We start from the raw sequence: 144,179 nt of genomic DNA on the forward strand, positions 1-144,179 counted from the left end.
ACGTTTAATTTGGGGCACTGCACGTGCAATCTACTGTGTCACCAGATAGGAGCGGTGTGTTAAGTAGCACTATTCTTATCAGTTTAATCCCTGTTACGTCCCCTATCAGGGGACGTGTATATGGAATCGATTTTAGGAACCGGGAGATGGAAAAAGATGCTTGATCGGTCCTCCTACTTCCGAAAGTCCAATGAGTACCTTTTAGGAGGGCATTTTTACGCATTTGGATTCCAAACTACTTCTCACGCTTTAGGGCCCCTAAAATGCTAGGGCAGTATAAGTACCCCACAAGTGACCCCATTTTAGAAAGAAGACACCCCAAGGTATTCCGTGAGGGTTATGGTGAGTTTATGTAAAATTTAATTTTTTGTCACAAGTTAGTAGAATATGAGACTTTGTAATAAAACAAAAAAAAATAAAAAATCTAATTCCGCCAACTTGTGCCAAAAAAAAAAATCTTCTATGAACTTGCCATGCCCCTCACGGAATACCTTGGGGTGTCTTCTTTCCAAAATGGGGTCACTTGTGGGGTATTTATACTGCCCTGGCATTTTAGGGGCCCTAAAGCGTGAGAAGTAGTTTGTAATCCAAATGCGTAAAAATGCCCTGTGAAATCCTAAAGGTACTCATTGGAATTTGGGCCCCTTTGTGCACCTAGGCTGCAAAAAAGTGTCACAAATGTGGTATCGCCGTACTCAGAAGAAGTAGGGCAATGTGTTTTGGGGTGTATTTTTACATATACCCATACTGTGTGTGAGAAATATCTCTGTAAATGACAACTTTTAAAAAAAATTTATACAAAGTTGTCAATTTACAGAGATATTTCTCTCAACCAGCACCCACCTATCAGGGGACGAGTATATGGAATCGATTTTAGGAAACGGGAGATGGAAAAAGATGCTTGGTCGGTCCTCCTACATCCAATTTGGGGCACTGCGCGTGCAATCTACTGTGCCACCAGATTGGAGCGGTGTGTTAAGTAGCACTATTCTTATCAGTTTAATCCCTGTTACGTCCCCTATCAGGGGACGAGTATATAGAATCGATTTTAGGAACCGGGAGATGGAAAAAGATGCTTGGTCGGTCCTCCTACTTCCAATTTGGGGCACTGCGCGTGCAATCTACTGCGCCACCAGATAGGAGCGGTGTGTTAAGTAGCACTATTCTTATGAGTTTAATCCCTGTTTTGTCCCCTTTAATGGGGCGTGTATATGGAATCGATTTTAGGAACCGGGAGATGGAAAAAGATGCTTGGTCGGTCCTCCTACTTCCAATTTTGGGCACTGCGCGTGCAATCTACTGTGCCACCAGATAGGAGCGGTGTGTTAAGTAGTACTATTCTTATCAGTTTAATCCCTGTTACGTCCCCTATCAGGGGACGTGTATATGGAATCAATTTTAGGAACCGGGAGATGGAAAAAGATGCTTGGTCGGTCCTCCTACGTCCAATTTGGGGCACTGCGCGTGCAATCTACTGTTCCACCAGATAGGAGTGGTGTGTTAAGTAGAATTATTCCTATCAGTTTAATCCCTGTTACGTCCACTAGTATTATTATTATTATTATTATAAGGTGTGTTAAGTAGTACTATTCCTATCAGTTTAATCCCTGTCACGTCCCCTATCAGGGGACGTGTATGGAATAGATTTTAGACAACCGCAAACAGTTGTCAATATAGTTGACACACTCATGACATAAATTTTATACCTCTATGCGTCAATCTTGGTGTAGTGATGAATGTGCTCGTGCGCACGTTTGGGAGTTTGCAGGCGATGGGGTTTTTTCAAAGCCTATGGTCGTGCTGATGTAGTTCAGTGACAGTTAAGTGACCCAGAAAACAATGATTCTGCAGTGTGGGCCCATTGTTGGCCTAGTAGGCTTTAATGATCACCTTAGATGATCACAAAGAAAATTAATGTTTTTTCTATGCAAAATTATCTAGCTGATCGCTTTTGGTCTGTTCACAATGAAGCAACGACCTTATCATCTGGGGTGTGCCAGCATTGCCATTGCCAACACTCTTATAGAGGTGGTCGCTTCATTGTGATACGCAAGCCCCTTCACCACAACAAGGTAACGATCACGAAGGGGAATTGACACATGTATGTGCCTTTTTTTTTTGTTTGGTTTTTGAAGCCATAGTGCAGCACCAGAGGCCAGAAAAATTAGGCATGTACACATGCCTTAAAAACTAGGCATTGTTGCAGCCGCAGAAAGTGCCCTAAAATATTGCGGCTTGAACCCTAGTTGGTGGCGGATAAGTCACGCAAGTCATCTGGCAATTCAGAGATAAAATACAGCAGCGTGTGGACCATTTTTAGCCCAAGGCAGCTCATCTCATCAGGCCTTTTTTAGTCGAATGTATCGCCCACTGTCAGTCCCTTCGGGATCCATCCCTCATTCATCTTAATAAAGGTGAGGTAATCTAGACTTTTTTGACCTAGGCGACTTCTCTTCTCAGTGACAATACCTCCTGCTGCACTGAAGTTCCTTTCTGACAGGACACTTGAAGCGGGGCAGGCCAGAAGTTCTATCGCAAATTGGGATAGCTCAGGCCACAGGTCAAGCCTGCACACCCAGTAGTCAAGGGGTTCATCGCTCCTCAGAGTGTCAATATCTGCAGTTAAGGTGAGGTAGTCTGCTACCTGTCGGTCGAGTCGTTCTCCGAGGGTGGACCCCGAAGGGCTGTGGCGATGCGTAGGACTTAAAAAGCTCTGCATGTCCTCCATCAACAACACGTCTGTAAAGCGTCCTGTCCTTGCCGGCGAGGTCGTGGGAGGAGGAGAATTACTTTCACCTCTTCCCCTGTTAAATTCCCGTTGTGCTGTGACATCACCCTTATACGCTGTGTAAAGCATACTTTTTAATATATTTTGGAACTGCTGCATCCTTTCTGACTTCCGGTAATTCGGTAACATTTCAGGCACCTTCTGCTTATACCGGGGGTCTAGTAGTGTGGCTACCCAGTACAGGTCGTTCTCCTTCAGCCTTTTTATACGAGGGTCCCTCAACAGGCACGACAGCATGAAAGACCCAATTTGCACAAGGTTGGATGCCAAGCTACTCATGTCCCGTTTCTCGTCCTCAGTGATCTCACTGAAGGTATGTTCTTCCCCTCAGCCACGTACAACACCACGGGTACCAGATAGGTGACAACGAGCACCCTGGGGTGCCTGTTGTGGTTGGTCTTCCTCCTCTTCCTCAAAGCCACATTCCTCCTCTGACTCCTCTAGCTCACACTCCTCTTCCAGCGTTGCCGCAGGTCCAGCAAGCGATGCTGATAAGGCTGTTTCTGGTGGTGATGGTGACCACAACTCTTCCTCTTCACGCTCATCTACGGCCTGATCCAGCACTCTTCGCAGGGCACACTCCAGGAAGAAAACAAATGGGATGATGTCGCTGATGGTGCCTTCGGTGCGACCGACTAGGTTTGTCGCCTCCTCAATAGGACACATGAGCCTACAGGCATTGCGCATGAGCGTCCAGTAACGTGGCAAAAAAATTCCCAAGCTCCGCAGAGGCAGTCCTAGCACCCCGGTCATACAAATACTCTTTGACGGCTTTTTCTTGTTGAAGCAGGCGGTCGAACATTAGGAGTGTTGAATTCCAACGTGTCGGGCTTTCGCAAATCAAGCGCCTCACTGGCATGTTGTTTCACCGCTGGAACTCTGAAAATTGTGCCATGGCCGTGTAGGAACGCCTGAAATGGCCAAACACCTTCCTGACCTGCTTCAGGATGTCCTATAAGCCTGGGTACCTATGCACAAAGCGTTGTACGATCAGATTACACACGTTTTATGCACGGCACATGTGTCAACTTGCCCAAATTCAATGCCACCAACAAATTGCTTCCGTTGTCACACACCACTTTGCCGATCTCCAGTTGGTGTGGAGTCAGCCACTGATCCACCTGTGCGTTCAGGGCGGACAGGAGTGACATCACCTCTCAGGATCGCCTCTGATTGGTTGGTGGGCGGGACGGCGGCAGATTCAAATGTTGCAAGCGCTCCTCTCCTCCTCCTTTTGTGTTCCGGAGCTGGAGGAGAGAGTAGCTGCCTGCATGTCGTCGTCGATCTGTGCCAGCATCACCCCATCTGTGCCCCCCAGGACCCGATCTGTGCCCCAGCACCCCCCATCTATACAGCAGGTACATAGGGAAAGCATAGGGAAAGTTTGGGTTAGGCAGGGAAAATAAAGGGAAAGTTAGTTTGAAAAACTTTTATTGCATCACCCTAAGTTAGGGTGTCTGGGGTCCACAGCACAGCTGTGTGACCCTAGATCCCCCAGGGGTGCTGCCGCTTGCCCCCCCCTTCCCACCCCCCCCAACATTTTTGGGGTGCAGGATTTTTTTTTTTTTTTGTGTGTATGCTGACTGTGGCCGGCACTCTTAGCGTCCGGCCACTGTTAGCGCATCGCACACCCCACCGCTGATCAGCTTCGGCAACTTTTTTGCCCTTTTCTTTTGTTAGTTTTTGCGATGATGATGAGCCCTAGGGATGAGCGAACCCGAACTGTATAATTCGGGTTCGTACCGAATTTTGGGGTGTCCGTGACACGGACCCGAACCTGAACATTTTCGTAAAAGTCCAAGTTCGGGTTCGGTGTTCGGCGCTTTCTTGGCGCTTTTTGAAAGGCTGCAAAGCAGCCAATCAACAAGCATCATACTACTTGCCCCAAGAGGCCATCACAGCCATGACTACTATTGGCATGGCTGTGATTGGCCAGTGCAGCATGTGACCCAGCCTCTATATAAGCTTGGGTCACGTAGCGCTGCACGTCACTCTGCTGATACAAGCGTAGGGAGAGGTTGCAGCTGCGACGTTAGGGCGAGATTAGGCAGATTAACTCCTCCAAAAGACTTCATTCAGTGATCGATCTACAGCTGTGGATCATTGAAGTGCTGATATTCAATTGCTCACTGTTTTTAGGCTGCCCAGAGCGTTTTTATATCACTTTTTTCTGGGGTGATCGGCGGCCATTTTGTGCCTTGAGGTGCGCCAGCACAAGCTACCACCAAGTACATTTAACCATCAATAGTGTGGTTATTTTTTGCTATATCCTACATCAGGGTCAAGCTTTCATCAAGTGCATTTAACCATCAATAGTGTGGTTATTTTTTGGCCATATACTACATCAGGGGCAAGCTGAGCTTGTGTCACCCAAGTGCATTTAACCATCAATAGTGTAGTTATTTTTTGCTATATCCTACATCAGGGTCAAGCTTTCATCAAGTGCATTTAACCATCAATAGTGTGGTTATTTTTTGGCCATATACTACATCAGGGGCAAGTTGAGCCTGTCACCCAGCGCCTAAAAAATAGGCCTCACATTTATATTCAACCAAATCTGTACTGTTTTAGCTGGTCAAGTTATTGTTTGTGACCGTCAAAGCACAGTTTTTGTTCTGGGTTGAAAAACAATTCCCAAATTTGCAATTCTCAAAATTAGTAGTTTCTGCTGTATCAGGCCTACTTTAAATCTATCCCTAAAAGGGTATATTAGATTCAAGGTGCTGATAGGGTCATTCTGAAAAACTTAGCACACACGCTACAGTGCAGATCCAAGTCTAATTCTGTGATTAAACGTATACCTGTCACCCAGCGCCTAAAAAATAGGCCTCACATTTATATTCAACCAAATCTGTACTGTTTTAGCTGGTCAAGTTATTGTTTGTGACCGTCAAAGCACAGTTTTTGTTCTGGGTTGAAAAACAATTCCCAAATTTGCAATTCTCAAAATTAGCGGTTTCTGCTGTATCAGGCCTACTTTAAATCTATCCCTAAAAGGGTATATTAGATTCAAGGTGCTGATAGGGTCATTCTGAAAAACTTAACACACACGCTACAGTGCAAATCCAAGTCTAATTCTCTGATCAAACGTATACCTGTCACCCAGCGCCTAAAAAATAGGCCTCACATTTATATTCAGCTAAATCTGTCATTACTGGTGTGCCTGTATTAGTGTAATACGGTACCTAAATAGATAGCCAGATAGTGTTAGGTGTCTGTAAAAAAAGGCCTGAATTTTAATTCAATACATTGGCCCGAATAATATTTTTCTTATTGTGGTGAACGGTAACAATGAGGAAAACATCTAGTAAGGGACGCGGAAGTGGACATGGTCGTGGTGGTTTTAGTGGACCCTCTGGTGCTGGGAGAGGATGTGGCCGTTCTGCCACAGCCAAACGTCCTAGTGTACCAACTACCTCAGGTCCCAGTAGCCGCCAGAATTTACAGGGATATTTGGTGGGGCCCAATGCCGTTCTAAGGATGGTGAGGCCTGAGCAGGTACAGGCATTAGTCAATTGGGTGGCCGACAGTGCATCCAGCACGTTCACATTATCTCCCACCCAGTCTTCTGCAGAAAGCGCACAGATGGCGCATGAAAACCAAGCCCATAAGTCTGTCACATCACCCCCATGCATATCAGGGAAACTGTCTGAGCCTCAAGTTATGCAGCAGTCTCTTATGCTGTTTGAAGACTCTTCTGGCAGGGTTTCCCAAGGGCATCCACCTAGCCCTTCCCCAGGGGTGGAAGAGATAGAATGCACTAACGCACAACCACTTATGTTTCCTGATGATGAGGACATGGGAATACCACCTCAGCACGTCTCTGATGATGACGAAACACAGGTGCCAACTGCTGCGTCTTTCTGCAGTGTGCAGACTGAACAGGAGGTCAGGGATCAAGACTGGGTGGAAGACGATGCAGGGGACGATGAGGTCCTAGACCCCACATGGAATGAAGGTCGTGCCACTGACTTTCACAGTTCAGAGGAAGAGGCAGTGGTGAGACCGAGCCAACAGCGTAGCAAAAGAGGGAGAAGTGGGCAAAATCAGAACACCCGCCGCCAAGAGACTCCGCCTGCTACTGACCGCCACCATCTGGGACCGAGCACCCCAAAGGCAGCTTCAAGGAGTTCCCTGGCATGGCACTTCTTCAAACAATGTGCTGACGACAAGACCCGAGTGGTTTGCACGCTGTGCCATCAGAGCCTGAAGCGAGGCATTAACGTTCTGAACCTTAGCACAACCTGCATGACCAGGCACCTGCATGCAAAGCATGAACTGCAGTGGAGTAAACACCTTAAAAACAAGGAAGTCACTCAGGCTCCCCCTGCTACTTCTTCTGCTGCTGCCGCCTCGGCCTCTTCTGCTGCTGCCGCCGCCTCAGCCTCTTCCTTCGCCTCTGGAGGGACGTTGGCACTTGCCCCCCAGCAAACATGGGATGTACAACCAACACCACCACCTGCGTCACCAAGCATCTCAACCATGTCACACGGCAGCGTTCAGCTCTCCATCTCACAAACATTTGAGAGAAAGCGTAAATTCCCACCTAGCCACCCTCGATCCCTGGCCCTGAATGCCAGCATTTCTAAACTACTGGCCTATGAAATGCTGTCATTTAGGCTGGTGGACACAGACAGCTTCAAACAGCTCATGTCGCTTGCTGTCCCACAGTATGTTGTTCCCAGCCGGCACTACTTCTCCAAGAGAGCCGTGCCTTCCCTGCACAACCAAGTATCCGATAAAATCAAGTGTGCACTGCGCAACGCCATCTGTGGCAAGGTCCACCTAACCACAGATATATGTGGACCAGTAAGCACGGCTAGGGACGCTATATCTCCCTAACTGCACACTGGGTAAATGTAGTGGCGGCTGGGCCCCAGGCGGAGAGCTGTTTGGCGCACGTTCTTCCGCCGCCAAGGATCGCAGGGCAACATTCTTTGCCTCCTGTCTCCTCCTCCTCCTACTCAGCTTCCTCCTCCTCTTCTTCCACCTGCTCATCCAGTCAGCCACACACCTTCACCACCAACTTCAGCACAGCCCGGGGTAAACGTCAGCAGGCCGTTCTGAAACTCATATGTTTGGGGGACAGGCCCCACACCGCACAGGAGTTGTGGCGGGGTATAGAACAACAGACCGACGAGTGGTTGCTGCCGGTGAGCCTCAAGCCCGGTCTGGTGGTGTGCGATAATGGGCGAAATCTCGTTGCAGCTCTGGGACTAGCCGGTTTGACGTACATCCCTTGCCTGGCGCATGTGCTGAATTTGGTGGTGCAGAAGTTCATTCACAACTACCCCGACATGTCAGAGCTGCTGCATAAAGTGCGGGCCGTCTGTGCGCGCTTCCAGGGTTCACATCCTGCCGCTGCTCGCCTGTCTGCGCTACAGCGTAACTTCGGCCTTCCTGCTCACCGCCTCATATGCGACGTGCCCACCAGGTGGAACTCCACCTTGCACATGCTGGACAGACTGTGCGAGCATGGCCATAGTGGAGTTTCAGCTGCAGCACGCACGGGTCAGTCGCACTGCGGAACAGCACCACTTCACCACCAATGACTGGGCCTCCATGCGAGACCTGTGTGCTCTGTTGCGCTGTTTCGAGTACTCCACCAACATGGCCAGTGGCGATGACGCCGTTATCAGCGTTACAATACCACTTCTATGTCTCCTTGAGAAAACACTTAGGGCGATGATGGAAGAGGAGGTGGCCCAGGAGGAAGAGGAGGAAGAGGGGTCATTTTTAGCACTTTCAGGCCAGTCTCTTCGAAGTGACTCAGAGGGAGGTTTTTTGCAACAGCAGAGGCCAGGTACAAATGTGGCCAGACAGGGCCCACTACTGGAGGACGAGGAGGACGAGAATGAGGAGGAGGTGGAGGTGGAGAAGGATGAGGATGAAGCAGGTTCACAGCGGGCTTTCACCCAACACAGCTCGGGCCCATCACTGGTGCGTGGCTGGGGGGAAACACAGGACGATGACGATACGCCTCCCACAGAGGACAGCTTGTCCTTACCTCTAGGCAGCCTGGCACACATGAGCGACTACATGCTGCAGTGCCTGCGCAACGACAGCAGAGTTTCCCACATTTTAACGTGTGAGGACTACTGGGTTGCCACCCTGCTGGATCCCCGGTACAAAGACAATGTGCCCACCTTACTTCCTACACTAAAGCATGATAGGAAGATGCGCGAGTACAAGCGCACGTTGGTAGACGCACTACTGAGAGCATTCCCAAATGTCACAGGGGAACCAGTGGAAGCCCAAGGCGAAGGCAGAGGAGGAGCAAGAGGTCGCCAACACAACTGTGTCACGGCCAGCTCCTCTGAGGGCAGGGTTAGCATGGCAGAGATGTCACCACGCCACAGCCAACTGCACCACCACCTGATACGGAACGTGTTAGCAGGAGGCAACATTTCAATAACATGGTGGAACAGTACCTGTGCACACCCCTCCACGTACTGACTGATGGTTCGGCCCCATTCAACTTCTGAGTCTCCAAATTGTCCACGTGGCCAGAGCTAGCCTTTTATGCCTTGGAGGTGCTGGCCTGCCCGGCGGCCAGCGTTTTGTCTGAACGTGTATTCAGCACGGCAGGGGGCGTCATTACAGACAAACGCAGCCGCCTGTCTACAGACAATGTGGACAAGCTGACGTTCATAAAAATGAACCAGGCATGGATCCCACAGGACCTGTCCATCCCTTGTGCAGATTAGACATTAACTACCTCCCCTTAACAATATATTATTATTGTTTTCATTTTACCATTATATTGCGGGGCAACCCAAAGTTGAATGAACCTCTCCTCTGTCTGGGTGCCGGGGCCTAAATATGTGACAGTGGCCTGTTCCAGTGGTGGGTGACGTGAAGCCGGATTCTCTGCTATAACATGAAGACTGATTCTGTGCTGACATGAAGCCAGATTCTCTGTTACGGGACCTCTCTCCTCTGCCTGGGTGCCTGGGCCTAAATATGTGACAGTGGCCTGTTCCAGTGGTGGGTGACGTGAAGCCTGATTCTCTGCTATGACATGAAGACTGATTCTGTGCTGACATGAAGCCAGATTCTCTGTTACGGGACCTCTCTCCTCTGCCTGGGTGCCTGGGCCTAAATATGTGACAGTGGCCTGTTCCAGTGGTGGGTGACGTGAAGCCTGATTCTCTGCTATGACATGAAGACTGATTCTCTGCTGACATGAAGCCAGATTCTCTGTTACGGGACCTCTCTCCTCTGTCTGGGTGCCGGGGCCTAAATATGTGACAGTGGCCTGTTCCAGTGGTGTGTGACGTGAAGCCTGATTCTCTGCTATGACATGAAGACTGATTCTCTGCTGACATGAAGCCAGATTCTCTGTTACGGGACCTCTCTCCTCTGCCTGGGTGCCTGGGCCTAAATATGTGACAGTGGCCTGTTCCAGTGGTGGGTGACGTGAAGCCTGATTCTCTGCTATGACATGAAGACTGATTCTGTGCTGACATGAAGCCAGATTCTCTGTTACGGGACCTCTCTCCTCTGTCTGGGTGCCGGGGCCTAAATATGTGACAGTGGCCTGTTCCAGTGGTGGGTGACGTGAAGCCTGATTCTCTGCTATGAAATGAAGACTGATTCTCTGCTGACATGAAGCCAGATTCTCTGTTACGGGACCTCTCTCCTCTGCCTGGGTGCCTGGGCCTAAATATGTGACAGTGGCCTGTTCCAGTGGTGGGTGACGTGAAGCCTGATTCTCTGCTATGACATGAAGACTGATTCTGTGCTGACATGAAGCCAGATTCTCTGTTACGGGACCTCTCTCCTCTGCCTGTGTGCCTGGGCCTAAATATGTGACAGTGGCCTTTCCCAGTGGTGGGTGACGTGAAGCCTGATTCTCTGCTATGACACGAAGACTGATTCTGTGCTGACATGAAGCCAGATTCTCTGTTACGGGACCTCTCTCCTCTGTCTGGGTGCCGGGGCCTAAATATGTGACAGTGGCCTGTTCCAGTGGTGGGTGACGTGAAGCCTGATTCTCTGCTATGACATGAAGACAGATTCTCTGCTGACATGAAGCCAGATTCTCTGTTACGGGACCTCTCTCCTCTGCCTGGGTGCCTGGGCCTAAATATGTGACAGTGGCCTGTTCCAGTGGTGGGTGACGTGAAGCCTGATTCTCTGCTATGACATGAAGACTAATTCTCTGCTGACATGAAGCCAGATTCTCTGTTACGGGACCTCTCTCCTCTGCCTGGGTGCCTGGGCCTAAATATGTGACAGTGGCCTGTTCCAGTGGTGGGTGACGTGAAGCCTGATTCTCTGCTATGACATGAAGACTGATTCTCTGCTGACATGAAGCCAGATTCTTTGTTACGGGACCTCTCTCCTCTGTCTGGGTGCCGGGGCCTAAATATGTGACAGTGGCCTGTTCCAGTGGTGGGTGACGTGAAGCCTGATTCTCTGCTATGACATGAAGACTGATTCTCTGCTGACATGAAGCCAGATTCTCTGATACGGGACCTCTCTCCTCTGCCTGGGTGCCTGGACCTAAATATGTGACAGTGGCCCGTTCCAGTGGTGGGTGACGTGAAGCCTGATTCTCTGCTATGACATGAAGACTGATTCTGTGCTGACATGAAGCCAGATTCTCTGTTACGGGACCTCTCTCCTCTGTCTGGGTGCCGGGGCCTAAATATGTGACAGTGGCCTGTTCCAGTGGTGGGTGACGTGAAGCCTGATTCTCTGCTATGAAATGAAGACTGATTCTCTGCTGACATGAAGCCAGATTCTCTGTTACGGGACCTCTCTCCTCTGCCTGGGTGCCTGGGCCTAAATATGTGACAGTGGCCTGTTCCAGTGGTGGGTGACGTGAAGCCTGATTCTCTGCTATGACATGAAGACTGATTCTCTGTTACGGGACCTCTCTCCTCTGCCTGGGTGCCTGGGCCTAAATATGTGACAGTGGCCTTTCCCAGTGGTGGGTGACGTGAAGCCTGATTCTCTGCTATGACATGAAGACTGATTCTGTGCTGACATGAAGCCAGATTCTCTGTTACGGGACCTCTCTCCTCTGTCTGGGTGCCGGGGCCTAAATATGTGACAGTGGCCTGTTCCAGTGGTGGGTGACGTGAAGCCTGATTCTCTGCTATGACATGAAGACTGATTCTCTGCTGACATGAAGCCAGATTCTCTGTTACGGGACCTCTCTCCTCTGACTGGGTGCCTGGGCCTAAATATGTGACAGTGGCCTGTTCCAGTGGTGGGTGACGTGAAGCATGATTCTCTGCTATGACATGAAGCCAGATTCTCTGTTACGGGACCTCTCTCCTCTGCCTGGGTGCCTGGGCCTAAATCCGAACCCGACCCTAACTTCGTCCCGAACCCGAACCCCATTGAAGTCAATGGGGACCCGAACTTTTTGCCACTAAAAAGGCTGTAAAACAGCCCAGGAAAGAGCTACAGGGCTGCAAAAGGCAGCAAGATGTAGGTAAATCCCTAACAAAAATTTTAATAGCAAGCGATCCAAAAGTCCTATAGCCCCCAAAATAGTGCCAATAAAACCGTCCTCTCATCCCGCAAAAAATGAGCCCCTACATAAGATAATCGGCTGTAAAACAAAAAAATAATTACTCTTAGACTTTAGAGATACAATAATATAGTCTAAAACCTAAATAATTGTAAAAATAGTAGACTTATTAGGTATCGCCACGTCCATAAGAATCTCCTCTATAAAAATACCCCATGACCTCACCCCCCAGATTAAAAAAAAAGAATAAAACGGTGCCAAAACAGTTATTTTTGGCACTTTTCCATTTCAATCCGTTTTTTCCGGTAACAAAGCAAGGGTTAACAACCAAACAAAACTTAATATTTATTACCCTGATATTGCAGTTTACAGAAACGCCACATTTGTGGTCGTAAACTGCTGTATCAGTAAAAGGGAGGCCGCAAAAGGAAAGGACCGACATGGTTTCTGGAAGGTCGATTTTTATGGCCTTTTTTATTGACACCAAGTCCCTTTTGAAGCCCCCCTGATGCCCCCCTAGAGTAAAAACTCCACAAAAGCGACCCATCTAAGAAACTACACCCCTCAAGGTATTCAAAACTGATTTTACAAACTTTATTAACCTTTTAGATGTTCCTCACAAGTTAATGGCAAATGGAGATGAAATTTCAGAATTTCAATTTTTGGTAATCTTGCCTCACAAAAATGTAATATAGAGCAACCAAAAATCATATGTACCCTAATAATAATCCCAACAAAACCGCCACTTTATCCCGTAGTTTCCAAAATGGGGTCACTTTTAGGGAGTTTCTACTCCAGGTGTGCATCAGGGGGGTTGAAACAGGACACGGTGTAAATAAACCGGTCCATAAAAATCAGCCCTCCAAAAACCAAACGGCGCACCTTTCACTCTACGCCCCACTGTGTGGCCGTACAGTAGTGTACGGCCACATATGGGGTGTTTCTGTAAACGGCAGAGTCAGGGCAATAAAGATACAGTCTTGTTTGGCTGTTAACCCTTGCTTTGTTAGTGGAAAAAATGGGTTAAAATGGAAAATTATGCAAAAAAATGAAATTTTCAAATTTCATCCCCATTTGCCAATAACTCTTGTGGAACACCTAAAGGGTTAACAACGTTTTTAAAATCAGTTTTGAATACCTTGAGGGGTTTAGTTTATAGAATGGGGTCATTTTTGGGTGGTTTCTATTATATAAGCCTCACAAAGTGACTTCAGAAATTGATGGCGCTGAAGTGACACTATGCACTGGCAGCTGGGCCTTAAACACACAAACACATGTGTGCAACTGACTGCTATTTATTCACAGTCAAAATTGTTGTTTTTCTTTAAATGTAATCGAATGTGACACCAGATATGAGTTGCGCTGAAGTGACACTATGGACTTCCAGCTGGGCCTTAAACACACAAACACGTGTGTGCAACTGACTGCTATTTATTCACAGTCAAAATTGTTGTTTTTCTTTAAATGTAATCGAATGTGACACCAGATATGAATGGCGCTGAAGTGAAACTATGCACTGGCAGCTGGGCCTTAAACACACAAACACGTGTGTGCAACTGACTGCTACACTAGGCCTGACCTAAGTATTTACATAAACTAAGTGCTATCCCCCTCTAGTGGTGGGATGTATAAAATACAACTAACCAGCCTATGAACAGGGATACAACAGGTGATGTAATGCAAAATGACATGCAACACAGTAATGCAGTTTTACAGTAATTTTGCAGTTCCCACGTGTCCTGGGTGGGACACTGCAGATATAGGATAGGATAGTAATATTGGGAAGACAAAGGTACTGGGTCTATGACCCTATATCTCCCTAAATCTAACTCCTAAATATTCCCACTCTCAAAGTGTCCCTAGGCAATAGTGACTGCACAGCTTCATCAAAATAGCTCAGGAGAGGGAAAGAAGGAAAACAGAAACAGCTGTAACACAGATGTCCCGACATACGCCAAATCATCAGGGGACCAATATGCAAGGCGATGTTATAGCTCCAAAACCAAGATCAAACAATATATTTTAGGTAAGTTTAAAGCGATTATCAGTCGCTAAACAATTGTGTCTACTTAGCTGTCCGTAGGTTCCAGAGTATGGGTCAGCTGTAGAAATTCAGCATAGGTCCTGTGTATGGCAGCTGCCACACGCGGAATGCCATTCCATGTACTGCCATACGCAGGACCTAAGAGGAATTTCTACGGCTGACCCATACTCTGGAACCTACGGACAGCTAAGTAGACTTTGTTTAGCGACTGATCATTGCTTTAAACTTACCTAAAATATATTGTTTGATATTGGTTTTGGAGCTATAAGATCACCTTGCATATTGGTCCCCTGATGATTTGGCGTATGCCAAGGAAACATGTCGGGACATCTGTGTTACAGCTGTTTCTGTTTTCCTTCTTTCCCTCTCCTGAGCTATCTTGATGAAGCTGGGCAGTCACTATCGCCTCTGGAGAGGGAGAGATAGGGACACTTTGAGAGTGGGGATTTAGGAGTTAGATTTAGGGAGTCAGTACCTTTGTCTCCCCAATATTACTGTCCTATATACCTCTGTGCTCCTGTGCTTTATTCTTTTTGGCACGCCTTAGATTTTTGGTATGTCAATTACTATCTGCACTTTCTTGTGCGATTGCAGATAATTTTGTGAATCATTTGATTTACATTTTCTTGGGCTCATACTTTTTAGTAACTTTATAATAAATGCTAAGTTTAATTTTGGCCACCTATCTCATGTGAACTGTCCTATTTCAGTACAGAAAGAAAAATATATACGCACTTCAGTGGTGCAGTTATTTGTGGCAAAAGCGTTTAGTGTCACAGTTGGTGGAAACATAGATTAAATAAAATGTCAAAATGTATTAGATATGTGTTAAAAGATAGGGGAGAGTATGTAAGGCCCTACCTCAATATATGCAAACACAAAAAAATTCTTTTAACGCATATCTAATAAATTTTGAAATTTTATTTCATCTACAACGTTTCTACCAACTGTGACTATGATATAACTGTGAAACATAATCTGTATTATCTGCTTAGTGTTTATTAATAAAAAAGCGTTTAGTAGCCTATTTCAGTACAAAAACAAAAATATATTCTCTAGTGTTGATCGAGCACCGTAGTGCTCGGGTGCTCAGGGGCTCGGGACGAACACATACAGTGAGGGCAGTACTTACCTGCACGTTTATTGACTGCTGTTGCAAATGATTTGGTTAGCGAGTTCAGAGACGACACTGAATTTAAATGTGAACATGAACCTATCTCTGCTTGGTGCATGTGCCTCCCTTGTGTTTTCTAGACAATAAATCCTGTTGCCTAAAATCCTGTGCTTTATGCATAGCTTCCTCTAGATCTCTTTATGAAACAGGGTCGTTAATTAAAAGATAGGTTAATCAGGAGAAGCTATCCTGAAAGAGATCTAGAGGAAGCTATGCACAAAGCACAGGATTTTAGGCAACAGGATTTATTGTCTAGAAAACACAAGGGAGGCACATGCACCAAGCAGGGAGATAGGTTTGTGTTCACATTTAAATTCAGTCCCATCTCTGAACTGGCTAACCAAATCATTTGCAACAACTGGGATATTCTCAGGAATGAGCCCAGTTTACAGGAAGTAACAAGTAATAAACCCCTAGTGGCTTTTAAAAGGTGCCACACATTGAAGGATGTATTGGTCAGCAGCCGTCTAGCTGAAGACAAGGCAATGAATTGGTTAACCAGCAGAAGACCCATAGGTAACTACAAATGTGGCGATTGCTCCTTCTGTAGCTACAACCTCCAGAACAAGTTTTTTTACCATTGGAGGCATTGATCATAAGGTAACCCAGTTTATCACCTGTAAATCGAGTTATATTGTATACGCGGTTACATGTCAATGCGGTGCGTTTTATATTGGAAAAACTATAAGGCCTCTGTTTGAGAGATTTAGGGAACATCTGAATTCAGTAAAAACTGGTAAAGGATGCCCCCGCCTCATCGACCATGTACTGCGTGCACATGAAGGCAATGTTAACTGTTTGAAAATTGCAGGTTTGGAGACCCCAGTGCAAGGAGGCGATAGACATCACCTTCTACTCCAAAAAGAAGCCAGGTGGATAATTTGCACCGAGGCCACTGGAGCACTGGGACTCAATGAAAGAAATGATCTTGGTGTTTTTATATAATGACAGTCCATGCCCCACATAAAGGGAGCAAATAGTTAACTTGTGAATGCAATTGCCTTTGTTTTTAAATGATAGGCGTTACATGCAGTTTCTGCAGATGACGCATAAAAGAGGCGCAGACACACTGCCCCTCTATCAGTAGCCGGAAGAAGCGCAGCAGCACGAAACAGCCATCGCTACTTCAGCGCTCTGTGATCTGTAGTCCACCCCAACCCTTACTTTGTGTCCATGTGCGTTGGATGAATAAAGAAGCAATTTAACAGCAGTGGTAAGTGCCGCCTGTCATTTCCTATATCTGGACTCGAGCATTGTGCTTGAGGACATGCAGTATTCGGCCGAATACCGCCATGTGCCGAGCATAGTGATGCTCGAGCCGAACTGGTATTCGGCCGAGCATGCTAGCTCAACACTAATATTCTCAGTTCACTTCTGCAGTTATATGTGTTGAAAGCGTTTAGTGGCCTATTTCAGCACAGAAAGAAAAATATATACACACTTCACTGGTGCAGTTTTTTGTGGTAAAAGCATTTAGTGGCCTATTTCAGTACAGAAAGAAAAATATATGCGCACTTCACTGGTGCAGTTATTTGTGGTAAAAGCGTTTAGTGGCCTATTTCAGTACAAAAAGAAAAATATATTCTCTAGTGTTGATCGAGCATCGTAGTGCTCAGTTGCTCAGGGGCTCGGGCCGAACACATCGGAATGCTTGGGTGCTCGACTGAGCACCCTAGAATAATGGAAGTCAATGGGAAAACCCGGGCATTAAACCAGGTACCCCCTGCTCTGAAGAGGAGAGGGTGCCTGGTTCATAGGAAAATGTCAGAAATTGATGGAAACACCACCGAAATGGTTCTGGAACAGCATGGGGAGGATGTCTGGATGCATCTTGGACTTGCAGGTTGCTGTTGGGAACAATGTTGTCCGTATAGTATGCCACTTTTACAGACTGACAATAATACGCACAAAACCAAAGCTAAAATCGGTTTTGCAGTAAAAATGTATAGGAAACATTCTTTCCTGTATATTTACTTGTATGTAAAGTGTAAGTTCTACCAAAAATTACAAGGAAGAGGTACTCCCATGCACCCTGTATATCACATAAAAAAGGTCCTCATTCACATTGTGGTACAATTGTTCAGATAGTGGGACTCCTACACTCATAAAGCCTATGCACTAATAAAGCCTATGTGAAAGGGCTGCCAAAAATTACAAGGAACCGGCACTCCAATACACCCTTTGTTACACATAAAGGAGGGCATCATACACAGCCTTGAAAAAAAAGATTTATGGCCTGCTGGTGACCTTCAAAAACATTTGGAGCAAGGGCCTGCTGATCTGACCATCTAAAACATTATGGGCGAGGGCCTGCTGCCGCTTTTGATAACCTGGGGACGAACGCTTGTCCCCGTGACTGCGACGATCCTTTCGGATGTCTGCCCTATCAACTTTCGATGTTATTTTCAGCCCAAACCATGTAGACCATGGGTAACTGGAGAATCATGGTTCGACTCTGGAGAGGGAGCCTGAGAAACAGCTACGGCTACCACATCCAAGCAAGGCAGCATGCGCGCAAATTCCTATTAGGCATAATTAGGTGAGGTCCTGCAGGTGAGCTGACCCTGTAAAAGATTTTAGATTGCGGGCCTGCAGGTGAGCTGACACTGTAAAAGATTTTAGGTGCTGGCCTGCTCGTGAGTTGACCCTGTAAAAGATTGTAGGTGAAGGCCTGCTGGTGAGCTGACCCTGCAAAAAATTATAAGCGAGGGCCTGCTGGTGAGCTGACCCTCTAAAACATTATATGTGAGGGCCTGCTGGTGAGCTGACCCTCTAAAAAATGAAATGCGAGGACCTTCAGGAGAGCTGACCCTGTAAAAGATTTGAAAAATCACAGCTAAGACAGTATCCCGTCAGAGGGAGTAATAATCACAGGTAGTTTGTATGTATAATTATTTAGTCACAGGGTACCTCCTGTTTTAAAACGTAGCCTTTAATGTTAGTTACATATAAAATAACAAACTCCCACAAACAAACAAAACACAGAAATAAAAAGAAAATAAAGAAACAACACATCAGGGGTATATACTATATGTTCTTTGTGGCAATACTCCTGTTCCTCAGTTGTGATTTGAGGACATTGAGATATAGGCAGGGTAGTCTCTTGTTATTTTGGGCCTGTCCCTAGATATGGCCCTCTACTACGCAGGCCCTGCCTAAAAACGGAATAGCTGCCCCGATAGGGGTGATCCCATATTCTGGAACCTCCTGATATGCCCTAGGCTGACCCTATTGCACTATTATAGGAAGAGCCTAGTTGGATGCCCATTAATTAGTGGCCTAGTCTAGGTACAAAAAAATAACAAAATTGCCGTACAAAGAGCAATAGAGCACCACGGCCGTGGATACCATATATGATGATAAACAATTGCTCTTAATGTGTTGTCTTTACGATACACCAAAATTCAATATGTATGGTTATCTATGTATATACCAACACATACAGATATCTATGTATATATTTATATATTAAGATGCCAAACACATTTATTAGTATAAATATGATTTTTTATAAAAAGCGCCTGGAATTGCTGCCCTAGAGCAGCAGCATACAACTAGGCACCTTGAGCCCAACGCGTTTCACCCACATCAATAACCTGGGCTCTTCAGGGGACAATTAGTTCAGTGTCGTACTAGGCATCAACATTTAAGTAAGGATAGCAAAGTTGTCAAAAACCATCAATCTTAATGACAATGCATCAGACATTCATGGTAGATAACCTTTTAGATATAATATACTTGAATAGCTCATCCTGTCAGACATGAGAACCACAAGACACGCCTACACATTCATTCCCAGTGGGGATAATATGCATGGAGCGGAGACCCTATAGGGTCAAGATACTCAAAAAATTCCACACCATGTCCAGGTAAATAATCCTGATAATATACCAATAGATAGCCAAATAGGAATATATCTGTTATAATGCCCCCAGCTGCTCCAAATACCCGCTCAGACAAAACGCTGGCGGCAGGGCAGGCCAGCACCTCCAAGGCGTAGAGCGCCAGTTTGTGCCACATGTCCAACTTGGACACCCAGTAGTTGTAAGGCACTGAGGGATCATTGAGGATGCTGACATGGTCTGCTATGTACTCCTTCACCATCTTCCAAAATTTTTCCCTCTTTGTGACACTAGGACGTGCATCAGGGTGAGGGTGCTGGCGGGGTGTCATGAAACTGTCCCAAACTTTGGAGAGTGTTGCCCTGCCTCTGATGGAACTTCTGCGTGTTCCCCTTGTCTGCCCTCCTGGGTTGGCCAAGGAACTACGGACTCTGCTGCCAGCCTTGTCAGATGGAAATTATTGGAGCAATTTTTCAACAAGTATCTTCTGGTATTGAACCGTTTTGCTTGTCCTCGCCAACAGAGGAATGAGAGATGAGAAGTTCTCTGTGTAGCGGGGGTCGAGAAGGGTGAACCTCCAGTAATCTGTGTTGTCTAAAATTCGTATAACGCGCGGGTCGCGGGAAAGGCAGGATGTACACAAGTATGTACAGTAGCGTAGGATTTGGAAGTGTATGTGCAAAAAAAATTAACAAAGGTATTTGTGATAAGGAAACATTATACAGGACAGGTACCACAGGTTATGTCACAGTTCGCAGTGTCTACGAAAAAAGTGTACTGGATGTAACTGATATTTTATGAATGCGCACACTTAAAACTGAAGATGTGGCGCGGATAATTTAAGTGTCCGCAGCAGACACCGTCTACGGAAAAATTGCACTGGATGTCACTGATATTTTAGGGATGTGCACACTTTAAACAGGAGATGTGGCGCAGATAATTTAACTGTCCACAGGGGACACCGTCTACAGAAAAAGTGCACTGGATGTCACTGATATTTTAGGGATGCGCACACTTTAAACAGGAGATGTGGCGCGGATAATTTAACTGTCCGCAGCGGACACCATCTACGGAAAAAGTGCACTGAATGTCACTGATATTTTAGGGATGCGCACAATTTGCACAGGAGATGTGGCGCAAATGATTTAACTCCCCGCACGGCCTATTACATGGTATTTTGCGCAGGATGCGCTAATAATAATATATATTGCTGCTGTAACACACAATAGTCCTTAAAAGGACTTTTGGGTCTCTGAAAAGTTTTTTGTATAAAAATCTTCCTATTACACTCCCTACACTGTCTGTCCCTTCCTATGCACAGCTCTCCCTAACACTGAGCAATTTAGCGCAGGTTGCGCTACAAACATATATTGCTGCTGTCACACACAATAGTCCTTACAAGGACTTTTGGGTCTATGAGACGTTTTTGTAGAAAAATTAAATTCAATTACATTCCCTACACTTTCTGTCCCTTCCTATGCTCAGCTCTCCCTGACTTAGAATGAGCCGAACACGTGTCATCGGGTGCTATATAGCACCTGATGACGCGTTGCGGCCAGCCAATCACTGTAATGCCAGTAGCCAGCATGGCTAGTGGCATTACAGTGAGGGCAGTACTTACCTGCACGTTTATTGGCTGCTTAGAAGCCGCGAAACGTGCGGGTAGGAGACTCGAGCATTGTGCTTGAGGACATGGGGTACTCGGACGAGTACCGCCATGTGCCGAGCATTAGTGATGAGCGGCAGGGGTTATATTCGAATTCACGATATTTCGCAAATATTTTGTAGAATATTCGGCAAATATTCGCGAATTCGAATATTCGTTATGTTCTACGATTTTTTTCCTCGAAAAATCGGCAAGATAATGATTGCGTAATATGCGAATGTTTCAGAATGCGAATTTTTATCGCAAATTTTTCAATTGCCGAGCAAAACCATGATTCCTCCCTGCTTCTTGCTTGTGGGCCAATGAGTCATAGCACTATATCGAATATATTTGTTTTTTCAAATATTCGTAATATTCTAAAACAAGAATATATAGCAATACAGCGAATATTCGGAAAAAAACAATGTAGAGCAATTTAACTAAAATAGTGCTATAATCTTCTAAATATATTCGATATACTGTAGTGCTATATATTAGTTTTTTAGAATATTCATAATTTTTCCCATTTAAAGTCATGATTCCTCCCTGCTTTTTGCTTGTGGGCCAATGAGCAGGAAGGAATCATGTTTTTACTCGGCAATTAAAAAATTTGCATTATGAAAATTCGCATTACGAAAATTCGCATTACGAAAATTCGCAATAAAAAAAATCTCGAATATCCAAAATTACGAATATATATCACTATATTCTAAATAATTGCAAATTTTCGAAGTACCTATATTCGCGAATAAAATTTGCAATTTGAATATTCGTGATCAACACTACCGAGCATATCGATACTCGAGCCGAACTTGTATTCGGCCGAGCATGCTTGCTCAACACTAATATTCTCAGTTCACTTCTGCAGTTATATGTGTTGAATACGTTTAGTGGCATATTTCAGTACAGAAAGAAAAATATATAGGCACTTCACTGGTGAATTTTTTTTTGGGCAAAAGCATTTAGTTGAATATTTCAGTACAGAAAGAAAAATATATAGGCACTTCACTGGTGCAGTTGTTTGTGGTAAACGCGTTTAGTGGACTATTTCAGTACAGAAAAAATATATATATATATACGCAATTCACTGGTGCAGTTATTTGTGGTAAAAGCATTTAGTGGCCTATTTCAGTAAAGAAAGAAAAATATTTTCGTCACTTTTAGGGGTGTTTTAATTTGATTTAAATTTATTTAGTTCAGCTAAAAGTATGTAAGACAGAGAAGTGCCAGGCCATGCGCAGAGGAGTGGCAGAGGCATAAAAGTTTCTGGAACAGGCTGAGGTCGCAGTAGAGTAAGGTGCCGAGGCGGCTTCTGCCGCCACCTCCACAATCTGTCATTGTGCCACTCGGTGGCATCCTCATACTGCCGCCACCTCCAAACTCTTTCATTGGGCCACTCTGTGGTCTCCTCATGCTGCTCCCACCCTCCCCACTTCATGACTAGGCCACTATTTTGCCTTTCGGCCTGGCTGACATCATTATTTGTTTGACCTTTCTTCTGATCTGTCAGAAGGAAGGAAAAATGAGATGCACAATTGATCATGTCTGTGTAGCAGCTGTAAGGCCTGTATGATCCCATCAGAATTGGCTTATGATTTGGTAGCCAAAAGCATGAGTGGGTACAAAACACAGAAGACATACTGTAACATCCTGGAGTATGTCACTAAACTCTTTCTCCCTGCTACAACATGTCAGGTGCATATGTATTGCCATCTTGTGTAATCTAACAATGTATTTTCCGTTATATGCATTATCCAGGCCTGTTTTATGTATTTTGCTGTAATTTCTCCACCAGAGGAATGAGAGATGAGAAGTAGAGTTGAGCGAACACCTGGATGTTCGGGTTCGAGAAGTTCGGCCGAACTTCCCGGTAATGTTCGGGTTCGGGATCCGAACCCGACCCGAACTTCGTCCCGAACCCCATTGAAGTCAATGGGGACCCGAACTTTTCGGCACTAAAAAGGCTGTAAAACAGCCCAGGAAAGAGCTAGAGGGCTGCAAAAGGCAGCAACATGTAGGTAAATCCCCTGCAAACAAATGTGGATAGGGAAATGAATTAAAATAAAAATAAAATATATAAAAATAAACCAATATCAATTGGAGAGAGGTCCCATAGCAGAGAATCTGGCTTCACGTCACCCACCACTGTAACAGTCCATTGTCATATATTTAGGCCCCGGCACCCAGGCAGAGGAGAGAGGTCCCGTAACAGAGAATCTGGCTTCATGTCAGCAGAGAATCAGTCTGCATGTCATAGCAGAGAATCAGGCTTTACGTCACCCAACACTGGAACAGTCCATTGTCAGATATTTAGGCCCAGGCACCCAGGCAGACGAGAGAGGTCCCGTAACAGAGAATCTGGCTTCATGTCAGCACAGAATCAGACTTCATGTCATAGCAGAGAAACAGGCTTCACTTCACCCACCACTGGAACAGGCCACTGTCACATAATTAGGCCCAGGCACCCAGGCAGAGGAGAGAGGTCCCATAACAGAGATTCAGGCTTCATGTCAGCAGAGAATCAGTCTTCATGTCATAGCAGAGAATCAGGCTTCACGTCACCCACCACTGGAACAGGCCACTGTCACATATTTAGGCCCAGGCACCCAGGCAGAGGAGAGAGGTCCCATAACAGAGATTCAGGCTTCATGTCAGCAGAGAATCAGTCTTCATGTCATAGCAGAGAATCAGGCTTCACGTCACCCACCACTGGAACAGGCCACTGTCACATATTTAGGCCCAGGCACCCAGACAGAGGAGAGAGGTCCCGTAATAGAGAATCTGGCTTCATGTCAGCACAGAATCAGTCTTCATGTCATAGCAGAGAATCAGGCTTCACGTCACCCACCACTGGAACAGGCCACTGTCACACATTTAGGCCCTGGCACCCAGACAGAGGAGAGAGGTCCCGTAACAGAGAATCTGGCTTCATGTCAGCACAGAATCAGTCTTCATGTCATAGAAGAGAATCAGGCTTCACGTCACCCACCACTGGAACAGGCCACTGTCACATATTTAGGCCCAGGCACCCAGGCTGAGGAGAGAGGTCCCATAACAGAGATTCAGGCTTCATGTCAGCACAGAATCAGTCTTCATGTCATAGCAGAGAATCAGGCTTCACGTCACCCACCACTGGAACAGGCCACTGTCACACATTTAGGCCCTGGCACCCAGACAGAGGAGAGAGGTCCCGTAACAGAGAATCTGGCTTCATGTCAGCACAGAATCAGTCTTCATGTCATAGCAGAGAATCAGGCTTCACGTCACCCACCACTGGAACAGGCCACTGTCACACATTTAGGCCCTGGCACCCAGACAGAGGAGAGAGGTCCCGTAACAGAGAATCTGGCTTCATGTCAGCAGAGAATCAGTCTTCATGTCATAGCAGAGAATCAGGCTTCACGTCACCCACCACTGGAACAGGCCACTGTCACATATTTAGGCCCCGGCACCCAGACAGAGGAGAGAGGTCCCGTAACAGAGAATCTGGCTTCATGTCAGCACAGAATCAGTCTTCATGTCATAGCAGAGAATCAGGCTTCACGTCACCCACCACTGGAACAGGCCACTGTCACATATTTAGGCCCAGGCAGAGGAGAGAGGTCCCATAACAGAGATTCAGGCTTCATGTCAGCACAGAATCAGTCTTCATGTCATAGCAGAGAATCAGGCTTCACATCACCCACCACTGGAACAGGCCACTGTCACATATTTAGGCCCCGGCACCCAGGCAGAGGAGAGAGGTCGCGTAACAGAGAATCTGGCTTCATGTCAGCAGAGAATCAGTCTTCATGTCATAGCAGAGAATCAGGCTTCACGTCACCCACCACTGGAACAGGCCACTGTCACACATTTAGGCCCCGGCACCCAGACAGAGGAGAGGTTCATTCAACTTTGGGTTGCCCTGCAATATAATGGTAAAATGAAAATAAAAATAGTATTGAATGAGGAAGTGCCCTGGAGTACAATAATATATTGTTAAGGGGAGGTAGTTAATGTCTAATCTGCACAAGGGATGGACAGGTCTTGTTGGATCCATGCCTGGTTCATTTTTATGAACGTCAGCTTGTCCACATTGGCTGTAGACAGGCGGCTGCGTTTGTCTGTAATGACGCCCCCTGCCGTGCTAACCCTGCCCTCAGAGGAGCTGGCCGTGACACAGCTGCGTTGGCGACCTCTTGCTCCTCCTCTGCCTTCGCCTTGGGCTTCCACTGGTTCCCCTGTGACATTTGGGAATGCTCTCAGTAGCGCGTCTACCAACGTGCGCTTGTACTCGCGCATCTTCCTATCACGCTCCAGTGTAAGAAGTAAGGTGGGCACATTGTCTTTGTACCGGGGATCCAGCAGGGTGGCAACCCAGTAGTCCGCACACGTTAAAATGTGGGCAACTCTGCTGTCGTTGCGCAGGCACTGCAGCATGTAGTCGCTCATGTGTGCCAGGCTGCCCAGAGGTAAGGACAAGCTGTCCTCTGTGGGAGGCGTATCGTCATCGTCCTGTGTTTCCCCCCAGCCACGCACCAGTGATGGGCCCAAGCTGCTTTGGTTGCCACCCCGCTGTGAACATGCTTCATCCTCATCCTCCTCCACCTCCTCCTCATCCTCGTCCTCCTCGTCCTCCAGTAGTGGGCCCTGTCTGGCCACATTTGTACCTGGCCTCTGATGTTGCAAAAAACCTCCCTCTGAGTCACTTCGAAGAGACTGGCCTGAAAGTGCTAAAAATGACCCCTCTTCCTCCTCTTCCTCCTGGGCCACCTCCTCTTCCATCATCGCCCTAAGTGTTTTCTCAAGGAGACATAGAAGTGGTATTGTAACGCTGATAACGGCGTCATCGCCACTGGCCATGTTGGTGGAGTACTCGAAACAGGGCACACAGGTCTCGCATGGAGGCCCAGTCATTGGTGGTGAAGTGGTGCTGTTCCGCAGTGCGACTGACCCGTGCGTGCTGCAGCTGAAACTCCACTATGGCCTGCTGCTGCTCGCACAGTCTGTCCAGCATGTGCAAGGTGGAGTTCCACCTGGTGGGCACATCGCATATGAGGCGGTGAGCGGGAAGGCCGAAGTTACACTGTAGTGCAGACAGGCGTGCAGCAGCAGGGTGTGAACGCCGGAAGCGCGAACAGACGGCCCGCACTTTATGCAGCAGCTCTGACATGTAGTTGCGAATGAACTTCTGCACCACCAAATTCAGCACATGCGCCAGGCAAGGGATGTGCGTCAAACCGGCTAGTCCCAGAGCTGCAACGAGATTTCGCCCATTATCGCACACCACCAGGCCGGGCTTGAGGCTCACCGGCAGCAACCACTCGTCGGTCTTTTGTTCTATACCCCGCCACAACTCCTGTGCGGTGTGGGGCCTGTCCCCCAAACATATGAGTTTCAGAACGGCCTGCTGACGTTTACCCCGGCCTGTGCTGAAGTTGGTGGTGAAGGTGTGTGGCTGACTGGATGAGCAGGTGGAAGAAGAGGAGGAGGAAGCTGAGTAGGAGGAGGAGGAGACAGGAGGCAATGAATGTTGCCCTGCGATCCTTGGCGGCGGAAGGACGTGCGCCAAACAGCTCTCTGCCTGGGGCCCAGCCGCCACTACATTTACCCAGTGTGCAGTTAGGGAGATATAGCGTCCATGGCCGTGCTTACTGGTCCACGTATCTGTGGTTAGGTGGACCTTGCCACAGATGGCGTTGCGCAGTGCACACTTGATTTTATCGGACACTTGGTTGTGCAGGGAAGGCACGGCTCTCTTGGAGAAGTAGTACCGGCTGGGAACAACATACTGTGGGACAGCAAGCGACATGAGCTGTTTGAAGCTGTGTGTGTCCACCAGCCTAAATGACAGCATTTCATAGGCCAGTAGTTTAGAAATGCTGGCATTCAGGGCCAGGGATCGAGGGTGGCTAGGTGGGAATTTACGCTTTCTCTCAAATGTTTGTGAGATGGAGAGCTGAACGCTGCCGTGTGACATGGTTGAGATGCTTGGTGACGCAGGTGGTGGTGTTGGTGGTACATCCCATGTTTGCTGGGCGGCAGGTGCCAACGTTCCTCCAGAGGCGGAGGAAGAGGCCGAGGCGGCGGCAGCAGCAGAAGAGGCCGAGGCGGCAGCAGCAGAAGAGGTAGCAGGGGGAGCCTGAGTGACTTCTTTGTGTTTAAGGTGTTTACTCCACTGCAGTTCATGCTTTGCATGCAGGTGCCTGGTCATGCAGGTTGTGCTAAGGTTCAGAACGTTAATTCCTCGCTTCAGGCTCTGATGGCACAGCGTGCAAGCCACTCGGGTCTTGTCGTCAGCACATTTTTTAAAGAAGTGCCATGCCGGGGAACTCCTTGAAGCTGCCTTTGGGGTGCTCGGTCCCAGATGGCGGCGGTCAGTAGCAGGCGGAGTCTCTTGGCGGCGGGTGTTCTGATTTTGCCCACTGCTCCCTCTTTGTCTTTTGCTACGCTGTTGGCTCGGTCTCACCACTGCCTCTTCCTCCGAACTGTGAAAGTCAGTTGCACGACCTTCATTCCATGTGGGGTCTAGGACCTCATAGTCCCCTGCATCGTCTTCCACCCAGTCTTGATCCCAGGCCTCCTGTTCCGTCTGCACACTGCAGAAAGACGCAGCAGTTGGCACCTGTGTTTCGTCATCATCAGAGACGTGCTGAGGTGGTATTCCCATGTCCTCATCATCAGGAAACATAAGTGGTTGTGCGTTAGTGCATTCTATCTCTTCCACCCCTGGGGAAGGGCTAGGTGGATGCCCTTGGGAAACCCTGCCAGCAGAGTCTTCAAACAGCATAAGAGACTGCTGCATAACTTGAGGCTCAGACAGTTTCCCTGATATGCATGGGGGTGATGTGACAGACTGATGGGCTTGGTTTTCATGCGCCATCTGTGCGCTTTCTGCAGAAGACTGGGTGGGAGATAATGTGAACGTGCTGGATGCACTGTCGGCCACCCAATTGACTAATGCCTGTACCTGCTCAGGCCTTACCATCCTTAGAACGGCATTGGGCCCCACCAAATATCCCTGTAAATTCTGGCGGCTACTGGGACCTGAGGTAGTTGGTACACTAGGACGTGTGGCTGTGGCAGAACGGCCACGTCCTCTCCCAGCACCAGAGGGTCCACTAACACCACCACGACCATGTCCACGTCCGCGTCCCTTACTAGTTGTTTTCCTCATTGTTACCGTTCACCACAATAAGAAAAATATTATTCGGGCCAATGTATTGAATTAAAATTCAGGCCTTTTTTTACAGACACCTAACACTGTCTGGCTATCTATTTAGGTACCGTATTACACTAATACAGGCACACAAGTAATGACAGATTTGGTTGAATATAAATGTGAGGCCTATTTTTTACGCGCTGTGTGACAGATATACCTTTAATCACAGAATTAGACTTGTATCTGCACTGTAGCGTGTGTGTTAAAGGGTTTCTGTCACCCCATTAAACCGTTTTTTTTTTTTCTTTACTAATAATCCCAATAGTGCGATCTCATGATACATAAGCAAATTAATCATTTTGGTTCAGTAGAATTTGCTAAAAATCGATTTTTAAAATATGCTAATTACCTTGCTACCAGCAAGTAGGGCGGCTACTTGCTGGTAGCAGCCGCTTCCTCCGATGGTAATGACGCCCCCTCGGCATGCTGATTGACAGGGCCAGGGAAGGGAATCATTCTCTGCTGGCGCTGTTAGAATTTGAAATCTCGCGCCTGCGCCTTACCTGTCTTCAATCGGCGCAGGCGCACTGAGAGGCGGCCGCTCTCTCGACCGCTCCATCCTCAATGCGCCTGCGTCGACGATGACGTCATCACGTACACCCGGAAGAGAAGACGCCGGCATCGCTGGAAGGAGGCGGAGAGTCTGGTGACGTCGCTGGATGCTCGAATCAGGTAAGTATGTACATAATAAGCATGCTGCCACAAAAACCACCAACGAAATGGGAATAAATAATTTTATAAAAATGACAGTTATTAACACTATACCACCAACGATTATTACTAATAAATCTCTTCCGGGTGTACTTGATGACGTCATCGACGCAGGCGCATTGAGGATGGAGCGGTCGAGAGAGCGGCCGCCTCTCAGTGCGCCTGCGCCGATTGAAGACAGGTACGGCGCAGGCGCGAGATTTCAAATTCTAACAGCGCCAGCAGAGAACGATTCCCTTCACTGGCCCTGTCAATCAGCATGCCGAGGGGGCGTCATTACCATCGGAGGATGGGGCTGCTACCAGCAAGTAGTCGCCCTACTTGCTGGTAGCAAGGTAATTAGCATATTTTAAAAATCGATTTTTAGCATATTCTACTGAACCAAAATGATTAATTTGCTTATGTATCATGAGATCGCACTATAGGGAATATTAGTAAAGAAAAAAAAAAATAAACGGTTTAATGGGGTGACAGAAACCCTTTAAGTTTTTCAGAATGACACTATCAGCACCTTTAATCTAAGATATCCTTTTTGGGATAGATTTAAAGTAGGCCTGATATAGCAGAAACTACTAATTTTGAGAATGGCAAATTTGGGAATAGTTTTTCAACCCAGAACAAAAACTGTGCTTTTACGGTCACTAAATATAACTTGACCAGCTAAAACTGTACTGATTTGAAGGAATAGAAATGTCAGGCCTATTTTTTACGCGCTGTGTGACAGGCTCAACTTGCCTCTGATGTAGTATATGGCCAAAAAATAACCACACTATTGATGGTTAAATGCACTTGGGTGACACAGGCTCAGCCTGCACCTAATGTAGTATATGGCCAAAAAATCACCACACTTTTGATGGTTAAATGCACTTGATGAAAGCTTGACCCTGATGTAGGATATAGCAAAAAATAACCACACTATTGATGGTTAAATACACTTGGGTGACACAGGCTCAGCCTGCACCTGATGTAGTATATGGCCAAAAAATAACCACACTATTGATGGTTAAATGCACTTGGGTGACACAGGCTCAGCCTGCACCTGATGTAGGATATAGCAAAAAATAACCACACTATTGATGGTTAAATGCACTTGGTGGTAGCTTGTGCTGGCGCACCACAAGCCACAAAATGGCCGCAGATCACCCCAGAAAAAAGTGATATAAAAACGCTCTTGGCAGCCTAAAAAAAGTGAGCAATTCAATATCAGCACTTCAATGATCCACAGCTGGAGATCGATCACTGAATGAAGTCTTTTGGAGGAGTTAATCTGCCTAATCTCGCCCTAACGTCGCAGCAGCAACCTCTCCCTACGCTTGTATCAGCAGAGTGACGTGCAGCGCTACGTGACCCAAGCTTATATAGAGGCTGGGTCACATGCTGCACTGGCCAATCACAGCCATGCCAATAGTAGGCAAGGTTGTGATGGCCTCTTGGGGCAAGTAGTATGACGCTTATTGATTGGCTGCTTTGCAGCCTTTCAAAAAGCGCCAAGAAAGCGCCGAACACCGAACCCGAACCCGGACTTTTACGAAAATGTTCGGGTTCGGGTCCGTGTCACGGACACCCCAAAATTCTGTACGAACCCGAACTATACAGTTCGGGTTCGCTCATCCCTAATGAGAAGCTCTCTGTGTAGCGGGGGTCGAGAAGGGTGAACCTCCAGTAATCTGTGTTGTCTAAAATTCGTATAACGCGCGGGTCGCGGGAAAGGCAGTATGTACACAAGTATGTACAGTAGCGTAGGATTTGGAAGTGTATGTGCAAAAAAAATTAACAAAGGTATTTGAGATATGGAAACATTATACAGGACAGGTACCACAGGTTATGTCACAGTTCGCAGTGTCTACGAAAAAAGTGTACTGGATGTAACTGATATTTTAGGGATGTGCACACTTTAAACAGGAGATGTGGCGCAGATAATTTAACTGTCCGAGCGGACACCATCTACGGAAAAAGTGCACTGAATGTCACTGATATTTTAGGGATGCGCACAATTTGCACAGGAGATGTGGCACAAATGATTTAACTCTCCGCAGCGGCCTATTACATGGTATTTTGCGCAGGATGCGCTAATAATAATATATATTGCTGCTGTAACACACAATAGTCCTATGCTCAGCTCTCCCTGACTTAGAATGAGCCGAACACGTGTCATCGGGTGCTATATAGCACCTGATGACGCGTTGCGGCCAGCCAATCACTGTAATGCCAGTAGCCAACATGGCTAGTGGCATTACAGTGAGGGCAGTACTTACCTGCACGTTTATTGGCTGCTTAGAAGCCGCGAAACGTGCGGGTAGGAGACTCGAGCATTGTGCTTGAGGACATGGGGTACTCGGCCGAATTCACGATATTTCACAAATATTTTGTAGAATATTCGGCAAATATTTGCGAATTCGAATATTCGTTATATTCTACGATTTTTTTCCTCGAAAAATCGGCAAGATAATGATTGCGTAATATGCGAATGTTTCATAATGCGAATTTTTATCGCAAATTTTTCAATTGCCGAGCAAAAACATGATTCCTCCCTGCTTCTTGCTTGTGGGCCAATGAGTCATAGCACTATATCGAATATATTTGTTTTTTCAAATATTCGTAATATTCTAAAACAAGAATATATAGCAATACAGCGAATATTCGAAAAAAAACCATGTAGAGCAATTTAACTAACATAGTGCTATAATCTTCTAAATATATACTGTAGTGCTATATATTAGTTTTTTAGAATATTCATAATTTTTCCCATTTAAAGTCATGATTCCTCCCTGCTTTTTGCTTGTGGGCCAATGAGCAGGAAGGAATCATGTTTTTACTCGGCAATTAAAAAATTTGCGATAAAAATTCGCATTATGAAAATTCGCATTACGAAAATTTGCAATAAAAAAAATCTCGAATATCCAAAATTACGAATATATATCACTATATTCAAAATAATTGCAAATTTTCGAAGTACCTATATTCGCGAATAAAATTTGCAATTTGAATATTCGTGATCAACACTACCGAGCATATCGATACTTGAGCCGAACTTGTATTCGGCCGAGCATGCTCGCTCAACACTAATATTCTCAGTTCACTTCTGCAGTTATATGTGTTGAATACGTTTAGTGGCATATTTCAGTACAGAAAGAAAAATATATAGGCACTTCACTGGTGAATTTTTTTTTGGGCAAAAGCGTTTAGTTGAATATTTCAGTACAGAAAGAAAAATATATAGGCACTTCACTGGTGCAGTTGTTTGTGGTAAACGCGTTTAGTGGACTATTTCAGTACAGAAAAAATATATATATATACGCAATTCACTGGTGCAGTTATTTGTGGTAAAAGCATTTAGTGGCCTATTTCAGTAAAGAAAGAAAAATATTTTCGTCACTTTTAGGGGTGTTTTAATTTGATTTAAATTTATTTAGTTCAGCTAAAAGTATGTAAGACAGAGAAGTGCCAGGCCATGCGCAGAGGAGTGGCAGAGGCATAAAAGTTTCTGGAACAGGCTGAGGTCGCAGTAGAGTAAGGTGCCGTGGCGGCTTCTGCCGCCACCTCCACAATCTGTCATTGTGCCACTCGGTGGCATCCTCATACTGCCGCCACCTCCAAACTCTTTCATTGTGCCACTCGGTGGCCTCCTCATACTGCTGCCACCTCCAGACCCTGTCATTGGGCCACTCTGTGGTCTCCTCATGCTGCTCCCACCCTCGCCACTTCATGACTGGGCCACTATTTTGCCTTTCGGCCTGGCTGACATCATTATTTATTTGACCTTTCTTCTGATCTGTCAGAAGGAAGGAAAAATGAGATGCACAATTGATCATGTCTGTGTAGCAGCTGTAAGGCCTGTATGATCCCATCAGAATTGGCTTATGATTTGGTAGCCAAAAGCATGAGTGGCTACAAAACACAGAAGACATACTGTAACATCCTGGAGTATGTCACTAAACTCTTTCTCCCTGCTACAACATGTCAGGTGCATATGTATTGCCATCTTGTGTAATCTAACAATGTATTTTCCGTTATATGCATTATCCAGGCCTGTTTTATGTATTTTGCTGTAATTTCCATGTACACCAGCAGGTGGCAGCAATGTATTTAGCAGGACCATAGTTCAGTTTAGTATAGCTAGATTGGAATAGTTCATTCCAGTGTTTAGATACCCCTCTTCTAGGAGCAGAAGTGGGCTGGTCCTATGCCCTGCAGCAAGGGAGGGAAGTAACCAGTTAGATCCAGTGTGTACCAGCCACCCCGGCTAGGGGAAGGCTGTGTTGGTAGGAGCTCCCAGTTACAGGGATCCCAACCAAGGATCCAGCCTCGGTTGAGGCCCAAAGATCCTCTTCCCAGCCTGAGTCATCTACCTCAGTTCTGGTTGACAAGCAAGCAGCCACCTCCAGATCTACAGATCTCCAGGAAGCCATTCCCTGCGAGCAGAACTGTGAGTGTTTAATCCAAAGTCCAGGAGAAGCCAAATTCCTCCTTCAACTAGTCAGGCCCATATCAAGACGACAGACAGAGCAGAAGATAAATACCTGCCAGATTCTCCAGGCATATAGTATAGGAGCAGAAGAGGCATTAACCCCTGCCATACATTGCCAATACCTGCTGGGACCTAAAGACTATTGCTGTACCTGTATGGATTTATGCTGCACCCATTAAGTAAAGACAAGTTGGATCATATAACCTGTTTGGATCTCATTTACTGCTATCAAAGTTCCTCAATTACTCCTACTGACCACACTCAATTTATTGCATGTGAGCCAGGATACAGGAGTCCAGCCGTACCAAGGTAGGAGACACCATTGACACTACACAGAGACATTATCCCCCTCTGGCATTCCTCACCTGGTACGTGAGTGATAACATCTTAAAGGGCCCTGTTACAGTACCTGCGCAAGCTGCAATTGGCGTCACGAACTAAAAACTATTAATATTGCGCCAGTGTGCATCTGTCCCAATCCGGCTTACTGCAATACAAATATTCCATTCACGTTTCATCTCTGTTTTAGATCCACTCCTGTTTTTTTTGGGCATTAGCAATACTAATGGATTATTGACCAAATGCTGACCGAGTGAAGGTGAATGCTCCACAGACAGGATCAGTTTTTTGTGGGTTATTGTTCTGACGGATCAGATGAAGGGCAAATTAATCAGTGATGTCAACAGAAACTAACTCCTGACACCCTCACCACTCTGTCCGTGGGGCTCTACTTGTATACGCGTTTAAAAGAACAGTTTCTGTAGACATCTATGTGGAATCAGCTGGTGACAGTGTAAAAGGAGTGTGCTTCATCTGGACATTAACATCGACCTGTAAGGCTTAGTTCATACTTGAGTTATTTGGTCAGTTTTTGCCCAGTGACTGCCCAAATAAGTGAAGTTTGCAGTGATTCTAAGAGCGACGCCTGTCATCTGCATGTCATATGGACTCACAGTATTATTTCACTACCAAAGCAGACTCCCTATACGTGTTACTGCAAGGGACAGTGTTCTACACCAATATAAGGGCTCTCAGCAGCCAGGAAATAGCAGTTTTTTAACTTAATTAACCACGAATATATTTGTATCGAACCGAATTTTTCCCCGAAAAATGTGGCGAACGGGCAAATAGAATTTTTGAAAAATGCGCTTATCTCTAATAGTGATAATGTACTATGTCATGGTACTCACTGGAATAAGGCAGACATTCATACAGCTGGTGACATCACAGCACAGGAAATAAAATACACAATGATGCAATTCATTAGTGGTTTTCTTACAATTTGGTGGTTTCCACGATCTCACTCAGATCGTGAAAACTCATATCCGATGGTATATTCTAACCCCCAGGCGTTACCATGGTGACAGGGATGCTTGTCGGAGAGAAGTATGACGAAGTGAAACAACTGTACAGGTAGAAAAAATGACGAATATTCGAAAAAACTAATATATAACACTATAGCGAATATATTTGTTTTTTTAGAATATTCGTCTTTTTTTTATCCTGTACAGTTGTTCCGGCATACTCCTCCCTGACAAGCGTCCCCGTCACCATGGGAACGCCTAGTGGTTAGAATATACCATCGGATCTGAGTTTTCACTATCTGAGTGAGATTGTGAAAACTCAGATCCGATGGTATATTCTAACCCCCCAGACATTCCAATGGTGACGGGGACGCTTGTCTGGGAGGAGTATGCAAATATAAGGAGGCAGTAAGGCACCCAGAGGGAGCGTTATTTTCATTCAAAAGGTGCCCAGGAACGCCCTCGAGTGCCCAAGTCCGCCTCCCCTACAGAGCCCAAGCATGCCTCTCTCTTCTCTCATACACTACGCCCCCAGCCTTGAAATTGCTGTCACGCCCCCCATCTCGGTTACGTCGCTAGAAGCCGATAACCCCGCCTACCCTTTCCCTTCAGCTTCACCAACAGGCACAGGACCTGCGCTCTTCCAGTTTAATTGAGGGCATCAGCCTCAACTGTTTCACTGGGCATGCGCCAAAAACGTCACTGGACTCGGCGCATGCCAGGAGTCAGCAGGGTGGCAGCAGTGGGAGGCCGGGAGCCAAAAGTGCCCGGGGTAGAACACCTGCTTCGCAGGAGCCTACCTGCCCAGAAAGTAGTGGTGCAGGGATTCATTGAAGCAGCGGTGGTAGCACTCAGTCAGTGCAGAGTGTTGGGGGTAAAATCACCTACTCGGCGGTGTGGCAGTTTTTTGTTAAGCCGTCGGAGGGCATGAACATGGCCAGTTGTAGAATCTGTGGGCAGAAGGTGAAGCGTGGCCAGGGTGTCAATGTTGACATCCGCTGCATCACCCAGTGGCACACACCCGATAGAATTGGCCTTGCGGTTCGCCCGTCAGTTGTTTCACTGCGAACTTTGCTCCGAACATATGCGAATATTCGCACGTGCCATATTTTTTTGCATAGCGCTGAACTTTGACCCATGACAAATCCATCAGGTGGGACAAGACAGCCAATTGAGATGTTTGAGCACATGGACACACCCCCTACCCTATAAATAAACCCGATCTGGCTGGCATTTTACATTCAGTCTTTTGCCAGTGTAGGGAGAGGTTGCTGTGTGGAGCAGGGACAGACTGTTAGAAAGTATAGAAACACCAAATGCTAGCTAATAGGGCCACAAAAGTCATTTTAGGACTGGTATAGGTGTGACATACTGAGGGGTGTGATATACTTATAATATACTTTCTATCATAGAAAGTAAATTAAAGTGCATTTGTATTGTGCAGCAGTTGTGGGCTGTTCTGCTGCGATACTGCAGCTATACAGAGGAAAAAAAGCTATTGGAATAACTAATTAAAACTGGTGTGATATACCAGTTGCCCCCCAAAAAAACAGATTAAGTCAGGGGTTTTATATACCTATAATATACTTTCTATATAGTGCATTTGTATTGCGCAGCAGTTTTGTGCGATTCTGCTGAGATACCCCAGCTATACAGAGGGACAAACTCTATTGGAACAAATAATTTCAACTGGTGTGATATAACATTTGCCCCCTCAAAAAACTGATTGAGGCAGGGGTGTGATATACCTATAATATATTTTCCATATAATACATTTGTAATTTGCTGGAGTTGCATGCGGTTCTGCTGAGATACCGCAGTTATACAGAGGGACAAACGATATTGGAACAAATCATTTCAACTGGTGTGATATACCAGTTGCCCCCCAAAAAACAGATTGAGGTAGGTTTGTAATATACCTATAATATAATTTCCATATAGTACATTTGTAATTTGCTAGAGTTGTGTGCTGTTCTGCTAAGATACCCCAGCTATAAAGAGGGACCAACGCTATTGGAAAAAATAATTTTAACTGGTGTGATATACCAGTTGCCCCCCTAAAAAACTAATTAAGGGGTTTTATATACCTGGTAGACCACGTGGTCTAGCAAACATGGGCAGGGAAGATCCATAACTTTTACTGCCCACTGGGTGAACCTTCTGACGGCCGTCAAGCATGTAACCCGTTGCATCTGTGTGGATTTGGTGTTACCGCCACGGATTGCATGCAGGCCTGCCTCTTCTTCTCCTGCTCCATCCTTCGTATCCTCCTCGGCTGACTCCTCCTTTTCCACTGCTACCGCCTCTTCCGCTGCACCCCCAAGCTCCCCAGAACCTATTCGATGTGGTAGGTGAGATGTTGCCATGCTGTGCTGCGGCTGTTGTGCCTGGAAGCCACGAGCCACACCAGTCCTGCACTACTTTCAGCTCTGCATTCACAGGCCGATCAGTGGCTAACCCCACTCAATTTGACAGTTGCTAAAGTGGTGTGCAACAATGATGCCAATCTGCTGAGCGCACTGAAACAGGGAAAAATGACACACGTGCCATGCATGGCACACGTCCTTAACTTAGTCGTGCAGCGATTTGTTGCCAAATACCCCGGGGTCCAGGCTATCTTGAGCAAGGCTAGGAAAATCTCTGGCCATTTTAGAAGATCTTACACGGTCATGGCTCGCCTTGCTGATGTTCAGCGGCAACGCCACCTGCCAGTCAGACGTCTGATTTGTGTCTGCCTGACGCGCTGGAACTCCACCTTGTATATGCTTGATATGCTGCTCCAGCAGAAATGTGCCTTTAATGACTACCTGTACGAACTCTGCGGCAGGACAGGTTTTGGGGAGCTTTGTTTTTTTTCACCGCACCAGTGGCTGCTCATGTGCGACGCATGCAGACTTCTGCGGCCATTTGATGAGATCACCAAACTGGTCAGTCGCAGCCAGGGCACCATCAGTGACATCGTACTTTACGCCTTCTTTCTGGAGCATGCATTGCGTCGTGTCATTGATCAAGCCGTCAAAGAGCAAGAGCTGGAAGATGAGGAAGTCGCAATGCTGAATGAATTCCTAGGGGGGGCTACTCCATCTGAGACAAGTCAGCAGGAGTCTGAAGACGAGTCAAACGAGGATGGTGGCTGGGGGGAGGAGGAGGAGGAGCAAGAAGAACAGGCTTTAAACTTTTCTGGGATCCCTGGTGATGTTCGTGGCTGGGGGGAGGAGACCGAGGACAACATTTTCCTGGGCAATGAGCAGGAGCCAGGGCGCTCCACCATTTCCAATTTAGTGCCAATGGGGGGCCTTCTTGCTCCAGTGTTTGAAGACGGACCCCGTTTTAAAATCATAAAGGGAAAGGACTAGTACTGGGTGGCAACGTAACTTAGACCCCCAGTACAAACACAAAATGGCGGACATGTTACCAGCATCACAGAGGGCTTTCAGAATGCAGCATTTCCAGGCATTGCTGCAAGAGATGATGCATTCTGCTGTTGCGGGAGCTGAGAGAGGAATTTTCTCCCACAGAGAAACAGTTGCGAGTACCAATCCTACAGGACATTAAAGAAATGGGTGGTTTGAAGATGTGTTGGTCACTTCGGATATGACAGCATTGATATTTATATATGTCTCAGTGCTACTTTGACATAGGTGTCCGTGCTGTTACTATGTAACAGCACCTCTGCTATAGGTGTCTGCTATATGGAGCAAAATAGGGAGAGCGGATCCCAAGGAAGATGGCTGTAGCGTAGACTATTTATCAGGTATTAAAGTTTTGGGAGTGCGCCCCGGCCGGTGGCGATATGCTCCCGTTACCTTTTACTTGCGCTCACGTCTGAGCGGGTGAGCTACGGATGGCAGTGAGGGTCTACGCGTTTCGAGTACGTACGGTACTCTTCGTCAGGGAATGTTACATTTACTGCGCATATGCTCACTATTTATAGTCTATGTTATTTGTCCATCTTCCCTATATTTGTTACTATTCAAAGCCGAACACCTCTATTTCTGAGTTCAAGCCTCTTGGTAGTAATGTATCTAGATTGAATATCCACTCAGTCTCATTTTTAGATTGTTTCTTTATGAAGTCTCCACCACGGGCATCTATTTCTACCTTCTCTACACCCATGAATGACATTCCTTCTAGTTGTCCTCCGTGTACCTCAGTAAAATGTCTAGATAAGGGGTGTCCTTTTACTGTGTTATTTACTGTATTTTTACACGGTGCGCATCCCAGTATTTCTTTACAATCTTTCTCAGAATATTTGTGTATTGTACGGGACTATAATGGGTGGTATTTTATCTTTTATTTCTGATGCCTTTTGTTTCTTTTTATTTTCTTTTTTCTGTATTATTAATTTTTCTCTCTCTATCATTTTGACTTCTTTCTTCTGAGTTTCTATTTCTATTTAAATAAAAATGAAAGTATTTATATAGATATAAAAAATCCAAAAATAGCGATTTTTTACCAAAACCCAAAAATCCATAAAGATATGCAAAGACCCCCCGGAAGGCCAATAGTGTCTGGCATCGAGAGCCTAACTAGTACACTATCAAAATACATTGATCAGTTCCTACAACCATGTGCTCAGTCTTTACCATCATTTATAAAAGATACGAACCATGTATTGCAGATTTTAAAGGATACAAATTGGAAAGATGGATACATAATTGGAACATTAGATGTGAAATCTCTATACTCTATAATTGAAAATAAAAAAGGATGTGCAGCAGCAAAACATTTTTTAGACCAAAAAGGGGAACTAAATAGCTCGCAAATAGAGTATATAGGGGAATGTATTTTATTTATATTAGAAAAGAACTATTTTAGATACAAGGATGACTTTTATTTACAGACGTGGGGGGCCGCGATGGGGACGAGGTTCGCACCGGGGTTCGCTAATCTATATGTTGGACGTTGGGAGGCGGATTGCATACATCCCAATGGCGAGCTTCGGGCGGGCCTCGTCCTCTGGCGGCGTTTCATAGACGACGTCATTTTTATTTGGGATAAAGGGGAGTATGCACTTAATACATTTTTAGAGGAGATTAATAAAAATGAATTTTATTTGGATTTTACCCTAACTTATAGTAAATATGAAATAAATTTTTTGGACCTCACTATTCTGGCTACAGAAGACCACAACAGCACTAAAACCTACTCCAAACCCACAGACTCAAACAACTATATCAACAGAGATAGCTGCCATCTACCTAGATGGTTAGACAATATACCCAGGAGTCAGTTTCTGCGTTTAAGAAGAAACTGTACTGAAGTAAAAGAATATGAGAAAGAAGCAGAAATATTAGGAAAAAAGTTTGAAGCAAAGGGATATAATGGGGATAGAATAGAAACTCAGAAGAAAGAAGTCAAAATGATAGAGAGAGAAAAATTAATAATACAGAAAAAAGAAAATAAAAAGAAACAAAAGGCATCAGAAATAAAAGATAAAATACCACCCATTATAGTCCCGTACAATACACAAACGTATATTCTGAGAAAGATTGTAAAGAAATACTGGGATATTTTGAGGGAAGATAGGGTTGTAGGTAATCTCATACCAGCAGCACCCGTTTTTATATATAAAAAGGCAGCTTAGGGCTCTTTCACACTTGCGTTCTTGTCTTCCGGCATAGAGTTCCGTCGTCGGTGCTCTATGCCGGAAGAATCCTGATCAGGATTATCCTAATGCATTCTGAATAGAGAGAAATCCGTTCAGGATGCATCAGGATGTCTTCAGTTCCGGAACGGAACGTTTTTTGGCCGGAGAAAATACCGCAGCATGCTGCGCTTTTTGCTCCGGCCAAAAATCCGGAACACTTGCCGCAAGGCCGGATCCGGAATTAATGCCCATTGAAAGGCATTGATCCGGATCCGGCCTTAAGCTAAACGTCGTTTCGGCGCATTGCCGGACCCGACATTTAGCTTTTTCTGAATGGTTACCATGGCTGCCGGGACGCTAAAGTCCTGGCAGCCATGGTAAAGTGTATCGGGGAGCGGGGGAGCAGTATACTTACCATCCGTGCGGCTCCCCGGGCGCTCCAGAGTGACGTCAGGGCGCCCCAAGCGCATGGATCATGTGATCGCATGGATCACGTCATCCATGCGCATGGGGCGCTCTGACGTCATTCTGGAGCGCCCCGGGAGCCGCACGGACTGTAAGTATACCGCTCCCCCGATCCCCGCTCCTACTATGGCAACCAGGACTTTAATAGCGTCCTGGGTGCCATAGTAACACTGAACGCATTTGGAAGACGGTTCCGTCTTCAAATGCTTTCAGTACACTTGCGTTTTTCCGGATCCGGAGTGTAATTCCGGCAAGTGGAGTACACGCCGGATCCGGACAACGCAAGTGTGAAAGAGGCCTAACATAGGTAATAAGATCGCTTCAACTAGCAAGGGAGCAGGATTAATAACAAAAAAGAGGAATAACACTATAGTGAATCTGCCACAAGGCTTTTTTCTTTGTAAAAGATGCGCACCGTGTAAAAATACAATAAATAACACAGTAAAAGTACAAAGTATAAAAAATCATGAAGGTACTTTTGAACAAAAAATAAGGGGACACATTTCTTGTAATACAGAAGGTGTAATCTATGCTATCAGATGCCCCTGCAATAAGCTTTATATTGGACGTACAAAGAGAAAACTAAAAAAACGTATAAGTGAACATATATACAATATAAAGAAAAAGTCAATAGGACACCCCTTATCTAGACATTTTACTGAGGTACACGGAGGACAACTAGAAGGAATGTCATTCATGGGTGTAGAGAAGGTAGAAATAGATGCCTGTGGTGGAGACTTCATAAAGAAACAATCTAAAAAGGAGACTGAGTGGATATTCAATCTAGATACATTACTACCAAGAGGCTTGAACTCAGAAATAGAGGTGTTCGGCTTTGAATAGTAACAAATATAGGGAAGATGGACATATAACATAGACTATAAATAGTGAGCATATGCGCAGTAAATGTAACATTCCCTGACGAAGAGTACCGTACGTACTCGAAACGCGTAGGAGGTTAGACCCTCACTGCCATCCGTAGCTCACTCGCGGTGACGTCACCCGCTCAGACGTGAGCGCAAGTAAAAGGTAACGGGCGCATATCGCCACCGGCCGGGGCGCACTCCCAAAACTTTAATACCTGATAAATAGTCTACGCTACAGCCATCTTCCTTGGGATCCGCTCTCCCTATTTTGCTCCATATAGCAGACACCTATAGCAGAGAAGCGAGGACCACCACGTGATACATAGTAACAGCACAGACACCTATGTCAAGGTAGGACTGAGACATACAGTACAGACCAAAAGTTTGGACACACCTTCTCATTCAAAGAGTTTTCTTTATTTTCATGACTATGAAAATTGTAGATTCACACTGAAGGCATCAAAACTATGAATTAACACATGTGGAATTATATACATAACAAACAAGTGTGAAACAACTAAAAATATGTCATATTCTAGGTTCTTCAAAGTAGCCACCTTTTGCTTTGATTACGGCTTTGCACACTCTTGGCATTCTCTTGATGAGCTTCAAGAGGTAGTCCCCTGAAATGGTTTTCACTTCACAGGTGTGCCCTGTCAGGTTTAATAAGTGGGATTTCTTGCCTTATAAATGGGGTTGGAACCATCAGTTGCGTTGAGGAGAAGTCAGGTGGATACACAGCTGATAGTCCTACTGAATAGACTGTTACAATTTGTATTATGGCAAGAAAAAAGCAGCTAAGTAAAGAAAAACGAGTGGCCATCATTACTTTAAGAAATGAAGGTCAGTCAGTCAGCCGAAAAATTGGGAAAACTTTGAAAGTAAGGGCTATTTGACCATGAAGGAGAGTGATGGGGTGCTGTGCCAGATGAACTGGCCTCCACAGTCACCGGACCTGAACCCAATCGAGATGGTTTGGGGTGAGCTGGACCGCAGAGTGAAGGCAAAAGGGCCAACAAGTGCTAAGCATCTCTGGGAACTCCTTCAAGACTGTTGGAAGACCATTTCAGGGGACTACCTTTTGAAGCTCATCAAGAGAATGCCAAGAGTGTGCAAAGCAGTAATCAAAGCAAAAGGTGGCTACTTTGAAGAACCTAGAATATGACATATTTTCAGTTGTTTCACACTTGTTTGTTATGTATATAATTCCACATGTGTTAATTCATAGTTTTGATGCCTTCATAGTCACGAAAATAAAGAAAACTCTTTGAATAAGAAGGTGTGTCCAAACTTTTGGTCTGTACTGTATAAAAAATGGCAATGCTGTTTTATACATCTGTGTGATAGATAGGAAGGTGGAGACAGGCTGGCTATTATTTATTTATTGCAGAGTTAACGCGCAGTGTTACATTGTTTTATAATTATTTGTGTCTTGTACGGCTGGTCTGTATAAAGTCTTTTATAGCAGGAAACGGGACTGCTATAACACTGCAGAGGTATTTAATGTGTTTAAGCGCCAGTTGAGAACATTGCACACACTTCGGATATGAGATCATTCTTGCAGCCAACCCATCGACAGCCGCCCTTTGGATCCAGCCTCAGGGAACGCCTAGACCAACAGGTGTCTGACTACATCGGGTTAACGGCCGATGTGGACGCTCTGAGAAGTGAGGAACCCCTGGACTACTGGGTGTGCAGACTTGACCTGCGGCCAGAGCTGGCAAATTTGCCATGGAACTTTTGGGGGAAATTGTGACCGATAAGTGCACTCGCCTAGCTCACGACAGTTTGACCTACCTCACATTTCTAAAAATGAATTAGGCATGTATCTCGGAGGATTCAACATCTGTGACGACCACGTTTAATTGAATTTCCTCATGACAGCCCTCAAATATCCGCCACCACCCAGAACAAATAATGGTCCCTGTCTTAGGTAAATACGGCGGCATAAAAGGCATTTTCTGTCCGGTGAAAGCCTAATGTTTGGGACCTCGGAGGAATTCAACACCTGTGACGACCACGTGTTATTGAATTTCAACTATTCTAATTTTTTTTTCTTTCAAGAAGGGGGATTTCGTTAGCCATGTTTTTAATCCAATTTTATATTTTTTGTTCTTTTAAAAATATAATATTGACATCTATTTGTACTTGCCTGCAATTAAATTGATATCTAATGACCGTCTAATATACCTCCAGCCACATAATTACTTGTTCTTTTCTGTCCAGTGAATGCCTAATGTTTGGGGCCTGTACTACACTGTAGTACACTGGCCTGCAGTAAAATTGATATTGAATGACCGTCTAATATACCTCCAGCCACATAATCACTTGATCATTTATGTACGGTGAATGCATAATTTTTGGGGCCTGTAATCTATCTGGTGGAGTACGCCCCCTGGAAGAATCCGTCGGGCGAAACGTACGTCGGGAGTTGCTGGAGGTCACACTGCACAGCGGTCTGTATCATTCATTTCATGTTTCTATGTTTGTTCCACTTATTAAACTTATTACCTTTGAGTCTAGCTTCGTGCATTGTGGTTTATACGGTTGGGTTGGTTATACAACATGCACTAATATGATATGGCCATTGGGCCTGCCTGCTTTGTAGGTTGGCTAGGGAACTTTTTACCTAGCTATATGAATCATCCTGACTTTCAGGATTAGTACACTGATGGATATGGGCCTCTCTGATTAGTGGACTTTTACAGGTGTTCTTTGATACGCATAGATCGCTGTATATGTTTGTGTGCTATATGGTATCTGTTTTTAACCGTATCTCTGTGATTGTATTATTATACTTTTTTATTATATGGAATTCAATAAATCTTAAATTTACATTTTTGTAGTGTGGCTTTTTGGGTGTTTTCTGTTTGTATGACTGCACACTTGGTTTAGAATCACTGGTGTGTTGTGGGAGTATTGATGTTTTTAATCCAATTTTATATTTTTTGTTCTTTTAAACATATGTATTTGACATCTACTTGTACTGGCCTGCAGTAAAATTAATATCCAATGACTGTCTAATATACCTCCAGCCACATAATCACTTGATATATTCTGTCAGGTGAATGAATTTTTAGTGCCTGTACTCCCGTGGCCTAAAATAAATTTTTTCTAGGCTCCACCAGGCCACATTCTTGACTGTTTCCCTTTAAGACGCATACAAATTCCCCCTGATTAAAATACATATTTTTTGTGGGAATTTTTGCCATTGATCCCCCCTCTGGTATGTCACTGTCCATGTTGTGGGACGATTTGTGCACTTCTTTTAAGTATTTGGTGGCTGCAATAATGACCTGAAGGTTTTTCAGGTTTGCCTGCCATTAAAGTGAATGGGGCCTGCCGTGAACTTGCAGTTCGCGAACATTTGAAGGGAGCTGTCTGTCCTTCCCATCATCTGCTGGTTCTGACGCAACTGCTCCTCCTCCTACTCCTCATAAGTCATTCTGTCAGCAATCGATCACTGAAGCGTTTGTGCTCCTTGCCAAGTTACTGGTGCTGCAGTCCCTCCCTTTCCAAGGACTCTGCACCTTTCAGAGAACTGATGGCTTGTGCCAAGCCAAAGTGGAGAGTCCCAAGCCATTATTTCTTTGCCAAAAAGGCAGTACCAGCCCTGCACACATATGTAGAACAGAAGGTGGGCCAGTCCTTGAGCCTGTCTGTGTCTGCCAAAGTGCACGGCATCGCCGACGCGTGGAGCTGTAACTACGGTCAGGGACAATACATGTCCTTTACGGCCCAGTGGGTGAATGTGGTTCCTGCACAGCCACACGAGCAACTTGGCCAAGTGACACCGCTTCCACCTCCACGTTCTCATGCCGTTGGTCCTGCGACAATGTCCGCCTCTGCCTCCTCATCCTCCACCGTGTCCTCAGCCTCCACTGCAGGGACAATTCACAGTGCCCCTGCAGCATATCACATGTGCAGGGCACGGCGGTGTCATGCTGTTCTGCACCTCGTTTGCCTGAGGGAACGGTCACACAGGGGAGGAACTGCTCCGTGTCCTTCATCAAGAAATTGACTGCGACAACTCAAAATCGGAACCATGGTGACCGCCAACAGGAAGAACATGGTGTCGGCGCTGTGTCAAGGAGGGCTGACCCATGCACCCTGCATGGCACACATGTTCAATCTGGTTGTCAAGCGGTTCCTGAAGTCTTCCACCCATTTGCAAGACATCCCAAAAATGGCCAGGAAACTTTGCATGCACTTTAGCCACTTGTACACCACAAAGCACACCCTTCTTGAGCTGCAGTGGCAGAACGGCATCCCCCAACATAGGCTGATATGCAACTTTTTCACCCGTTGGAATTCTACCCTCCATATGTTGGACCGACTATACGAACAGAGAAAGGCCATAAACAATTTCTTGATGATCCAAGCGGCCCGGAGTACTCCCCTGTGTAACTTCGATGTCAGCCAGTGGCAACTCATGCGTGACACCTGCCGTTTGCTCAGGCCCTTTGAGGAGGCCACGTTATTTGTCAGTTGCCAGGACTACGGGATGAACAACGTCATTCCACTGCTTCATGTCCTGGAACAGATGCTGGTAAATCTAGCTGGTCAGGGGATTGGAGACGTGGTGCCTAGATCTCACGGCCACCTGAGCCCTGTGGGGGCTGAACTGTAGGAGGAGGAGGAGGACATTAGAGCAAAAGCAATGTGTAGCGAAATGAGTGGGTTTTTCTACACGGGTGACAGGAGAGAGGGCGCAGGAACAGCCAGAGGAGCTACAGTGTGATGAGGAAGACGAGGCAGAGGACCCAGACACACCGTGGCAGTATGCAGTGGAGATAGAGGCAGGTAGTCCCTTGTACAAATGGCCCGAGTCACTTGCACAAATGGCCCGATGCATGCTCACTTGCTTTTGTAGTGACAGCCGAATTGTTACCATTTGGCAGAGGGATGACTTCTTGCTCTCCACCTTGTTGGACCCTTGCTACCGGTAAAAATTGGGGCCTTTTTTACATCCACTGTGAGGGAGGACAAACTGAACTACTATAGAGACATTCTATGTAGTCAGTTGGCTGCTGCCTATCTGCGCCATTGTCTATCCTCTCGCAGGTCTGACCGGGCCCTCTACACTCACGTTTTTCTGCCATGGCTGCTGTGGCAGGGTGGGATGGGGGGTGGTAGGAGCAGTTCCAACTCCATCAGGAGCAACTTGAGTCTAGAGTCGCTGATGAGCAGCTTTCTTCACCCCCCTACTGAACAAACTACTTGCCAGCAGCAGCTAGAGCTGGAGCAGGACCTGAACCAGCAGGTGGTGGCATATTTGGACAGCACCCTGCCACCCCACATTGTAGATCTGCTGGATTACTGGGCAGCCAAACTGGATTTGTGGCTGCAACTGACAGATTTTGCCCTGGAAAAGCTGTCCTGCCCGGCCAGTAGTGTGGCATCAGAGCGGGTGTTTAGTGCGGCGGGGGCCATAGTTACCCCAAGGAGAACTGACCTGTCCACCCAAAATGTGGAGAGACTGACCTTTGTCAAGATGATTCAGGCGTGGATCAGCCAGGATTTCCACCCATCAATGCCTGATGCATCTGATTAGATCATCCATGCCGCCTAACCAAAACCTTGAAAAAAGAGACCAGTTTCTTCTGGCTACCTGCCTCAGCTACTATTCTGATGTTGCCATCCGCCTGATGCCACACATCTGATGCCAAGTGCTCCTTCTTTCACCCACCATCTTCAGCTGGTACTGGTGTTGCCACCCACTTTCCCACTCTGTCACCGGGTCACTCTGTGGTCTCCTGATGCTGCTGCCACCTCCACACTATGTCACCTTGCCACTCTGTGGTCTCCTTATGCTGCTGCCACCTCCACACTATATCACCTTGCCACTCTGTGGTCTCCTCCTGATGCTGCTGCCACACTCTGTCATTGTGCCACTCTGTGGTCTCCTCATGCTGCTGCTGCCACCTCTACACTGTCATTGTGCCACTCTGTGGCCTCCTCCTGATGCTTCTGCCGTCATCTCTACATTCTGTCATTATGCCACTCTGTGGTATCCTGATGATTCTGCTGCCACCTCCACACTCTGTCATTGTGTAACCCTGTGGCCTCCTCCTGATGCTGCTGTTGCCACCTCCACACTCTGTCATTGTGCTACTCTGTGGCCTCCTGATGATGCTGCTGCCACCTCCACACTCTGTCATTGTGCCACCCTGTGGCCTCCTCCTGATGCTGCAGCTGCCACCTTCACAATCTGTCATTGTGCCACTTTGTGGCCTCCTGATGATGCTGCTGCCACCTCCACACTCTGTCATTGTGCCACTCTGTGGTCTCCTCATGCTGCTGCTGCCACTTCCACACTCTGTCATTGTGCCATCCTGTGGCCTTCTCCTGATGCTGCTGCCACCTCCACACTGTGTCATTGTGCCACTCTGTGGCCTCCTGATGCTCCTGCCACCTCCACACTATCATTGTGCCACGCTGTGGCCTCGTCCTGATGCTGTTGCTGCTACCACTTCTACAGTCTGTCATTGTTTCACCCTGTGGCCTCCTCCTGATGCTGCTGCTGCCGCCACCTTCATGCTCTGTCATTGTACCATTTTGTGGCCTCCTCCTGATGCTGCTGCCACCTCCAGACTCTGTCATTGGACCATTCTGTGGACTTCTCATGCTGCTCCCACCCTCTCCACTTCATGACTGGGCACTATTTTGCCTTTTGGCTTTGCTGACATCATCATTTATATCACCCTTCTTCTGATCTGTCAGAAGGAAGGATAAATGAGACGCACAATGGATCCTGTCTATGTAACAGCTGTAAGGCCTGCATGACATGGTCCCTATTTTGCATCAGAATTGGCTTATGATTTGGTAGCCAAAAGCAGCAGTGGGTAGAAAACACAGAAGACATGCAAATATTCCATTCACGTGTCATCTCTGTTTTGGATGCACTCCTGTTATTTTTAGCTTTAGCAATAGTGATGGATTACTGACCAAATGCTGACTGTGTGAAGGCAGATTCTACACAGACAGGATCCATTTTTCGGGGGTTATTGTTCTGATGGATCAGAGGAAGGGCAAAATAATCAGTGACGTCAACACAAACTTACTGCTGACACCCACTCCACTCTGTCGGTGGGGCTCTACTTGTATAAGCTTTTAATACAACAGGTTCTATAGACATCTGTGTGGAATCAGGGGCCGAGGGTGTAAAAGGAGCGCGCTTCTTATTAACGCTTACATTGACCTGTGAGGCTGAGTTCATACTTGAGTTATTCGGGCAGTTTTGGCCCCGTAACTGCCCAAATAAGTGAAGTGTGCAGTGATTCTAAGAGCGACGCCTGTCATCTGCATGTCATACTGACTCAAAGTATTGTTTCACTACCACAGCAGACTCCCTATGCGTGTTACTGCAATGCACAGTGTTCTACACCACTATAAAGGCTCTCTGCAGCCAGGAAGTAACAGTTTTTAACGCGATTCGCCACAAATAAATTTGGATTGAACCGATTTTTTTTTTTTTTATTCGGTGAACCGGCCGAATCGAATTTGAGAAATTTACTCATCTCTAGTTGTGATCATAGTCATTTTTTTGTACTTGCTGTTGTCTATATTAAAGATATGATAATGCTGATAACATTTTCTTCATTTTATATGCATCAGCGACATCTCCTTAATTGCACACAATATGCATTAGAATAGATAGGAATAGAGACACTCCTGTCCAAATGACAAATTCCCCTCATTTGCTTTGTTTCAATAGGATTAAAGGTTAGTAAAATAATCTTACAAATACTTTATTGTACAGTTTTAGTTTATTATACCAGAGTGTATTCTAAAGTACATTTTGTTCTATGATACTCCCTGCAGAGTAGCTGGATGGTGTGCATTAAATAAAATTTGTTCTTTCTTGTGATGCTTTGATATGCACATCAAGACATCAAACAGAGGGTACGTGCCAAAATCCTTATTGTATGCCATGGGTGGTAAGGAGAATGGTAATGTGTCTAGTCAGGAAGCCAAGCAGACAGTGACAGTACAGAGAAGTCAGGATGTTATGGCAGCTCCTCATCTCTGGTTCAGAATAAATATCATACACTGCACAGGACATCAAAGAGCGGCAGCAAGCCTTAGAATATGGATGAACCATGATGAAGAGGGTAGGTAAGTGAGAATGACAAAGAAATCAAAGGATTAAATTGCTAACATGGTGCCAATCAGTCAGTCCAGTCAGGTAAAGAAGAAGAATATTGCATTATCAAAGATACATGACACTAAAAGAAAGGGGTGAATAAATAATTGATTATGGGTTATGGAACTTCGCATTTCATGTACTTGAATAATAAGAAACATGAAAAGTTTTCTGAATAATCTGTGTAACATTCACTTACAAATGGAAATGATAATACTTTTTAATTCGGATTATTGTAAAATAGCTTTTAGATCTTCATAAAATGTAAAAAGTAATTCAGAATCTCAGGCAGATTAGGCTATCAGAAATCAGACAATTATCTGTTGAAAGCATACTGAATCTTTCTGGTCCTAATGAGGAAAAGAACATCAATGGGATAATCGAGTGAGCACAAACATTCGCCTGCGTGAGGACGTCTGTCAGTTCTGCAGTAACAGATAGCATTCTCAATGAAGTCATTTAATATCATATGAATTGTATAGATCATAAAGAATTTAAGGTAATATGTCACCACATACCTGTTCCCCCCAGCTTTGAGTGACTGGACCAGGCAGGGGAGATGTAGTCTCACCTGGCCCTGTGTTTTCATATGTGCAATGGTGCTTTGGTAATTGGCGCGCAAGCAGTACAGCCCTGATGCTTGCCAGGGTTGCGTAGTGCAGACATCTTCCACCCAGAAAGCATCAGGGCTGTACTTTGAGTGAACTGATTCCCGAAGAGGAACCAGGGAAAGTTCATGCCTTCATGCCTGTCCTTGTCAATCAAAGCTGGCGTTGGGCCTGGCTGAGATAAGGATTAGGGATGTTGTTGCAATGAGGTGCAACAGTCATACTCTCATTGCACAAAGCTGCTTATTTGCATATCACAAAATCACTGATTTCTCAGGAATGCAAAAAACAGCACTTGAATCAGGAGATGGAATACATCTGACAGTGCATTTAAAATATTTTGGAGGTATGTGCAGACAGAAATGAATGGGTCCGCAATTGGCTATAGAAATGAATGGGTCCGCAATTCCGTTCCGCAAAATGCAGAACAGAATTGCGGATGTGTTAATGGAGCCTAAATCTGTTTCAAAGCAACTGGTGAAACAAATGCAAAGCTTTCAGTTACTTGAATCACTAAACAGTAAGTACAATATGTTTTGCTGCTGATTATGGATATGGAATAAAGATGTCCAAGATTTTTTATTTTTTTTTTGCTAAGTATGCACTTTAGCATCATTTATGTCTTTTTCCAGACCTTTGGCAAATAAAATATTGATGCAAAAGGAAAAAAAGACATCTGTGGTAAATTTTACTTGGCTTAATAGAATTTATTCGGAATGCAGTTTAATTTTTACATCCATAGCAGGATTAGGAAACAGACACAGAAATAAAAACGAATAAAAAAAAAAAGAATGCAAGTATAATAATCTGTGTGTTTCCATCTACTGGGAAGCAAATGTTAACATTCATGAGACAACATGAAATGCTGTAGTCATAATTACATTTAAAATAAGTATGGATGTTCTGCAGTAATTTCTTGATTGTTTAGTTTTTTTTGCAAGTATGTGGATAGTTCAAACCTGAGGTAATAAAAAATAAGCACCATGTGAGAATCTTCTAAACTGAACAAGGAACGTCTAGCCACCATTATCCTGCATAGGTCCACATTGTCCACTAAGGTTAGCCTCACGGTAGCACTTTTAGATCTCTCTGCATGTCGTTATTGCCGGAGGCTACCGCAATGCCGTCCAGCCCCATTCACTATAATGGTGACTGGCGGAGATCTGACTGCAACCTGGCAAACATGCCTGAGAATCAGCCGTATGAAAAGCGATGCGTGCAGCGTTCTTTGTCCAGCTGATTCTCAGGCATGTTTGCCGGGTACCGCACCAGTCTCCATTATAGTGAATGGGGCCAACTGGGGTCAGTTCGTGTCTGCCAATGCTGGATACAGACATGTTTAATGCTAGTGTGAAACTAGCATAAATAGGTTGTCTAGTGAGGACAAACCCTATTCTCACAGCATTCCAGTTTGCTGATTTATGATAACTTCCTTGCCTCACACACACAGACACACACAGACCCTTGCAGGTCATCTAGCACGCAGACCACACTGATGTAAACAGTTCTAAATGGTCTAACGTGACACTTGGGTGACTCTCACCTCCCTTAAATGTCCTTGGAGTTGTGTGGCATTCATCATCCGGTGCCGGGGGGCATTGTTCGCAATGAAGCGGTCATCAGTGTGGGATGTGGTCAAAGGACGTCCACTTCTATGCCTTTCTGTGACTCTTCCAGTCTCTCTATATCTTTGTTGCAACCTGCTGATGACACACTGTGATACTCTAAGCTCAGTGGCCACTAACCATCTGAGAACATCCTGCTTGAAGCCTCACAATGACGAGGTACTGTTGTTGATCAATTGTTAAGTGTCGTCTTGGTCTCATGATGTCAAAATGTGAACAACATGATGAGGAGGACTGTTTAAATAACAATTCTAATTGAACCAATAAATTTATTGGGCATTTCATGGATCAGACACCTGTTGTGAATTTTGCCGTCAAGGTCCTTGTTAGAAAACTGCAAGTTGTGCAAAAAGTATTGAAACATTAAACATTTGGACATGTGCATTCAAAAGTTTAGAAAAAGTCACATTAAATTCGCCTTTAAAGGATAACTGTCGTATTATTATTTTTTTGAGTATTGGATTGTGGTGATTAATATCACCTTGGTGGCCCTATTTCAACTTTTCACTGTGTATTCAATTACCGCATAATTCCACATTTTTGTTCCCTGTACTGCCTACTTTTACCTGTGCTTAAAAATAGGGTTTCTAGACATGCTCCGTTTATCTGTTGAAGGACGGAGCACGCAGAAGCAGGCTGCGTGCAGGGTCACATTATTGACAGCCAGGGACTGTAAGTAAATGATTAAAGCCAGGACCTCCCCAGAAGCTGATGACAGTGCCTGGGCTGTGTGCACTTCTCCCTGTCCCTGCGCTTGGCAGACGCCCCCTCACTCAGCAGAGCTGGAGAATGCAGAGTTGACCCAGCGCACAACAGGGAAGGGAGATCTGCCATCTGCTCAGTGTATAAATGAAAGCAACATGTGGTAAGAGAACCCATTTGTGCTGCAGGAGATTAACCCTTTAGGGGGGGGCTCTGGTTACTGACACTTTTGGGGGGCTATTATTACTGGCTAGTGAGGGCAGGCGGGATTAGCCTCAGGGTGAGGGCAGTGGCGGCCATCTTAACTGAATAGTGAAATTGCAGTTTTATGCAGACTGGTTGCTAAATGAGGCTAAATGTGACAGTTATCCTTTAACCTCTTCAGGACACATGACGTAGGCACCTTGGCTTAATGTGACCCCCCCCCCCGTGTCGGTGATCGCCGCAAACCGCAGGTCAATTTAGACCTGCGGTTTGCGTTTTTTACCTACGGTTGCTGCGGCGGCGGGTGCCGCCATCGGGTCCCCATGCGGCTGTAGGGGGGTCCCGATGGCATGGAAGGCAGCGCAATGCCTAAGGAAGGCATCGCACTGCCTTCCGGTGACGAGCCTGTGAGATCCAGCCCCCTGGATCTCACAGGCCGGAAGCTGTATGAGTAATACTCACTGTATTACTCATACAGCCAATGCATTCCAATACAGAAGTATTGGAATGCATTGTAAAGGATTAGACCCCCAAAAGTTCAAGTCCCAAAGTGGGACAAAAAATAAAGTGAAAAAAAAGTTGAAAAAATAACGTTTTCCCCTCAAAAAATGAAAAGTTTCAATAAAAAATAAACAAAAACGCCATTTTCCCCTAATAAAGTAAAAAAATTTTTTGTAAATAATAGGGGGAAAAAAAGTATACATATTAGGTATCGCCGCGTCCGTATCGACCGGCTCTATAAACATATAACATGACCTAACCCCTCAGATAAACACTGTAAAAACAAAACAAAAAAAAAAACTGTGCTAAATAAACCATTTTTTTGTCACCTTACATCACAAAAAGTACAACAGCAAGCGACCAAAAAGGCGTTTGCCCACCAAAATAGTACCAATCTAACCGTCACCTCATCCCGCAAAAAATGAGCCCCTACCTGAGACAATCGCCCAAAAAAATATAAAAAATTATGGCTCAGAATATGGAGACACTAAGACATCATTTTAAAAAAAAAAAAAGCTGTTATTGTGTAAAACTTACATAAATAAAAAAAAGTATACATATTAGGTATCGCCGCGTCCATACCGAGTTCGGCTCTATAAAAATATCACATGACCTAACCCCTCAGATGAACACCGTAAAAAATAAAAAATAAAAACTGCTAAATAAACCATTTTTTGTCACCTTACATCACAAAAAGTGTAATAGCAAGCGATCAAAAAGTCATATGCACCCCAATTAAACCGTCATCTCATCTCGCAAACAATGAGACCCTACCTAAGATAATCGCCCAAAAACTGAAAAAAATATGGCTCTCAGACTATGGAAACACTAAAACATGATTTTTTTTTGCTTCAAAAAAGAAATCATTGTGTAAAACTTACATAAATAAAAAAAGTATACATATTAGGTATCGCAGCGTCCATAATAACTTGCTCTATAAAAATATCACATGACCTAACCCCTCAGGTGAATACCGTAAAAAAATAAAAAAATAAAACGGTGTAAAAAAAGCTATTTCTTGTTACCTTGCCTCACAAAAAGTGTAATATAGAGCAACCAAAAATCATATGTACCCTAAACTAGTACCAACAATACTGCCACCCTATCCCGTAGTTTCTAAAATGGGGTCACTTTTTTGGAGTTTCTACTCTAGGGGTGCATCAGGGGGGCTTCAAATGGGACATGGTGTCAAAAAAAACAGTCCAGCAAAATCTACCTTCCAAAAACCATATGGCATTCCTTTCCTTCTGCACCCTGCCGTGTGCTTGTACAGCAGTTTACGACCACATATGGGGTGTTTCTGTAAATTACAGAATCAGGGCCATAAATATTGAGTTTTGTTTGGCTGTTAACACTTGCTTTGTTACTAGGAAAAATTGATTAAAATGGAAAATTTGCCCAAAAATTGAAATTCTGAAATTTCATCTCCATTTGCCAATAACTCTTGTGGAACACCTAAAGGGTTAACAACATTTGTAAAATCAGTTTTAAATACCTTGAGGGGTGTAGTTTCTTAGATGGGATCACTTTTATGGAGTTTCTACTCTAGGGGTGCATCAGGGGGGCTTCAAATGGGACATGGTGTCAAAAAAAACAGTCCAGAAAAATCTGCCTTCCAAAAACCGTATGGCATTCCTTTCCTTCTGCGCCTTACCGTGTGCCCGTATAGCAGTTTACGACCACATATGAGGTGTTTATGTAAACTACAGAATCCGGGAAATAAATATTGAGTTTTGTTTGGCTGTTAACACTTGCTTTGTTACTAGGAAAAATGGATTAAAATGGAAAATTTGCCAAAAGATTGAAATTCTGAAATTTCATCTCCATTTGCCAATAACTCTTGTGGAACACCTAAAGGGTTAACAAAGTTTGTAAAATCAGTTCTGAATACCTTGAGGGGTGTAGTTTCTAGAATGGGGTCATTTTTGGGTGGTTTCTATTATATAAGCCTCGAAAAGTGACTTCAGACCTGAACTGGTCCCTAAAAATTGGGTTTTTGAAAATTTCCGAAAAATTTCTAAATTTGCTTCTAAACTTCTAAGCCTTGTATCCCCAAAAAATAAAATGGCATTCCCAAAATGACCCAAACATGAAGTAGACATATGGGGAATGTAAAGTAATAACTATTTTTGGAGGTATTACTATGTATTATAGAAGTAGAGAAATTGAAACTTGGAAATTTGCAATTTTTTACACATTTTTGTTAAATTTGGTATTTTTTTTATAAATAATTTTTTATTTTTTTTTACTTAATTTTACCAGTGTCATGAAGTATAATATGTGACGAAAAAACATTCTCAGAATGGCCTGGATAAGTCAAAGCGTTTTAAAGTTATCTTTACTTAAAGTGACACTGGTCAGATTTGCAAAAAATGGCCTGGTCCTTAAGGTGAAATAAGGCTGTGTCCCAAAGAGGTTAAAGCTTAGAGAGAATTTTAGGTTCATTCTGCAATTTCATCCACAAGCCAAATATCCCTAACTTTTTGTGAGTAGTGTATATGCACAAGCACACAGGGGGACATTTATTAAGACGCCGGTCTTAGTCCATGTTCGCTGCTGTTTGATGTGCCTAAGTTATGTAGAGTTGCCAGCCACTACATAACTTAGGTGCTATCCTGGCAGCCATGCAACTTGCTTAAATCTATGCCAGCTCCCTTGCTGGTGTAAATTTAAGTCATTCTCTACACCAAAAACAGGCTTGGAAAATGATGAATAAGATTGCTGGCCTGTCACAGTCATTACCGCTGGCTGTGACCTTCTGTCTATGCTCTCGCTGCAGCTCCGTTCCTCTGTATTATTTGTGGTTCTGTATGGGTTAACTCCCCTGTATTCCTATTAGGAGTTAATCCTCTGTCTGCTCCATGGGTGTGGTCTCTCTGCTGCACCCATGGAACCTGTATATAAGGCCTCATGCACACGACCGTATTTTTTTGCGGTCCGCAAAACGGGGTTCCGTTTTCCCGTGATCCATGACCGTTTTTTCGTCCGTGGGTCTTCCTTGATTTTTGGAGGATCCACGGACATGAAAAAAAAGTCATTTTGGTGTCTGCCTGGCCGTGCGGAGCCAAACGGATCCGTCCTGAATTACAATGCAAGTCAATGGGGACGGATCCGTTTGACGTTGACACAATATGGTGCCATTTCAAACGGATCCGTCCCCATTGACTTTCAATGTAAAGTCTGGAGTCCCTTTTATACCATCGGATCAGAGTTTTCTCCAATCAGATGGTATATTTTAACTTGAAGCGTCCCCATCACCATGGGAACGCCTCTATGTTAGAATATACTGTCGGATATGAGTTAGATCGTGAAACCTCATTTCCGACAGTATATTCTAACACAGAGGCGTTCCCATGGTGATGGGGACGCTTCTAGTTAGAATATACTACAAACTGTGTACATGACTGCCCCCTGCTGCCTAGCAGCATCCGATCTCTTACAGGGGGCCGTGATCAGCACAATTAACCCCTCAGGTGCCGCACCTGAAGGGGTTAATTGTACTATCATATCCCCCTGTAAGAGATCAGGGCTGCCAGGCAGCAGGGGGCAGACCCCCCCCCCCTCCCCAGTTTGAATATCATTGGTGGCCAGTGCGGCCCCCCCCCTTCCTCCCTCTATTGTAATAATTCGTTGGTGGCACAGTGTGCCCCCCCCACCCCCCCCTTCCTCCCTCTATTGTAATAATTTGTTGGTGGCACAGTGTGCGCCCCCCCCCCTTCCTCCCTCTATTGTAATAATTTGTTGGTGGCACAGTGTGCGCCCCCCCCCTTCCTCCCTCTATTGTAATAAATCGTTGGTGGCACAGTGTGCGCCCCCCCCCTTCCTCCCTCTATTGTAATAAATCGTTGGTGGCACAGTGTGCGCCCCCCCCCTTCCTCCCTCTATTGTAATAAATCGTTGGTGGCACAGTGTGCGCCCCCCATTGGCCCCCCTCCCTCTATAGCATTAACAACATTGGTGGCCAGTGTGCGGCCTCCCATCTACCCCCCCCCCCCCCCCGATCATTGGTGGCAGCGGGTTACTAGCAATAGTACAATAGTAAAAGATTCATACTTACCTGGGAGCTGCGATCTCTGTGTCCGGCCGGGAGCTCCTCCTACTGGTAAGTGACAGTTCATTTAGCAATGCGCCGCACAGACCTGTCACTTACAAGTAGGTGGAGCTCCCGGCCGGACACGAACATCGCAGCAGCCGGTAAGTATGAATCTTCTACTATTGTACTATTGCTAAGTAACCATGGCAACCAGGACTGTAGTAGCGTCCTGGTTGCCATGGTTACCGATCGGAGCCCCAGCGATTAAACTGGGACTCCGATCGGAACTCCGCTGCCACCAATGATGGGGGGGGGGGGGGGGAGATGGGAGGCCGCACACTGGCCACCAATGTTGTTAATGCTATAGAGGGAGGGGGGGCCGATGGGGGGCGCACACTGTGCCACCAACAAATTATTACAATAGAGGGAGGGAGGGGGGCGCACACTGTGCCACCAACGAATTGTTACAATAGAGGGAGGGAGGGGGGGGCGCACACTGTGCCACCAACAAATTATTACAATAGAGGGAGGGGGGGGCCGCACTGGCCACCAACGAATTATTACAATAGAGGGAGGGGGGGGGGCCACACTGGCCACCAATGATATTCAAACTGGGGAGGGGGGGAGGGTCTGATCTCTTACAGGGGGCCGTGATCAGCAAAATTAACCCCTTCAGGTGCCGTTAATGGGGGGCGCACACTGTGCCACCAACGATTTATTACAATAGAGGGAGGAAGGGGGGGGCGCACACTGTGCCACCAACGATTTATTACAATAGAGGGAGGAAGGGGGGGGCGCACACTGTGCACCAACGATTTATTACAATAGAGGGAGGAAGGGGGGGGCGCACACTGTGCCACCAACGATTTATTACAATAGAGGGAGGAAGGGGGGGGCGCACACTGTGCCACCAACGAATTATTACAATAGAGGGAGGAAGGGGGGGGCGCACACTGTGCCACCAACGAATTATTACAATAGAGGGAGGAAGGGGGGGGCGGGGGGGCACACTGTGCCACCAACAAATTATTACAATAGAGGGAGGAAGGGGGGGGCCGCACTGGCCACCAATGATATTCAAACTGGGGAGGGGGGGGGGGGGCTGCCCCCTGCTGCCTGGCAGCCCTGATCTCTTACAGGGGGATATGATAGTACAATTAACCCCTTCAGGTGCGGCACCTAAGGGGTTAATTGTGCTGATCACAGCCCCCTGTAAGAGATCGGATGCTGACAGCAGGGGGCAGTCATGTACACAGTTTGTAGTGTATTCTAACTAGAAGCGTCCCCATCACCATGGGAACGCTTCTGTGTTAGAATATACTGTCGGTTCGGAGTTTTCACGAAGTGAAAACTCAGCTTTGAAAAAGCTTTTATGCAGACGGATCTTCGGATCCGTCTGTATAAAAACTAACCTACGGCCACGGATCACGGACACGGATGCCAATCTTGTGTGCATCCGTGTTCTTTCACGGACCCATTGACTTGAATGGGTCCGTGAACCGTTGGCCATGAAAAAAATAGGACAGGTTATATTTTTTTCAAGGCCAGGAAACACGGATCACGGATGCGGCTGCAAAACGGTGAATTTTCCGTTTTTCCCACGGACCCATTGAAAGTCAATGGGTCCGTGAAAAAAAACGGAAAACGGCACAACGGCCACGGGTGCACACAACGGTCGTGTGCATGAGGCCTAAGGCTGAGGTTTCCTCAGTTCTGGGTCAGCTCTCCTGGTGTGTACTCTCTCTCCCATGCTGCTGACCCATGGGATCTGTGTCTGTCTGCCTGTGCTCTGTGGGTTTCCCTACTTGTTTTTTGCGTCCTTTTTCCTGTCCTCTTTCCTGTCTTTCTGTTCTGCCAGTTATGTTTTAGTTACTTTGTGTTTATTCTGATGTCTGTGTTCAGCAAGCCTTTGCAGCAGAGTGGCATGACAAGGCCATGCAGTTTACTACTGGTGGAGCAAGTCCTTCTCTGCTCATTGCCACTCCTGCTCCCTTTCATGAACTCCTGCTTGTATTATTAGTTGCCCTGTTTTGTATTTACCTGTATGTTATGTATGCCTATGTGCCGTCGGTACCTTCTGTTACCTGTTGTCCATTCGCTCCTGCTGTCACTGTCTAGGTCACGCTCCAGAGTGGACCCTGGCAACTTCCTGCGGCTAAGTCTAACCCTACCATCTAGGGCTCTAGTGAAAACCAGGAGTTGCTTAGTTACGCCCCTCTGGAGTATTACTAGACAGTGGCGCAGTGGGGGTTTTCTCCCACTGTGCTGACGGTACATAGAGCTCATGTTTTATCTGTGCTGCTTTCCATGTTTCTGTTTGTGCAATAAACTCTTATGTGTCTGTACCTGATTTCCGTTTATTGCTTGACGACGCGGTGGTCTCTCCTGGGACCTCCAACTCGTGACATGGCCCATCCCTCTTCCCTGCTCACCCCATGCCCCCTTTTCTCTGAACTGGCGAGAAAAAGAAGTAAGTGGCGTACACGGGGAAAAATATGCATATTTTGCTGCAAAACACCTTCGTGAAAAAATCGGCGCCTTAACTACGCCAAAAAGTGGCGTATATTCTTTTATAAATGACCCCAAAGTACATATAAGGCTCATTACATACATGCACATTCATTATATACATGTATTCGCACACAGGCAAGTGCAATCTGGAAGGAGAAGAGTGGAGAAATTACTTTTTTGCATTTTTGTTCTCCAATCTTTAGCAGCAACTGCCTCATCGCAAAATTTTTATGTGAGGCCTGTAAGTTCGAGTTAAACCAATGGTCCAGAGAATACAGCTATAAAAAAAATATCAAAATTTACATACTGTATACATATTTATATGTAAAAATACAGAACCACTTTATTTAATGCTTCAGGGGTTTCATTGGAGTGTAATTTCTGGGAAAACCACAGTTAATGTAGTCAGCAACAACAAGATTAAGTGTATGTTACCAGCGACTGAATGACAAATATTACTTTGGCCTGTTAACTTTAAAAATCATTTTCCCCACTTATCACTTCTTGTCAATCACACCTACAGAGCACATACTTTATTGTGATATTTCCTATTACAGAATTACAGAGACGTCATTCATACTCTCATGCATTCATACGCAAAACTTTGAAATATCACATATAAATATATAAAAGCTAAAGGGGTTGTCTGGGCTTTTTAATATTGATGAATTATTCTCAGGATAGGTCATCAATATCAGATCGTCTGGGTCCGACACCCGGCACCCCCACTGTTCAGCCAGTTGCATCATGAACAATTGGACAGAGTCCCTTAAAGAAATGGTGTTGGTGGTGGTACCCAGGTGTAGGAATGGCTGAGTGGTATAGGGTGGCCTACAATGTCCCTTACTGTTTTGTATGTGTCACGGTGCTCCTACCTGGATACGCTGGACCCCAGGCATTGTCTTCCGAAGGAGCAAATAAGGGGGGTAGTTAACTTAGGGATGAAGAACAAATCGAATCCAGACCTTGTGATGAAGTTCAATAACAGCTTTATTTGGCATAAACATTTCTCCAAACGGGTTACAGACTTTGTCTTGGTTCCAGCAGGTTTTAGCATTAAAACTCTGGCAGGCAAACTCGTCTCTGCTACATCTGTTGCTGCCTGGCTCTGCTGTACTAACAGGGTAGCTGTATAACTTAGCTTCCTCTGGATGCTGCAACTTCTCTCTTGGTAGTCTGTCTCTTAAGTAGTACCAGGGAACTCTACTTCATGGCTTCTGAGGCTTCAGGCTGTAGCCTCCATGTTCAGTATAGCTGAAGATGCTCTAGCTGGCTTAGACAGGGCACGTCCAGCAGGAACGTGCTCCTGCACAACCTCCCTTAGCAGGGGGTAAGCTGGAACTAACTCTAACTAGAACTCCACCCTTCTTAGAGCAAGTGGTTCATGCCCACCACACCACAGAGGGGGGGGGGGGTTAGAAAGGAAAAGAAGGTTCCACTCTATGTAACTATAGCTCTGCCTTGTTTGCTGCCACCTGCTGGTGAACCAGGCACATTACACGTGAACATAAATAGTTGCAAAATAGGAAATGCATATTGTTTGGACCTGGAATAAATACACATGATGTTAACCAATATACAGTAGCGAGGTGCAAAGTTTGTAATGCCACTCTGGGGCATTAAATGGTCACATGACCATGTCCATGCAGCTCTTTCTTATTTCCTGTGATGTTATGTCTATGGGCGTGTCAAAGCAGTAATACGGACAGTGATAGGTTAGTGTCTAAATAACTAGTTAGGTGGGAGGAGCTATAAACTAGTTGAGCATTGTTAGGGGCAGTGATACTGGAGCTGTGGCAGAGAAAAGAGAACTGCATCATGGATTTGGTTGGAAACACGAACAGGAAATGCTACATACAGGATGTAAAGAAACCAAAATGATCTGTTTTACATGGTGAAAACAGGTCGGGAGAGTCCAAATGAAAGTAAAATGGGGAGGTAAGCACATCTGTTAAAAACCATAATAATCCCTTGAAAGCCCCTTCAATTCATAACAACTTTATTTGTGATACACTACATATCACCTGAATCCTGAATATTGTTGTATAAGCCTTTACTGTAACTAAGGTTAACATTTTAAGGAGCTTTAAAAATATTATTATTTTTTTAGCTACACCTTTACATACTGTAGCATTCCGCATTTTATATGACAATTTTCTTTTTTGTGTTATACAATAAATGGTCAAACATAAGTGGAAATGGTTCGCAAACAGCATGGGTAGGATGTCTGGATGCATCTTGGACTCCCAGGTCGCTGCTGGGATCGATGTAGTACGCCAATTTTACAGACTGACAATAATACACACAAAATCGAAGAAAAAAATAGATTTTAGAGGAACAATTGATAGGAAACATTTTTTCCTGTATATTTACTTGTATTTAAAGTGCAAGTGCTGGGAAAAATTACAAGGAAGAGGTATCCGATACAACCTGTATATCACATAAAGGAGGGCCTCATTCACATTGTGGTACAATTGTTCAGGTAGTAGGACTCCTACACTCATAAAGAGTATGCACTAAATGAAAAGGCTGCCAAAAATTACAAGGAACCGGCACTCCAATATACCCTTTATTAGACACCCTTGAAAAATGATGATTGATGGCCTGCTGGTGACCCTCAAAAACATTAGGAGCAAGGTCCTGCTGGTGACCCTCTAAAACATTAGGGGCAAGGGCCTGCTGCTGATCCTACCATCTAAAACATTAGGGGTGAGGGTCTGCTGCTTAGCTGACCATCTAAAACATTAGGGGTGAGGGTCTGCTACTGAGCTGACCATCTAAAATATTAGGGGTGAGGGTCTGCTGCTGAGCTGACTCTCTAAGACATTAGGAGCGAGTGCCTGCTGCTGATCTGACTATCTAAAACATTAGGGGCGAGTGCCTGCTGCAGATCTGACCATCTAAAATATTATGGACGAGGGCCTGCTGCTGAGCTGACCATCTAAAACATTAGGGGTGAGGGCCTGTTGCTGAGCTGACTCTCTAAAACATTAGGGGCAAGTGCCTGCTGCTGATCTGACCATCAAAATTATTATGGGCGAGGGTATGCTGCTGAGCTGACCATCTAAAACATTAGGGGCGAGGGCCTGCTGCTGAGCTGACCATCTAAAACATTATTGGGGGCGAGGGCCTGCTGCTGAGCTGACCATCTAAAACATTAGGGGTGAGGGCCTGCTGCTAAGCTGACCATCTAAAACATTAGTGGTGAGGGTCTGCTGCTGAGCTGACTCTCTAAAACATTAGGGGCGAGTGCCTGCTGCTGATCTGACCATCTAAAATATTATGGGCGAGGGCCTGCTACTGAGCTGACCATCTAAAACATTAGGGGCGAGGGCCTGCTGCTGAGCTGACCATCTAAAACATTATGGGCGAGGGCCTGCTGCCAAGCTGACCATCTAAAACATTATGGGTGAGGGCTTGCTGCTGAGCTGACTATCTAAAACATTAGGGGTGGGGGTCTGCTGCTGAGCTGACCATCTGAAACATTATGGGAAAGGGCCTGCTGCTGAGCTGACCATCTAAAACATTATGGGCGAAGGCCTGCTGCGGAACTGACTCTCTAAAACATTATGGGCGAGTGCCTGCTGTTGAGCTGACCATCGAAAAGATTATAGTTGAAGGCTTGCTGCTGAGCTGACCATCAAAAAAATTATGGTTGAGGGCCTGCTGCTGATCTGGTACTACCCTCTGTAGAGGAGGAAACCGTCTCCTGCTCCTCCTCCTCATCATCATCCAATTCACGCTGAGAAGACGAACAGAGGGTGGTCTGACTATCACCCTCTGTACTGTCTTCCCCCATTTCCACCTCTTCCACATGCAAATCGTCCACCTTCATTGTGAGCAGCGAGCGTTTCAGTAGACACAGAAGTGGGATGGTTACACTGATAATAGCAGCATCGCAGTTCACCATCTGTGTTGATTCCTCAAAGTTGCGTAAAATCTCACAGAGGTCAGACATCCATGCCCACTCGTCGCTTGTAAAGAGCAGAAGCTGACTGGAAAGGCGATGACCATGTTACAGCTGGTATTCCACTACTGCCCTCTGCTGCTCACAAAGCCTGGCCAAAATGTGGAACGTGGAGTTCCAGCGCGTGCTCACGTCACACAACAGTCGGTAAGCTGGCAATTGCAAGTACTGCTGCAGCATTGCCAAACCGGCGGCAGCTGAAGATGACTTTCAGAAATGGGCACACACACGGCGCACCTTCACCAGTAGCTCCAGCAAGTTGGGGTAGGATTTGAGAAACCGCTGAACCACTAAGTTGAACATGTGGGCTATTAATGGTTTGTGTGTGAGCTTGCTGAGCTGAGCTCCAAAGCTGCCACCAAGTTACAGCCATTATCAGACACAGCCATGCCTGGTTATAGGTTGAGTGGTGAGAACCACAGCTCAGTCTGGTCCCTTATCCCCTGCCAAAGCCCTGCGACGGCGTGCTGTTTGTCACCTAAACATATTAGTTTAAGCACAGCCTGTTGCTGCTTCCCCACTGCAGTGCTACACTACTTCCAGCTACTGACTGATGACTGACTGGTGCTGCAAGTTGATAATTCAGAGGTGGAAGTGGAGGAGGAGGTGGAGGAGAAGGGGGGGTTGCAGCCACTAATGTAGGTGGTGGCGGAAATCCTGATGGAAGTAGGGCCCACAATCCTTGGCGTCGGTAGCGCCTGTGCCATCCCAGGGTATGACTCTCTCCCGGCCTTCACAACGTTCACCCAGTGTGCCGTCATGGAAATTTAGCGTCCCTGGCCACAAGCACTTGTCCGTGTGTCCGTCGTTAAGTGGACCTTCCCAATAACTGCGTTTGTCAGGGCATGGGTGATGTTACGGTACACATGCTGGTGCAAGGCGGGGACGGCACACCTGGAAAAATAGTGGCGGCTGGGGACTGAGTAATGAGGGACGGCCGCCGCCATCAGCATGCAGAAAGCCTCAGTGTTCACAAGCCTAAATGGCAACATTTCCAGGGCCAGCAATTTGGAAAGGTGCGCATTTAGTGCTATGGCCTGTGGGTGGGTGGCTGGGAATTTGCTCTCTTGTTCAAAAGGCTGGGGCATAGACATTTGTACTCTGCGCTGGGACACAGAAGTAATTGTGCTAGCTGATGGTGCTTGCGAAGGTCCAGGTGCAGGACGGGAGGCATACAGGCCTGCGTCTTGGACAGGGGATTGGCTAGCACGTAACACAGGCGAAGAGGAGGCAGTGGTGTGACCCGCAGACACTGGTTGTGGGCCCAGGCGTCCGGCCCACCTATTAGGGTGCTTTGATGCCATGTGACAGATCATGCTGGTGGTGGTGAGGTTGCTAGTGTTCACGCCCCTGCTCATTTTGGTATGGCACAGGTTGCAAACAACAATTCTTTTATCGTCTGCACTTTCCTCAAAAAAGCGCCAGACTGCAGAACACCTACCCCTTTGCAAGGGAGATTGCCGCAAGGGGGTGCTCCGGGGAATAGTTGTGGGCCTGTTTGGTGTGGCCGCCTTCTCACTTTTGCCACCCCACTGCCTCTTCCAGCCTATTGCGGTGCTGCGGATCCCTCCCCCTCTGTACTGCTGTCCTCACTCGACTTGCCACCTTCCAAGGTTGGGTCAGTGATTTCATCGCCCAGCACCTCCTCTTCCACTTCCTCACTCTGCTCATCCTTCTGACTTGTTGACCTAACAACAACCTCACTTATTGACAACTGTGTCTCAAACTCATCATCAACTTCTTGAGACACCAATTGCGTTTGACTTATTGGCAACTGTGTCTCATAATCATCATCCACCTCGTGAGACACTAATTGCCGTTCCCCACAGTCATCTTCTTGTAACTGTGGATGCTCAAGAGTTTGGGCATCAGTGCACACAATCTCCTCTTGTCCCTCTTTAAGCGGGCTTGGCAAGAGGCCCAAATCAAGGAATGGCGATGAAAAGAGCTCCTCGGAATATCCAAGTGTGGGATCACTTGTTTGCCAAGACTCTCCATGGTTGGATGAAGGATTATCAGGGTGAGGATTCTGCTGTTTCTTGTTCTCTGGCAGCAGGCACAGTTTCGCCACGGCCTCTGCGTGCACCATCAGCAGCACGGCCACTTCCCCGTCCCTTACTGCTTGCCTTCTGCAAACTAAATGGTATATATGCTTACAAGTATGTCACACGTACAGTAGTGCAGATTTTTTTAAGTGTATGCGCAAATAAATTAAACTGAATGTCACTGATATTCAGGATGTGCAAACGTTAAACAGAAGATGCAGCACAGGTAATGTCGCTGCCACCAGCAGTGAAAATATTAGACTGAATGTCACTGATATTTATGATGCGCAAACGTTATACAGGAGATGTAGCGCAGGTAATGTCGCTGTCACCAACGGCGAAAAAAATTAAATGAATATTACTGATATTTATGATGCGCAAACGTTATACAGGAGATGTAGCGTAGGAATGTCGCTGTCACCGGCGGCGAAAAAATTTGACTGAATGTCACTGATATTTAGGATGCGCAAACGTTATACAGGAGATGTAGCGCAGGTAATGTAACTGTCTGCAGCGGACAGCGTCTACGTAAAAAGTACACTGGATGTCAGATATTTTTATTATGAACGCACGTTAAACAGGAGATGTAGCGCAGATAATGTCGCTGTCCTCAGCGTCTACGGAAAAAGTACACTGGATGTCACAGATATTTTTAGTATGCGCACATGTTAAAAAGAAGATGTAGCTCAGATAATGTCGCTGTCCGCACCAAAAGTACACTGAATGTCACAGATATTTTTAGGATGCGCAAACCTTATACAGGAGATGTAGAGCAGGTAATGTAACTGTCCGCAGCTGACACCGTCTATGGTAAAAGTACACTGGATGTCACAGATATTTTTAGGCTGCGCACACGTTAGGGTACTTTCACACTAGCATTTTTCTTTTCCGGTATTGAGTTCCGTCACAGGGGGTCAATACCGGAAAAAAACTGATCAGTTTTATCCTATTGCATTCTGAATGGAGAGCATTCCATTCAGTATGCATCAGGATGTATCAGTTCAGTCCCTCTTATGTTTTTTGTCCGGAGAAAATACCACGGTATGCTGTATTTTTCTCTCCGGCCAAAAATTCTGAACACTTGCCGGAATGCTGGATCCGGCATTAATTTCCATTGAAATGCATTAGTGCCATTAAAATTGCCACATTGACGGATCCGTTCTTCCAGTCCGCGCATGCACAGACCTTTATATCTGTGAAAAAAATAAATACCAGATCCATTTTACAAGATGACACCAGATGGACGGATCCGGTATTTCAATGCATTTGTCAGACGAGGACGGAACTGCCTGCCAGAATCCTCTGACGGAAGTGTGAAAGTACCCTTACACAGGAGATGTAGCGCAGATAATGTCGCTGTCTGCAGCGGCCAAACAATTGGAAGCTATTTAGCGCAGGTTGCGCTAAAAATATATATTGCTGCCAGATACAACAATAGTCCTTAAAAGGACTTTTGGGTCTCTAACATCAACCCTGCCTAACCAAAAAATTAAATTCCCTACACTATCTGTCTCTTCTACAGCACAGCTCTCCCTGACTAAGACTGGCCGAACGAAGTGTCATTGGGTGCTTTACAGCACCTGATGACGCATTCCAGTGAGTGGCAGTACTTACTTGCATGTATATTGGCTGCATAGCAGCCAACAAATGTGCGTGGAGGAGACTCGAGCATGGCGCTCGAGCACACGCGGTATTCGTCCGAACACAGCGATGTGGCGAGCATCGCGATGCTCGAGCCAAACTGGTGTACTACTGAGCATGCTCGATCATCACAACACCTGACCATCGCAGCAGTATGAGCTTGTTTGACATCCCTTTCCAAAGTCATGGGTCTAAATAAGGAGTTGGGTCCCCCTCTGGGTACACCACATTTTACAATAGGCACTTTTCTATTCCAGTAGTTATTGTAGTGCTCTCCAGGCATCCTTCAAATCAACATTCTTTGGTTTGAAGGATTAATTCCACATCTTTCCCTTTCTCTAGAATCCAGTGGAGGAATGCTGTGTATCACATTAGCCAATGCTTACCATTGTACATGGTGACCTTGACTCATGTACGGCTGGTCAACAATGGAAACCAACCAGTTGTACCCAGGATTGCTGGCTTTACATCCATCAGGTTCTCCGCCAGCAGCTATATTACTGGCTCCAACACCCACTTCTCCTCTTCCGCCGCCTCCTCCTCAACTTCCACTTCCAGCAGCAGTCAGCCATCAGTTGCTCGCTGGAAGCAGTGTAGCACTGCTGTGGGTAAGTGTCAACAGGCCGTGCTGAAGTTGATCTGTTTAGGGGACAAACAGCACACCGCCGCAAAGCTGTGGCAGGGTATAAGGGACCAAACTGAGCTTAACCTACAACCAGGCATGGGTTTGTCTGACAATGGCCGTAACTTGGTGGCAGCTTTGGAGCTCGGCAACCTGACACACATCCCATGCCTAGCCCACGTCTTAAACTTAGTGGTTCAGCGGTTTATCAAAACCCACCCCAATTTGCTAGAGCTACTAGTGAAGGCGCGCCACGCGTGTGCCCATTTCCGCAAGTCGTCCACAGCTTCAGCCGGTCTGTCAATGCTGCAGCAGCGCTTGCGGCTTCCAGCTAACCGACTGTTGTGCGACGTGAGCACGCGCTGGAACTCTACGTTCCTCATGTTGGCCAGGCTTTGTGAGCAACAGAGGACAGTTGTGGAATACCAGCTGCAACATGGTCTTCGCTTTTCGAGTCAACTGCCACTATTCACAAGCGATGAGTGGGCATTGATGTCAGACGTCTGTGAGGTTTTAAAAAACTTTAATGAATCCACACAGATGGTTAGTGGTGATAATGCTATTATCAGCGTAACCATCCCACTGCTGTGTCTACTGAAACGATCGCTGCTCACAATTAAGGATGACGCTCTAAATGCCGCAGACAAGGAAATGGGGGAGGACATTATGCAGGGTGATAGCCAACCCCCCCTCAGTTCGTCTTCTCAGCGCGAATTGGACCATGAAGAGAAGGAGGAGCTGGAGACAGTTGCCTCTGCTACAGAGGGTAGTACCCATGGAACTTTAATTCCATTTGTTCAGCGTGGATGGGCAGAAGAGAAGGATGAGGAGGATGAGGAGATGGAGAGTCATCCTGATGTCGACATCGACGTCTTGCCTGTTGGTACTCTGGCACACATGGCTGACTTCATGTTAGGCTGCCTTTCCAGCGACCCTCGTGTTATATGCATTTTAGTTAACATGGATTACTGGGTGTTCACCCTTCTCGACCCCCGTTTCAATAAGAACTTCTCATCTCTCATTCATCTGGTGGAGAGGACGAGAAAAATGGTGCAATACCAGAAGATCCTTGTTGGAAAATTGCTCCAAAATTTTCCATCTGACAACACTGGCGGAAGAGTCCGTACTTCCTTAGGCAACCAAGGAAGGGAGACAAGGGGAACACACAGCAGTTCTAACAAAGGCAGGCCCACACTCTCCAAGGCATGGGACACTTTCATGACACTCCACCAGCAATCTCACCCTGAAGTGCAGACTAGTGGTACAAGGAGGGAAAAATTTTGGAAGATGGTGAAGGAATACATAGCAGACCATGTCAGCGTCCTAAATGATCCCTCAGTGCCTTACAACTATTGGGTGTCAGCTCAACTGCAGGCCCTCGCCCCTAATGTTTTAGAGGGTCAGCTCAGCATCAGTCCCTTGCCCCTAATGTTTTAGAGGGTCAGTTCAGCAGCAGGCCCTCGCCAATAATGTTTTATAGGGTCAGTTCAGCAGCAGGCCCTCAAATATAATGTTTTACAGGGTCAGCTCAGCAGCAGGCCCACACCTAAAATCTTTTACAGGGTCAGCTCAAATGCAGGCCCGCAACTCAATCTGAATGAGGCCCTCCTTTATGTGATATACAAGTTGTATAGGAATGCCTCTTCATTGTAATTTTTGGCGGAACTTGCACTTTATATACAAGTAAATATACAGGAAAGAAGGTTTTCAATACATTTTTCCTATAAAATTGATTTTTTTACTTTGGTTTTGTGCGTAAAACCTTAATTAGATTGTGGGCCTGGTGATCACTTTGAGCCCTTTTAAGCTGCATCAGCAGCAGCATGGTGATATAAATGAGTGGCAAGGTGACATGATGTGGAGATGGCAGCATGAGGAGGCCACATAGTGGCCCAAAGACTGAGTCTGTATAAAAGACTGAGGCCACAGATTGCTTAGAAAGATGCAGATGGAAACAATATGTGGAGCTGTATCCCTGTCACCTGCAGATTGATGCAGCTATCAAATTCCAGTTTGGTTTGTCGGTTTCACCTCAGCTCACCAGCAGGCCCGCACCTAAAATCTTTTACTGGTACAATTGTACCACAATCAGGGCCGGATTAAGAGCATCATGGGCCTGGTGCTGAGGATTTTGCTGGGCCTTTTTATGGAACTGCACTCAGTGTCTATATATATCTATATTTTATCGATACCATTAAAGTATTTTGTTCCTGCAACTACCCCTTCATTTGGCGTCTATCTTGGCAACATGGAGGGGGACCACGGGAGGGGGACCCTGAGGGTGGGGGCACCCTCAGGGCACTATAGTGTCAGGAAAACCGCTTTGTTTTCCTGACACTATAGTGATCATTTAACATGACTATGAAGATTACTGTTTTCTAGCTGCTGTGGACTGTGGACAACAGCAGCTAGAAACAGTAATTTTCATAGAGCTGTGTTATGATTTATGGACACAGCACTCAGCATGCTTAGCCAGTCAGATAGAAGGCTGGCTAAGCATGCTGAGAGCTATGTCTAAATAACATAACACATTAAAGGGATTCTGTCACCAGGTTTCACCCTTGTCAGCTAAAAATATGCTGATGTTCAGGGCGTCTTCACGATTCCTAATGTGGGCTTATAAATGTCATCTGTGGGCTTATTTAGCTAAAAAACAGCTTTTACTAACCTGTCAGTCAAACAAATAAGGTGCCCAAGGGGATGTTAATGAATGCAAGGTGTCGGCCGCACCCGCCTCCGTTCGTGCCCAGCGCCGCCTTTCCGGACTTCTGCGCCGCCTCCTAATCCTCTGTGCCGCCTCTCGCTCTCCCTCCCTCCCCCCTCCTCCTGCTGTAAGATCTCGCGCATACAGGGGTTGAGCGAAGTGCCGGCGCATGCGCACTTCGCTGTAAGAAGCCAAATGGAGAAGTCTGCACGGGTGCATCAGGCAGAGCCCTGTGCGCAAGCGCGAGATCTTACAGCAGAAGGAGGGGGGAGGGAGGGAGAGCGAGAGGCGGCACAGAGGATTAGGAGGCGGCGCAGAAGTCGGAAAGGCGGCGCTGGGTGCGGCGGGCATCTTGCACCCATTAACATCCCCTTGGGCACCTTATTTGTTTGACTGACAGGTTAGTAAAAGCTGTTTTTTAGCTAAATAAGCTCACAGATGACATTTATAAGCCCACATTAGGAATCATGAAGACTCCCTGAACATCAGCATATTTTTAGCTGACAGGGGTCAAACCTGGTGACAGAATCCCTTTAAAGAAATTACTGTTTCTAGCTGCTGTGGACTAGCAGCTAGAAACAGTAATTTCTTTATGTGTTATGTTATTCAGACTGAGCTCTCAGCATGCTTAGCCAGTCAGTAATTTTCATAGTGCTGTTATGATTTATGGACACAGCTCTCAGCATGCTTAGCCAGCCTTCTATCTGGCTGTGCTTCTTGAGAGTCACAGTCCACAGGCTCAGAAACAGCCTGTGGACTGTGACTCTCAAGATGCAAAGCCAGATAGAAGGCTGGCTAAGCATGCTGAGAGCTGTGTCCATAAATCATAACAGCACTATGATTGCCCTCCCTTCCAACTGGATGAGTTTATCTGATACCTGCCCTGCTCCAGAAGCTCCTGCTGTCTCGTGGGCTGGTGTGGCTGAGCGCTGTGGGCCGTGTGCTGGGCGAAACTGCTGAGTAGGTTGTACACAGCGCAGCGTGCAGGAGGGATAACCGCGGGCGCAGGAATAGGAAGTTCGGATCTTTCAGATGAATCGGTTCATTTGAATCAGCTCATTCAAATGAACCGATTCATGAATCGGATCTTCGGTTCACTTGCTGAGTCACTGACTGCTGAGCTGACTCGCAAGTGAACCGAAGACTCTAGGTGCCGGTGCGCATGCGCAGATGCTATCCATTCGATTCACTTGCTGCTGCTGACTCAGTCGGCTCTTCAGCTCTCTAATGAGTGAGTCCGGATCAGGAAAAGTGATGGATTATAGTGATAGTGAAGGGAAGCTGAGGCTGACGCCGGACAGGAGGACTCAGGACAGGAGGACTCAGGAGCTGTCACTGTGGTGTGCATTGTTGTCTGTTGTGCATTGTTACCCACAGTGACAACAGTCTGACACTGACAGTAGTACAACCAACCAAGTGAAGTGAAATGTGAATGCACGCACAGGGAAAACTATGTGCTGGATTGATAACAGTATTACAGTAACACAGTCACTGGCTGATAATAAAATAGTCCCCACAGTCCCCACTTAACGGAATCCATAAAGGAGATGTGAACCCACCCTTAGTTATATAGCTACTGAATGAGATGCCTTTAACATATATAACTCCTGAGAAGCCAATTTGATCCTAAAGGGTTAATTCAACCTGTAATGTAAACTCTGTGTCATCTGTCACTTCTCTTATCTCTCTGCTCCTGTCAAAGGCGTACATAGAAATCACTGGGCCCCATAGCAAGAATCTAAATTGGGCCCCCATTCCCCTTTTATAGCCCCTCCCACTACCCATTCCAGGCCACTCTCTTTGTTCCATGAACTATGTTCGCTGCTGTTTTATAATTTATGCTATCAGGGCCGGATTGGGATTACAAAACAGGCCTGGCACACAAACAAGGTATAATAGATACAGTGTGTACAGATGTATAGTGTATACAGCAGTGTAATTATATGTGAGGAACGTGGTATAATATATGCAGTGTGTTCAGGTATATAGTATATACAGCAGTGTACTGATATATGAGGTATAAATTACAGCTCGTACCTCACATATCAATCCAATACTGTATATACAATATACCTGTACACACCATCTATTATACCTCGTACCTAACATATCAGTACACTGCTGTATATACAATATATCTATACACACTGCATCTATTATACCTTGTACCTCACATATCAGTACACTGCAATATATATTATATATCTGTACATATTGCATCTATAATACTGTTTAATATATGCAGTGTGTGTGTGTGTGTATATGTATATATATATATATATATATATATATATATATATATAGATGTGAGGCATACAAGGTATAATACTGTAGATGCAGTGTTTATAGAAATATGTGGTCAGTTATGCACTATAGTCACTGTGTGTGAAGTACATGAGGTTGTGGTCACTGTACCTGTCTGAAGTATTATACATGAGTGAGCAATGAGTAAAAACAGGGCATGGAGGGGGGGGGGGGGTAAATGATGAAAAGTGGAGGACCTCCTCTTACCACTCCATTCCAGTCTGTATGGATCAATGCAGAGCTGCTTGTGAACTTCTAATACTTGCTGTTAGGGGTTGAAGGACCTGTGATGATGTCATCACAGGTCCTGGCAGATGTACCTTTCAAAACTAGGAACTACACCTTTTTTGGTGCAGTTCCTTTGCTAGATTCTGCAGGACCTGTGATGTTGAAGATGATGTCATCACAGGTCCTGGCAGATGCACTGTTCTAACCTGGGAACTACACTTTACATTGTGCAGTTCCCTTACAGGACCTGTGAAGAATCCTGCACTACTCAGACGACTCAGAGCTGCTCGTGCTTGCCTTGCCTCAGCTCTGATTGGTTGGTGGGCGGGGAGGGGCGGGGCTGGCAGAAGCAGCTTCCACTCTAGGATCATATTACGCTCCTCCCGTGTCCCTCCCTCAGGCTCCCTGCTGCCAGCGTGAGGTGAGCGTCTCTGCATTATCTGTGTGCTATGTGACGCTGCGCTGTGTACAACAGAGGACTTTTAGCGCGGGCCGCTCCCGACGGCCTTTTGGCTGGCAGATGGGCCTATTTTATGGTAGGGGCCTGGAGCTGCAGCTCCATCAGCCCCTACGTTAATCCGGCCCTGACCACAATGTGAATGAGGCCCTCCTTTATGTGATATACAGGCTGTTTCGGAGTGCCTCTTGCTTGTAATTTTATTGCAGCACTTGCACTTGTATCAAGGCCGAGTTATTGACCTGAATTTGTGGGAGGGGCGCCCTGCCCTATATCAGCTGCTCACCTCTCACATAGGGGCACGGACGGCAGCAGCATTCTGCGTTACTAGTCTCCAGCCGGCAGGTCTACGTCACAGCAAGATCTCCTTTGGCGCTTCCGGTCAGCTGATTCCTCCGTCGTCGCAACAGCCGGCGTCCGTGCGGCTCGTGTGGCAGGTAAGTGAAAGCTGCCTCTCAGTGCAGCAACGCCTCTTCAGTCCGGTCGGTGGGGTCGGTCCCTTCAAGGTATGGAAGGGACATCCCCACACCGGAGGGGCAGTCCGGCAGCACGACCCGCTCCCACGTGACTTGCACGCAGGTAGCAGGAGTCAGCGGGACTCCGTTCACACATGCTCTTTGGAAAATGCGCAAGGTTCCTTTTCTGCTGTTGGGGAGGCTTTTAGGGAGTGAGAAAAGGGGGGAGGATGTTTTTTGTTGTTGATTTGGTTGCATATGGGGGGTAAAGTCTAGCACGGGCCGCCGTGCTGTTAGTTAGGTAGGAGTATGATGCCTTACAGTGGTTATGTTGAAGGTGTTGGAGGATAACACTCTCAGTACCATGCACCATGATATATGAAATAAGGTACATTCCAGACATCACTAGGTGTAGCTTTGGTCCATTTCATGGTTGTGGGGGGGGGGGGGTCGCGGTGCTCTTATTGACGTGGTATTACGCACTTATTGCAATTTAGCGGAGTTTGTGCGCACAGGTACCCGCCATTTTGCGTGGGCCCCTTAGCCATTCAGCTGACATCGGTTGCACCCCACGTTTGATGCCCGGTGTGTCCATAATGTCTATAATCTCGTGGTTGGCAGGGGCGTCCGTGCATAAAGGTGGCGACACTCTAGGCAGGCTTTGATATAGAATGACGAAGGTCAGTGGTTTAAATAAATAAATAAAAAATTTAAAAATAAAAACTCATTCTGATTCCTGCAGGTGGTCAGGTTCCATTCGGTCATTACCGGTTTCCTCCTATACTGATGTCATGTCCCGTTCTTTTGGTAAGGTCCTCTCTCCAAGACTTTACAAGTTTTCTGCCTCCCGCTATACCTCATCTTCGTTCGTTATGCTTCAGCTGTCAGGTTGTCACCAAGGTCGGTTTTCTTTTCTTGCATGACGGTTCTGCAGAGGCGCTGGTGGTGTCTGTTTTCACAGGTGTTAGTCAGCAGGTCATGTCTCACACATCGGATATCGTGGATGCTTCTGGTGAAGATTTTGGTTCCAGGGTATCTGAATCCGGGAGTATTCCTTCTCTTCGCAACTGGACTGTGCCTAAACTTATGTCCGAGTTAACAAAGAGAGGCATTCCCTTCCCGACCACTGCCCGGAAGGCGGAATTGTATCGGCTACTGGTGTCCACCCCTGCAGAGCCTAATCAGCAAGAAGTCTCCATGGCTATGGTTCAAACCTCCTTGACTCAACTTCACGTTATGCTCAATAGTCTGACGTCCTCCATGTCTAGTGTACAATCTAGGTTGGAGTCAGTGGAGTCGAGGGTTTCGGGCTTATTTACACCTGCTGCACTGTTACCGGTCGTAACTACACCGGTGGCTAGTACTTCAGGTAACTTTGTTTCAGTGCCCAATGTCACGCCAGCCCATTTTATCCAGGCCAATATAAAAAAGGACATCCTCGATGGGAGGGACGTAAACCTAGCTTCCCTGCTAATTGCCACTCGTGACCTATCGGACAATAGGGTCATCGCTTGTGGCGATGTCTCTGTCGTCCTGAACGGTCGCGATCTTAGGCTGAGTAGGAAATTGACAATACCAGAATTTGTACTTGCTTTTAGTTTGTACCGAGATATCATTTGTTCAGTACGTCCGGATAGGAGGGAAGAATTAGACCTATACTTGTTCAGGGTCACGGAGCTAGGCTACAAATACGGTGGGTTTGGCTTCTATGACTATCATTGCTCGTTTTCCGCGAAGGCTGCAGCGGCGCTCAGCCAGTTTCAGTTCACCACCAACTTGGCAAATATTCATACAGAGATATTTTGCAAGCACTTCGCAGGGCTGAAAGCTCCGGCATGTTCATCTTGCCAGTCTATCTACCACACAGGCGAATGGTGTCATAATGCAGCGAATACACCGAGGTCCAATCCTTCTGCTCCTGTCCCAGGTTTGTCGGTTGTGGCCCAGCAGCATGCAACTATAATTTTTCAGCTTGCAATTATAGTCAATGCCGTCTGTTGCACATTTGTGTTAACTGTTTCCGGGCTCACCCGAAGGTTACCTGCTCATTAAAGACAGATAAACATTGCATAAGCGTCGTGAATGTGGATCTCCTGAAATTTTACCTGCAGGGGCACGAGGATACTTGTTTTTGCAATTTTCTGGTGTCTGGTTTCACTAGTGGTTTCCACACAGGCCTAGTAGCATTGCCAGATGACACTCATGAGTGTAGAAACTTGCAGTCCGCATTACTTCACCTTGTGTCCATAGATAGACTATTACAGCTGGAGTTAAACAAGGGTTACGTTATCGGGCCCTTTACAACATCCCCGTTCGAACGGTGGAGGGTCAGCCCTATAGGGGTCGTCACGGGTCAATTCTCTCATACCGGCTGAGGAGGTCAGCATGGTATACGCCTCCATCGATCAGGCAATCGCGCTTATCTTGACTTCATACTGTCTTTCATCGGGTACTGTCATGTGCACAGGCACCTTTCACATGGCACAGTGAGGACTTACTTGTCAGGGGTTCAACATCACTTATCCCTCTCTCATCCAGAGAGAATATCGTTATTTTCCAGTCATGTGATCAAGGCCACATTGAAAGGCTTACAGAATAGTACCCCCGGGGTAAGCTCCCGTAGACAGCCCATTTCCGGCCCGGTATTTAGAGACATGTCCGACCTGTTAGATTCAAGGCCTTTCGGGGTACTACAAAACTTAGTAGTTAAAGCTGCCATCTATTTGGCCTTTTACGGCTTCATGAGGCCAGGAGAATTCTCCTCTTCGTCACCTAGTAGGCCATTCTTAGCCCGTCGGCAGTTGGTCCCTAGCTCAGAGGGCTTTGTCCTGTCATTACCCGTGACTAAGACTTCCCAGTCAGGCCCCCCTAACCAGATAAAATTCTTCCGTACGACGCACAAATGGTGTCCAGTCCACGTTTTACAGGAATTGTCAGGGGCTTTGGGCGACCTCGGCTCTAACACTCCTCTGTTACCCTTCGGGCCAGCAGCGTTGTCCACCTCCCAGTTCGTCTCACATGTGCGTATCCTGGCGGTCAATTTAGGTTTAGAGCCACTCACTGTATCAGGACATTCCTTTAGGATAGGTGCGGCATCAGCTGCTTCCAAGAATCAAGTCCCGGCACACATTATTCGTAAATTGGGCTGGTGGCGCTCGTCTTGTTTTAATCGGTATGTTCCCAACCCTACAGGGGAGATTCCATGTGCCTTCCAGACTTTGGTGTTGTAATGTGTAAATAAATATATTTTGTACTTCATGCTGGTTTTTTGGCCTCTTTCAGGTGTACTCTCGACGGTAGCAGTTATGGCACAACTCAGACCGTTAACATCTGTTTTGAGTAAAGGAGGTGCTAGGTTCTGTCACATATAGCCCCGATCACAAGTATCAAGGCCGAGTTATTGGCCTGAATTTGTGGGAGGGGCGCCCTGCCCTATATCAGCTGCTCACCTCTCACAAAGGGGCACGGACGGCAGCAGCATTCCCCTCCCGGCCCGCCCTTTCTCTTTACTCTCCCACAGGGTATGCCCTCTTTCAGGTGTACTCTCGATGGTAGCGGTTATGGCACAACTCAGACCGTTAACATCTGTTTTGAGTAAAGGAAGTGCTAGGTTCTGTCACATATAGCCCCGATCACAAATATATATATATACAATTGAATATACAGGAAAGAATGTTTCCTAACAATTTTTCCTGTAAAATAGATTTTTTGGGGGCTGTTTTGTGTGTATTTTTGTCAGTCTGTAAAAGTGGCGTACAACTCGGACAACATGGTTCCCAGCAGTGACATGGGAGTCCAAGATGCATCCAGACATTGTCCCCATGGTGTTCCCGATCCATTTTGGTGGTGTTTCTGTCACTTTCTGACCTTTTCCAATGGATCAGGCACCCTCCCCTCTTCAGAGCAGGGGGTGCCTGGTTATCTCCCATTGTCTTCCATTATACTCGGGTGCTCGGCCGAGCACACAAATATAGCAATGTGTTCGGCCCGAACACCCGAATACTTTGGTGCTCAATCATCACTACAAACGATCCAATTACCCTATTAACAAGCATTTTGCTCGTTCATCGGGTAATCGGCTGTGCATTTACACCGCCAGATCATTGATAACAAGCGTTACTATGAGCACTTGTTAGCGATGATCTATGATTCTCCAGGAATTTTTCAACATTTTCCTGCCCCTCAAGCCATTGTAACACCAACTGTAACACCACGGAGGAAGGGGTCATAGTTTCCCCCGAAACGCGTCTGGTGAGAGAGGACCCCATACTTGCGATCATCCAAGAAGCCATACGAAAACCTTGTGCCAAATCCCCATTGCAGGACCGACCGCCACGTGAAGTGGAGAGTGGAAAGTTACAGTGTGTGACCCGACACCATAAAGAAGGGCCACACGTGTCAAACAACACTGCCAACGTGGGAGATCAGACGGACATCGCCTGTAGGACATCGGTCTACATTAATACCGGACCTCCGTCCAGAGCGACATTGGGGTGGAATCGAGGCATACGGTAGGATTACTCCAAGTTTATGCCGGCATATATCGATAACATTTAAACTGACAGTAGAGGAGTTCAGCGGGACCGCTTCAAGTGGATATCATATCCAGCACTATTTTGTTGTGGAATATAAGACCAGTAGAATTACAATAAGACATTACCACAATACTTCGAGTCAGCAATAAGTGAGTGCGATTACCCTACAACTTCTGCATTATATTAGGATCGCATCATGTCGACGCAACTACAGTATTGCTATAGTCATACTAGCATGGATGTATGGACTGGATTATATTTGAAGTTCCTTTCAAGGGGGTCAAGGGATAATTTATTCAATTATTCTAATATTGGTATTTATATGTTACCATTTGATTGATTGCTGCTATATCATTCTGGACTTTTTAGCCAACATATATTTTGGGTCAAATATTTTTTGTACCTGTTGTTCATTATCTATTTATTTATTTTAATTATATATTATATATCTATTAAATTACAAGATGGTTCCAGCATCCTGAGAGTGCCCAGTTTTCTCTAGATTTTATATACACAATTTTAAGTGGACAGGGTGAGTCCCCTTAACTGTGAGCACCTCTATTGGCCATAGTTGGTCCTGTGTGCCACATAACTCTTATTTCTACCAACTGGACAACTGTCACACATTCTTTAGATAGTTGACCACTATTTGCTACCTTTGATATGCTAATGGTCTTTTGTCCAGGTATACAGTATCTGCTCATACATAGAAACATAGAAACATAGAATGTGTCGGCAGATAAGAACCATTTGGCCCATCTGGTCTGGCCAATATACTGAATACTATGAATAGCCACCTAAATGAAGGATGGCCTTATGCCTATCCCATGCATGCTTAAACTCCTTCACTGTATTTACAGCTACCACTACTGCAGGAAGGCAATTCCATGCATCCACTACTCTCTCAGTAAAGTAATACTTCCTGATATTACTTTTAAACTTGTGCCCCTCTAATTTAAAACTATGTCCTCTTGTAGCAGTTTTTCTTCTTTTAAATATTCTCTCCTCTTTTACCTTGTTGATTCCCTTTATGTATTTAAAAGTTTCTATCATATCCCCTCTGTCTTGTCTTTCTTCCAAGCTATATATGTTAAGGTCCTTTAATCTTTCCTGGTAAGTTTTATCCTGCAATCCATGTACTAGTTTAGTAGCTCTTCTCTGAACTCTCTCCAAAATATCAATATCCTTCTGGAGATATGGTCTCCAGTACTGAGCACAATACTCCAAATGAGGTCTCACTGGTGCTCTGTAGAGCGGCATGAGCACCTCCCTCTTTCTACTGGTAATGCCTCTCCCTATACACCCAAGCATTCTGCTAGCATTTCCTGCTGCTCTATGACACTGTCTGCCTACCTTTAAGTCTTCTGAAATAATGACCCCTAAATCCCTTTCCTCAAATACTGAGGTTAGGACCTTATCACTGATTTTATATTCTGCTCTTGTGTTTTTACGCCCCAGGTGCATTATCTTGCACTTATCAACATTACATTTTAGTTGCCAGATTTTTGACCATTCCTCTAGTTTTCCTAAATCCTTTTCCATTTGGTGTATCCCTCCAGGAACATCAACCCTGTTACAAATCTTTGTGTCATCAGCAAAAATACACACCTTACCATCGAGGCCTTCTGCAATTTCGCTGATAAAGATATTAAACAATATGGGTCCCAGAACAGATCCCTGAGGTACCCCACTGGTAACAAGACCATGGTCTGAATATACTCCATTGACTACAACCCTCAGTTGTCTGTCCCTCAGCCACTTCCTAATCCATTCCTAGCTTTGAGAGGACAAGTATAGAAACTGTACTTACAGACTATATTACACTGGCACTTTTATCCTCTGTAAACTTATAACTGACGCTGCGGTACCGCAGTATTACCGCCTCTTATACAAGTAAAGATAAACCAATAATAAATAATATGGTCCCACACGACAATTTCCCACACATCCTACAATACCATAAGCAGAGGTATACGTGCAATGCACAGCTTGGATCCAAGTATGTATATGTGTACCTTACTGAACCTTGCTGTTACTTCTCTGCACGTCCCGATCCTCTTTTATATGCTGGTACTTGTGTTTAGGGAGGGGTACATCAAGCGTAATGTTTTCTGCTTGATATACTTTAGCAACTGATTGGCTGTGTGACTAGAACAATCAGTTCTAACACAGCCTGGGAACACTTCATTTTACATATATGATAAGTGGGAGTGGGAGCAACACTCTTCCCTGCTTCTGTGGGGGTTGGAAGGATGCTCATGAAGGAGGATGTGGGGAGGCGCCTGGTGTGGGAACCATACCAATGCAAATGTGAAGTTATCAATAGGACCTGGCTTTTTTGCTATGATGCTGCCTAGAACAGGAACCTATTGCTCATTGTAAAAACATTTACCCAGTAGTTCGTGAAAGACATATGTACTGTCTCTGTCTGTAACAGCTGATCCAGGCATCAAAGGTGGCGTGCATCTTGCCACACAGTGAGAGCTGCAAAGAGTGGCCCACATTCTCAGCTACATTATAGTATAAGGCAGGGATGGCTGTTTGGATAAATAATTCCGGCTATGTATCTTCCAATAAGGCTGAGCACATGCCATCAGCTCTCTAAAGGCAGCTGAATCCACTAAGTGTTAAGGCAGCAACTGCACCACCAGCAACTTGGCCTGGTGGAAGATTCCTGGCCACACATTCCTTTATTAATTGCTGACGATGGAGCCAAGTAGGAGGTGGAGGAGTAGTAGGCTGAACAGGAGAAACAGGAACTGATTATGACAATGACAAGTATGATGTACTGCATGTGGATGCGGCCAGGCTGCCGCAAAGGAGATTGGTAGGAGGATACTTTTGTTGCACTAGCTGGAAGCCATTTCTATTTTTCCACTGGATAGGATGATGCCATTTCATGTGCTGCAATAGAGCCATGGTGCCTAAGTTTGTGTTTGAATGCTCACTGCTTAGGGAAATCCTGCATATCTGGCACACTGCTTCACTGCGCACTGTGAAGAAAATGTGCCAGATGGTAGATCCTTGAACAATCTGAACAGAGCTAGCTGCAGCTGAGGTTGGCTTAGGTCTGGCACATTTTGAACCTGCACCCACATTATCAGTGGCATCATCAGTTCTCAAGCTGACCATAATAGAAGCAGATCTGGCGGAGGTTCTTCTCTTTATTTCTGCCGCAGCCACCATTCTCCTTCTCTAATGTTCCCTCCTTCAACCAATACTCCTAGTAACTACAGGTGCCATTAATACTACCACTAACAAAGCTATGCATTGGGTAGCTCCCTCTGCCTGAACCTCCTCCTCATGGTAGTACAAATACTGAAGCTTTTCACACAACTCATCAACAGGGAGACTCTCTTGAATATTTTAATAGCACATGGTAGGGTTTTTGTTGCCTCTTGTTAGGGAAAAAGAGGATCCCTCACTTGGAGAAAGCAGTAAAGACAGATAGGATGTAACTGAAAGGCTTCTCTGAGGTTTTTCCTCTGGCTCAAAGTCATGGTGTCAAACTCTGAAGTGCCATTTACATAAGCCTGCTGTGACTTAGAGGAGGAGTAAGCCACCCTGTCCACAATCTTACTCTTAATAATAATGTGGCACCTATTGGAAGCCAGGGAGAACTATGTCCTACTAGTACTACTACTACTGGCTTGATGGCTGGTGCTGCTACTAGCCACATTCTGAATTTTGGTTGTTATGGCTTGGGTCTTTCATTTTACACCCAGACCTCACCAACTTCATATGTCCATCCCCTTCTACAAACACACTGCACACTGATATTGTCAATTTAATTTGGTAATAATACCATTTTTGCAGCCCAATGTCTTTGAACACTGCAATCAATAGCACAGGTATACCATTTCACTTTTTGTAGTATAATGTGTTTGAACTACACAGGCTGATGCAGTAAAACATTGAATAATATGAGTACAACCATGCAATTTTTGTAGTGAAATATCTTTGAACTAAACGGTCTAATGCAGTAATTAGTTCAATAACATGTATATAACAATGCAGTGTTTGAGGTAAAATGTCCTTGAACCATGTATTCAATAGCACAGGTATAATGCAATTTGTGTAGTGAAATGTCTTTTAACTACATGGTCTGATGCATTAATGCATTTCAAAACACAAATATAACAATGCAATATTCGTGGTAAAATGTTTTTGAACTATGCTTTCAATACCACCGGTATAACAATGCAATTTTGTGGTACTATGTCTTTAACTACATGGTCTTATGCAGCAATGTGTTTGCTAACACGGATATAACAATGTAATGTTTGCTATAAAATATGTCTGAGCTATGTGTTCAATAGAGATGGCATTGCAGTTCGCCCGGCGCTCATTTTACGGCAAACTTTGCTCATTTGCATTTCGCCGAACAGGCAAACATATGGGATGTCCGCCGGCGCCATATTATTTGCATTGTGCAGAACTTTGACCCATGACACATCCATCAGGTGGGACAGTACAGCCAATTGAGACGTTTCAGCACATGGACATCCCCCCTACCCTATAAATAAACCCAATCTGGCAGCCATTTTACATTCAGTTTTTTGCCAGTGTAGGGAGAGGTTGCTGTGTGGAGCAGGGACAGAATGTTAGTGACACTAAACGCTAACTAATAGGTCCACAAAAGTCCTTTTAAGGACTGGTATAGGTATGCTATCGATAGGTGTGATATACTGAGAGGTGTGATATACTTATACTTTCTAACATATGAAGTATATTATAGTGCATTTGTATTGTGCAGGCTGCTGAGATACCGCTGCTAGATAGAAGGACAAGCGCTATTGAAATAGGTAATTGCAACAGGCGTGATATACCTGTTGCCCCCCAAAAAAAACTGATGGAGGGGTGTGATATACCTATAATATACCTTCTAACGTAGAAAGTATATTATAGTGCATTTGTATTGTGCAGCAGTTGTGTGCGGTTCTGCTGAGATACTGCAGCTATATAGAAGGACAAACGCTATTCTAATAACTAATTGAAACTGGTGTGATATACCTGCTGCCCCCCCAAAAAACCTGATTAAGGGGTGCGATATACCTGATTCCACAAAATACTGATTGAGGGATGTGATACACTGGCTTCCACAAAATATTGATTGAGGGGTGTGATACACCGGCTTCCACCAAATTTAGATTGAGGCCTGCGATACACCAGCTTCCACCAAATATTGATTAAAGGGTTTGATATACCAGCTTCCAGCAAATACTCATTATTAAGTTCTATATACCTGTTTCCACAAAAATACTGATACAGGGTATTGATATACCGACTTCCACCAAATATTGATTGAGGTCTGCGATACACCAGCTTCCACCAAATATTGATTAAGGAGTTTGATATACCAGCTTCCAGCAAATATTAATTGATTAAGGTTTGATTTACTGGCTTCCAACAAATACTCTTTATTGGGTTCTATATAACTGTTTCCACAAAATACTGATAGAGGGGATTGATATACTGGCTCCCCACTAATATTCACAGTAAAATGGTGCTGAATGAAAAACAAAAATCTTTGAATCTGATTTGTTTAGAATCAAATCACTCATTGCTTATGCACAATATGCAATTCAATGGCGGTTAATACCTCCATCACACGGTCTGATATGGGTGTGGCTTACAGGCTTGCTTTATTCACATTGCATTAGTTGTCCTGCTATGCGGTTGTGTGGAAGCTTGGCTGTGAGCTGGATTACATCACCTTCAGACCTTGTTCACACCATAGTTAGCGTAGTGGTAGGACCCTTTGCCATGCTGAGAGACCGTGACGTGGTGCATGATGGGCTCCGATATTTTCCTGACAGGAATATATTGGCGAAAGTCTCAGCTTTTAATATCTGCTTGTATGACCAGCTAGTATAGTCAGTGGCATATCCCTTTGGTGCATTTTCCTCAGTGATTTATATCAATGGCAGTTAAGACTGCAGTGATCCCACTCCATCACTGCGGATTGGCCAGCTTTCTCTAAAGTGGAGGAGCAGTCATCTAAATTTGGTCGTGCTGTGCTCCACCAATGATTATAACACATAGATAGAAACAGGTACACAGAGGCAGGACACTCAAGAGACAGTACTGAGAAAGGATTGCATGGAAACAATATCCAGATATATATACAAGATATACAATATCCAACAAGAACATATAATTTCCAATACTACAAATTACCAAAAGGGATCATTGCTTCAGCTTTAGAAATACATGGCACACCAACAGCTGTGGCTATGGGATGCCATCATTTTTTTAAAAAATCTGTTGACCTTGAGAGATGCCAAAAGCATAGGAATAATAATAAAGTATGCCTCCGGGACGTGTTGCTGACTGCTTAAGAGCCAGCTCTTAAGGTCAAACGTGCTACTTTCAAATCCTTTATGTTTATGTGACATGATCAACTTACATGCTCAACTTACTTTTAAAACACCCCAAACCATTAAACTCTGTGCTTCTGCTACATGTCTATGATATATTGCTTCAAATGCACTGAATAAATTTATTTGGGGTTTAAACTAAGCCAAAGTTTACAATTCAGTCACAAAGATCATAAAATAGATGCAAGTGCTTGTTATATCTCAGCATTAAGTCATTACTTGTACGGTATTGGAAGGTGACATAACAATTTATTTTGCCTAATTACAGGGAACACCATGCTGGTTTTATTATTACAGCTTATTCTACTACAACACAGCTTATCTAGTTAAACACTTTGTAGTTTGTAAAAGATAAACTCTCAGTATTCTGCTTTTGGCATGGAGTTGATGGACATTACAGAAAGCTCCCATTTTCCTTCATAGTAAACTCGTAAGAGGAGGCTGGCATCAGGTTCACTTAGAAATTGCTGATAACTAAAGGGCAAAGAAAACTGTTCACCATTTGATACTTACAGGAGAGCATGACCAGAATTCACCTCTTCATTATGTTTGTCCCTTTGAGTGGTCACACACAGTAGATGAATGCCAGCCAAACCTGCCAATGTTAACAGGAACAGCCAACCATCTAATGTGTATGGTGTGTCCCGAGTCTCCCTCAATGGCAGATGAAGGAGGAAATATGGGTCTTGCATGTTGTATTTAATCATGGTCAATGCTTTTGCTCTCAAGGCCACTGCCAAAGGTGTCCAGCAGCAGCTAATTCTCCTTTTCTTTTTGACAACACATGCACACTTGATCTATCTCCCCATCCACTATCTATCTATCTATCTATCTATCTATCTATCTATCTATCTATCTATCTATCTATCTATCTATCTATCTATCTATCATCTATATCTCATCTACCTAACAACTATTTTTGTAATCATATTTAATGACCAAACAATTTTCTATAATAATTAATTTGATTAAAAAGACAATATCATTAGCATGGTGGTGTCTACGGAGCCTGTATGGCAGCATTCACGGATCCCATGAGTCCATATTAATGGGCTGTCGGCACACGGCATGCTGCTGAAAGGTATGACTCTGTGAAGCAGCATAAATAAAATCTCTGTAAAGAAGAATATACTGGAACATGCTACTATTAATTTTCTCAAAAATTCATTTGTTGTCTCTGAGAAAAACCTTCACGTATCTTTGTAAAAAAAAAATTGTCAAAAAGGGGTCAATATGAGTACATACGCATAGCAGGGTACAAGAACTATATTACAGATCTATTTTGCACAAATCTAAAATATGACCTTGTGCATGAGCCCTAATCTGAGAATTCTTATTTTTCTACATTTACTTTTAAACGGAAGTACTAGAACAATGGAAAGTGGACAATGAGAGGATATATGGAACGTGACCACAATACTCAATCACAGAGCACAAAAGTTCAATGACAAATTCAGTTCTGTTATAACTGTACATATTATAATACTTGATCTCTTCAATAGTGATTGACGAACATCGACCGGGACAGTTCACGAACGCGAACTTGCGTTCGCGATCAAATGTTTGCGAGCCGTGGTTTTGCAGCGGGCCCCATTGACTTTAAAGGCAGGCGAACCTGAAAAACCTTAAGGTCATATTTTCAGCCACCAAATATTTACTAGAAGTGCACAAATAGTCCCACAACATGGACAGTGACATAACAGAGGGGGATCATTGGCATAAATTTCCACAAAAAATATCTATTTTAATCAGGGGCCATTTTTATGCGTCTCAAATAGAAACTCTAAAAAATGTGTCCTGCTGGAGACTAGAAAAAAATTATTTTAGGCCACAGGAGTATAGGCCCCAAAAATTAGGCATTCACCTGACATAAAAGAACTTGTGATGATGTGGCTGGAGGTACATTAGGCGGTCACTGGATAAAAATTTTACTGCAGGCCAGTACATACCCCAAAAATTAGGCATTAACCTGACAGATAGAACTTGTGATGATGTGGCTGGAGGTATATTAGGCGGTGACTGGATACAAATTTTACTGTAAGCCACTGGAGTAGAGGCCCCAAAAATTTGGCATTAAACTGACAGAAAAGAACTTGTGATTATGTGGCTGGAGGTACAGTACATTAGGTGGTCACTGGATAAAATTTTTACTGTAGGCCAGTACAGGCCACAAAAATTAGGCATTCACCTGACAGAAAATAACTTGTAATGATGTGTCTGGAGGTACATTAGGCGGTCACTGGATAAAAATGTAACTATAGGCCACTGGAGTACAGGCCCCATAAATTAGGCATTCACCTGACAGAAAAGAACTTGTGATGATGTGGCTGGAGGTACATTAGGCGGTCACTGGATAACATGTTTACTGTAGGCCACTGGAGTACAGGCCCCAAAAATTAGGCATTTACCTGACAGAAAATAACTTGTGATGATGTGGCTGGAGATACATTAGGCTGTCAGTGGATAACATTTTTACTGTAGGCCACTGGAGTACAGGCCCCAAAAATTAGGCATTCACCTGACAGAAAATAACTTGTGATGATGTGGCTGGAGGTACATTAGGTAGGGTTGAGGGAACCCGAACTGTAAAGTTCGGGTTCATACCGAACTTTAGGATTTTTGGAGCCCGGACCCGAACCCGAACATTTCAGTAAAAGTTTGGGCTCGGGTTCGGTGTTCGGCGCTTTCTCTGCGCTTTTTGAAAGGCTGCAGAGCAGCCAATCAACAAGCGGTTAACTGTCTGAGCTTAGAAGCCATCACAGCCATGCCTACTAATGGCATGGCTGTGTTGGCCAGAGCAGCATGTGACCCAGGCTCTATATAAGCTTGAGTCACATAGAGCTGCATGTCACTCTGCTGTTACAAGTGTAGGGAGAGGATGCTGCTGGACTGGTGATTTCAGGGAGACAATAGGAGAGAATCTAACTCAGCGATCTACATAGAAATAGTTGTGTGGGTGCAGGGCACAATCTTTTTACCCTGCCCTGAGCCCATTGACCAAAAAAATATAACTTTTATCCGTCTGTTAGTTAGGTGGGCGGCGGCCATTTTATGCAAGCTCAGTGCACCAGCACTGCATCTGAGCTTTTGGGACATTGAAAATCACAATTTTTTTGGGCAATCTACAACATCTGAATTAGTCAGTGTGCAATTTAAGCTAGAAATACAGCCATCATTTTCTGGGGTTTTAAAAACACACTTTTTTTTGCCAAAAACCAGTATTGTAACGGTCACGTACACACACACACAGGGGGAAGGATAGTGACCACTGCGCTCCACCCTCACCCCTGGCCCTGCCTACTTGCCTCACGAGTCCTGATGACAGGGGACAACTGGACGGCAGTCCCTAACTTAGGATACGTGCGGGAAGGACAGACAAGACAAATAACGGATAGTGAACGGACCGGGTCAAAACCAAAAGGAAAACGCAGTATAGAGGGATAAGCAAAGAATGGTCAGGAGAAGCTGGGGTCATAAATACCAGGAGAGTCGAGAAGTACCAAAGGAGTCTGCAAAGAATAGTCAGGTGGAAGCCGAGGTCAAAATACCAGGAGGGATGCGCAGTACAGGAGGAGCAGGCAAAGGATCGTCAGGGAATAGAGATGTCCCGAACTATTCGCCGGCGAACAGTTCCCGGCGAACATCGCTTGTTCGCGTTCGCCGCGGCGGACGAACATATGCGATGTTCGGTCCGCCCCCTATACGTCATCATTGAGCAAACTTTGACCCTGTACCTCACAGTCAACAGAAACATTCCAGCCAATCTGCAGCATACCCTCCCTCCCAGACCCCCCCACCTCCTAGCAAAAAGCAAGGACAGCATCCATCTTAGATTCATTCGGAAGCTGCAGTCTTAGTGAGAGGAGGGACAGTGCAGCTGCTGCTGATTTAATAGGGAAATCGATAGTTAGGCCAGTGTATTCAGTGTCCACTCCAGTCCTGAAAACTAATCTGATCTGCTGTAAGGACAGCGTCCTGACAGCACCCCAAAAAGCCCTTTTTAGGGCTAGTACATCAGTCTGCTTTTTTTTTTTTCCTCTCTGTAATCTAATTGCAGTTGCCTGCCAGCGTGTGTGTCAGGCACACAGCGTATACTGTGCCCACTTGCCCAGTGCCACCACTCATATCTGGTGTCACAGTAGCTTGCATGTAAAAAGATAAAAAATATACTTTTTTGACTGTAATATAATTGCAGTTAGTTGCCTGCAAGCGTGTGTGTCAGGACTGTGCCAACTACTGCCAGTGCACAGTGCCACCAGTCTCACCATTATCTGGTGTCACAGTAGATTACATAAAAAAATTAAAAAAAAATTTGGACTGTAATATAATTGCAGTTAGTTGCCTGCAAGCGTGTGTGTTAGGCCTACAGTGTGTACTGTGCCAACTACTGCCACTGCACAGTGCCACCAGTGCCACTCATATCTGGTGTCACAGTAGATTACATTAAAAAAGAAAAAAACTTTTTGGACTGTAATATAATTGCAGTTAGTTGACTGCAAGCGTGTGTGTCAGGACTGTGCCAACTACTGCCAGTGCACAGTGCCACTCATATCTGGTGTCACAGTAGATTACATTTAAAAAAAAGAACCAATTTTTTGACTGTAATATAATTGCAGTTAGTTGCATGCAAGCGTGTGTGTTAGGCCTACAGTGTGTACTGTGCCAACTACTGCCAGTGCACAGTGCCACCAGTGCCACTCATATCTGGTGTCACAGTAGATTACATAAAAAAAACTAAACTTTTTTGACTGTAATATAATTGCAGTTAGTTGCCTGCAAGCATGTGTGTTAGGCCTAAAGTGTGTACTGTGCCAACTACTGCCAGTGCACAGTGCCACCAGTGCCACTCATATCTGGTGTCACAGTAGATTACATTAAAAAAACTAAAAAACTCTTTTGACTGTAATATAATTGCAGTTAGTTGCATGCAAGCGTGTGTGTTAGGCCTACAGTGTGTACTGTGCCAACTACTGCCAGTGCACAGTGCCACCAGTGCCACTCATATCTGGTATCACAGTAGATTACATTAAAAAAAACAAAAAAAAACTTTTTGGACTAATATAATTGCAGTTTGTTGCCTGCAAGCGTGTATGTTAGGCCTAGAGTGTGTACTGTGCCAACTACTGCCAGTGCACAGTGCCAGCACTCATATCTGGTGTCACAGTAGATTACATAAAGAAAACAACAACACTTTTTTGACTGTAATATAATTGCAGTTAGTTGCCTGCAAGCGTGTGTGTTAGGCCTACAGTGTGCACTGTGCCAACTACTGCCAGTGCACAGTGCCGCCAGTGGCACTCATATCTGGTGTCACAGTAGATTACATAAAAAAAAAACCACTTATTTGACTGTAATATAATTGCAGTTAGTTGCCTGCAAGCGTGTGTGTCAGGACTGTGCCAACTACTGCCAGTGCACAGTGCCACCAGTGCCACTCATATCTGGTGTCACAGTAGATTACATTTAAAAAACAACAACACTTTTTTGACTGTAATATAATTGCAGTTAGTTGCCTGCAAGCGTGTGTGTTAGGCCTACAGTGTGTACTGTGCCAACTACTGCCAGTGCACAGTGCCACTCATATCTGGTGTCACAGTAGATTACATTTTTTTAAAAACAACACTTTTTTGACTGTAATATAATTGCAGTTAGTTGCCTGGAAGCGTGTGTGTTAGGCCTACAGTGTGTACTGTGCCAACTACTGCCACTGCACAGTGCCACCACTCATATCTGGTGTCACAGTAGCTTGCACACATAGTACAACTAATCTAAAAAAAATGACAGGCAGAGGCAGGCCACCCCGCAGGGGCCGTCGTGGTCGTGGTGCTGTAATTCCCTTTGGCCCTAGAATAATGCCCAGTGTTCAGAGGCCACGTACCCTGAACTCGAAAAGTTCTGAGGACATAGTTGACTGGCTAACACAGGACACCCAATCTTCTACAGCTTCCGCTCGGAACCTTGACGCACCATCCCCCTCCAACTCAGCTTCGGGCACCTCTCAAGTTACCACTCGCCCGCCTGCAACAGTAGCGCCACAGCTGCTTCACTTGATCTGTCAGAGGAGTTATTTGCACATCAGTTGGAAGAAATGAGTGATGCGCAACCATTATTGCCAGAGGATGTAGATAACAGGGATATGTCTCAGTCAGGCAGCATTACACACATGGACGTACGGTGTGATGATGATGTTGTACCCGCTGCTGCTTCCTTTGCTGAGTTGTTAGATACAAGTAAAGCGGTTGATGATGACGAAGTGTCCGTGGATCTCACGTGGGTGTCCGCTCGAAGAGAAGAAGAACAGGGGGAAAGTTCAGATGGGGAGACAGAGAGGAGGAGGAGACGAGTTGGAAGCAGGGGGAGGTCGTCGCAAGGAGCTAGTGGCACAGTCAGACAGCATGTATCGGCACCCGGGGTCAGCCAGACAGCACGCCAATCAACGCATGCTGTTGCCACCATCAGAATGCAAAGCTCAGCAGTGTGGTATTTTTTTTGTGTGTCTGCCTCTGATAACAGCGATGCCATTTGCAACCTGTGCCAAAAGAAACTGAGTCGTGGGAAGTCCCAACACCCACCTAGGTACAACTGCTTTGCGAAGGCACATGATCTCAAATCACAAACGCCTAGGGGATCAACACATGAGTACAAGCAGCACACAAACTCAAAGCCGCCATCCTCCTCCTGGTCCAGCCTCTTCAACCACGTCAACCACTGCTGTCCTCCTTGCCCCCTCTCAACCATCCGTCACTCCGCCTCTCGCCTTCAGCAGTTCCTGCTCATCTGCCCACAGTCAGGTGTCTGTCAAGGAAATGTTTGAGCGTAAGAAGCCAATGTCACAGAGTCACCCCCTTGCCCGGCGTCTGACAGCTGGCTTGTCGGAACTTTTAGCCCGCCAGCTTTTACCATACAAGCTGGTGGAGTCTGAGGCCTTCAAAAAATTTGTAGCTATTGATACACCGCAGTGGAAGGTACCCGGCGAAATTTATTTTCACAAAAGGCAATCCCCAACCTGAACTCTATTGTGGAAAAGGAAGTCATGGCATGTCTGGCACACAGTGTTGGGGCCAGGGTCCATCTGACTACTGATGCCTGGTCTGCAAAGCACGGTCATGGCAGGTATATCACGTACACTGCGCATTGGGTAAACCTGCTGAGGGCTTCCAAGCATGGAATGCGTGGCTCTGCAGAGGAGTTAGTGACACCACCACGACTTGCAGGCAGGCCTGCTGCCACCTCCTCTACTCCTCCTACTCCATCCTCTTTGCTAACCTCCTCGCCTGAGTCCTCTTCTGCTGCTGCGTCTTGCTCCACATCAACTGCACCCCCCCAGCTCCCCAGGGGCTATTCCACATCCCGGATACGACAGTGTCACGCCGTCTTGGGGTTGACTTGCCTGAAAGCAGAGAGTCACACCGGACCAGCACTCCTGTCCGCCCTGAATGCACAGGTGGATCAGTGGCTGACTCCGCACCAACTGGAGTTCGGCAAAGTGGTGTGTGACAACGGAAGCAATTTGTTGGCGGCATTGAATTTGGGCAAGTTGACACATGTGCCGTGCATGGCACATGTGTGTAATCTGATCGTACAACGCTTTGTGCATAAGTACCCAGGCTTACAGGACGTCCTCAAGCAGGCCAGGAAGGTGTGTGGCCATTTCAGGCGTTCCTACACGGCCATGGCGCACTTTTCAGATATTCAGCGGCGAAACAACATGCCAGTGAGGCGCTTGATTTGCGACAGACCACACTAGGGAATACAGCTGAGCACCAAGTGCCCAGCTCGGTGCTCAGACCTCCCCTGGTTGCTGGGGGAACTGAGGACGCCGGCCATGCGGAGGAGCCAGTCCATCTGCCCCCTATCACCTAGGAGACGAGGACGCTATGCTCGTCCTTGCTCCTGCACAGAAACGGGACGCCGAAGGCGCTGAGGAGAGCGAGCGCCTCGGCGTCCCGTGACAGTACCCCTCCTCTTATGGGGGGCCACCGGACCCAAGACTTCAGGCAACGGCCTTTCAGGATGTTCTAAATGAAATTTTCAAACCAGTCTAGGAGCATGAACCTCCCTAGCAGGTATCCAAGATCTCTCTTCGGGTCTATACCCCTTCCAGTGAATCAGGAACTGTAAGGAATTACGCACTCTCCTGACATCCACTATCTTAGACACCACATACTCGACAGCATCATTAACAAGAACCGGCGGAGGCGAGGCTTTCGATGGTACAACAGGTTCGAAATATTTTTTAAGCAGAGATTTATGAAACACATTATGAATGTGGAACGACTCGGGCAGCTCAACCTAAACGATACCGGATTAATCACCTCCGTGATCTTATACGGTCCAATAAAACGAGGAGCAAATTTTCTAGAAGCTACCTTGAGAGAGAGATTCTTGGAGGACAAACACACCTTATCCCCAACCTGAAGCCCTTTGAGGCTTTTCTAGGTTCGATTGAACCCGGACCCAAACTGTGCACAGTTCAGATGAAAGCTTATCCACCTCAGGGTTAGAGGAGGAGACGGATGACCCAGAATGAAAACGGGGATGAAAACCATGGTTACAAAAGAAAGGTGAAACCCCAGCAGAAGAATTAACACGGTTATTCAAAGCAAATTCAGCCAACGGAAGGTATTTAACCCATAATTGCTGGTCATCAGCAACATACAACCTCAGGAATTGTTCCACAGACTGATTAAGGTATTCAGTCTGCCCATTACTCTCAGGGTAGTAGGCGGAGGAAAAAGACAACGAAATCTGGCATTTTCGACATAAAGCCCTCCAAAACTTGGACACAAACTGCACACCCCTGTCAGATACAATATTTTCCAGGATACCATGTACAATCTCTTTCACAAAAATAGACGCCAGGGTTTTGGCATTCGGGAATTTAGACGGGGAATAAAATGAACCATCTTGCTAAACCTATCGACCACTACCCAAACCACAGTCTTACCCTCTGCCGGCGGCAGGTCAGTAATAAAGTCCATCGAGATATGGGACCAGGGTCTACTGGGAATGGGTAGGGGTCGTAGGTCACCAGCAGGGCGAGTCCTAGGTGTCTTAGACCTAGCACAAACCAAATCCATGTCCTTGCGTTCAGGCTTAGAAAGATTATAAATATGCCCCTTAGGAAACCTGGCACCTTCTACTAATTCTATGGCGCAATCAAAAGGTCTATGGGGGGGTAGGACCTCTGGGGTTGGTGATGAGAACACATCAGAATATTCCCTAATGACTGTGGGTAATGTATCAAATTCTACTGAGACCCCAGCCTGTACCACGGACAAGCACGAATCGCATTTAGGTCCCCATCTCACCAACTCCCCTCTGGACCAATCTATAGTGGGGTTGTGTAATCGGAGCCAAGGCAACCCTAGTACCACCTCGACCGGTAAGTTTTCCAGGACTAAGAGGGAACATTTCTCAGATGATTGTTACATGAAACATGCATGTAGGGATCAGCTGCACTAGGGCACAACAGGGCCAAGTAGCGTTAGGGTAAGGTTCCGGACGGGGTCGTTCTTTTTAGGACGGGTGCTCCGTGGTTAGGACGCCAGGGACAAGCTAGTATCCCTATCCTAGGATGTAATAGGGACTTAGAGCCCACCATCATCTACGTCTGGTTCCGCCCAAAGAAAAACAATTTTCTCTTTCAGCAAGACCATCATCTTCTGAATATCTGCAAAAACAGGAAGACACCTGGGTCCCGGTAGGACAACCGGTTAATCTCTCAGGTGCCGCTGCGCACTTATTACTCATTGTGTAAATGTGCACTATTTTTTGTTTGTTTAAATTTAGAGATCTTTTTCTATCTTTGTATTAATTAAAAGTTAAGTTTTAACATGATCACCATTTCAACCTTCCTTTGTATTTGACTAATATTGGTGACCTATAACTCCAGATTATTTAGAAGCCTTTTTCAACAGAGTGGCACAAACCTACGGTTAAAGGAATCTCTGAGGTACACAACCTCACCGTACCACCACCTATCAAGGGAGTGGCGTCAATAGCCATGACATGGATAGGTGTAGGTAGAAAGAAAATTGGAATTCCCAGTCTTATAGCGTACTCAGAATCAATGAAGCTGGCCGCTGAGCCAGAGTCAATAAAGGCCTTACCCAGCCATTTATTTAAGCCCAGAGATATCAGTATAGGTACCAAAAGCTTACATTTAGTAATATCAGGGTGTAGCTGGTCTTTAGGTTGCCTTGCCTTGGGAGACATGGCGGAGAGGACCTTCTTAGGACACTGGTTGATCCAATGGTCAGGATCCCCGCGGTAAAAACACACTCCACGTCTGCAGCGTAGATTGCCTCGGGTCATGCCGACCTGCATGGGTTCTTCGGTAGAAACCTCAGCGTTGTCTCTGGAATAGGCCTCCGGCTGGACCACCATCTGAGAAGAGAACTGTCGTTCCTGTCGGCTCTCTCTAACCCATCGGTCAAGTCGGACAACAAGGGTCATCATCTCCTCTAGAGTCTCTGGAAGCTGATAACTCACAAGAAGATCCTTTAAGTTATCAGACAGACCTGACCTGAACTGACTCTTAAGGGCTGGTTCATTCTATCCTGAGGGGACACACCACCTTCTAAATTGAGTGCAATACTCCTCCGCAGGTAGATCGCCCTGAACCAGTGCCTTTAGAGCAGTCTTAGCTACCAGTGCCCTGTCTGGTTCATCATACAGTGGTGTTTCCAAATGATGGGTACAGAAGGATATCACGTAGGCACCTATGATGGACTGGCGGGTGGTTGAAGCCAAGATGGAGGGGGGGTAGTTTGTAAACTGACCCTACAAAGCCCTACTTGGCCTGGTACACCCTATAAATGAATCCTTGGAGCGGGGTCCAAAAAGCTGGTCCTATACTGAGGCCCTATTGAGGCCCTATACATAAACATTCAGGCCCCTTTGCCAGATCCGGGGAAAAAAAAAAGGCAACAAGCTAAGCAGTTAGGCTTGTAAACTATGCATGTGGATATGAAAAAGTGTCCAATTAGGGGGTTGGCTTTGTAATGTAGAACTGCATAGCTGAATTGCTGCAGCAGGAAGCAGCTGTAGACACAGTGTGACTTAGGGTTGTACCGGAAATCGAACTTTCAATACCCAATCAATAGTTTTGCACCTGTATCAATACAATACTGTGTTTTGCAGTCTTCTGATACTAGGCTGCGCTACTGCGCAGCCTAGTATCTTTTAGGGGGCATGGCGCACGCACGCACTATGTTCTCAACAGAAAGCACAGTGGAGAAGGAGGGAGGGAGCTCCTCCTTCTCCACTGTGACATGGCCGCCACTGCCACCAATGAAAAGATTAAGATGAGGGGGCTGTGAAGCTGCCGCTGGCCACCAATGAATATAATACTGAGACGAGTGGGCCTGTGGTGACACCTGAGGGGTTAATTGATAGGGTTCGGCGTGCTTTTTTGGTGTTTTCTTTTTCTTTCGCATGGTGGGGAAAATTGGCTTTTACCTCACAGGTTTTTTTTTGCCTTCCTCTGGATCAACTTGTAGGATAACAGGCCGAACTGGATGGACAAATGTCTTTTTTCAGCCTTATAAACTATGTTACTATGTTACTATGTTACCCAAGGCCTGAAAAAAAACCTTCACTGATGTCAAACAACTGGCGTCAGCTGGTAAAGAAAATGCCCAGTCCTGGGGATCACCCTGTAATCAGGAAATGACAATGCCCACGCGTTGACTCTCGGGGCCAGAGGACACGGGGCGCAAACGGAAATAAAGTTTACAATTTTCCTTAAAGGAAAGAAACTTCTTCCGGTCTCCAGAAAGGGGTTCAGGAAGCTTAATCTAGGGCTCAAAATGAGGACTGGAGGCCAGAGGAATGGAAGAACCTTGTCCAAGCTCAAAAGAACAGAGTTTCTCCCCAAGCTCCTGCACCATCTGCGTTATCACCATCAGGTTAGAGACATGGTCAGTCAGGGTCACCAAAGGATTTATGATACAGTGGTTAGGTTTGGGCCTGTTAATCTGTAACGGTCACATACACATACACACAGGGGGGAGGATAGTGACCACTGCGCTCCACCCTCACTCCTGGCCCTGCCTACTTGCCTCGCGAGTCCTGATGACAGGGGACAACTGGACGGCAGTCCCTAATTTAGGATACGTGCAGGGAGGACAGACAAGACAAATAACTGATCGTGAATGGACCGGGTCAATACCTAGAGATCTACGCAGTACCAAGGGATAAGAAGAGAATAGTCAGGAGCCGAGGTTAAATACCAGGAGAGTAATGAAGTACAACAGGAGTCCGCAAAGAATCGTCAGGTGGAAGCCGGGGTCAGAATACCAGGAGAGTAGCGCAGTACAGGAGGAGCAGGCAGAGGATCGTCAGGGAACACAGGATCAGGTAAGTATACTAGGAAACCAAAAATCGACAGGAACCTAATTAACAGGCAACCTGTGGCCAGCAGGCTGCCTGTTAAATACTGGCTAGCTGGGGTCATGTGACGTGGCCAGCGTCACATGACCAACACTAGGGAATACAGCTGAGCACCTGGTTGCTGGGGGAACTGAGGACGCAGGCCACACGGAGGAGAAGTGTGCGGCCGGTCCGTCCTGCCCCCTATCACCTAGGAGACGAGGACGCGAACAGCACAGAAATAGGACGCCAATGGCGCTGAGGAGAGCGAGTGCCTCGGCGTCCTGTGACAGGGGGCTAAACATTGTGTCACCGTTGTTACTGATCACAAAAATCTGATGTTTCTTGAGTCTGCTAAGAGGTTGAATCCCCCTCAAGCCAGATGGGCATTGTTTTTTACACGTTTTAATTGCTCCATCACTTTCAGGCCAGGAAGTAAGAATGTGAAGGCAGATGAGCTATCTCTGAGTTTTTGTGCGTTTCAGCCTACGGCTGCACCGTCTGAAACCATATTGCCAGCTAATGTCTTTTTGGCAGCCGTGTCCCAAGATCTTACGGCTCTTATTAAGGCAAAACAACATCTGGCCCCGACACCCACACCAACAGATAAGTTGTTTGTCCCCGAACAATTCCATCTCCGGCTGTTGGATGAGTGTCATGATTCTGTTTTGTGTGGACATCCTGGTATCGAGAGTAGGGATGAGCGAACGCGAACTGTATAGTTCGGGTTCGTACCGAATTTTGGGGTGTCCGTGACACGGACCCGAACCCGAACATTTTCATAAAAGTCCGGGTTCGAGTTCGGTGTTCGGCGCTTTCTTGGCGCTTTTTGAAAGGCTGCAAAGCAGGCAATCAACAAGCGTCATACTACTTGCCCCAAGAGGCCATCACAGCCATGCCTACTATTGGCATGGCTGTGATTGGCCAGTGCAGCATGTGACCCAGCCTCTATTTAAGCTGGAGTCACGTAGCGCCGCACGTCACTCTGAAATGATCAGTGTAGGGAGAGGTTGCAGCTGCTGTTAGGGGGAGATTAGACAGTGATTAACTCTGCAAAAACACTTAATTCAGTGATCGATCTACAGCTGTGGATCATTGAACTGCTGCTATTTAATTGCTCACTGTTTTTAGGCTGCCCAGAGCGTTTTTATGTCACTTTTTTCTTGGGTGATCGGCGGCCATTTTGTGTCTTGTGGTGCGCCAGCACAAGCTGCCACCAAGTCCATTTAACCATCAATAGTGTGGTTATTTTTTTGCTATATCCTACATCAGGGGCTTGGCTGTGCTTGCTTTTTTATTGAGGGGTAAAATACAATTGGCCAAAATAGCAGTACCCTAAATCTGGTGTTTCAGCTGTGGCTAGCCAATTGTAATACTGTCTGCTGTCTGCCGAAGCACAGTTTTTGTTCTGGGTTGAATACAATTCCCAACTTAGCAATCCCCTAAATATTTTTTTTCTGCTGTATCAGGCCAAGTTTAAATTGATCCATAAAAGGGTATATTAGATTTAAGGTGCGGATAGTGTCATCCTCAATAACTTCACACGCTACCGTGCATTTCCAAGTTTAAATAATTCTGTCCGTAAACGTATACCTGTCACCCAGCGCCTAAATAATAGGCCTAAAATTTATATTCAGCTAAATCTGTGTTTATTGCTGAGGCTGGTCAATTTATTTAGTGTCCGCCAAAGCACAGTTTTTGTTCTGCTCTACCAAACCATCCTAATATAATTGCTTTTGGGGCAGCCGTTTCGCTAAAAAAAGAACTTTTATTGATATGCTAATGAGCCTCTAGGTGCTATGGGGGCGTCATTAGCACCTAGAGGCTCGGTCTACCTTCACAAACTGCCGCCGCCCAGCGCGTCCCTCCAGCCCGCCCATCTCCTCCGGAATTTGATCCTCCCTGTGAGCGTATGTATTCGGCGCATGCGCAGTGAATGTCTGACCGCTTCCCTGCTCAGACATCTCCACTGCGCCTGTTCCTCGGAGCACTATGACGTCATTGCGCAGGCGCAGTGGAGCTGTCTGAGCAGGGAAGCGGTCAGACATTCACTGCGCATGCGCCGAATGCGAGAAAACACTTAGGGCAATGATGGAAGAGGAGGTGGCCCAGGAGGAGGAGGAGGAGGAAGAGGGGTCATTTTTAGCACTTTCAGGCCAGTCTCTTCTAAGTGACTCAGAGGGAGGTTTTTTGAAACAGCAGAGGCCAGGTACAAATGTGGCTAGACAGGGCCCACTACTGGAGGACGAGGAGGACGAGGATGAGGAGGAGGTGGAGGAGGATGAGGATGAAGCATGTTCACAGCGGGGTGGCACCCAACGCAGCTCGGGCCCATCACTGGTGCGTGGCTGGGGGGAAACGCAGGACGATGACGATACGCCTCCCACAGAGGACAGCTTGCCCTTACCTCTGGGCAGCCTGGCACACATGAGCGACTACATGCTGCAGTGCCTGCGCAACGACAGCAGAGTTGCCCACATTTTAACGTGTGCGGACTACTGGGTTGCCACCCTGCTGGATCCCCGGTACAAAGACAATGTGCCCACCTTACTTCCTGCACTGGAGCGTGATAGAAATATGCGCGAGTACAAGCGCACAAGTGGAAGCCCAAGGCGAAGGCAGAGGAGGAGCAAGAGGTCACCAACGCAGCTGTGTCACGGCCAGCTCCTCTGAGGGCAGGGTTAGCATGGCAGAGATGTGGAAAAGTTTTGTCAATATGCCACAGCTAACTGCACCACCACCTGATACGGAACGTGTTAGCAGGAGGCAACATTTCACTAACATGGTGGAACAGTACGTGTGCACACCCCTCCACGTACTGACTGATGGTTCGGCCCCATTCAACTTCTGGGTCTCCAAATTGTCCACGTGGCCAGAGCTAGCCTTTTATGCCTTGGAGGTGCTGGCCTGCCCGGCGGCCAGCGTTTTGTCTGAACGTGTATTCAGCACGGCAGGGGGCGTCATTACAGACAAATGCAGCCAATGTGGACAAGCTGACGTTCATAAAAATGAACCAGGCATGGATCCCACAGGACCTGTCCATCCCTTGTGCAGATTAGACATTAACTACCTCCCCTTAACCATATATTATTGTACTCCAGGGCACTTCCTCATTCAATCCTATTTTTATTTTCATTTTACCATTATATTGCGGGGCAACCCAAAGTTGAATGAACCTCTCCTCTGTCTGGGTGCCGGGGCCTAAAAATATCTGACAGTGGCCTGTTCCAGTGTTGGGTGACGTGAAGCATGATTCTCTGCTAAGACATGAAGCCTGAATCTCTGCTATGGGACCTCTCTCCTCTGTCTGGGTGCCGGGGCCTAAATATCTGACAATGGACTGTTCCAGTTTTGGGTGACGTGAAGTGTGATTCTCTGCTATGACATGAAGCCTGAATCTCTGCTATGGGACCTCTCTCCTCTGTCTGGGTGCCGGGCCTAAATATATGACAATGGACTGTTCCAGTTTTGGCTGACGTGAAGAATGAATCTCTGCTATGACATGAAGACTGATTCTCTGCTGACATGAAGCCTGAATCTCTGTTATGGGACCTCTCTCCTCTGTCTGGCTGCCGGGGCCTAAATATATGACAATGGACTGTTCCAGTTTTGGCTGACGTGAAGCCTGATACTCTGCTATGACATGAAGACTGATTCTCTGCTGACATGAAGCCTGAATCTCTGTTATGGGACCTCTCTCCTCTGTCTGGGTGCCGGGGCCTAAATATATGACAATGGACTGTTCCAGTTTTGGCTGACGTGAAGCCTGATTCTCTGCTATGACATGAAGACTGATTCTCTGCTGACATGAAGCCTGATTCTCTGTTATGGGACCTCTCTCCTCTGTCTGGGTGCCGGGGCCTAAATATATGACAATGGACTGTTCCAGTTTTGGCTGACATGAAGCCTGATTCTCCGCTATGACATGAAGACTGATTCTCTGCTGACATGAAGCCTGATTCTCTGCTATGGGACCTCTCTCCAATTGATATTGGTTAATTTTATTTTATTTTTTATTAATTTCCCTATCCATTTAACTACATTTTGCTGCCTTTTGCAGCCCTCTAGCCCTTTCCTGGGCTGTTTTACAGCCTTTTTAGTGCCGAACAGTTCGGGTCCCGAACATTTCCGGGAAGTTCGGCCGAACTTCTCGAACCCGAACATCCAGGTGTTCGCTCAACTCTAATCGAGAGTACTAAAGAGCTGGTATCAAGGTCTTACTGGTGGCCCACTCTATTCAAGGATGTCAAGTACTATTTGTTGGCCTGCGAGGTGTGTGACAAGTCTAAAACCCCTAGAACTTGCCCTGCTGGTGAGTTGCGACCCCTACCCATTCCTAGCTGAACCTGGTCTCATATTTCTATGGATTTCATCAAGGACCTGCCACCTGCAGAGGGTAAATCTGTGGTTTGGGTAGTGGTCGATAGGTTCAGTAAGATGATACATTTTGTTCCTCTTGCTAAACTTACTAATGCTAAGAACAAATTGTACGTTTGCACAGTATTCCCGAGAACATTGTATCTGATAGGGGTGTCCAGTTTGTGTCTAGATTTTGGAGAGCCTTCTGTCAGAGGTGCCAAATCTCATTGTTTTTCTCGTCTGCCTATCATCCTGAGAGTAACGGGCAGACGGAACGATTTAATCAGTCTGTGGAACAGTTTCTCAGGTCATACGTCTCCGATGATCAACAATTATGTGTTAAGTACCTTCCTTTGGCAGCGATAAACAACCATGTGAATTCCTCCGCTGGTGTCTCCTCATTCTTTTGTAATTACGGTTTCCATCCTAGTTTTCATTCTGGGTCATCCGTCTCCTCATCTAACCCCGAGGCGGAAAAGGTCTCGTCAGAACTGTGCACAGTTTGGGCTCGGGTTCAGTCGAACCTAGAAAAAGCTCAAAATAATCAAAAAATCTAAGCTAATAAGAAACGTTTTAAGGGGATGGATTTTCCAAATGTGCCTCTTAAGGTGGCCTCCAAAAAGTTTGCAGCTCGCTTTATAGGTCTGTACGAGATTACGGAGGAAATTAATCCAGTATCTTTTAGGTTGAAGCTGCCCGAATCTTTCCACATCCATGACGTCTTCCACAAATCTCTGCTTAAAAAACATATTGCCCCTGTTGTTCCTTCACAGTCCGCTCCGCCACCGGTACTGGTTAATGATTCCGAGGCGTTTATGGTTTCCAAGACCTTGGATGTTAGGAGAGTCCGTAACTCTTTATAGTACCTGGTGCACTGGAAAGGCTATGGACCGGAGGAAAGGTCCTGGGTACCAGCTAAGGATGTTCATGCCTCTCAACTTATTAAGAAATTTCATGTGGAACATCCTGAGAAGCTGTCACCTGGGGCCTTAGGTCCGGTGGCATGCGCATGGAGGGGGGGTACTGTCACGATGCGCTCTGTGTGTGGTTCCAGGAGGCAGGGACAGCCGAGGCACGCTCGCGTCATCCGCGAGCCCGGCGTCGCCTGTTCCCATGGTAACCACACTGGGGCTGAGTGCTGAGCTGATCACTCGGCGCTCAGCTGTATTGGAACTCAGGAGTCATGTGACGCTGGCCACGTCACATGACTCCACTTGCACCCTATTTAAACAGGCAATCTGCTGGCCACAGATTGCCTGTTATTGAGGTCCTTCCTGCGATATTACTTACCTGGTTTGTTGGTCCTGCTTGTCTTCTGATTACCCGTCCGTCTCATCCCTTGGTCTTGGCGTTTCCTCCTGGTTCTGACTTCGGCTTCTCCTGACGATCCTCCGCTTGCTCCTCTGGTACCGTGCTGCTCTCTTAATTTCTGACTCGGCTTGTTTGACTACTCTGTTGCATGTATTGTCTGTCTTTTCTGCACTTATCCTAGCTGAGGGTTTGTCGACCAGTTGTCCCTTGTCACTAGGACTTGCGAGGCAAGTAGGCAGGGACAGGGGCGCGGGTTGAGCTCAGTGGTCACTTTTCCACCCCCTGTGTGTGTGACAGAATATAGTGATATATATTCGTAATTTCGAATATTCTAGATTTTTTTTTCATCAGTAACCTTCCTTTTTGCTTGTGGGCCAATGAGAAGGCTGGAATGTTTTTGTCTGAGCTTAGCAACATCCCTAGCAACCAATAGGAAAGTTGCCTACCCCTTACTATATAAGAACCTCCCCAGCAGCCCTTATATGCAGTATTTTGCAGATCTGAGAGAGACAGCAGTGTCATTGCTGTGCTCTCGGCTTTCCTGTGTCATTACATTAGATAGTTAGTTAGTTAGCTTATATATATATATATATATATATATATATATATATAATACAGATAGTTACTGGGAGATAGTCAGTGTAGGTTAGATAGTGATATAATGTAGCTGTAGGTTCTGCTGTCCATACATACATGCTACATACATAGTGCTTTATGTATGTACAGTATGTACAGGTGAAACTCGAAAAATTCGAATATCGTGCAAAGTTAATTTATTTCAGTAATGCAACTTGGTGAAACTAATATATGAGATGGACTCATTACATGCAAAGCGATATACACTCACCTAAAGAATTATTAGGAACACCTGTTCTATTTCATGTAGGGTTGTGGTCCTGGTCAAGACAATCTCCTGAACTCCAAACTGAATGTCAGAATGGGAAAGAAAGGTGATTTAAGCAATTTTGAGCGTGGCATGGTTGTTGGTGCCAGACGGGCCGGTCTGAGTATTTCACAATCTGCTCAGTCACTGGGATTTTCACGCACAACCATTTCTAGGGTTTACAAAGAATGGTGTGAAAAGGGAAAAACATCCAGTATGCGGCAGTCCTGTGGGCGAAAATGCCTTGTTGATGCTAGAGGTCAGAGGAGAATGGGCCGACTGATTCAAGCTGATAGAAGAGCAACGTTGACTGAAATAACCACTCGTTACAACCGAGGTATGCAGCAAAGCATTTGTGAAGCCACAACACGCATAACTTTGAGGCCGATGGGCTACAACAGCAGAAGACCCCACCGGGTACCACTCATCTCCACTACAAATAGGAAAAAGAGGCTACAATTTGCATGAGCTCACCAAAATTGGACTGTTGAAGACTGGAAAAATGGTTTCTTGACAATGAGTTCACTGTACTAAAATGGCCCCCACAGTCACCAGATCTCAACCCAATAGAGCATCTTTGGGATGTGGTGGAACGGGAGCTTCGTGCCCTGGATGTGCATCCCTCAAATCTCCATCAACTGCAAGATGCTATCCTATCAATATGGGCCAACATTTCTAAAGAATGCTATCAGCACCTTGTTGAATCAATGCCAAGTAGAATTAAGGCAGTTCTGAAGGCAAAAGGGGGTCCAACACCGTATTAGTATGGTGTTCCTAATAATTCTTTAGGTGAGTGTATTTCAAGCCTTTATTTGTTATAATTTGGATGATTATGGCTTACAGCTTATGAAACCCTAAAGTCTCAATTTTGAGGTACCCTTTGATTAGGAGGTATGGATTAGATACCTGGATTAATTAGCTGACTAGAGTGTGACACTTTAGCCGAGAATATTGAACCTTTTCGCAAAATTCAAATTTTAAGCTGCATTAATGCAATTCCTTTTAATTTGCATTACTGAAATAAATGCACGATTTTTCAAATTTTTCGAGTTTCAACTGTATGTATGTATGTTATATACACTGCTCAAAAAAATAAAGGGAAAACAAAAATAACACATCCTAGATCTGAATTAATTAAATATTCTTCTGAAATACTTTGTTGAATGTGCTGACAACAAAATCACACAAAAGAAAAAAATGGAAATCAAATTTTTTAACCCATGGAGGTCTGGATTTGGAGTCACCCTCAAAATTAAAGTGGAAAAACACACTACAGGCTGATCCAACTTTGATGTAATGTCCTTAAAACAAGTCAAAATGAGGCTCAGTAGTGTGTGTGGCCTCCACGTGCCTGTATGACCTCCCTACAACGCCTGTGCATGCTCCTGATGAGGTGGCGGACGGTCTCCTGAGGGATCTCCTCCCAGACCTGGACTAAAGCATCTGCCAACTCCTGGACAGTCTGTGGTGCAACGTGACGTTGGTGGATAGAGCGAGACGTGATGTCCCAGATGTGCTCAATTGGATTCAGGTCTGGGGAAAGGGCGGGCCAGTCCATAGCATCAATGCCTTCGTCTTGCAGGAACTGCTGACACACTCCAGCCACATGAGGTCTAGCATTGTCTTGCATTAAGAGGAACCCAGGGCCAACCGCACGCACCAGCATATGGTCTCACAAGGGGTCTGAGGATCTCATCTCGGTTCCTAATAGCAGTCAGGCTACCTCTGGCGAGCACATGGAGGGCTGTGCGGCCCTCCAAAGAAATGCCACCCCACACCATTACTGACCTAATGCCAAACCGGTCATGCTGGAGGATGTTGCAGGCAGCAGAACGTTCTCCACGGCGTCTCCAGACTCTGTCACGTCTGTCACATGTGCTCAGTGTGAACCTGCTTTCATCTGTGAAGAGCACAGGGCGCCAGTGGCGAATTTGCCAATCTTGGTGTTTTCTGGCAAATGCCAAACGTCCTGCACGGTGTTGGGCTGTAAGCACAACCCCCACCTGTGGACGTTGGGCCCTCATATCACCCTCATGGAGTCTGTTTCTGACCGTTTGAGCAGACACTTGCACATTTGTGGCCTGCTGGAGATCATTTTGCAGGGCTCTGGCAGTGCTCCTCCTGTTCCTCCTTGCACAAAGGCGGAGGTAGCGGTCCTGCTGCTGGGTTGTTGCCCTCCTACGGCCTCCTCCACGTCTCCTGATGTACTGGCCTGTCTCCTGGTAGCGCCTCCATGCTCTGGACACTACGCTGACAGACACAGCAAACCTTCTTGCCACAGCTCGCATTGATGTGCCATCCTGGATAAGCTGCACTACCTGAGCCACTTGTGTGGGTTGTAGACTCTGTCTCATGCTACCACTAGAGTGAAAGCATCGCCAGCATTCAAAAGTGACCAAAACATCAGCCAGGAAGCATAGGAACTGAGAAGTGGTCAGGTCACCACCTGCAGAATCACTCCTTTATTGGGGGTGTCTTGCTAATTGCCTATAATTTCCACCTGTTGTCTATCCCATTTGCACAACAGCATGTGAAATTGATTGTCACTCAGGGTTGCTTCCTAAGTGGACAGTTTGATTTCACAGAAGTGTGATTGACTTGGAGTTACATTGTGTTGTTTAAGTGTTCCCTTTATTTTTTTGAGCAGTGTACATACATATATATATAGTGCTGCGATCTCACAAGTTCACAATACTTAGTGTACCAATCACTAATAAGTAATCAGACCTTTTAAAATGTGAAGTTGCACGTATTGCGCCAAAATAATTGCATCATTAGTGCCGATTTCGCAATCGCAAATATATTGGGGCACTCTATCTGCAAATAAAGCTATTGTAATGTTCTGCCGTGCCAACCATTTTCTCCAGTCTCCGGAAACTTTTAGCAGCTTGAAAAATGTAGCTATATTGACCCACGCCTGTATTTTGCACGCATTATGTGAATATTACATTGCCAATTTTTCACGATCAAGAAAATAATCTCGAATTCGCCAATATATGATGAAAATTCTACCAAATATTCGCGAAATATCACAAAATCGAATATTGCCACTGCCGCTCATCACTAAAAATGACCACATGGGACCACATTACCAATCCCACCACCCGAGCTTGCCCTAGGTTTGACATTGCTTTTCAGCCTGCACCAACAGACCAATACCTCAGATTAGGCAAACAAGCCTGAGCTAAATAGATTTTTTTCTAATAAAACTGTTGTTTTGTAAAAAAAAGCACAATTGGACACAGTCTGCAGGCGAACTATATGCTCTCAGTGATGCTGGAAAATAAGCTTATTTCTACACATATAAACAGTACAGAAATTGCAGGATTTTTTGGGTAATAAATTGAGATGAGTGAATCAAAGTTGATGAAGTGGAATTCTGTCCGAATTTCAGGAAAAATTTGATTCGCACCGAATCCGCATTTCCATTAGCTTTATGGTAACAAATCACATTTTTTCCTAAAATGGCTGCTGCACATGTTAGGACATGGAGCAAAGAGCTCTGGGAACGAGGGATCACCCACAATGCCATGCATGCAGCCAATCAGCAGCCAGCCAGCCCTGTGATGTCACAGCCCTATAAATAGCCTCAGCCATTTTGGATTCTGCCATTTTCCAGTGTACTTAGTGCAGGGAGCGACATCAGCAGGCGCTAGGGAAAGTGCTAGGAAAGACTTGAAAACTTTTATTTTGCTGAATAGAAATTCAGGGAAAGAGCATTAGAAGTGTAGGAAAAGGATAGGGAGGAATTATTCCACAGTATTAAAGCAGAACAGGGTCCAATAGGGGAGTGTATAGCCTGGGTAATAGGAACAATCCTATTACACCTTGCTGAACTGACTAGATATCCAAATTGCCACTGTGCAAAATATGGAGTTGTCCATCCTTTCTTCGTAGTAATCCAAAAAGCACTTTATTGTATAGCAAATACTAAAAACATCCAGATACAGGTTGCATATATCTACGCGTTTCGGGCAACAAACAATTTTAGCCCTTACTCATGATGTAAAATTGTTTCTTGTCCGAAACGCGTAGATGTTTTTTGTATTTGTTATACAATAAAGTGCTTTTTGGATTACCACGAAGAAAGACTGGACAACTCCCTATTTTGCACTTATCTCTATTTGTTCCCAGTCCGGGTGAGAGAGCGGTTCCGTGCCTCAGAGTTGGAATTACAGGCAGATGAGAGCTGCTCAAATTACGTTAATTTTTTAATGCCAAATTGCCACTATACTGCTGCTTTCAGGTTTGCAATAGATGATACCTCTGTAATTCCAGCAAACCTTGCTTGTTATTGGGGTTTAGATGCAAGAGTTGGCAGGGTTTTTCAGGGGTGTCCTGAAAGTACCGAGGGGGCGCCATGGTACCAGTGAAATGAAAAATGGTGGATACAGGGTATAGCTATAAGTATGTACCTGGGTCTCTTGTTCAGTAGATGAACATAGTCTCCATGTAATAAAGTGCCACTTACTTCACCGGGGAGGAGGGTATAGGATAAAGCTCAAGACACCTATACCTCCACCTCCCCCGCTGAGATCGCTTATCAAGATGTGTCAAAGGCTTCCTGGTCCCCAAAAGAGATGACACCGTGGCTCTGAAGTGAAAGGGAAGCCTTTATTAGTTCATCTCGGCGCATTTCGGAATAATTCCCTTTTTCAAGAGCATACACATACAACAGGTAGAACAAACTTATATAGGGAGACAGGAACACATGATTTGAGGTCATCCCATAGGTGGGAGTGGACCCCTCTGATGTCACTTCCTGGTAACAATTGCATAAAAATTCAATAAAAGTTCATAAAATATGTTGGTGACAGTGTGGTCTGATTCCCTTTAAACAATGTGGACATAAAACATAAAAATGTATAAATAGTAAATGTAAATCTATATGTGTACCTATTTGCTTTTGTATCTTTATTCTCTGGGTGTGGGTAGTAAGACCGGAAGAATAAATGACTATGTTGCGTTCCACAGTGGAAAGCACTAGGGTTCTGGTGAAGGGGTATTATTATGCGTTACACTGTGGAACACATGTGGAAATCGGATCTTAACAGGCGCGGATTGTGGAAGGCCTAATGAAGGGGAGAGGGTGAGCGCCGGGGGGCCGCAGATGCCAATGTGCACTTATAAAGAGAGTGCACCGGGTCAGGAGGGAAATATTTTCAATGTCCAATGCGTTCCAATGTGGAAAGCATCAGGAAAGAAGACGGGGGCGGGGTATGTGAAGCGGACTTCCGGTGTGGGCTGGTGTGTTACCGGACTTAAGATAATGGCCGATGCGTTCCACACTGGAACGCATCGGACAACCCATCCGAGATTGGAGTTGTTGTGGATGGAAGAATGCATTCCACAGTGGAACGCATCAATTAATATGGCTATGAGAGGGTGGATACTTTGGAAAGAGAACAGTATGGGGGATACATATGAATGGATATGATAGGAATGAAAGAAGTGTAAAAATAAAAATGAATGATCAGATATAGAAGTATTGAATGAAAAAAAGAAAAAAGAAAAAGGAAAAAAGTTTTCGACGAGGTTTTAGATCATCAATGAGACAGATTTTACTACTACATCTGTAATTTGTCCTAAAGGGATATATCTAGTGTGTATATGTGTTGGTCTAAAAAAAAATATATATTTACAGTACAAGTAAATGTATAATTGGGATCAGGTTACCAATGCTTATAAAGTACTGTTACATAGGAGAGGGTACAGTGAACACCAGAAATAAATAAATGAATAAGTAAATATACACAAAGATGTGAAAAAATCCTATATATAGAGTATTTTGATTATTGATTAGTAAAGTACGATAAAGTATGATTAAAAATCTCCCATATGGAGCCCTACGTATAAAATTTCCAGGTTAGTAGCTGCTATGCTCCAGTGCCTCATTTAGGCCATAGGGGTTCAAGGTATTGAAACGAAAAATCCAATACATTTCCTTTCTGCAGAGTTGTAGGAAGGATTTTGGGACCCACTCTATAGGGGTTAGTTGTAAGAGGGAGTCATCGCCACCATGTTTTTGTGCAAAATGTCTGGAGACACTATGTTTGGCATATTTATTGTTGATATTAAAACGGTGCGAATTAAGTCTCTAAATCGCTAATGCTCTTGGTGGCCTGGCAAATGTATTGTATCCCACAAGGGCATTCGAGCATGTATACCACATTTGCGGTGCTGCAGTCCATGTAGCTGAGTATAGGGATCTTTTCGCTGGAAGAATTGATGGTTACTTCTTTTGTATTATGAGTTATCGAAGAGCAGTATTTGCACCGTTTGTGTCCACATTTATTTAATCCCTTAGGTCTTTCCAGGTTCGTTGTGGACTTCAAATCACTAGTAGCCTTGGTATTTAGCTTATAACGGTAAGTTTCGGGCAGGAGGGTGCCAAAATTTGCTTAAAAGTTTTGGCTCTCCGGTACGTCATACGTGATGACTTGGGTATGGATTTACCTATAATGGTATCATTTAAAAGTAATGACCAATGTTGTTTCAAAATTGACTTGATCTTGTTGTGAAATAGTGTGTATCGGATTATGAAATTGTAAATATGTTTGTTGTTCTCATCGGTTTGTGGTTGATTTTTCCTTGTTTAATATTTTGGTTACAGGCAATCTTTTTGGGTTGTCTTTTAAATTTTGTTGATTGAGTCGGAAATAAGACCTTCTGGGTATCCTTTTTCTAGGAATCTGGACTCAGGGGTTTTTATTTGATCTTTCAAAATCGCATTGTTGGAGCAGTTTTTTTAGACTCTTCCCATTTGGCCATGTGGTATATTATGTTTCCACTTGTAGTAGTGGCAACTCTTATAATCTAGGTAACTATTCGCATCCATGTCTTTAAAGCGTGTACTTGTTTCAATCTGATTATTATGGGAAGTTAATTGCAGGTCAAGAAATACAGTAGTTGTGGTATCAATTTGTGTGGTAAAATTTAAGTTCCAATCATTTTGATTAATGTTTAAGATGAATTTGTCGAGAAGATCCCTCTCACCCTTCCAGATAAAAATGATATCATCTACATATATAGCGCTTGTAAAGTTTAATATTTGGGTGATCTAAAAAGCCATAGGTTTCTTCGAAGGCCCCCATAAATAAGTTGGCGTACGATGGAGCAAATTTGGTACCAATCGCGGTTCCCTGATTTTGAATGTAAAAACTGTTGTTGTTGGTAAAATAATTGTGATTTAAAATGAAAGATATGGAATCTAAAATAAACTTGGTTTGTTTGGTGGGCATGTAGGGGTCCATAGAAAGAAACTTATTAACCTCATTAATGCTTAACTTAGGTATAATATTTCTGTACAAGGGTGATACGTCCAGGTTTACCCATAGTATGTCGTTCTCCCATTCGAAATCTTTGAGTATTGTGATTAGTTGACTTGAATCGCGTAGGTAGGAGTATAGATTCACTACATATTTCTGTAAAAGACTATCGACATAGACTGATAAATTGGAGGTGATAGAATTTATTCCTGAAAAGGTCGACCGGGGGGGATGGTGAGGGATTTATGAATTCTGGGTAAAAAAAAAAAGTAGGGTGTGGAGGGATGTTCAATCAGTAGGTATTTTTTTTCTTTTTTTGTGATTATTTTATTTGCATAACTTAGATCAATAAGAGTATGAAGTTGTTTATTGAAATCTAAAGTAGGATCAGTTTGGAGTTTATTATAATATGTATCGTCCGGGAGTATATTTAAAGTTTCTTTATGGAAGTCTTCCGTATTTAAAATAACTATCCCTCCCCCCTTGTCTGCGTTTTTGATGACAACGTTGTTGTTCCTAGCTTCCTATCTAAATTGGTCATGGCTTTTTTCAGTGTTTTAGATAGGTTGTGGAACTGGACACTGTTGTGTGTGTTATTTTCTTTAGAAAAAGCTATTTTCAGGTCTTTCAAAAATGGGTTATAGAAGGTCTCAATATGGGACCCTCTACTCTCTAGTGGATAAAAATTGGATTTTGGTTTGAAAGAGGAGTGGATGGGTGTGTGGAAAAGTTCATTGACTAGACGGTCAATGTCAGTTCCTTCCTCTATAGTAGTGGTAGGGGGAGTTTGGCGATTTGGTTTTATGTCAAAATGACGTTGAAGTGTTAATTTCTGGATGTATTGGTTTTAGTGATGAGCGGCAGGTGCCATATTCGATTTTGACGAAATTCGCGAATATTCGATAGAATATTCGTTTTATATTCGTCGAAATCGAATATTCGTCATTATTCTTGTTATCGCGATTAATATGCGATTTAAATAATCGCGTATTGCGATTTTAACTTAAAGGCTACTCTCCTATTGAAATAGCAATGCGATTAATTCAAGTTATAATAATCGAATTTCGATTTTAACTTAGCACTGCTATATTCCATATTCGTTAATTATAGCCTAATATGGAATATAGCAGTGCTTAAGTTAAAATCGAAATTCGATTATTATAACTTGAATTAATCGAATTGCGATTTCAACTTGGACCTGGTTTACTATGGTTGGCTTGGTAGAATTAGCGAATATGACGAATGTATTCGTCATATTCCACAAAACGAATATAACGAATGTATTCGTCATATTCCGCAAAACGAAGATAACGAAGTATTCTGCATCTTCGTTTTAGCTACCTATTCATCAACTTTGCTAATTCTAGCAATCATATAGGAAAGTTTTCTATAGAGACAGTTAAGTTTAATTCGCTATGCAATTATATTACTTTGCTTTTTTTTTATAAATAGAATAATTATAATAATTATCAGGTATTATAATTATTCTATTTTTTTTTAAAAAAAAAGCAGTCATATAATCGCATAGCGAATTAAACTTAGCTGTCTCTATAGTAAACTTTCCTATATGATCGCTAGAATTTGCGAAGTTGACGAATAGGTAGCTAAAACGAAGATGCAGAATACTTCGTTATATTCGTTTTGTGGAATATAACGAATATATTCGCCATATTCGCTAATTCTACCAAGCCAACCATAGTAAACCAGGTCCAAGTTGAAATCGCAATTCGATTAATTCAAGTTATAATAATCGAATTTCGATTTTAACTTAAGCACTGCTATATTCCATATTAGGCTAGAATTAACGAATATGGAATATAGCAGTGCTAAGTTAAAATCGAAATTCGATTATTATAACTTGAAATAATCGAATTGCGATTTCAACGTAATTCTCAAATCCGACAGTACATTCTAGTATATGGAGACGTTCCCATGGTGATGGGGACGCTCCATGAGCACGGAAGTCGGCAGAAGCGGCAACGGTCACTGACTGGAGCAGCCAGGAATCCTAAGGACAGGTAAGAACTACTTTAGGGAAGTGGGAAAGAAAAAAATATAACAATTAAAAAAAAAAAAGAATATTCGAAATATCAAATTTAGATCACTATATTCGAAATATTAGTGAATTAGCGAAGTGCCGATATTCGCGAAAAAAATTTGCTATATCGAATATTCTCGCTCAACACTAATTGGTTTAGATCCACAAAAAGTTCAAAGAGGTCTGGATTATTGTTGAGACAGAAAAATAGACCTCTACTTAATAGTTCTATCTCTTCTTTTTTTAGAATATTATCCGAAAGATTGAAGATACCCTTTAATTTTAGATGCTCTGATGGGTTATCTAAAATTTGGGGTATAGTGGGCAGACTTTTTTTGATGGGATCTTTTATTTCTCACCCCCCCCCCCCCCCCCCCCCCCCCCCCCCCCCACAGCCTCTTCTTCTGTATTTGTTCCTTTCTTCCTTTTTAGTTGGTTCCAGAGTGGGCTGTAAAAATGTGTTATCCTTACCTGTGGACGAAGTGGTAGTGAAATCTTGGATCAAACTGTAGGGTTGCGGCATAGTATGGGAGTGAGCAATTGCATACAGAGAATTATTTATTGCGGTAGGATGGAATGGGAGAGAGTTGATTGAGGGGCGGATTTTCGGAAAGATTATGGGGTAATTCTAAAAAATGTTCTGGGCTGGATGGGGATTTGCTGTAGGTGGAAATATTGCAGGCCCCTCTTTCAGAGAGGGGGGTGAGCGGGGATGTGATTGCTATGTGGTCTTCATTCCTGACTGATGTATGTGCTAACTGAGGTGGCTTTTGAGTGTCACTCTCAGTCTGGATATTGTCACAGACTTTCAACTGTTCTACAGTGGTGGTCGTAGGGGTCTTAATGATCAGAGGTTTGGTTTCTGGCCAGTGGTCGGGTGGTGAGTTTGATCTAGATGGGAAGGTTTGTGAATTAGGGATACTGACATTAGTTATTGTGCTTGCAGATATATGAATAGTAGCACTTTGAAGGATGTTATTGGGAGAAGACAGTGGGGATAAGACATGCTCTGACCATGAACGCTTACACTGTCCATAACTACTATTGTAGAAAATCCTGGTTTTTATACCTGCATGGTGGGGGGAGTGGATGTCTGAACTAATTATTACGGAGGGGTGGGTGTGGACAAGCTGAGGTGGCAACAAGATGCTTATTCTCTTTACTCTGTTGAGTAGGATGCAGTGGCTGATCCAGAGCCTGGTCTCCGGAGGGGCATTTCCAGATTGTTTGTGGCGGCGGACAGAAAATAAAATGGTGCTTATAGAACAGACTATTTTATTTAACCTATCGTACAGCTCTAACCTTATTTATAACTGAGGAGGGCTATCAGGGTACATTATACAGGGGTAATATAACTAAGGGGTATCAGGGTACATTATACAGGGGGTAATATAACTAAGGGGTATCAGGGTACATTATACAGAGGTAATATACCTGAGGAGGGCTATCATGGACATTACACAGGGGTAATATAAGTTATATTGCCACTGTATAATGTACCCTGATACCACTTAGTTATATTACCCCTGTATAATGTATCCTGATACCCCTCAGTTATATAATATAACTGAGGGGTATCAGGGTACATTATACAGGGGGTAATATAACTAAGGAGTATCAGGGTACATTAACTTATATTACCCCTGTATAATGTACCCTGATACCCCTTAGTTATATTACCCCATGTATAATGTCCCCGATAGCACTCCTCAGTTATATTACCACTGTATAATGTACCCCGATACCCCTTAGTTATATTACCCTCTGTATAATATACTCTGATACCCCTCAGTTATATTACACTGCGTGCAGAATTATTAGGCAAATGAGTATTTTGACCACATCATCCTCTTTATGCATGTTGTCTTACTCCAAGCTGTATAGGCTCGAAAGCCTACTACCAATTAAGCATATTAGGTGATGTGCATCTCTGTAATGAGAAGGGGTGTGGTCTAATGACATCAACACCCTATATTAGGTGTGCATAATTATTAGGCAACTTCCTTTCCTTTGGCAAAATGGGTCAAAAGAAGGACTTGACAGGCTCAGAAAAGTCAAAAATAGTGAGATATCTTGCAGAGGGATGCAGCACTCTTAAAATTGCAAAGCTTCTGAAGCGTGATCATCGAACAATCAAGCGTTTCATTCAAAATAGTCAACAGGGTCGCAAGAAGCGTGTGGAAAAACCAAGGCGCAAAATAACTGCCCATGAACTGAGAAAAGTCAAGCGTGCAGCTGCCAAGATGCCACTTGCCACCAGTTTGGCCATATTTAAGAGCTGCAACATCACTGGAGTGCCCAAAAGCACAAGGTGTGCAATACTCAGAGACATGGACAAGGTAAGAAAGGCTGAAAGACGACCACCACTGAACAAGACACACAAGCTGAAACGTCAAGACTGGGCCAAGAAATATCTCAAGACTGATTTTTCTAAGGTTTTATGGACTGATGAAATGAGAGTGAGTCTTGATGGGCCAGATGGATGGGCCCGTGGCTGGATTTGTAAAGGGCAGAGAGCTCCAGTCCGACTCAGACGCCAGCAAGGTGGAGGTGGAGTACTGGTTTGGGCTGGTATCATCAAAGATGAGCTTGTGGGGCCTTTTCGGGTTGAGGATGGAGTCAAGCTCAACTCCCAGTCCTACTGCCAGTTTCTGGAAGACACCTTCTTCAAGCAGTGGTACAGGAAGAAGTCTGCATCCTTCAAGAAAAACATGATTTTCATGCAGGACAATGCTCCATCACACGCGTCCAAGTACTCCACAGCGTGGCTGGCAAGAAAGGGTATAAAATAAGAAAATCTAATGACATGGCCTCCTTGTTCACCTGATCTGAACCCCATTGAGAACCTGTGGTCCATCATCAAATGTGAGATTTACAAGGAGGGAAAACAGTACACCTCTCTGAACAGTGTCTGGGAGGCTGTGGTTGCTGCTGCACGCAATGTTGATGGTGAACAGATCAAAACACTGACAGAATCCATGGATGGCCGGCTTTTGAGAAAGGTGGCTATATTGGTCACTGATTTGTTTTTGTTTTGTTTTTGAATGTCAGAAATGTATATTTGTGAATGTTGAGATGTTATATTGGTTTCACTGGTAAAAATAAATAATTGAAATGGGTATATATTTGTTTTTTGTTAATTTGCCTAATAATTATGCACAGTAATAGTCACCTGCACACACAGATATCCCCCTAAAATAGCTAAAACTAAAAACAAACTAAAAACTACTTCCAAAAATATTCAGCTTTGATATTAATGAGTTTTTTGGGTTCATTGAGAACATGGTTGTTGTTCAATAATAAAATTAATCCTCAAAAATACAACTTGCCTAATAATTCTGCACTCCCTGTATATAACTTAGGGGTATCAGGATACATTATACAGGGGGTAATATAACCGAGGAGGGGTAGCAGCATAGCAGGGTACATACTTTATATGCATTTACTGTTATATATAACTTAAATACAGAGGGTCTCAGCCAGGTCAGAACAGAGACAGTTATTGTAGTTAAGGGAGCAGCTGGGCACGAACGAACACTATCACGCCGCTTCCGGCAGCCCTCACCTCACTAGCATGCGCGCGGGCAGGCATGCAGCAGCTTCAGGCTCTACTTCCTTCCAACTCTGCCGCCCAGACGAGACGGGGACCACTCCATCTCCTGTCTGCGTGCGCCTGCACAGCGCACGAATGGCTTTGCCTATGAGTCCGCCCCCTATGTGAACTTAGCCGCCGGAAGCCGCCCCGCAGGTATTGTAAATACGGCGGCCAGCGCTAAAGGGGAATCAGCCAGCCAGAAACTATATTCTAAGATTCTCGGGGAAGGGGGGGGCAATTGCTCCGTTTCCCCCCCCCCCCGGATCCGCCAATGGTAGGATGTGCGTTATAATCAGACATGTCGCGGATAAGTTTAAAACACTTTTTTCTAACTGTAGTGTATTCCTGTTTCCTCAAAAAAGATTCTATCTGGAGTGAGGGTATTTTGAAGTGTGGCTCTCTTTGTGTTTAGGTGGAGTTTAATTTGAGACATCAGTGTATTACATAGTGACTTCCGTTTGGTGATGAGTATTTTCATAAGTTGCAAGTAATAGAAACCAGTGGCTCAACATATAGACCACTGAGGAAGGGGTGTATACCCTGAAACGCGTTTGGGCAAGTCAGGACAGTGAGCCTTCTCTCTCCCCCAAGTATCGCAAGTGACCGAGCAGTGACTACGTCGGTTGGGGTGATCTGCAGAGCCAGTCTCATATTGAGGTGTTTGCAAGCATAACAAGATACGCCACTACAGCTTCAGCTGGTGAGTCACGTGAGACGTCACGCTCTGACTCTATACTACGTGGGACGCCGCGTTCAGCTGTGTTTGGCTGTTACCTCGCTTTACCATAACGAGCACACTGAAGGCATATGGTAAGAAGCATTCACTTCTATCATTTTTGCTACATTTGAAAAGCGCTACAATCTGCTACATTTGTGCTATATCTGCAAAGTGATTATCTCCAGGACTTGGTCTAACCATCTATTTTCCTGCCCTGGAGGTTTTTGAGGCTGGACATTGTGTGGCAATTTATCTCCATTTGGTATCATTTATCCACATGCTCCTGGAACTGCATTACCTGCTGGGACTCATTCTCATTGTGGGCAGTGTCCCATGAACTTTTGAACTTTCATGTGCAACAGTTTTTTCAGGATTCCACCCTTTTATCTTCATTGCTATTGATCTGATGTTTTTATGCATGACAATTGGATGTGATGTGTGTTATATGTAATAAATTTTAATTGTTAAATATTTTATCTTGATTACCGCCTTTTGTTCCCTTATCCGGAGTGCCCCTCATTTCTCTATTACTAATTTTCATAAGTTGTTGAGAACATGCTCTAGTGGTGTTCTCCCATTCTAATATAAAGAGCTCATCGTCTAGGAAGTTGGCTTGAGACGTGAGCGTAAGCCTCTCGGTACCATATTTAGTCTCAAATAGACCATAAGAAAGAACCAGTCTAGTTCATGGTGTAGAAAGTTTTGTATATCATTTCTAAAGTTTTGATTCGAGTATGATAGATTTTTGGTCAAAATTTCAGATATATTTGATAATGGGAAGGACCAAGTCTCACTTAGCTCAGATTTTAAATCTTCTATGTCGGTCACAATGTTCGATCTCTGAAGTTCATTTAAAACTCTGGTCAATAAATTATGTAAATCTTCCATCAGGTATGTGGTTAGTCCCGAGTCCCTGAGGGGTTCCGATGTGTTCCTGACAGGAATATATTGGCAAAAGTCTCAGCTTTTAATATCTACTTGTATGACTAGCTAGTATAGTCAGTGGCATATCCGTTTGGTGATATGGGTGTGGCTTACAGTCTTGCTTTATTCACATTGCATTAGTTGTCCTGCTATGCGGTTGTGTGGAAGCTTGGCTGTGAGCTGGATTTCATCACCTTCAGACTGTGTTCACACCATAGTTAGCGTAGTGGTAGGACCCCTTGCCATGCTGAGAGACCATGACGTGGTGCATGAGGGGCTCCGATGTGTTCCTGACAGGAATATATTGGCAAAAGTCTCAGCTTTTAATATCTGCTTGTATGACTAGCTAATATAGTCAGTGGCATATCCGTTTGGTGCATTTTTTTCTGTGATTTATATATTTATATATTTTCATCCGCACAATGCTCCGTTTTGTGTAGGATGCCTTTGTGGTGCATGTGGACCGCGCCGGCATCCTCCATTGTACGCATTTTTTGCTGGGGATGGTCGTTTGCTGCAGTCCACATGCGGTGGGACTGCTCTCCTAAAGAGAAACACGCTACAGTGTTTGGGGTCTAAGCAGTTCCCACATATTGGCCACTATATTTCTGTGATTTTGTTCCATATGTATTGAATGTGCCTTCATCTGGCATTTAACATTCTTTTGCACCTGGTAGCCTCCATCACACGGTCTGATATGGGTGTGTCTTACAGTCTTGCTTTATTCACATTGCATTAGTTGTCCTGCTATGCGGTTGTGTGGAGGCTTGGCTGTGAGCTGGATTTCACCACCCTTAGACCGTGTTCACACCATAGTTAGCGTAGTAGTAGGACCCCTTGCCATGCTGAGAGACCGTGACGTGGTGCATGAGGGGCTCCGATGTGTTCCTGACAGGAATATATTGGCAAAAGTCTCAGCTTTTAATATCTGCTTGTATGACTAGCTAATATAGTCAGTGGCATATCCGTTTGGTGCATTTTTTTCTGTGATTTATATATTTATATATTTTCATCCGCACAATGCTCCGTTTTGTGTAGGATGCCTTTGTGGTGCATGTGGACCGCGCCGGCATCCTTTATTGTACGCATTTTTTGCTGGGGATGGTCGTTTGCTGCAGTCCACATGCGGTGGGACTGCTCCCCCAAAGAGAAACATGCTGCTGTGGTCGGGGTCTAAGCAGTTCCCCCATATTGGCCACTATATTTCTGTGATTTTGTTCCATATGTATTGAATGTGCCTTCATCTGGCATTTAACATTCTTTTGCACCTGGTAGCCTCCATCACACGGTCTGATATGGGTGTGGCTTACAGTCTTGCTTTATTCACATTGCATTAGTTGTCCTGCAATGCGGTTGTGTGGAAGCTTTGCTGTGAGCTGTATTTCATCGCCTTCAGACCGTGTTCACACCATAGTTAGTGTAGTGGTAGGACCCCTTGCCATGCTGAGAGACCGTGACGTGGTGCATGAGGGGCTCCGATGTGTTCCTGACAGGAATATATTGGCAAAAGTCTCAGCTTTTAATATCTGCTTGTATGACTAGCTAGTATAGTCAGTGGCATATCCGTTTGGTGCATTTTTTTCTGTGATTTATATAGTCCCGAGTCTGCCTCTTGAACTCCGACTGGTGGGGGGGATTCCGGTCCATAGTTTATGTGAAGAAAAATTAAAAAACGAGTTGACTGGATGAATTATCGGGTGGGAGGAAATCGGGAAAGAAAAAAGAGAAGGGGAATGTGAGGCGCCAGGGGAATAACACTTAGAGATGGTGCTACGAGATGGAAGCAGTATATGTGATATAAAGGTGTGGCCACTCCCCAAACCAAAAAAAGGTCAGTGCACACTTAGGAACTGTTTTATAAATTTAGATGCAAGAGTTGGATGAGTTTTTCAGGGGTGTCCTGAAAGTACCGAGGGGGCGCCACAGAACCAGTGAAATGAAAAATGGTGGATACAGAATATTTGAAGCAAATTTTGGCACCCTCCTGCCTGAAACTTAATAAGCTAAATACCAAGACTACTAGTGAATTGAAGTCCACAACGAACCTGGAAAGACCTAAGGGATTATATAAATGTGCACACAAAGGTGCAAATGCTGCTCTACGATAACCCATAATACAAAAGAAGTAACTATCAATTCTTCCAGTGAAAAGATCCCTATACTCAGCCTATACTCAGCTACATGGACTGCAGCACCACAAATATGGTATACATGCTCAAATGCCCTTGTGGGCTACAGTTTATAGGCCGGACAACCTAAAACATTAGAGATAGTCTTAATTTGCACCGTTTTAATATCAACAATAAATATGCCAAACATAGTGTCTCCAGACATTTTGCACAAAAAACATGGTGATGATGCCTCCCTCTTACAACTAACCCCTATAGAGTGGGTCCCAAAATCCTTCCTACAACTCTGCAGGAAGGAAATGTATTGGATTTTTAATTTCAATACCTTGACCCCCTCTGGCCTAATTAAGGCTCTGGAGCATAGCAGCTAGTAACTTTTTGTATGTTGGGCTCCATATGGGAGATTTTTAGCATACTTTATCGTATTTCTATTATTTTACATTTTTATTATCCCTTTATTATCTTATTTATTATTATTTATTGTAATTTTGTATCCATTCATTTTATCATCTTTAACATAGAAATGCACTTTATTTTAGTTTATCTATGAACTTAATTGTAATCTATTTTATGTATAAGTTCAAACTAGACATCGGAACCAAAACAGTTACTAATCAATAGAGTTGAGCGAACACCTGGATGTTCGGGTTCGAGAAGTTCGGCCGAACTTCCCGGAAATGTTCGGGTTCGGGATCCGAACCCGATCCGAACTTAGTCCCGAACCCGAACCCCATTGAAGTCAATGGGAACCCGAACTTTTGGGCACTAAAAAGGCTGTAAAACAGCCCAGGAAAGAGCTAGAGGGCTGCAAAAGGCAGCAACATGTAGGTAAATCCCCTGCAAACAAATGTGGATAGGGAAATGAATTAAAATAAAAATTAAAAAAATAAAAATGAACCAATATCAATTGGACAGAGGTCCCATAGCAGAGAATCTGGCTTCACGTCAGCAGAGAATCAGTCTCTTCATGCCATAGCAAAGAATCTGGCTTCATGTCAGCAGAGAATCAGTCTCTTCATGCCATAGCAGAGAATCTGGCTTCATGTCAGCGCAGAATCAGTCTTCATGTCATAGCAGAGAATCAGGCTTCACGTCACCCACCACTGGAACAGGCCACTGTCACACATTTAGGCCCCGGCACCCAGGCAGAGGAGAGAGGTCCCGTAACAGAGAATCTGGCCTGATGTCAGCACAGAATATGTCTTCATGTCATAGCAGAGAATCAGGCTTCACGTCACCCACCACTGGAACAGGCCACTGTCACACATTTAGGCCCAGGCACCCAGGCAGAGGAGAGAGGTCCCGTAACAGAGAATCTGGCCTTATGTCAGCGCAGAATCTGTCTTCATGTCATAGCAGAGAATCAGGCTTCACGTCACCCACCACTGGAACAGGCCACTGTCACACATTTAGGCCCAGGCACCCAGGCAGAGGAGAGAGGTCCCGTAACAGAGAATCTGGCCTTATGTCAGCGCAGAATCTGTATTCATGTCATAGCAGAGAATCAGGCTTCACGTCACCCACCACTGGAACAGGCCACTGTCACACATTTAGGCCCCGGCACCCAGACAGAGGAGAGCGGTCCCGTAACAGAGAATCTGGCCTTATGTCAGCGCAGAATCTGTCTTCATGTCATAGCAGAGAATCAGGCTTCACGTCACCCACCACTGGAACAGGCCACTGTCACACATTTAGGCCCAGGCACCCAGGCAGAGGAGAGAGGTCCCGTAACAGAGAATCTGACCTTATGTCAGCGCAGAATCTGTATTCATGTCATAGCAGAGAATCAGGCTTCACGTCACCCACCACTGGAACAGGCCACTGTCACACATTTAGGCCCAGGCACCCAGGCAGAGGAGAGAGGTCCAGTAACAGAGAATCTGGCCTTATGTCAGCGCAGAATCTGTCTTCATGTCATAGCAGAGAATCAGGCTTCACGTCACCCACCACTGGAACAGGCCACTGTCACACATTTAGGCCCAGGCACCCAGGCAGAGGAGAGAGGTCCCGTAACAGAGAATCTGGCCTTATGTCAGCGCAGAATATGTCTTCATGTCATAGCAGAGAATCAGGCTTCACGTCACCCACCACTGGAACAGGCCACTGTCACACATTTAGGCCCAGGCACCCAGGAAGAGGAGAGAGGCCCCTTAACAGAGAATCTGGCCTTATGTCAGCGCAGAATCTGTCTTCATGTCATAGCAGAGAATCAGGCTTCACGTCACCCACCACTGGAACAGGCCACTGTCACACATTTAGGCCCAGGCACCCAGGCAGAGGAGAGAGGTCCCGTAACAGAGAATCTGGCCTTATGTCAGCGCAGAATCTGTATTCATGTCATAGCAGAGAATCAGGCTTCACGTCACCCACCACTGGAACAGGCCACTGTCACACATTTAGGCCCCGACACCCAGACAGAGGAGAGCGGTCCCGTAACAGAGAATCTGGCCTTATTTCAGCGCAGAATCTGTCTTCATGTCATAGCAGAGAATCAGGCTTCACGTCACCCACCACTGGAACAGGCCACTGTCACACATTTAGGCCCCGGCACCCAGACAGAGGAGAGGTTCATTCAACTTTGGGTTGCCCCGCAATATAATGGTAAAATGAAATTAAAAATAGTATTGAATGAGGAAGTGCCCTGGAGTAGAATAATATATTGTTAAGGGGAGGTAGTTAATATCTAATCTGCACAAGGGATGGACAGGTCCTGTGGGATCCATGCCTGGTTCATTTTTATGAACGTCAGCTTGTCCACATTGGCTGTAGACAGGCGGCTGCGTTTGTCTGTAATGACGCCCCCTGCCGTGCTGAATACACGTTCAGACAAAACGCTGGTCGCCGTGCAGGCCAGCACCTCCAAGGCATAAAAGGCTAGCTCTGGCCACGTGGACAATTTGGAGACCCAGAAGTTGAATGGGGCCGAACCATCAGTCAGTACGTGGAGGGGTGTGCACAGGTACTGTTCCACCATGTTAGTGAAATGTTGCCTCCTGCTAACACGTTCCGTATCAGGTGGTGGTGCAGTTAGCTGTGGCGTGGTGACAAAACTTTTCCACATCTCTGCCATGCTAACCCTTCCCTCAGAGGAACTGGCCGTGACACAGCTGAGTTGGCGACCTCTTGCTCCTCCTCTGCCTTCGCCTTGGGCTTCCACTGGTTCCCCTGTGACATTTGGGAATGCTCTCAGTAGCGCGTCTACCAAAGTGCGCTTGTACTCGCGCATCTTCCTATCACGCTCCAGTGTAGGAAGTAAGGTGGGCACATTGTCTTTGTACCGGGGATCCAGCAGGGTGGCAACCCAGTATTCCGCACACGTTAAAATGTGGGCAACTCTGCTGTCGTTGCGCAGGCACTGCAGCATGTAGTCGCTCATGTGTGCCAGGCTGCCCAGAGGTAAGGACAAGCTGTCCTCTGTGGGAGGCGTATCGTCATCGTCCTGTGTTTCCCCCCAGCCACGCACCAGTGATGGGCCCGAGCTGCTTTGGGTGCCACCCCGCTGTGAACATGCTTCATCCTCATCCTCCTCCACCTCCTCCTCATCCTCGTCCTCCTCGTCCTCCAGTAGTGGACCCTGTCTGGCCACATTTGTACCTGGCCTCTGGTGTTGCAAAAAACCTCCCTCTGAGTCACTTTGAAGAGACTGGCCTGAAAGTGCTAAAAATGACCCCTCTTCCTCCTCTTCCTCCTGGGCCACCTCCTCTTCCATCATCGCCCTAAGTGTTTTCCCAAGGAGACATAGAAGTGGTATTGTAACGCTGATAACGGCGTCATCGCCACTGGCCATGTTGGTGGAGTACTCGAAACAGCGCAACAGGGCACACAGGTCTCGCATGGAGGCCCAGTCATTGGTGGTGAAGTGTGTCTGATCCGCAGTGCGACTGACCCGTGCGTGCTGCAGCTGAAACTCCACTATGGCCTGCTGCTGCTCGCACAGTCTGTCCAGCATATGCAAGGTGGAGTTCCACCTGGGGGGTACGTCGCATATGAGGCGGTGAGCGGGAAGGCCGAAGTTACTCTGTAGCGCAGACAGGCGAGCAGCGGCAGGGTGTGAACGCCGGAAGCGCGAACAGACGGCCCGCACTTTATGCAGCAGCTCTGACATGTCGGGGTAGTTGCGAATGAACTTCTGCACCACCAAATTCAGCACATGCGCCAGGCAAGGGATGTGCGTCAAACCGGCTAGTCCCAAAGCTGCAACGAGATTTCGCCCATTATCGCACACCACCAGGCCGGGCTTGAGGCTCACCGGCAGCAACCACTCGTCGGTCTGTTGTTCTATACCCCGCCACAACTCCTGTGCGGTGTGGGGCCTGTCCCCCAAACATATGAGTTTCAGAATGGCCTGCTGACGTTTACCCCGTGCTGTGCTGAAGTTGGTGGTGAAGGTGTGTGGCTGACTGGATGAGCAGGTGGAAGAAGAGGAGGAGGAAGCTGAGTAGGAGGAGGAGGAGACAGGAGGCAAAGAATGTTGCCCTGTGATCCTTGGCGGCGGAAGGACGTGCGCCAAACAGCTCTCCGCCTGGGGCCCAGCCGCCACTACATTTACCCAGTGTGCAGTTAGGGAGATATAGCGTCCCTGGCCGTGCTTACTGGTCCACGTATCTGTGGTTAGGTGGACCTTGCCACAGATGGCGTTGCGCAGTGCACACTTGATTTTATCGGACACTTGTTTGTGCAGGGAAGGCACGGCTCTCTTGGAGAAGTAGTGGCGGCTGGGAACAACATACTGTGGGACAGCAAGTGACATGAGCTGTTTGAAGCTGTGTGTGTCCACCAGCCTAAATGACAGCATTTCATAGGCCAGTAGTTTAGAAATGCTGGCATTCAGGGCCAGGGATCGAGGGTGGCTAGGTGGGAATTTACGCTTTCTCTCAAATGTTTGTGAGATGGAGAGCTGAACGCTGCCGTGTGACATGGTTGAGATGCTTGGTGACTCAGGAGGTGGTGTTGGTGGTACATCCCATGTTTACTGGGCGGCAGGTGCCAACGTTCCTCCAGAGGCGGAGGAAGAGGCCGAGGCGGCGGCAGCAGCAGAAGAGGCCGAGGCAGCAGCAGCAGAAGAGGTAGCAGGGGGAGCCTGAGTGACTTCTTTGTTTTTAAGGTGTTTACTCCACTGCAGTTCATGCTTTGCATGCAGGTGCCTGGTCATGCAGGTTGTGCTAAGGTTCAGAACGTTAATGCCTCGCTTCAGGCTCTGATGGCACAGCGTGCAAACCACTCTGGTCTTGTCGTCAGCACATTGTTTGAAGAAGTGCCATGCCATGGAACTCCTTGAAGCTGCCTTTGGGGTGCTCGGTCCCAGATGGCGGCGGTCAGTAGCAGGCGGAGTCTCTTGGCGGCGGGTGTTCTGATTTTGCCCACTGCTCCCTCTTTTGCTACGCTGTTGGCTCGGTCTCACCACTGCCTCTTCCTCCGAACTGTGAAAGTCAGTGGCACGACCTTCATTCCATGTGGGGTCTAGGACCTCATCGTCCCCTGCATCGTCTTCCACCCATAATGGTAAAAGTCCAGCTCACCTGCATCTGCAATTTGAAAGGTGCACGGAAGGGATGAGACCCCGATTTAACAAACTTGAAGTAAAAGAAAATCCAGCACCTCGTATCTTTGCTTGACGGTGTTTATTCCACAATTCAAATTGTAAGCGGTAACGGAACCTTCAAAGTACAAGCCCCAATGCGGTCTACATGTTTCGAACCAGATGGTTCTTAATCATGACCTCCACAATAAATTTCCAACATAGTATATATATAGACGTGAACTTAACAAATCCCTCCCCTATTAAACTAGCAGGGCGGTGCTGGTCATCCCAGGTGTTCTAATTAGAAGTGTTCACAGAAATTTAAGTGCACAAAAACACATTTAAAGTTAAAATCCGGAATAAGCCATTATAAACAGACATTCCATAGTATAAGGTCCAGCAGATAGGGAGGAAAAATACAGACAAAGACAGGTCAGGGATATAAAAAAATAATAATAATGAATAAATGAATACATGACTCAGTATAAATACACTGAGGGATCCCAGCATAAAAAACCGCTCTGTCTGAATACTCCTCTATATCTGCTGGCTACAATACATCACAGTTCAATTAGGCTATATTTTCTTCAAAGTTGCAACATGGTATGATTTAATGCTATTAGTAAATATACATGAGTTCTTTTCTCTGATTTAATCCTGCAGGGGATCTGGAATTCAGTTTAAGAATCCAGAAAGCTTCTCTCTGGTATACAAGCCTTTTGAAGTCTCCACCTCTTGTGGGCAAAAACACTCTTTTAATGGCATAAGCTGTAAATGAAGATAAACTTCTATTGTGTGCCATGATAAAGTGCTTTGCCGCACTTGAGATGTTGACATATGCAGGATTTAACCCCTTAGTGACCAAGCCTGTTTGGGCCTTTATGACCAAACGTTTTTCTTCCTTTTTTTATGGTCTCGTTCCAAGAGCTATAACTTTTTTATTTTTTCATCTATATAGCTTTATCAGGGCTTGTTTTTTACGGGACAAGTTGTAGTTTTTAATGGCGCCATTTTGGGGTACACATAACTTTCTGATTAACTTTTATTAACTCTTTCTGGGAGGGAGATGAGGAAAAATAGCAATACTGCCACTGCGTTTTTACATTATACATTTTTTGGCGTTCATTTTTCGGTACAAATAACATAATATCTTTATTCTCTGGGTCAGTACGATTACAGTGATACTAAATACTTATAATTTTGTTTACATTTTACAACCTTATTTGCAATAAAACACCTTTTATTAACCCCAAAAATTATTTTGCATTGCCACTTCACAAGACCCATAACTTTTTTTTATTTTTTTATATGGAATTGTGTGAGGGCTTGATTTTTGAAAGACAACTTGTATTTTTCATGGGTATGATTTTGGAGTAAATGCCGCTTTTTGATTGCTTGTTATTGCGTTTTTTTTCGGTGGAAACTAAGAATAAATTCGAAATTCTGTCTTTTTTTATTTTTTATTTCTTACGGCGTTCACCATAGGGGATAATTTATGTAATATTTATGTAGTCCCGGTCGTTACGGACGCGGCAATACCAAACATATGGGGGATATTTTCTTTTTGCAATTTTTTTCATTGAAAAGCGTATTTTCAATGGAAAAAAAGGCATATTTTTTTATTTTATGGAATTTTTTTTATTTAATAAATGTGTATTTTTTTTACTACTTAATAGTCCCACAAGGGGACTATAATATACAGTATTTTGATTGCTTTTAAAATGTAATGCATTATCTCTATAATGCATTGCATTTCAATAGCAATGCTATTCGAACATTGACCAGCAGGCTGCGCCAGAGAGGCACAGCCTGCTGGAAGTAACTGAAGACAGGCTCGGGCCCTCATCGGAAGCAAGGTAAGCTTCCCAGCACATCAGCACCCCGCGATCGCATTTTCGGGGTGCTGATGGGAGACAGAGGGAGTCCGCTCCCTCTGTCACCACTTTACATGCAGCGGGCGCCATTGCGCCCGGCATGTAAAGGGTTAAACAGCCCGGATCGGCACTCCTGCCGTTCCGGGCTGTTAGAGCAGGGACCCGGCTCTCATGTGAGAGCCAGGTCCACGCTCCCCGCTGCACGGGGGAGCCGCGCGGCGCTTAAACTGGGCCGCCGTAAAAACGCGGCGGCCCAGCCTAAGGCCCCTTAGTGACCGCCGTAAAAACACGTATGGGTGGTCACTAAGGGGTTAATATATAGTTGATATGTTCAAGCAACCTTACTTTAAATTTTCTGGTTGAACAACCAACATATATTAACCGGCATTCCTCACATTCGATAATATATATAATTCCTGATGTGTTGCAATTAATGTAGGTTTTAATATGATATTTATTAGTTCCATCTGAATCTTGGAATAGTTTTTTTGGAGTGACATAATTGCAAGCTCTGCATGGTGAGCTACCACATCGTGTGAAGCCTGTATACCGCAACCAGCATGTCCGTGATTTTCTCACTGGGTTTGAACTGAAAAATGACGGAGACAAAACGGTAGCCAAAGACGCAGGTCTCTTGGATACCACCCTGTGTCCTCCTCCTAATATTTTATATAATTGTGGGTCTTCATACAGGATTGGGATACATTTAGATACCACTTTTTCTATTGTGGAAAATTGATTACTGTAAGTTAATACGAGTGTTGGGATATTAGTGGGTTTATCCTCATGGTCTGATTTAATTTTATTTCCCCTCACCTGTCTATTTACAGCATTTTATATTTTTTTATTATTATTATCATTTCTATTGGATTTTTTATAATTCAAGGGGCTTCCAAACCAAAGGTCTTGCCTCACTTTATTTTTGGCTATATTGGTTGCCCTTTCAGTCATCCACAGTGGATATCCTCTATCGTGTAATCTGTTTGCAATTATCTGTGTTTCTTCATGGAAATCAGTGTCCCTGCTACAATTGCGCCTGGCTCTAATCATCTCACCCACTGGGATGGCTTTTATCGTATGGAGCGGATGATGGCTGTCAGCTCGAAGTAACGTATTTCCCGCTATGGGTTTACGGTAGGTTCGGGTACATATTGTCTGGCCTGGAATACCAGTCAATGTTAAATCCAGGAAATTAATTGTGCAGCCGTCATGTGCTCCAACGAACCGCAAGCCATAGAGGTTATCGTTCAGATATTGCAAGAAAGAGGGTATGGCAGATGTATCCGCAGACCAAATGAACAGCATATCATCGATATATCTGCCATACCACTCTATATGCTGCCCAAAGGGATTGTCAACATCATATATATAGCGCTCCTCCCAGTATGCCATGGTGACGTTTGCAAGTGACGGGGAAAATTTAGCTCCCATACTCACACCCTGTATTTGTAAATAAAACTTGTTGTCAAAACTAAAATAATTGTGTGTGAGTAAGAAATCTGTTATCTTTAAAACATAGTCAATGAAAACGTCACCATGGACACTATAGCGATGTAAGTGATATTCTAATGCTGTAAGCGCTACCTGATGGGGAATAGATGGATAAAGGCTAACGACATCTGTTGTCAGCCATGTATAGTTTTGGGACCATTTTTTGTCATAAAAGCTTCTCAGTATATCTCCTGTATCTTTAATGTATCCTGGTGTTCTCTTAACAAGAGGTTGTAAGATTGTATCTAGCCATTGGCCTAATTTCTCTGTTAGAGAACCAATTCCCGAGACTATAGGGCAGAGCGGTGGTGGGAAAAGACCTTTGTGAACCTTAGGTAAGGCATGTATAATAGGGGTAACTGGACATTGTACTCTTAGATATTGGAAATCACTGTGGGAGAAGATTCCCAGATTTCTACCTTCTTGCAGAATATCCATTAACTCCCTGCGATAACACTCCAAGGGATTGGAGTCCAACTTACAATATGTAGTTGTGTCCCCCAAGATTTGCAACATTTGTTGATGGTACACAATTTTGTCTAAAACCACCACCGCACCGCCCTTGTCTGCCATTTTAATGACGATATCTTCCCTGTCCTTTAGTTCCCCCATGGCGATTTTTTGCAATTTAGTCAGGTTGCTATTTCTTTTAGCATGATTTTTATTATCCGCCATATCAGCATTAATTTGCACTAATTCTCTCTCTATTATTTCTTGGAATGTGTCCATTCCATTACTGCGTGATTTAAGGGGATAAAAAGTCGGGTTTTTCACCTGAAAATTTACTGCATTTTGTTCACATTTATCTTCTGAAACTTCCTGCAAGCTATGCAATTGCAATAAAGTAACCTGTTCCCGGAATGAGAAACCTGCATAATAATTTTGCTGATGTTCAGCAAACGCATCCGTCACTGAGTCTGAACTGTTCCCAACCTCACTGAAATGTTTTTTTACCGTAAGTAATCTGATGAATTTATTAATATCCAGTAAGGTTGAGAACAGATCAAAGTCAGTGGCAGGGACAAAATTCAAACCCAAACTCAACAATTCCAATTGTGATCTAGTTAAAACAGCAGCTGACAAATTAATCACTTCATGTATTTGAGTCACTGTTTTCTTTGGAGACGCGTAGCCATATTGTGTGCTTTTCTTGTTGTGTTTTCTTCCTCCTCTTCTGACTCGTTTTTTGACTGGTTTTTGGACTTCATTTTTGATTTTTTGTAATATGAGGACTGAGCTCCTGTAGAATTACTTTTAATGTCCATTTTTTCTATTGGTTGGATTTCCATGCTGGTCTCAAAGCCCTTGTAATCTGATGAGTCAAAACTGACAGTTGCGGTTTTTGTGCGTTTTTTTGAATGTTGCTGTTTTTTCTTTGTATTTTTCAATATGGATTTCGGGGTTTGGTAGGGATTCTCTCTACGTCCCCACTCATACACTTGATCCTTATCATAGTCTTATAGATCCCTTTGAAACTTTTTATGTTTTAGCTCAATGATATCTTCCTCAGCTTCTTTGAGGTTGTTGTTAGCTTTCTGCAACAGTTTATCATATTTGTGGGTGGATTCATATTGAGACATGGATTGTTTGCATTTCTCTATTTCTGGTTGTATCAAAACCATTTTTTCTGCTTCATATTCCACTATCAATCTCATAAGTTTGAACGAGCACTCATTGAGTATATTGTTCCATGTTTGTACAAAGGTATTCGATCGTCTTCCACCCAGTCTTGATCCCTGACCTCCTGTTCAGTCTGCACACTGCAGAAAGACGCAGCAGTTGGCACCTGTGTTTCGTCATCATCAGAGACGTGCTGAGGTGGTATTCCCATGTACTCATCATCAGGAAAAATAAGTGGTTGTGCGTTAGTGCATTCTATCTCTTCCATCCCTGGGGAAGGGCTAGGTGGATGCCCTTGGGAAACCCTGGCAGCAGAGTCTTCAAACAGCATAAGAGACTGCTGCATAACTTGAGGCTCAGACAGTTTCCCTGATATGCATGGGGGTTATGTGACAGACCGATGGGCTTGGTTTTCATGCGCCATCTGTGCGCTTTCTGCAGAAGACTGGGTGGGAGATAATGTGAACGTGCTGGATCCACTGTCGGCCACCCAATTGACTAATGCCTGCACCTGCTCAGGCCTTACCATCCTTAGAACGGCATTAGGCCCCACCAAATATCGCTGTAAATTCTGCTGGCTACTGGGACCTGAGGTAGTTGGTTCACTAGGACGTGTGGCTGTGGCAGAACGGCCACGTCCTCTCCCAGCACCAGAGGGTCCACTAACACCACCACGACCATGTCCACGTCCGCGTCCCTTATTAGATGTTTTCCTCATTGTTCCCGTTCACCACAATTTTGAGAATGGCAAATTTGGGAATGGTTTTTTAACCCAGAAAAAAATGTGTGCTTTTACGGTCACTACAAATAACTTGACCAGCTAAAACAGTAGAGATTTGGTTAAATAGAGATGTGAGGCCTGTTTTTTTTTGCGCTGTGTGACAGGTATAGGTTTAATCACAGAATCAGATTTCTATCAGCACGCTAGGGTGTGTCTTAGGTTTTTCTGAATGACACTATCACTAGCTTCAATGTAAGATATTCTTTTTGGGATAGATTTCAAGTAGGCCTCAAATACCAGAAACTAGTTATTTTGCGAATGGCAAATTTGGGAATGGTTTTTCAACCCAGAAAAAAAAGTGTGCCTTTATGGTCACTACAAATAACTTGACCAGCTAAAACAGTAGAGATATGGTTAAATAGAGATGTGAGGCCTGTTTTATTTTGCGCTGTGTGACAGGTATAGGTTTAATCACAGAATCAGATTTCTATCAGCACGCTAGCGTGTGTCTTAGGTTTTTCTGAATGACACTATCACTAGCTTCAATATAAGATATTCTGTTTGGGATAGATTTCAAGTAGGCCTCAAATACCAGAAACTAGTTATTTTGAGAATGGCAAATTTGGGAATGGTTTTTCAACCCAGAAAAAAAAGTGTGCTTTTACGGTCACTACAAATAACTTGACCAGCTAAAACAGTAGAGATTTGGTTAAATAGAGATGTGAGGCCTGTTTTTTTTTTGCGCTGTGTGACAGGTATAGGTTTAATCACAGAATCAGATTTCTATCAGCACGCTAGCGTGTGTCTTAGGTTTTTCTGAATGACACTATCACTAGCTTCAATGTAAGATATTCTTTTTGGGATAGATATCAAGTAGGCCTCAAATACCAGAAACTAGTTATTTTGAGAATGGCAAATTTGGGAATGGTTTTTCAACCCAGAAAAAAAAGTGTGCTTTTACGGTCACTACAAATAACTTGACCAGCTAAAACAGTAGAGATTTGGTTAAATAGAGATGTGAGGCCTGTTTTTTTTTGCGCTGTGTGACAGGTATAGGTTTAATCACAGAATCAGATTTCTATCAGCACGCTAGCGTGTGTCTTAGGTTTTTCTGAATGACACTATCACTAGCTTCAATGTAAGATATTATTTTTGGGATAGATTTCAAGTAGGCCTCAAATACCAGAAACTAGTTATTTTGAGAATGGCAAATTTGGGAATGGTTTTTTAACCCAGAAAAAAAAGTGTGCTTTTACGGTCACTACAAATAACTTGACCAGCTAAAACAGTAGAGATTTGGTTAAATAGAGATGTGAGGCCTGTTTTTCTTTGCGCTGTGTGACAGGTATAGGTTTAATCACAGAATCAGATTTCTATCAGCACGCTAGCGTGTGTCTTAGGTTTTTCTGAATGACACTATCACTAGCTTCAATGTAAGATATTCTTTTTGGGATAGATTTCAAGTAGGCCTCATATAGCAGAAACTAGTTATTTTGAGAATGGCAAATTTGGGAATGGTTTTTCAACCCAGAAAAAAAAGTGTGCTTTTACGGTCACTACAAATAACTTGACCAGCTAAAACAGTACAGGTCCATTTTTGAATAGAAATGTCAGGTCTATTTTTTAGGCGCTGGGTGACAGGCTCAACTTGCCCCTGATGTAATATATGGCCAAAAAATAACCACACTGTCGATGGTTAAATGCACTTCGGTGACACAGGCTCAGCCTGCAGCTGATGTAGTATATGGCCAAAAAATAACCAGACTGTTGATGGTTAAATGCACTTCGGTGACACAGGCTCAGCCTGCAGCTGATGTAGGATATAGCACAAAATAACCACACTATCGATGGTTAAATACACTTGGTGATAGCTTGTGCTGGCGCACCACAAGTCACAAAGTGGCCGCCGATCACCCCAGAAAAAAAGTGATCTAAAAACGCTCTGGGCAGCCTCAAAAAAGTGAGCAAGTCAATAATAGCACTTCAATGATCCACAGCTGCAGATTGATCACAGAATGAAGTCTTTTGGAGGAGTTAATCTGCCTAATCTCGCCCTAACGTCGCAGCTGCAACCTCTCCCTATACTGATCATAGCAGAGTGACGTGCGGCGCTACGTGACTCCAGCTTAAATAGAGGCTGGGTCACATGCTGCACTGGCCAATCACAGCCATGCCAATAGTAGGCATGGCTGTGATGGCCTCTTGGGGCAAGTAGTATGACGCTTGTTGATTGGCTGCTTTGCAGCCTTTCAAAAAGCGCCAAGAAAGAGCCGAACACCGAACCCGAACCCGGACTTTTACGAAAATGTTCGGGTTCGGGTCCGTGTCACGGACACCCCAAAATTCGGTACGAACCCGAACTATACAGTTCGGGTTCGCTCATCCCTACTAATCAATAATCAAAATACTCTATATATAGGATTTTTTCACATCTTTGTGTATATTTACTTATTCATTTATTTATTTCTGGTGTTCACTGTACCCTCTCTTATGTAACAGTACCTTATAAGCATTGGTAACCTGATCCCAATTATACATTTACTTGTACTGTAAAAAAAAAAAAAAAAGAATGTTATTTTTTTATTTTTTTTAGACCAACACATATACACACTAGATATATCCCTTTAGGACAAATTACAGGTGTAGTAATAAAATCTGTCTCATTGACCATCTAATAGCTTGTCTAAAACTTTTTCTTTTTCCTTTTTCTTTTTTTCATTCAATGCTTCAATACTTCTATATCTGATCATTCATTTTAATTTTTACCCTTCTTTCATAACTATTATATCCATTCATATGTATCCCCCCATACTGTTCTCTTTCCAAAGTATCCACCCTCTCATAGCCATATTAATTGATGCGTTCCACTGTGGAATGCATTCTTCCATCCACAACAACTCCAATCTCGGATGGGTTGTCCGATGCGTTCCAGTGTGGAACGCATCGGCCATTATCTTAAGTCCGGTAACACACCAGCCCACACCGGAAGTCCGCTTCACATACCCCGCCCCCGTCTTCTTTTCCGATGCGTTCCACACTGGAACGCATTGGACATTGAAAATATTTCCCTCCTTACCCGGTGCACTCTCTTTATAAGTGCACATTGGCATCTGCGCCCCTTCCCCGGCGCTCACCCTCTCCCCTTCATTAGGCCTTCCACAATCAGTGCCTGTTAAGATCCGATTTCCACATGTGTTCCACAGTGTAACCATAATAATACCCCTTCATCAGAACCCTAGTGCGTTCCACTATGGAACGCAACATAGTCATTTATTCTTCCGGTCTCACTACCCACACCCAGAGAATAAAGATACAAAAGCAAATAGGTACACATATAGATTTACATTTACTATTTATACATTTTTATGTTTTATGTCCACATTGTTTAAAGGGAATCAGACCACACTGTCACCAACATATTTTATGAACTTTTATTGAATTTTTATACAATTGTTACCAGGAAGTGACATCAGATGGGTCCACCCCCACCTATGGGATGACCTCAGATCATGTGTTCCTGTCTCCCTATATAAGTTTGTTCTACCTGTTGTATGTGTATGCTCTTGAAAAAGGGAATTATCCCGAAACACTTTGAGCTGAACTAATAAAGACTTCCACTTCACTTCGGAGCCCTGTAGTCATCTCTTTTGGGGACCAGGAAGCCTTTGACACATCTTGATAAGTGATCTCGGCAGGGGAGGTGGAGGTATAGGTGTCTTGAGCTTCACCCTGTACCCTCCTCTACGGTGAAGAGCCATTTTATTACATGGAGACTATGTTCATCTACTGAACAAGAGACCCAGATACATACTTATAGCTATACTCTGTATCCACTATTTTTTATTTCACTGGTTCCGTGGTGCCCCCTCGGTACTTTCAGGACACCCCTGAAAAACTCCACCAACTCTTGCATCTAAGTTTGTAAAACAGTTCACAAGTGTGCACTGATCTATTTTATTTTGTTTGGGGAGCTGCAGCACCTTTATATCACATACTGTATACTGCTTCTATTTCGTAGCACCATCTTTAAGTGTTACCCCCCTGGCGCCTCATATTCCCCTTCCCCTCCTCTTTTCTCTTTCCTAATTTCCTCCCATCCGATAATTCGTCCAGTCAACTTCTTTTTTATTTGTTATTGGGGTGCAAGTGCTGTGTGATACAGCAATTAATAGTGTGTATTACTAGAAAATATTTCTATGTCTTATTAGCCCTTGTGCGGTGCAGTTATATGCTCTAAAGCCTTTTTTGGTGTGTATTAGTTTGGGGAAAAAATGGCTTATTTGCCGTTCACCCACCAGTGCAGTTATATGTTCTAAAGCATTTTTTGGCACGTATTAGTGGGAAAAAAGGGCTTATTAGCCATTGCGTTGTGAAGTGATAAAATCACAGCCCTTTTTGGCGTGTATTAGTGGGGCAAAAGAAGTATTATTTACCGTTCAGCGGTGCAGTTCTAAAGCCTTTTTTGGCGTGTGTTAATGGGAAAAAATTAATTTCCTTTTTATTTACTTATTTGATATAACAGTATGTCAGACAGATACAGTGGGATGCAAAAGTTTGGGCAATCTTGTTAATCGTCATGATTTTCCTGTATAAATCGTTCGTTGCTACGATAAAAAATGTCTGTTAAATATATCATATAGGAGACACACACAGTGATATTTGAGAAGTGAAATTAAGTTTATTGGATTTACAGAAAGTGAGCTATAATTGTTTAAACAAAATTAGGCAGGTGCATAAATTTGGGCACTGTTGTCATTTTATTGATTCCAAAACCTTTAGAACTAATTATTGGAACTCAAATTGGCTTGGTAAGCTCAGTGACCCCTGACCTACATACACAGGTGAATCCAATTATGAGAAAGAGTATTTAAGGGGGTCAATTGTAAGTTTCCCTCCTCTTTTAATTTTCTCTGAAGAGTAGCAACATGGGGGTCTCAAAACAACTCTCAAATTACCTGAAGACGAAGATTGTTCACCATCATGGTTTAGGGGAAGGATACAGAAAGCTGTCTCAGAGATTTCAGCTGTCTGTTTCCACAGTTAGGAACATATTGAGGAAATGGAAGACCACAGGCTCAGTTCAAGTTAAGGCTCGAAGTGGCAGACCAAGAAAAATCTCGGATAGACAGAAGCAACGAATGGTGAGAACAGTCAGAGTCAACCCACAGACCAGCACCAAAGACCTACAACATCATCTTGCTGCAGATGGAGTCACTGTGCATCGTTCAACCATTCAGCGCACTTTACACAAGGAGATGCTGTATGCGAGAGTGATGCAGAGGAAGCCTTTTCTCCGTCCCATAGCACAAAAAGTGCCGCTTGAGGTGGGCTAAAGCACATTTGGACAAGCCAGCTTCATTTTGGAATAAGGTGCTGTGGACTGATGAAACTAAAATGTAGTTATTTGGCCATAACATGGGGCGTTATGCATGGAGGAAAAAGAACACAGCATTCCAAGAAAAACACCTGCTACCTACAGTAAAATATGGTGGTGGTTCCATCATGCTGTGGGGCTGTGTGGTCAGTGCAGGGACTGGGAATCTTGTCAAAGTTGAGGGACGCATGGATTACACTCAGTATCAGCAGATTCTGGACACCAATGTCTAGGAATCAGTGACAAAGCTGAAGCTGCGCCAGGGCTGGATCTTTCAACAAGACAACGGCCATAAACACTGCTCAAAATCCACTAAGGCATTTATGCAGAAGAACAAGTACAACGTTCTGGAATGGCCATCTCAGTCCCCAGACCTGAATATAATTGAAAATCTGTGGTGTGACTTAAAGAGAGCTGTCCATGCTCGGAAGCCATCAAACCTGAATAAACTAAAGATGTTTTGTAAAGAGGAATGGTCCAAAATACCTTCAAACAGAATCCAGACTCTCATTGGAACATACAGGAAGCGTTTAGAGGCTGTAATTTCTGCAAAAGGAGGATCTACTAAATATTGATTTCATTTCTTTTTTGTGGTGCTCACATTTATGCACCTGTCTAATTTTGTTTAAACAATTTTAGCACACTTTCTGTAAATCCAATAAACTTCATTTCACTTCTCAAATATCACTGTGTGTCTCCTATATGATATATTTAACTGACATTTTTTATCGTAACAACCAATGATTTATGCAGGAAAATCATAACGATTAACAAGGTTGCCCAAACTTTTGCATCCCACTGTAAGTGACAAGCCCTGCACAGAGGAGGGGTAGAGGCCTAAATGTTTCTGGAGCAGGCACAGGTCGCAGCAGAATAAGGGGGTGTAGCAGCAGGGGTCACTTCGAGAGGCCTGAGCTCCCGGTGTCATCTATCAGTCGTGTCTTGACCAGCAGCCCAACAGTTCTTGAATGGTTGACTTGGTCATCCACTTCGTCCCAAGTGATATCAGAAACCCCCAGCCAAGAGTCGGTGGGTTCGTCAGACACAACCCTTAGTTGGCATGGCCCGGGAGCATGCCCTGTGCCCTCACCTGTCCTCAACCTGCCTCTGTCCTTTTCTGTTCCCTCAGCCAGAAAAGTATTATATGCTGTGGGCTCAGCTCCACTATACAGCGAGGACGAGCTACTGGAGGACAGTCAGCAGCTACTGGCCAGCCAAGATGTGGAGGAGACATCCACCGCTTCCTCCGGTAGGTGGGCAAGTAGTGATGAGGAGAGTGGTGTTGGAGCTGGTGTTGCGAGCGGTCAGGCTCCTGACCCAGAGACCATTGAGGAGGACATCAGTGATATGCAGACAGTACTCGATGATGATGATTGTAGCTGATCGCACTTGGGAGCCGGGTGAATTAGGGGCTTCATCATCATCTGGAGAAGAGGGTGGCAGCTTGCCCATGAGACAGCAGCGGAGCCAGCAAGTCGCTAGCAAGGCCGAAAGTCAGCAGGGTGGCAGAAGTGGGAGGTCGGGAGCCAAACGTGCCCGGGGTAGACCACTCACTTTGCAGGAGCCTTTCTACCCGGAAAGTGGTCGAACAGGGGTTCAAGTAGCAGCGGTAGCAGTCAGTCAGTGTGGAGTGTTGGGGGGAAAATCACCTACTCGGTGGTGTGGCAGTTTTTTTTTTTAAGCTGCTGGAGGAGGTGAACATGGCCATTTGTAGAATCTGTGGGCAGAAGGTGAAGCGTGGCCAGGGTGCCAATGTTGCACAGACCTCTGTCAACATATGCAGCATCAGCATAAACTGGCCCGGGAGAACCCTGGCTCAGATGTGGTGGTCCAGCCTGCCCCAGCAACCACTGCATTACCCAGTGGCACGCAACCTGATTTCAGGCAGTCAAGGCTCCACCACCTCAGCCGAAGGGAGCTGTCTGTCCTTCCCTTCATCTACCGGTCCTGATGCTCCTGCTCCTCACCCTCCTGCTCCTTGTCAGTCATTCCATCAGCAATCGATCACTGAAGCAATTGCCAAGAGACAACAGTATGCGTGCACTCATCCAATGGCACAGAAGCTGAACGTGCTCCTGGCCAAGTTGCTGGTGCTGCAGTGCTTCTCTTTCCAAGTGGCGGACTCTGCACCTGTCAGAGAACTGATGGCTTGTGCTAAGCCGAGGTGGAGAGTCCCAAGCTGTCATTCCTTTGCCAAAAAGGCAGTACCAGCCCTGCACAAATATGTAGAACAGAAGGTGGGCCAAGAGACAACAGTATGCGTGCACTCATCCAATGACACAGAAGCTGAACGTGCTCCTGGCCAAGTTGCTGGTGCTGCAGTGCTTCTCTTTCCAAGTGGTGGACTCTGCACCTGTCATAGAACTGATGGCTTGTGCTGAGCCAAGGTGGAGAGTCCCAAGCCGTCATTCCTTTGCCAAAAAGGCAGTACCAGCCCTGCACAAATATGTAGAACAGAAGGTGGGCCAGTCCTTAACTCCTTTCCGACCGCCTAACGCACGGATGCGTCCTGGCGGCGGTCGATTCATTCCTCCTTCACGCATCCGTGCGTCATCTCGCGAGACGCGAGATTCCGGTCAGAGCCGGCCCGCGCATGCGCATCGCGGGTCGGCAAAAGTTAAAGGAGTATTTCGTCACCAGCCTGCCAGCCAATGATCGTTGCTGGCAGGTTGGCGATTTTAAAAAAATCAAATCAGAAGCCATCTAACACCTTGTATTTATAAATATAAGGTGTTAAATGGCTTCTGTGCTCCTCTGCTGGTCCTTTTCATCGGTTGGTCCCAGCAGAGGAGCACACATCACAGTGATTAGCCACCAACCACCACACTTAGCCCCAGATCACCCCCCATCACCCCAATTAACCCCTTGATCACCCCTTGATCGCCCCTGTCAATCGCCTAGTGAAAGGGAAAAAAGTGTCACTTTTTTTTTCACTGGTATTGACTGATAGGTTTTAGGATAGTTTAAGCCCCTTGGTTAGGTAGTTAGCGTCGGTTAGGGCCCAGCCCACCGCACCGCAGTCACTGATTCGCTGATTAGCGTATCGCTAATCAGCTTTTGTACTTTTATAGTATCTGAAAGTGATCAAAACTGATCACAGTCAGATCTATAATAGTATTAGTGTCACCTTAGCTCGCCCTCCACCCAAAACGCAGTGTTTGCCCGATCAGGCCTGATCGGTCCCCCACACGTGCGTTCACCCACGCCCGCCCCGCCGCAGTGACAAAAAATATATATTTTTTGATCACTGCACAATCACTTTACAAGCGCTGCGGCGATAAAAAAAAATCAGTTTTGATATTTTTTATCAATCGCAGCGGCCTCCGGTACTTTGCTAGCCTCCCCTTTGTAAGACAGGCTTGCTTTTTTTCTTGGGTAGTCTCAGGGAATACCCCTAAATTTAGTAGCCCAAATGTCAAACAGGGGGTATTCTTCTGAAGAGGCCTACAGGATTGTGACCCAGTCGGATGAGGAATGGGAACCCTCATCTGATGAATCTAGCGGGTCAGAATATGAACCTGTAGAAAGCAGTGGCAGTCTGACCCAAAGTTCGGACGAGGAGGTTGAGGTCCATGATAGCACCAGGCGTACCAGGCCCCAAGTCGCTAGACCACAGGTTGCGCAGGATCCGCTTCAAGGGCAGCAGAGAGGGGCTGGTGCTGTCGGATTACGTGGTGAGGCATACACCAGCAGCGCAGCCCATCCTGGACCTAGTACCAGCACTGCCGTACAACATGGTGAAGTGGTGAGCACCAGAAGGGCAGTTGGAGCTGGTATGGTGGCACGTGCAATAGTTACCCCGTCGCAGCTACCGCACAGACAGGCCCGTAGAGCCCATAGAGTCCCTGAGGTGCTGGCAAACCCTGATTGGCAGTCCCCAACTTCAGCCGCACCTGTAGTTCCCCCTTTTTACCGCCCAGTCTGGAGTTCGGGTTGAGACAGCTCAGATCGGTTCCACACTGGGACTTTTTGAGCTGTTCTTGACTGCGGAGCTCTTGGGCATAGTCGTGGCAGAAACAAATCGGTATGCCACTCAATTTATAGCCACCAACCCGGGAAGCTTTTATTCCCAGCCTTTCCGGTGGAAACCAGTCCAAGTTTCCGAAATTAAAATTTTTCTGGGCCTTCTCCTCAACATGCTTCTAACCCAAAAGCATGAATTGCGGTCATATTGGTCCACAAACCCAATTCATCACATGCCCATGTTCTCTGCTGCTATGTCCAGGACACGATTTGAGACCATCCTGCGTTTCCTGCACTTTAGCGACAACACCACCTCCCGTCCCAGAGGCCACCCAGCTTTTGACCGGCTCCACAAAATTCGGCCCCTCATAGACCACTTCAACAACAAATTTGCAGATTTGTATACCCCTGAGCAAAACATCTGCGTAGACAAGTCCCTTATACATTTTACCGGGCGCCTTGGCTTCAAACAATACATCCAAAGCAAGCGCGCCCGGTATGGGGTCAAATTGTATAAGCTCTGTGAAAGGGCCACAGGCTATACCCACAAATTTCGGATCTATGAGGGAAAAGATCAGACCCTGGAGCCGGTTGGTTGCCCTGACTACCTGGGGAGCAGTGGGAAGACAGTCTGGGACTTGGTGTCACCCTTATTTGGCAAGGGGTACCATCTTTATGTGGACAATTTTTACACAAGTGTGCCCCTCTTCAGGCATTTGTTCCTAGAACAGATTGGCTGCTGTGGCACCGTGCGACCTAGTCGCCGGGGCTTCCCCCAACGGCTCGTTACCACCCATCTTGCAAGAGGGGAGAGGGCTGCTTTGTGTAACCAAGAACTTTTTGCGGTGAAATGGAGAGACAAGCGTCACGTTTACATGCTCTCCTCCATTCACGCAGACACGACAATACAAATTGAACGGGCAACCGGTGTCATTGAAAAGCCCCTCTCAGTCCACGACTATAACCTTCACATGGGAGGGGTGGACTTCAATGACCAGATGTTGGCTCCCTATTTAGTTTCCCGACGCACCAGACGCTGGTATAAGAAGGTGTCTGTATATTTAATTCAATTAGCTGCATATAATAGTTTTGTTCTCTACAGTAAGGCTGGGAGAACAGGATCCTTCCTCAAATTTCAGGAAGAGATCATCGAGAACCTCCTGTATCCAGGAGGTTCCGTGGCCCCATCCACCAGTGTAGAGCCGTCTACATGAGCGACATTTCCCCAATGTCGTTGCTGGTACCTCAACCCAACCGTCACCCCGAAAAAGTTGTGTCTGTAGCAGGAGTGGAATAAGGCGTGACCCCCGCTATTTCTGTCCCGACTGCCCTGACCACCCTGCCCTATGCTTAGGGGAGTGTTTCCGGAAGTACCACACACAGGTACACTTAGCATAGGGATTGCATCTCACAGGACAGGCACACAGGGCTATTAGGGCCCTTACACTCACAGCTGCTGCAAACCTCTCCTTTCACCTGGGACAAAGTGCATAATGTACTTCGCCACATCTTTGGGTGATTTGCGCTTTGCACATTGTCCCATGGGGAAGGAGAGGTTTGTCCTATAAAGGAAAAAAAAAAAAAAAAAAACACCGGTAAGCAAAAAAGTTAACGTTCTGTTCAAAAAGTTAATTAAAGTTTATATGTTCCGTTCAAATTTTATTATAAAGTTAATAAATTAATTGCGTTGCGGCCTGTTTTTTTCTTTTTTGTTTAGTTTTTTTTACCTTCCAGGTGGACCAACCGATCGACTAGCTGCAGCACTGATGTACATTCTGACAGAAGCATTGCGCTGCTGTCAGATTACACAAAAGTCGGTGTATGCGGCGCTGTAAGACGAGATTTCTCCTCTTCAGTAAAAGATACGTTTGCCGAGGCATATGAGCTGAGGAGGCGGCGGTGTTCATATACTTTGGCAAACACTTTGTATATAAAAAAAAAATATCAAAATCCCAGCAATGATTTATTCATTCACATCGATTGATGTGAATGGAGAAATCTGGTTTGCCAGGGCATACGGGCTAAGTGGGTATGGCCGTTGGGCGGAGATCCTATGTCCTGGCAGACGCCTTTCCCCTCCTTTTTTTTTTTGGCAGAGATTTTTTCATCCACATTGATCGATGCGAATGAAGAAATCTGTGCCGTTCATTTTTTCTTTCAGCCCAGAGGCTGAACGGAAAAAAAAAATCTCATTACCCGTATGCTCAATATAAGGAGAATAGCAGAAACTCCTAATGCTGGCCATACATGTAATGATTGCGGAGACCCTCAAATGCCAGGGCAGTACAAACACCCCACAAATGACCCCATTTTGGAAAGACGACACCCCAAGGTATTCGCTGAGGGGCATATTGAGTCCATGAAAGATTGAAATTTTTGTCCCAAGTTAGCGGAAAGGGAGACTTTGTGAGAAAAAACAAAAAAAAACAATTTCCGCTAACTTGTGCTAAAAAAAAAAACTCTATGAACTCGCCATGCCCCTCATTGAATACCTTGGGGTGTCTTCTTTCCAAAATGGGGTCACATGTGGGGTATTTAAACTGCCCTGGCATTTTAGGGGCCCTAAAGCGGCTGGGATCCAAATGTCTAAAAATGCCCTCCTAAAAGGAATTTGGGCCCCTTTGCGCATCTAGGCTGCAAAAAAGTGTCACACATCTGGTATCGCCGTACTCAGGAGAAGTTGGGGAATGTGTTTTGGGGTGTCATTTTACATATACCCATGCTGGGTGAGAGAAATATCTTGGTCAAATGCCAACTTTGTA

This window comes from Bufo bufo, chromosome 1 (assembly GCF_905171765.1).
Source record: "Bufo bufo chromosome 1, aBufBuf1.1, whole genome shotgun sequence".
NCBI classification, from domain to species: Eukaryota; Metazoa; Chordata; class Amphibia; order Anura; family Bufonidae; genus Bufo; species Bufo bufo.